At 42.2% G+C, this 144,179-nt stretch overlaps 5 protein-coding genes and 1 long non-coding RNA gene across 9 annotated transcripts; 4 read left to right on the top strand and 2 right to left on the bottom strand.

The window, feature by feature from the left end:
* Window positions 1–35,670: 35,670 nt before the first annotated feature.
* Window positions 35,671–70,350, top strand: pkn2a (protein kinase N2a). 2 transcript variants are annotated; one of them, XM_061241897.1, is made up of 22 exons: window positions 35,671–36,056; window positions 43,762–44,059; window positions 52,580–52,734; window positions 56,531–56,660; window positions 57,161–57,306; window positions 58,871–59,084; window positions 60,683–60,868; window positions 61,384–61,493; window positions 62,887–63,030; window positions 63,307–63,382; window positions 64,848–65,013; window positions 66,084–66,213; window positions 66,438–66,574; window positions 66,739–66,805; window positions 66,914–67,005; window positions 67,100–67,276; window positions 68,202–68,264; window positions 68,764–68,840; window positions 68,976–69,118; window positions 69,477–69,584; window positions 69,795–69,875; window positions 69,966–70,350. In XM_061241897.1, exons 1-22 carry the CDS (start codon window positions 36,036–36,038, stop codon window positions 70,167–70,169), a joined length of 2,925 nt encoding a protein of 974 aa, XP_061097881.1. In that variant the 5' UTR covers window positions 35,671–36,035; the 3' UTR covers window positions 70,170–70,350. The 2 variants fall into 2 exon arrangements, with proteins under 2 accessions (XP_061097881.1, XP_061097880.1); XM_061241896.1 differs by lacking the exon at window positions 35,671–36,056 and adding an exon at window positions 41,630–41,847.
* Window positions 70,351–75,657: 5,307 nt separating this feature from the next.
* Window positions 75,658–86,302, bottom strand: LOC133129186 (volume-regulated anion channel subunit LRRC8D-like). Its single transcript, XM_061243102.1, has 2 exons — window positions 85,613–86,302; window positions 75,658–83,218 (listed from the first exon to the last, which is right to left on the bottom strand). Exon 2 carries the CDS (start codon window positions 83,214–83,216, stop codon window positions 80,703–80,705), a length of 2,514 nt encoding a protein of 837 aa, XP_061099086.1. The 5' UTR covers window positions 83,217–83,218; window positions 85,613–86,302; the 3' UTR covers window positions 75,658–80,702.
* A 553-nt stretch (window positions 86,303–86,855) lies between these two features.
* LOC133128079 (uncharacterized) lies at window positions 86,856–88,666 on the top strand. The gene is made up of 3 exons (XR_009708719.1): window positions 86,856–86,972; window positions 87,912–87,974; window positions 88,235–88,666. It is a non-coding gene; the product is annotated as an uncharacterized LOC133128079 (long non-coding RNA).
* Window positions 88,667–89,738: 1,072 nt separating this feature from the next.
* Window positions 89,739–99,802, bottom strand: LOC133127888 (volume-regulated anion channel subunit LRRC8C-like). The gene is made up of 3 exons (XM_061240990.1): window positions 99,720–99,802; window positions 97,775–97,920; window positions 89,739–95,704 (listed from the first exon to the last, which is right to left on the bottom strand). The coding sequence occupies exons 2-3, from the start codon at window positions 97,913–97,915 to the stop codon at window positions 93,488–93,490; spliced, it is 2,358 nt and encodes a 785-aa protein (XP_061096974.1). The 5' UTR covers window positions 97,916–97,920; window positions 99,720–99,802; the 3' UTR covers window positions 89,739–93,487.
* A 3,948-nt stretch (window positions 99,803–103,750) lies between these two features.
* On the top strand, window positions 103,751–108,367 carry gtf2b (general transcription factor IIB). The gene is made up of 7 exons (XM_061242835.1): window positions 103,751–103,837; window positions 105,244–105,350; window positions 106,184–106,317; window positions 106,638–106,784; window positions 106,931–107,060; window positions 107,324–107,605; window positions 107,871–108,367. Exons 1-7 carry the CDS (start codon window positions 103,821–103,823, stop codon window positions 108,002–108,004), a joined length of 951 nt encoding a protein of 316 aa, XP_061098819.1. The 5' UTR covers window positions 103,751–103,820; the 3' UTR covers window positions 108,005–108,367.
* A 1,276-nt stretch (window positions 108,368–109,643) lies between these two features.
* Window positions 109,644–118,827, top strand: znf326 (zinc finger protein 326). Of its 3 annotated transcripts, none has more exons than XM_061243508.1 (15): window positions 109,652–109,732; window positions 110,224–110,308; window positions 110,570–110,613; window positions 110,769–110,859; window positions 111,722–112,082; window positions 113,965–114,051; window positions 114,192–114,354; window positions 114,720–114,739; window positions 115,015–115,051; window positions 115,384–115,474; window positions 116,055–116,202; window positions 116,630–116,729; window positions 116,965–117,095; window positions 117,706–117,801; window positions 118,151–118,827. In XM_061243508.1, the coding sequence occupies exons 2-15, from the start codon at window positions 110,226–110,228 to the stop codon at window positions 118,241–118,243; spliced, it is 1,545 nt and encodes a 514-aa protein (XP_061099492.1). In that variant the 5' UTR covers window positions 109,652–109,732; window positions 110,224–110,225; the 3' UTR covers window positions 118,244–118,827. The 3 variants fall into 3 exon arrangements, with proteins under 3 accessions (XP_061099493.1, XP_061099492.1, XP_061099491.1); XM_061243507.1 differs by having other exon boundaries at window positions 109,653–109,732; window positions 114,717–114,739; XM_061243509.1 differs by lacking the exons at window positions 117,706–117,801; window positions 118,151–118,827 and adding an exon at window positions 117,280–117,690 and having other exon boundaries at window positions 109,644–109,732; window positions 114,717–114,739.
* Window positions 118,828–144,179: the final 25,352 nt, after the last annotated feature.

Below are 144,179 nucleotides of genomic sequence, written 5' to 3'. Positions count from 1 at the left end.
GCATAGCTAATGCCCTTCTCAGTTACCCACTGTCATGCATCCTGCTGACGAAAGGTAAGAGTGTGCGGTGGCCTTAAACCATTCCAAGCCCTGCAGAGTTATGATTAGCCAGTCATAATGAAAGTATCATGTGCTCGCTGAAATGAATGTTAAAAATTAATTCAATAAATGCGGATTAGCTTAGATCTGGCATTTGTTCTGTCTAATCATTAAAACACAATGTCAAGAGTCTGAGGGGAGCTTATATTCATAAGTGAATAAAGACCATACTTCAATGAGTATGTCAACCAAACCAATCAGAAAAAAAAATGAAAGGCTTGTTGAAATAACCATAATTATTACTTTACAGGATATCTGACAATCAAACATAAGAGCAGAGAATAATAAAATGTGATCTTTCAAGTAGATTAGTATCTACAGATAATTAATTTAAGCAAATACTTTCTGTGGTTGAACGGATTAATGTCACAATGCCCCAGACACAATATCATTTTATGGTGCAGGGACCACTTGAATTAAATTGTAAACTTGAGCCATAGAACAAGGCTGAAGAGTTCAGAGACTAATCAGGCAGACTCACACAGGCCACTCCCATCATGTTCGTCTCAGGTCCCTGTTGTGGTAGGATCAGACATTAGAGTCTGCAGTAGACTCTTATAGTGGAGTGTTGGTTTGGTTCTTAAATTAGAGTCTGCGGTAACATCCCATTGCAGAGTTGTAATTCTTTGGAATAAGCAGCTCAACAAATATTATTCTATTGGACAAGGCAGCCCTTCTCCAAGAAGTAACTCCCTGTTGGATCATGTCATCACAGGGTTAACTCCAAACAGAGTACCATCTTATACACAGTATTTATTTATTTATTATTATTCTTCATTTTTGTCATTATGGAATTGTTGTTATGGTCTTTTTCATCCCCGAAAAAAGAGCACATTGCTTAATGTTTGAAGCTTGCCAATAAAATCCTGAAACCTTCAAGCTTTTTTTTCTGCAGCCCCTTCATTTAGTCATATCCTGAAATTGTTGTCATGCTAGATATTGCTTTGTATAGTTGAAAGAAACCTGAGAACCTTGGAAATAGATAATATAAAAACAACCGCAAACATGAAAGACTAGCTCAGTGCAGCCCAGCAGACCAACTGGTTTATGTCATGAACTTTCAGAAACTATTGATGTTTTAGCCAGTAAATGGGAAATTATAGGCTAGGCTTGATACAGTTATGCATAACCAATCAGTACACAAGATAGAATATTCCATCTTGAAATTAGAATGATTAAACACATGTATTGTATCACTTTCATTAACTAAACAAGTATAATATGGCATACCTCCAAATCTATAACTTTATCCATTTTGGGGGAAGTTGTTTTATTGCTATGAAAGACAGCAACGCCAAGCAAGCAATACTACACAGTAAAATGTCCTGTGTTATTTCAGCTCTAGTAGTTTATGTAGAGAGCAGAGTTTATATGAGTCCATTTGGGACCGCATGTATACTGTAAGAGCTAATTTAACACTGAACATTGTAACCATGGGATAGGAAGTACTTACTCGAGGGCAATATCATTATCAACCGAGTATTGATGTGCCCAAATTGGCTGTGCCAATCTAATTACAGTATGCCATGCCCAAGCCAGTCATATTATTTCCACAGACACCGAGTCTCAGAGACTCAAGTCTGTAGCAGAGATTTATTTAGCATAAGGCTCTTACATTAGGGTTTGCAGCGAAGTCTGGTTCTCACATTAGAATCTCCTGTGAGAGTCTGGTTCTTATATTAGATTGTGCAGTAAACACTGGTTCTCACATTAGACTCTACGGTAGAGTGGTCAATGCTCTGCAGTGAAGTCTGGTTCTTACATGATGTCTATAGTAGAGATGTTCTTACAGTAGAATCTACATTCTCCCCAGAAAAGTACTGCCCACAGACTAAGAGGGAACACCCTGCCCTCCAGGCCTTTCACAGACGGATGACTTCAGTATGTTTGAGTTGAGTGTTTGTCCTTGGTTGAGCTCCTGTTGGTCAAAGTACTACATGCAGTTATGAAGGTAGTGGCTGCATAAGAGGTCTCTGAGGATGACAGGCCTCATGCCAGAGGAATCCTCTGTCTCGAGTGACTTAGCCTGATTTAGATTAAACTCCTCCGCTCAGAACTCCCCAAGTTTAGGAAAAAGCTGAAGAGGTTTCCAGTGGCAACTGCCAAATAAGCTCCCCTGTCCAAAAGATTTACACAGTTTACAGACATGTCATTTTCCCTCCAAAGAGGGCCCAGGTACATCCTGCTTAGAGCACGTCTTCATTAATGCTACCCGGCTCACAGCCGACGGTATCTACCACTGCTCTTTGGTCCAGAGCCTCAGAATGCTTAACCCAGCACCCCTTCAGTTACTTTCCCTTTGAACTTCATGGATTAATGGGGAAAACTCCAAACACAGGAAAAGATGACTACATCCACATAATGGCTTCCTTGGCTGCAATGGCAATCAAAAGCCTAGAATCAAGACACATAATGAAAGCTTTCATATACTTGCACTAAGGAAGTGATTGAATACAACTGACTAGCCAGTAACAGCTAATAAGCCAATTGTCCGATTACTTTTGGTCCCAGAGGCGTAGCTATGGCTGGGTGGAGGGTGGGCAGTCTGCCCACCCGGGAGAGACCTGCTAGTGGGCAGCAACTTATAGTTGATTAGACTAAGCAGGAGACAATCCTCCTCTGGAGCAATGCAGGGTTAAGGGCCTTGCTCAAGGGCCCAACGGCTGTGCGGATCTTATTGTGGCTACACCGGGATTAGAACCACCGACCACTGACCGACCACCTGATATGGATGTCAAATTAAAAGAGACAGTCTGCACTTTAACCTCATATTCATTGTATCATTTCAAATCCAGTGTACTGGAGTACAGAGCCAAAAGACAGAAATTGTACCACTGTCCAGATTAACTGTATATTATTACAGTACCTCAAAACATTTTTTTAAGCTACTTTCAGTTTTCAATTGAAATTATTATTGTTAAATTATATTACTGGTATTTGGCAGACGCTGTTACCAACAGAGAGTTGCCGCTGGAGCACAGGTGCAGTGGTACCCTGGAGGGGCGGGAGTGCAGTCCTCAGAGAGACCGCAAAGAGCAGAAAGTGCTAGACTCAGCTGATAACTTGTGAACTACGAGCATTAGCTAATAATGTTGCACAAGAAAGCCAAATACAACAGACTCAGCAAACAATAAAATGTGATATTTCATTTTTATTTGTATAATTGCAAAATTATTTTAGAATAATTCTGATATGTGTATTTAATCATTTCTAAATAATTGTTCTTTCTTACGAAGCATGTGTAAAACTATATTTATCCCAGGTCTGGCAGGAAAGGAAAAAATGCATATGTGGTTCTCGAGGAGAGCATCTCAGAAACCGTGTTTGTAGACCCTTTGAGAAAACAACTTTAAAATGAACAGGCCTGACAAATGGGTGAGCAACATTTGTTCCAGGGCTGGCATTTTAACTACTGTAACATAAGAGTTTACAGGCTTCTCATCAACATCGACATGGCTCAGGCAGTAAGAGCAGTCGTCTGGCAGTCGGAGGGTTGCCGGTTCGATCCCCCGCCCGGGCTGTGTCGAAGTGTGAGCAAGACACCTAACCCCCAAATGCTCCTGACGAGCTGGTCGGGGCCTTGCATGGCAGCCAATCGCCGTCAGTGTGTGAATGTGTGTATGAATGGGTGAATGGAGAAGCATCAATTGTACAGCACTTTGGATAAAGGTGCTATATAAATGCCTACCATTTACCATCTCTGGGACTGTAAATGAAAACACAAAATCATACAGTTGAATGGTAGCAGATTTGTGCTGGGTAATAGCATAAGTCTGAAGCTGATCCAACTTGAGACTTTAATTCGATCAAATATCCCCCCTCAATATATTGTAGGAAATCGCACTGTCATAACATTGCCCTGAGGCCACACACAGAGACAATGTTAGGCTAATATCAGTCCTGTTCCTCTGTTTATCACTGTGAAAGGACAGGCAGTGCTGAGATCCATGGCCTGTCCTGTGCGTTTGCATCTGTAACACGTATGGACACACGCTAAGCCGACACACGGGTCTGCCTTAATGTTGTTCCCCCGCTAATGTTCCAAATTTATAATGTGGTAATTTAATATTGATAAGGTTGCAATTCCTCAATCCCCTTGTTATCTCATTACGGAGCTCCCCTGACCCTGTGCGCTGGAAATGTTACCTTTACTCATCATTCATCACAGAGAATCCTCTGCTTCTGCACAGGAGGATCACGCAGACTACTGAGATGTTCGCTTTAATTGGAAAGATGGCCGCTAATGAAAGTAATGGCGTACACCTACATGCTTTTAGAAACATTATGCAGATCTCCTCATCCAGGATCAACAGCATGTCAGGGCCGCTGTGTTGAGATAAATGAAAGAGACACGTGGACGTCCATTAAAGCACCCTCCGTATACGTTGATTGTGTTGTATTGGCGGTCTGTCACTCATACGGTTCAATATGATTTTGTATGAGCCCTTTTAACGGCTATTTCATTTTCAAACAGGAAGATTTCAGGGCACCCCAGGAAGGATCACGCAAGCCTCTCAGCTTTTGTCACTTGATCGGACCAAAGTCCTTCCTTTACTCATTGGACTGGGAGGTTGAGTTATCCGTACTGTGAGCTCCCAGCTCGGCAGTCCCAGCTTGAAGTAAAGTGGAGAAGTTTCTCTCTGTAAGCCACTGGTGCTTTTCCTTCTACTGAAATGTATTCTTCCTTTTCCTCCAGAAAGTGAACTGTTTTTATTTTAACGTTAATGTTTGCCTAAGAAATATGCAACAAAATGGTGGATTCCTCTTCTAATGCTGCCTGCATATCATAATTTCCAACAAACATATTCCAAATGAAAACAAGAAGGTTCAAATATATTTCTACAGAGGAAGAATATTTTGATATTCATATTTGATATTCATTATACATTTTATTAATTTGGAAATAATACATGAAAACAAATACAACAATTTTTACATTTAGGTATGTACATTTTGTTTGAAATTCCATAGTACCTCATGTGTGCACTCATGTACATATGAGAAAATAAGTGGGTGACTATTAACAAAACAGATAGCCTACCATGTCACAGGTAAGGTAGCAAACATAATTAGCCAACTGCTTAGCTAAGCACCTCAGTAGCTCACGAGCGATCTACCACATTACCACTAATAAACAATGCTACACGTGGTAGCATGGCTTGAAATTCCATTCAAACAAGGTCTCAGCCTGCTCTAGATGGTTCACTGTATATATTGAAGTATTTTATCTTAATTATGACATTTTTCCTTAACATGAAGAGTGCTGCCTAGCCTGTATCTGGACAGGGTCCTGGTAGACAGCACACACCTGTAATCCCTCCGTCTAAACATTCGGGTTTGTAAGAGGCCATGCTGAATGGTCATATGTTCTTGACACAATCAGGTTTTCTTTGCCAATGAGACATTTGCAAACATCTTTATGGGAAAGCACATAATCTGACTGATCCTGTAAAGTTATTTTTATCACCTGATGACCACCACATTATTTATAATAACATGTAGAATTGCTCAAACTAATACTCAAGCTCTGACATGGACATCCTTATTTCATCTCAATGAGACTCAATATAGAAAAACTCATAGGCAAACAATTATTCATGTTATCAGATCTTGCCGAGATATAATTATAGAACATGAACCAGGCCTGGTATTCATTTTTGGCAACGTTTCTCAAAAAGGCTGGGAAGAATTATGTCTTGGAACACAGAGGTAAAAGACTATTGACTTTATCAGACAACATAACAAAAAGCATCGCACATTCATGTGAAAATTGCAATTTGCTCTGATAAAATTAGCTGTTCCTTTTCCGTGCCAGTAAAAGCCATTTAAAAAAAAAACAACAATGGCAAGCGCCACCTGCTGGACGATAAAGAGTACTGCCTCGGTTAGTAGTCTGAAGATATCTCACATTGTCCATGAGCAATGCTGGATATACAGTGTATTATGTGCAGGATATATGAATGAATGAAAAGCGGTCTATGTCATATACACAGCATTCATAAAGCTGCATTAATTAGTATATTCAGGATATTCTAGTGTTACATCTTTCGCAAGCCCTCATTTCATATAATGCTGGGATGGATATTATGTGACAGCAGCCAAAGTTCATTTTATGAGTGGTTATTTGCTATTACATTGAAATATGTAGTCCAGGTAGAGCTTCCTAAAACCCGCAAAGCAGGCTTATTACGGTGTCTCAGCACAACACTCTCCTCACTCAAGTCAAGGCGATGTCGCACTTTTTAGAAATACTTTACAGGAGTAATAATTTTCCTTGAATCGATGCAAAATGCATTTTTTAAAATAACTATCTGTCAGACTTGCCAAAATGCTGAATGCAGATGCAAATTGCAGAAGGTAATAGGTTGATATAATGTTATATAAAATCCCATCATCTGTGAAAATCTTGGTGTAAATACGCTGATGTGACGGGGAACCACTTAAGGCATGAATTATGACTGCTCAAAATCAAAATGTCAAATTGACCTCAAGATCCATTCAGATGTATTTTTTGAGTTTATTTTATAAGTGAAGTATACAAAATTGCTAGATGCCAAACAGTGCAAGCAGAAAGACTTTAAATTGTACATAAACATATTGCAAATTGACTTTTCCTCTAACACGGTTTGAGCACATCCTGACAGAGTATATTTTTTTGTTGTTGCTGTTTTCACGGAGCCACACCCAACCCTCCGTATTCCCCGTGTCGTTAGCATCAAAGTCAACCTGTCCACACCTCTCCAGTGGGTAACAGCCCTGTTCTTGGCATCCTGATATTCCGAGAACTCTCAGATATTGGATCAGACTTGCGGAATGCTCCGGTAAGAAGCTTGGCTCCGTGTCTGCAGTCCTTTGTGGTGTGCGTAAGTCAGTTGGCTTTTTCAGGTTGGAATGTTTCAAGCTCCCTGGCTGGGTTGGTGCCAGTTAATGATTGGGAGAGCGCAGCACAAGAAAAAATTGGTATTTATGTCAGAGTTATACATCTATTCCCACTTCACAGATAACATTTCTGCACATTTTTTGTGTTGTTGCGGAAGAAATATTACATTGAAATTTCCCTTCTGTCACTCCCAATCTCCCACGTTTCTTCATCTTCAACTTTTTCTCTGCTTTCCTGGTACTATCTCCTTCTCCTCCCTCTCCCTCTGCCAGACCTGGACACGGCGTGTAGTTCTCAACAAAAGTCATACAACAATATGCATGTTCAAAGGGACATACGCCCTTTTAATTATATGGTTCAAAGGTCATAAGTTCCTTTCAAAAAATGACAAATACATATCTTCAGATGCAAGTGTGAAATGTTACATTCCATTCTTTCGCTGTATATTCTTTTCTAAAGGGTAGAACATTTCTTCTTGCATTCTGAAAACAAACAATGTCCAAGGCTGCCTATTTTCCTTTTAAATAATAATGCTTTACTGCTCAGGCGATACATCCATTCCATTCAGACCAATCAGTGCTGCTTCTGCGTACATCGGGAATGCAATGAAGACATTGTATCTGACCCCAAATGGAGACCCACGTTTGAGTGAAATTTTCCTTTTGTGTGGTATTTGTACAGATTCAATAGAGTGCCCACATGAGTAGTTATTTACTGTACAGCTTGAAAGCACACTCAGAACATGTTGTTATATTTAAAAATGGTATGTTACCCAGATACATCAGATGTATCTACTTACTATGACTGTAAATTTCAGTTGGACATAGAATTTATTATCTTTACTGACAATTTAACCCCTTAAGTCTCACCGGCCCACGGCTGGGCTGAAAAGTGTTTTTGTAATCAGTCTTTTTTTCATCCTGCAATTTTCAATCACTATGGAAACAGGATATACAACTGGATTGACAATACAATGAAAGCATTAAAACTCACGGTTCTATCTGTATAACCTATTTTAACATGCCATTACTTTAGCGACAACAGTTCCTTATTTTGTAACATGTGGGTGGTAAATCAAGTGTGGGGGGGGAACTCACCTTCTCTGCATTTCGGGAAACCACATACAAAAGAAATACGATAATGTGAGTGTCCTTTTCACTACAAGTATACAGCGGACTAAATGCGTAATAGTTTCTCATTCTAAAAGTGCATCAGTGAGCATCTAAATACATTCTCAAAATATTTCATTATTCAGTATGCTTATAAATAAGGAGCCAGCCTGCTTTTGAATAATACATATCATGTGAAATTATGGACTGTGTTTGACTTGTTGATGGGGGTTGGGTATTTCACCAAAACTTCAATCAATGGACCTCAATGAATATATTAGTATACAAGATGGCATTATTATGATTATTTTACTTGTTTTTCTGATCTTCTTGACCTGTTGCTGAGGAGAGCTGCATGGAGAGGGAGTTTGGGACAGAGAGGTAGGGGAGGGTGACAGACAGGAGGAAGTGGCAACACTTTCTTTCAGTATAGTTTATTAAGCAAAATGTAGCATTTTACACCTCATAAGACCCATAATATCATTTAGTTTCTATGTGTCCTTTTGGAGTTTCCAAATGTCCTTTTTGGAAAACTTCCTAGATACAGATAACAATGCAGAATGCTAATTTTTGTGAAATTATCCTCAGATTTGAAAGGAGATTTGTCCAGTGTTGGCTCCATTGAGTTTCTAAGCACATAAGCCACAGCTGCAATATTCTGCATCCAGTCAAAAACAGAAAATCTTTTCAGTGAGAAAAAAAACTTGAGCTTCTTTAACTTTGTGTCAATAATATTTGGAGTAATTCTGACTCTTGGAAAATAAACCCCAAAGGGTTACCTTTCAGAGGATACCAGGATTATGGCTGTAGTCAAAAGTGTTCAAGAATAGTAACCATTTTATTTTGGGTATGTCATTTTTAAGCTTGTGTCAAGAAAAGGGGAGATACTTAAGGGGTTAATGTCTTTTGAACATGAGAATCATTTCTGCTGAACTATTCAGGCACTGCTGCATATGCAGAGTGGTACTTGAGAGAGAAATATTCCCCGACTTCTGTTGGTGGTTTTTGATATCTTTCCATTAAGAACCTCTGAAAAAGAAAGAGTGAAGTAAGATCTGGGTCAACATCAAACATTGAACTTTAAAAGGCACAGAGACCTTTGGGAGGCCTCAGGACCTTTCTGTGATGCTCTTTCAAAAAGGCCCAGAGAGAAACTACATGCAACCTCCATTAAAGCTGATCCTAATTGATCAGCAGATACAGCTGAGGTGAAGGCCCCAGAGAGGTGAAAACAAAAAGCACAGGATGTAAGTTTACGTTACTGTACTCCGCATGATTCATACAACTTCAAAGACATGAATCTCGGTGATGGACTGAACGGTCAGCCAAATGCATATGAAGTAGCATACCCAATTACACATTACGAATGCCTGATTACTGCTGATGTAACACCGTGTGCAATCGGAGAAAGGCACAACATTTCCAATTGATTAAAACAAATGAGACCATGGAACACGGAGCACAAATTTCAGAGAATACAATTTTCGGAAAGTCAACCATTTGCATACAAAAGTGCGAGAATAAAATAAACAGTTGGCATAGCGGGTGAAAGATGAGCATCTGGCTGCATCCGAAATCGAAGGCAGTCGCCTTGATGCCTTCTTTTCCTCGCTGCCTGATTAGTCATCTGTCCTTCAAAGGCGACGTCGGAGGTGCCATGGCAGCACGCGAATGAGACGCACTTTGAAGGTAGAACGACGTCAGAGTGAAAGTAGCGTGATTCGTGACGCGTGATTACAAGCTATTCAGCTGGCTAGCTCATAGAAACTCGCAATGGCTTAAAACATGAAATATGTTTCATCAGTGTGTTAGGCAATTAGAATGTCTAAAAAAATATAACTACAACAAAATATCGAGCTTGCGGTACTTACAATTCTTTGCGAACTCCGCAGCTGTTTTAAGCCGCCTTTAATTTAGAGGAAGTAATATGCAATAAGTAATAAGATTAATTGCAAAGAATTATGGGATATCATGCCTGGTGAAGGATGCATCGATGGTGCCTTCAAAATAGGTGAAATTAAGGCAACTTAGAAGGCATCATATTTTGCATACTTTGGAATTGGACGGCACTCAAGGCCTTCTTGTCTTAGAATATTGCAACTTTTCTGTGGTTTTGGACGCAGCCTCTGTTTCATACACAATCATTTCAGGGCGATGCTCTAACAATATCCTGATTATTCTTAGCTTGATTTCTGGTTAACTTAGAGTGAAAATGGGTTCTTTTTTTGATTAGGATGGTTGGAATTGGAGAAAACATTGTCAAAAACCATTGGTCCTGCTCTGATTCGGACAAAGTCAAACTAGATTTCAGCCAAATGCAGCAAAAATAGTTCACACCTCATTGCATACAGTTAGATAATGCTCCCCCTTTTGGTAGTCATGGTGAAGGAGAGCTGGTGAAACATTTTTTAAAATAATTATGTTCCTTTAGAGAGTGCGGATTACTGGAGGAGTCACTGTGTGTGACAGCAGGGATTAAGCTTTTGTCTGATAACTCAATAGGCCCTTTTTTAATTGTAATCCAATAGCACGGAGAAAAGGTTTCTGATTGCATATTGTTTAGAGCCATTAAGTCTGGTAAAATGACGCTGCACTGGGCAATTTGTATCCAAAACTCCAAATAACCCATCCAGTCCCCATTTCCACCCACTGAGTGGAAAACACAGAAATAAAAACACCAGCCTTGGCAGAAATACCATTTCATTCACTGCTCCAACACACTAACAACCGGATGCTTTGTGCAAGTGCCAGCTTTTGTGTCATCAAAATATGGCCCGATGACTTTCTGGGAGATTTCCTTACTCTGTAACATGCCATAAAATGGGGAATTCACATTGATAGTTTGCTTTGAAGTCTGAGTCTTCATTACACATGCAGAAACGGAGTGAGCAGCACCAACTAGCCGTTCAAAGGGAAAAGAAAACACCAGGCCTTGAACCTCACATGCTTCCACATTTAGCCATCTTTTTTTGCCTGTGCGTCTGATGAAGAAAAGGGAATGGAAGCAAAGTGTTTTATCTATATTTTAAGATCTTATTAAAAGCTAAGATGTCACTTCGGTCCAACATCTTTTTTTCAAGTCAGAGTCATCTCACTTTCATATGTTGAATATAAAGAAGCAAGCTGACATCCAAAGGACCCACTTTTATTTTATTGGAATGCAAGTTATTAAAGATATACTTTAAGACTTCAGACACAGATTTAGTCAGCAAATGAGACATGCAAACAATGTGAAAGTGGCTCCTCTTCTGACACCAGAGTGGCAGTTACAAGCACGAACAGTGAATTATAACACAAGGTCCGATCTCGAGATCAGTACCGCACAGCTCGTGGTACGTCCAGGTGAACCGCTTCTATAGTCGATCAGCCCGTGGCTCAGATAAAGGAGCCAAATCGAAACACGTCACGTTACACATGACGATGTATCCCTCTAAATTATTCACTTTCAAAACAGCTGTCCTGTAGGAGGCAAATTAGAGTGGTTATTGCTGAGAATTCTATGTGCCAATTATAGACCGATGACTTGTTTAGAGAACGTGAGGTAGATTACCGCACAGAAATACTCTGCAGCAGCATGCACCTGGGATCCGAACCCAAGTGTTGACCCTTCGAGCGCAGGTCTCCTCTTTGTTTGTTTAGAAAACAGGAGAAGAGGACAAAGACTTCCAGCCCACAGAGACTACGGAGGCCTGCGGGTCCGGATTGATGATTGTCCTTGATCCGGGCCTGTTCCGAAGCCCGGAAGGGTCCAGAGGAAGTGTGTCAATCGACTGCGGCGAGCCTCCGGGAGAAAGTGCGCCGGGGGTAAATAAGAGAGCCACGCAGGCCCGTAAGAGAAGCTAATCTGGCGCTGACCCAGCAAGCCTCAGAGTGACAGCAGAGGACAGCCGCACCAGGCGAGTACAGAGCATCCCCCAGCAAGCAGGGCGTGGCCCCGCTAGGCCTGTACCAGGACCCACGCTGCCAGGGTAATTAGTCAAAATTCAGCAAGCCCCCGCATCTCACACACACACACACACACGCGTGCGCGCGCGCGCATGCGCATGCGCTGAAAACGTGGCCCGACACGTGCTCTCACATACTGCACACACACAGTGCCTTATACAAAGCAATGAGGATACGTGCATTTTTCATCTTCAAGGGGTAAGTAGGTAATGGTATTGATTTTAGAGTTTTGTAAAAAATGGCAATTCAAAAATTGCATTAATCTCAATCTTTTCCACCAGTCCATGGTAACCAGACCTAGGCTGAGAGAGGCACCCTGGCTACTGGTATTCACACACACACACATACACAGACATACACACACCTCTAGCAACATTGCGCAGGCACTGATGGAAAAGTCAGGAAATTAAGAACATTTCATCGATGCCGGCCAAGACGATAAACAGACTCCCAAGTCATTGCGTCGTGTTCATAAAATGTTGTGATAGGCCGGAGTTCAGTGATTGTGTAAGACAGCAGGAAGAGGGGGGAGGAAGAGGAGAGGGAAGTTTGAAGGATGAGGAGGGGTACGGGAAAGGTCATCCTGAAAATCCTCCATAGAAATGCAGTCTCGAGTATGACCTGTATGCAATTTGGAAAGGTGATATAGATACAGAGGCGGCATGGATGGTGCAGTGGGTAGCACTGCCGCCTCACAGCAAGTAGGTCCTGGGTTTGAATCCCCGTTGGCCGGGGCCTCTCTGTGCGGAGTTTGCATGTTCTCCCCATGGTTGCGTGGGTTTCCTCCGGGTACTCCGGTTTCCTCCCACAGTCCAAAGACATGCAGGTTAGGCTGATTGGAGAGTCTAAATTGCCCACAGGTATGAGTGTGTGAGTGAATGGTGTGTGTGCCCTGTGATGGACTGGCAACCTGTCCAGGGTGTATTCCTGCCTTTCGCCCAATGTATGCTGGGATAGGCTCCAGCCCCCCTGCGACCCTGTTCAGGATAAGCGGGTTAGGATAATGAATGATATAGATACAGTCTATAACTTTAATGATATAACTGTACAACTTCCATTATCAATATTGTTAATTAATGACGATATAAATTGTTACTGTTATGTAAATAATGGGGTTGGGATTCTGAGTGACAATGAAAAGGTCCGTAGGCTACAGTTCCAAATGTGATTTCTACATTTTTGTGGGAGATTTTCTTAGTCACCATAATGGGGGTATCCAGCTAAGGGGTTTACTGTCTACATGAATAACCCCAGCTGCAAATCTGAATCAAATCAGCAGTTCTTATGATAAAGAACAACCACGCATATGCAGTCAATATTCCAATATTTAAAAAAATAAAAAAGCAGGCAGCACCTTCTCTTTCGCTAATGGATGCAGCTAGCTCTCACCCGCCATCTTTGCCAGAAAAGTCACACATTGTTTCACAGGGTTAAAAATGATGCTGAAATAGGTCATTATCAGTGGCCACATGCAATTTACAAAAAGGCGTGAAATTGCTAACAACAGCTGTGCGATGGCTTAGTGAATTATGCGCCCGGCACAGTGAACAAGGAGTGCCAATAAATAGCTCCATTTGCTGAAACCACATGCCATCAAAATCCATTGTGCCTGCTGTTATGCTTGCGAGCACTGAATAATGAAAGATTTGAGTGGTGGGGGTGAAAAGCTACAGTAAAAGACCCAAATTATTTCTGAGGTACGGTTATTAAATGCTCTTAATTCACAAGTCTGTGCTAATACACTCCAGTGTCTAATTCCAGGGCAGTTTTATTTTTTTTTGTCCTTTGTGGATTACCATACAGTATGTCCTACGACAGCAGGCATAGAAACACACGCAAATCAGGACAAAACACAGTTTGTCTGTCTGAAGTGAGAACGATCTGATCAGGTTAATCATATGCCCAACAATTACATATTAGATGCAGTCCGTGGATTTAAAATGAGAACGCAACATGGCTATGAATAGGCCATCTGGACTATCACCATGTAGCTTAAGTTTTTCTAAATCCCTGCATGGTTTGCATGAATGCATTTTGGGAGCATAGAGGACTGTATCTAAATCTAATTGCCTGTACACTTCATATACAGTTGACTGAAATATTCCTCAAACTAAGCTGCCCCATTAAGTCACATTTTAAAGAGGTGATTTTGGATGAAGTTGGCGAAAACTATGCTAATTAGATGCATTTGGGCCACACTGTGCTACTACTATGAATAGGCCTTGTGTTTGCCTTACAGAGACGCTAAAGAAACTTGCTGTTAATTGTTGGGCAATTAATCTTTGAGGCATTTTTCACCTAGACAGACCTGGTTTTAACCCTGTCAATCATATCTAACGGCCAAGCTGAGCAAATACGCCACAGTGAATAAAGAGCATAAATATTATGGATTAAAGTTGTACACATATTCACAATGTACACATTCACATCATTATTCATGGGAATGGCTAGGAAAATTCTTGGTCTTCGGAGAGCTTAAAATGTGTTTGATGTGATGTACAAGAGTAATTACACACCACTTAATGTGGGCTTTCTGTTTAATTTGTCAATTACAAATGATTAAATAACTACGATAGCATGAAGGGGTAATTCAAACCACATTAGGTCATTGGCTGTTATTTTATCAGTTTAGATAAATATTTGCTGTGTATATCTAGGGGCTCAAATGTAGTAAATATTGCTGGTACCTTTCTCATTTCTATTTCCATTTGAGACACTGGGGGGAAAGTCATCCTAATATCAAATTTGGGAGTAAATTAGATTCAGCTGGCAACTGCTTATTATCATTACGGTGCTTTGAGTAATATTTTCCGCTTTAAAATGAGACAGACCTAGCTGTGTGCGATAGGGACTTTGGGGGGGTCGTCCATGTTTGTCATTCTCTACCCTCAACACAATTATCTCAGCCCACATCTATCGAATATCTGATCCGGCTAATGAACTCAGCGTATTAATTTCAGGGCAACAAAGCATCAATTGTTTCCAGTAAAGAGTGGGCCACAAAGGAGCCGCCCTGGACTTTCGAGTAAACTGATCACAGTTTATGTGTACGAATGCAGTCACAGGAGGGCTCCATCGATGGCTTGTCTGCCCCAACCGCATTTGCAATGGATATCTGAGCTGGCATTGAGTAATATGCAATACGTCGTACAACTCCTTTGTCCTCAAGAGCGGTTGACAGTGGGCACATAACTTTTATTTGTGATGCCTTTCACCTCCCCCCCCCTTTGCAGGTCCTGGGGCAGATATCTTAATGCATTTATTGGTGCTGTTTGTTGTGATTTGCAATGCGTCCTGTTAGACAAGGCATTGTTCATGATGATGTAGGGTAAACAGTGTGCGTACAAGCGAACATTTTCGCAACGCCGTTACGATATCACCGCAATAGGGCTGTGTCGCCGTTTGCAACAGTGATTTGTGTTGAACATACTGATTGAATGACACCTGCATGCATCAATTTAGGGGATGAAGGCCTATATTTACATGAAATTGATACATATGGGTGTAATGGAAGATAGCAATGAATATTGTAAGGCGGCAGGGAGAAAACTTTGACCTGAATAAGGTTGACGGGACATGTGTAGATAAAGGTAATCCGACTGGTGCGTGTCCGACCATAATCATCATCATTAATGCCACGAGTCGCATCTTAATTCCATCCCATTTGAATGACGGGACACACTGTGCGCGGGAGTGCTCTGCTGAGAAAATGAAACCTGAAAACATATGGGGAATCCAGAAGGGTACCAGCCATCCCTTTCAGACCCCATAATGTGAGGTCACAAATTGTATGACTTTCACAGATAAAAACAGGGGCTATAAACAGCCAACGTATGGCGCAAATGGCAGAAATTCATGCAGCACAGCCACTCATTTTCTTATTTTATGAATTTTTTACATTTATAATAAATGTAAAAAAAACATCAGTTTTCATTCAGGTTTGCCAAGGATTAGACAGAGAGAAACAAACACAGTTAAGCCACTAATTAACTGACAGAATATTGCAAGACAAATCTACTTTTTGCTTCTTCTTTTTTTAAAGCAAATGGGTTAAAAAATGTTTGAACATTCCATTTAAATATGTTATCAGGGATGGGAAAATTTAAATAAATTACTAAATAAAAAACTATTTCAGAATACTATACGAGTGCATTGCCCTCGTTTGTGAGGACGTGTGGGTTTAAGATAAAGCAGACACACCCCAACACATACAGAACAACAGTAGCTGGCTCTCGCAGACCCTACCAGGCCCCAAACTGACAGTATTTGGCAAATCCTTGCACTGCTGCACCTCCTTAACATTGATGAGCATACGGATTTGTAGGCGCAAGCAAAATAGTGTGTAGTCTGTAGTGTCACTTGCAAAAAGATGAAGCTTATACTCCATTCATAATGATACCAGCTATGAGTACCCTTGACTGTTACTTATCTTGCTGTGGGTGTGTAGGTTGCCATGCATGATTCTTGATTCTTCCTTTGTATCTTTCTATCTATTTGAGTAGAACAGTAAAGTCATAATATGGAATATACACAACAGTATTTGAGGACCTGGCAGCTATTGGTACATTGCAATGTTCTTCTACTGAATAACAAATCAAAATAGCCATGGAAACTGTGGGGGGAAAAAAATACATCCACAGCTAAAAAACAAAGACTAGCCTTGTTTTCAAGTTTCTATCTTTTTAATTGCTCTCGAAGCAATTGCTTGTAAAGTCTGACTCAGTCAAATGGAATGCATTGGACAACCGTAGTGCTTCTGATTGGTACTTTGATTTGATTTGATTGGCCGGTCACTAACTTGGATGGCAACCTATAGCCGTTGGTGTGTGAGCGTGTGTGTGAATGGGTGAATGAGAGCCAGTAAAGCCCTTTGGGTAAAAGCGATATATAAATGCAGCGCATTTACCATTTACCATCTCTGCCATCATGAGTAGGGTAAGAGCAACAGGAGGGAAAAATGAAAGAATAAAACAATCAGGTTACCTGTTATTGATCTCCACTCATTAACAGCGAATGGCGCCCTACCATCACTAGGGCCCATAGGGTAACATAACCTGCATTTAAGAACTTAAAGCATCAATGCCTTTCCTGGAAGCTGTTCCTGTATCAATCCCCCACAACATTTTTGTGCTAAAGTGAGGTCATTTCTGGTACAAAGGCAAATGGCTATATGTGCTCCTTTCTAGAAGCATACGCATGCATTTCACAAAACTCTAAAATCGATACCGTTACCCACTTACTGTACCTCTTCAAGATGAAAAGGATCCTGATTGTTTTATTTAAGGCACTAATATATGTGTGTGTGTGTGTGTGTGTGTGTGTGTGTATGTTGGTGCATTTGTTATACTACTATATGTGGCACTATAATCAAAAACAGCTACTGTATTGTAGACGTCAACCTCCACTTGATCATTTTAACCCCATTATCCTCTTACACTTCAAAAAGAACTCCCTATTTCACATTTTGCACAAAATATCTGATAAAAAGAAGAATAAATGTTTGTGATAGCTCAATATGAAATTGTCCTGTGATTACACAATTCAAAAGCAAGTATATCCTCTTCAAATGCTGTGGTTTTACATGAGGACATACAGTGAATAGCCCTCATTGAGTCCTCACCAAGTCCAAACAGCACAGACATCTAACCTCACATATAATGCGCAAATGTATTTATCCCGCTAAAATAAGCTAATAATGGCTGCTTCAGTCTAATTGCACAGTTATTAGGGCTACGTAATATGTGGTGAGACCATAGCATTAACTGAACTTTTAGCAACTTTTACATGCTCTAAAACTTTACAGTTTGTTTTCAAAAGTGATAAAAAAAAGTCTTGGATTTTTTCTTCCAAAATTGCACATTTATCCTTTCAAAGGTTGAAATCACAAAGCATTTCTCATAGTGCCAAAAGGACTGATTCACTGCATTTCAAGGATAATTTGTCATTCCTTGAAGCCTCAAACATAGGAACCTATCAGTGCTGTTATTAACTTTAAAAATCCATGCTGCTTTGGCACTAGTGTTGTGTTGTTCAGTTAAAAACCTGAGCTTATTTGACGTGTCAAGGTGCTGCAATGGGACAGATGGAATGTCATTCGCTGCGTGCGGATAGGATAATCTGACCATGAACGCTTGCCATTGCTTGCCACTGTCGTCGGGCATATTGCTAAAATGGCCGCCCAGCACCCTGGTCCCAGAGACCCTGCAGTTGTAGACCCCGTGGCTTTGTCTTTATCCGGCAGACGCTAATGGTTTTTTATGCGAGGCATTTCACTCGCTGTGTGACACATGCACTTGCTCCACTTTTGCTTCGCCGTTTTCCTTGGCACATTATGAAAAAAAAAAAAAGAAAGATTTTGAGAAGCACACACAGATAATGTACGTCCTGACTCCCCATTTATTTCCCCCCCCCCATTCAGGGCACCATGGAGACTGTTACCAAGGCACTTAAGGGGCCTGTTCCATTGACCCTCTCCTTGCTTTGTCTTTGAGTGCTCTTGCCACTTGATAGTTATACGCGCAACATCCTCTGCAGGGATTTAGACTCTTAATATATTAGAAACGGGCTTGTCGGGCAGAGACCTACTGTATCTCTTGCTGTTCTCCATGTTGTTTTGAACTATAGAGGTGTGTTTTCTGATTTGAGGGTTTATGTGGTGATTGGTGTGTGTGTGTGTTTGGGGTGGTGGGGGTTGTATTTCACTAGGAGGATTTTTAATCAAATTCCACAAGGCCAAAGCTTGCATGCACCCATTGAAAGGAAGCAGAGAAAAGTAACCCTGCCTGCAGAACTGTACTTACCAGCACTCATGCTGTTCAAACAGCATGCACTCTCCTTTGAGAATCTTGGACATGTTTGATTATCTCCATCATGCTGCTCATTTCATAGAAACTAGTAGACTTTCAAAAGAAAATTGCAGTGTAACATCACATCAGACTGGAAATTAAATTATAGGTATATTACATTTAGTCAAAGACATTTGTCTAGACTAAAGCATCCTGCAGACCACAGTGTCTGCAAGTATTTGCTTCAACCGTGCGCTGCACCACCTGATTTCAATCATTAGCTTATTACCCGAACCAGGCAAGTAAAATAATTAGTGAAATCAGGTGCTGTAGCGCATGGTAGGAGCATGTACCTGCAGACACTGTGGCCCGCAGGATGTGGAGTTGAGTAGCACTGGTCTGGAACAACTTACACAGACCATATTATTACACACCCTGGTGTAATATTCAGCGATGACCAGCTTGAAATACCAGCTGCCAACTGTTTCAGAACATAGCTTGAGCTGGTCAAACAATGTTGAGTATGAAGCTGGTCTAACTGGTCAACCAGCGGTTTCAAACCCTAGCTCAGAGGTGTCCAATCTTATCCTAAAAGGGCCGGCATGGGTGCAGGTTTTTTAACCCAGCAGTAACGCACCTGATTATACTAATGAACTAATCGTCGTCTTTAATCAAGACCTGGATGAGTAGAATCGGCTGTCTTAGTCCTGTGCTAAAACAACAACCTGCACACACACCGGCCCTTTCTGGATAAGATTGGACACCCCTGGCCTAGCTTGAGCTGTTTTTTTCACCAGGGGATATACCCCTTTACTGGAGCAGTTCAGGTTACATCCCTTGCTCAAGAGTACAACGGCACCAACCCTACTGGAAATAAAGTAGAACCCATAACAGGAGTGTTTGCATTACTAAAAATACACAAACTCACCATTGCTTCTCTTCCCCCTCAGTCCATCTGTGCAGGTAGTGAGCTGAAGAACAGTGGCTTAAACAGTCACAAAATGGACCAAAATAGCTACTATTGCTAAATGAGTCTGAAAACATCCATGCAGTCAGGATCGGGGCGGTCAAAATTCTATCTGGACTGTGGGGTACATTTCCATCTGTGTTTTTATTATTATGTTTGGAGCCCTGAGTTCATCCCAAGATCACTGGGCAGAGTTTAGGTCATCATTCACATCCAGATAGGAATCAAGGGCAAAGGCTCCCTGGTTATGGTTATGGTTATGCACTTTGTTGTACAGCGCTCTGAGTAAGCCTGTAATGTCATCATGTAAAAGGGCATGAGGCTTGCACTGTATTTTATGGTGCTCATTTGAGGACCAGCGGAAAAAAGGAATAATGAAAGAAAGTTTGGAGTATGTGCCCCAAGGGGCCACAGAGAGGAAGAGTTTGCCTGTGAAAGTATATAAATACACTTTTAAAAAGAACAGCGAGTCTCGTTTCCAGCTGGGAGAATCCTTCGCCATGCCAGCCCGTGCAGAGTGCTTAGCACCCTAATGAAGCACAAACGGAGATGGGGGAAGTGTAGGGGTCCGTTTTTATAGAGCAATAAAAGAACAACGGCATTCAGAATATAAATACGACCCATCCCTCAGCCAGGCTAATTTGCTCCATTTGCCTCAGCCGCAAATTCCTGCACTTCAAGTCGGGAGCTCTAGTTTCTTTTTGGCATTAAGCAGTTCATTTTGGAGACTTACAAACAAGCTGAGACCACTGTAAGGCAGTACGTGAAGTCTAACAGCCAGAGCGTTCTCGAGGGCAGCTCCTCCAACACGGACGCTGATCATTATGAGCGCTGTGGTGCCTGAAAAGGGGATTACGTTGCTTACGACTGACCCGACTGGAAAATGGAGAGCATTGCATAACCAGAAAGAACAAGATAATGAGCAACCTGTCCTCTGCAATAACACTAATCATGTCTCACCTTTAGGCCACTGCTTTACAAGGTCATAACAAATTCACTGGCGCAGATATTTGTCCTGCTATTGTTTTAATGAGGCTGCACATCTCATAAGTGAACTAAACAAACTGCTTCCAGTCCGTCCCCCTATCCCATTCTCCTCCTTCCCCCTAACACACAAACACTCACGCGCTCTCACTCACACACTCACACACTCACACACACACACTTACATACACTTACATACACTCACCAAAACACATACGGCATAAACACTTTTGGAGTAAATATGCATATTTCTTCACAAGATCATATTTTCTAATTAAAAATGTTCGTGCAGCATTAGGCCACACTCACGGATAATTTCAGAAATTAGTGCGAAGCAACAACTTTCCATATGGTGAATAAATGAAACCAAAACACGCAGAAAAGAAGTACTGAGCACTCCTGAACTGAACTTCTGTTTCCGCGGGCCCTGGTGGGAATTAATAAAGAGATCTAATAAAGAAAGCATACAGTTATATTTATAGTTCTCATCTATTACCAGAGCTTTAAGTCATAAAGTAAATATAATTCATTAAACTGATCACACTGTGACAACTCAAGATTGTGTTTATTATACTAATGGAACATGAAATTAAGAAAAAGACCTTTCTGCCAGTGGAATTAATTAATGAGCTTTAGAGAAGACATTGAGATGTAATTTATTTCTGCGTAAGAAAGTCTAATTTACAGTTCTGTGGGTCTTCACACCGCAGATTGTGTGAGTTATTCTTGCAGATGTGCTACTCGCAGCATGTCCCTCCATTAGAAAGGAACACCTCATTATATAAACAGTAACTAATTAAACATAATACAGTTCAGCACCGGCTCATTAATGCTTCCTTCTCTTACGTTGGCGAAGTCGATGGGAGAGTATTGTTGCACATATTGCACATTGCCGCCATTTCCTGTGAACCTTGTCTCTCCTCACACCCGCACAATGCAAACGGTCGTACCACGACCTCCGAAAGGCAACTCATTAAAACCAAGGCAAAGAGAGAACCTAAAGAAGTGTTTCAATTCAATGTCTTCCACTTGGTAGAAACCAGAGAAGGAGAACACGGCTAATGGCTTCACGGGTCTGGGTTTTGGGAATGACTTCTCTGCACGACTGCAGTCTGGGCCTGAGTCTCAGAGTGTGCGACTCCCACAAACCGCACCCACAGCCTATGAATGCACTCTGGCAAGGTGATGACTGCTAATGCATAAGCGTTAATTAAAAGGAGCCTAGAATACATAACTTTCCTCAGTGGAATGTGGCAATCAATTGCTGAGTGCTAACATACATGTACATATGCATGTGTGCTCTCATTCTCTCTCCACACGCACACGCACACGCACACACACACACACACACAGCTTAACAGGGTTTTAGGTTCAGGCCTGGACGCAGTTTACTTCCTTTATGGTTGTAGTTGGCTAATCCTTGCCATCTCAAAAGACCAGATGCTGAAGTTGAAATAATATTAGTTAAATGGGTCTGTTTTATTTAGTGTCTGCTTTATATAGAGATATACACTCAGTGAGCAATTTACTAGGGACATGTTTACTTTATTACACCTACTTATTCATGCGACTATCTAATCAGCCAATTGTGTGGCAGCAGGGCAATGCATACAATCACGTAGATACAGGTCAGAAGTTTCAGTTAATGTTCAGATCAACCATCAGGGGGAAAAAATGGATCTAAGTGACTTTGACTATGGAACGATTGTCGGTGGCAGACAGGGTGGTTTGAGCATCTCAGAAACTGCTGATCTCCTGGGATTTTCACTTATCTCTAGATTTTGCAAAAAAAAAAGCAAAAAAATTGGGAATGGCCAAATTGAAGCTGACAGGAAGGTGACAGTAACACAAATATCCACACATTACAACAGTGGTATGCAGAAGAGCATCTCTGAACACCTAATGCATCATAACTCAAAGTGGATAGGCTACAGCAGTAGAAGTCTAATAAATACCTAATAAAGTGCTCACTGAGTGTATATTACCCGGGGGGGGCTTGGATTCATGGGAACATGCTCAGCTGTAGAAGCTGCCAGCACAGCAAAGCCACATTGGAAAGCCAGTGAAGCTGAAGTGAGGAATGTTCTGGAACTGTGATTCGAGTGGAGAGGACTGTGCACAGGTGACAGGTCTGCATTTGTAGCTATGCTCCAGTTCAAACACCTTCTTTAGGCTCTGTGAGGCTGACAGTTAGTGACATGAGCAGTGTTAATTACTGTAATGGCATGCGCTCTCATTAAGTCATCATTTGCGTATCCCGCGGCCGCTTCGCGGATGTGATTCGTTTCAGGCGGTTGCCGGGCGCCTCGCGGCTTTGTGAAGCGGTCTCGATAATGGACACAGCTGTTCCTTCAAGCCAGCGTCACAGCCGACGCCGGGCTGGGACGGGCCCTGCTTTAGGACTGGAGTTGTGGACAGCGATGGGCATGTCGTACAAAAATAGCACCAAGCCACAGGCACGGGGAAATGTCAACAAGCAATCATAGAGTGCCGTTAGGTCACCTTATAGCTCTGATTCGTCTATGCTGAAATAACAGACCCCCTTCAACATGCATGCTGGAAGACCCCCCCCGCGCGCGCACACACACACCCACACACACAGTTTTCACCTTTTATATATTTACCAGCCATGTCTGCTAAACAACTCCAGCCCTCCATGAGACCCACACAGTAAAATGTTGTGTGTTAAATCAACTCGATACAGAGTACATAGCGGTCCCTATTGCACTTGGTGCAATGCTGGGGTTTACTACCCACAATGTGAAACCATGTAGAGACAGCCATGTCAGACTGCATACTGCCACGCGAATAACCCACGACAAGACATGGAGAATCATGAAGACTTTTTGATTGTAAGATGCCTAATGAGAAAGGAAACGGGAGCATCATTTCGTGTGCAGCCTTCCCCCCTTTGTTCCAATATTGCATTCGCTTCTCCGCGGAATATATAATCTCTTATCAAATAGCGCACCATAGACGCGTACAATCGACTGTTTTGCACTGCCTTTGTCCTGTATTTTCAGATACGGCCCACTCTGCACACTGAAAATGAGAAGGAGTGAGCAGCTGCTCATTCCGCTTCCGTCTTAAGAGATCCAACCCCCCAGATTTCACACATTTTTAAACCTTGAAATGTGTGTTCAATTAGGAGCCGGTGAAAAGGATTAACGCTGTATCTAAGATGCATGACAATATTTAAATTGCCAGTTAGTACTCCTCTGAAGAGACGCGGTGGCCGCTTCAGTGAATGGAAATTAAAATGTCTGCTTAGGGTACAACCCATTTCGTCTGAATGTGTTAACTATAAAAGCTTTAATTCGGTTATCAGTCCAGGGATCTAGCTGAAATTGCTCCTCGTTATTGGCTCTGTCTGGGGCTGCCAGGGACAGGCTTTGAAAAACAAATTCCTGGGAATAAAGAGAGAGGGAGAGCGAGATTAATTTATCATTAAGGCTCTGCTTAATTGAAGTCAATTCTGAACAAACTTGAATTCAATTTCGGCTCATTAAATTGAATGCGCCCGGTCTTTCTCCCATAGAGGCTTTGAGCGGGCTGCCGTGAATAAGGGACTTACTTCAAAATTATTAAATTGAGAGTTTATTTGGTCTTCTCATGCCAGAGCTGCTTTGATGAGGTTTTCTGCACAGATGGGAAGGAAGAGCAGCTGGAGGAGAAATCAAATTGAAACTAAGCCTTGGAAAATGGGAGAAAACTTGCGGGCGTAATAATACTTAATAATTAAATTTCCACAAACAATGGAAGCAAATGAAGTGATCTGCGAAAGGTTGCGTGCAGTCATTTGCATAATTGACGCCGGTCCCCTGCAAATGAATAATGAAGATAATAAAAGGTGTCGCTAAAATTGGGCACAATAACGGCGAAACTTCATCAAGCCCGGCTCCCTGATTAATCTGCTCTTTCAAGTCGGCACGGAGAGGGGGAGGGCGTGATTAACTGCGAGGATGCTGCGGCGGGCTACCCGCCTGGTGTGCGCCAGCTCGCTCTGCCCACAACGCTACCATGGGCGCTGTGTGACAGAGCCCTACTGGAGCGGCGCGACCTCCGTAATTGGCGCTGTCGTTAACCCCCTAGTCCCAAGATCTAACCATCATTAGCCATACAACCCACCCCCCCCCTCAACCCAAAAGAAAAAGAAAACACCCCCTCTTAAATATGGTTTTTCGTGTGTGCTTTAGGGACACCTAAATAGAACAACCTGAAGAGAGAATGATGTTTTGGAGACCCAAGAAATGTGTTGTGTCTGCGTGCTTGACTGCTTGTTTGTTTGAAAGTGATCCCCGTGGTTGTTGTGTTGTGTTAATTTTTCTACTCCTGTAATTTATAAAAAGAAAGGCCATGAAATGTATTTAAATGGCACTTAGGGATGATGCGTCGGAAAGGAAAAGGGCCAAGCGTTTGGTTAGACATGCTAAGCTATTTATTTATTATGGCCACTTATTCGGTTTGTGTTGCTACATCCAATTAAAAAAACTTTCCCCAGGTTCACTTTCCAAAAATATTTCATAAAAAAATTAAAAGCATATGTAACTGTAAGGGAAACAAAATACAATATTCCACAGAACTGCCTAAGGTTTATCGTAATATGCAAATTGTGATTTTTATTAGCAGTGCGCCCAACTCCCTGAACAAGTGCAATCCTTGCAAAAGTAGGGCCATAGCTGTTGGAGGATACGTTACAGTCTGGACTGCGTTATGACCAAAGTCACTGAAGGAAAAGGATGGAAAAACATCATTACATTACTGGCATTTGGCAGATGCACTTATCCAGAGCAACGTACAGTTGATTAGACTAAGCAGGAGACAATCCCCCCCTGGAGCAATGCAGGGTTAAGGGCCTTGCTCAAGGGCCCAACGGCTGTGTGGATCTTATTGTGGCTACACCGGGGATCAAACCACCAAACTTGATGTCCCAGTCCTTTACCTTAACCACTATGCTACAGGCCACCATGCAACTCCACATCAAAGAGGAGTTGTATAAGCGTGTGCCACATTTATTGTGAAAAATAAAGGGAAAATAAGGAGCCAGAAAATACAAGTCAAAGGATTTAAATTACAACTTCAGTACAGACAGGCCCTTGCCTTTCATTAGGAAACAGCAAGCTCAAAGAAGAGCTATGTATGAGTTGTATGTTGAAGGAAATAGGTTTTTAAAAATCTATTCAATCTTAGTCTGCATCTCATCCCATTGCCAAGGCAGCGTGTTAAGTCAAAACTCTTCAGGACAACATGCCTGTGTGCTGTGGATCCAGCGTCCCGCATGGGGTGGCTGCAGCACTTCTGAGGTCAGCACCTTCGGAATGACCACAGGAGATGACCCTCACGAATGCCCTCTCACATGTGAATTAAGATATGAAAGAAAATGTCACACGTGAACTGGACATTTGCGCATGCGATTGGCTATTTCACACGTGAATGAAAAGGTCCACATGTGAAAACAAACCGTGTGACATGACATTGTGTGAAATGACACATTGTCAGATGTGATTGACATTTGCAAAGGTGAATCACAATTTTCCCATGTGAAATTAAGCATGTTACTTGAAATAGCATAGGCTACCTTTCCCCACCCTCTTCTTATGAGTGGGATTATTTTCATTGTTTACATGTGTGCTCTTCAAATGGTGGGTGCTCACATGTTGTTTTTGGACACGTGGTTTTCGGAAATGGTGGTTTTTGACGAGCTTCAATGATGAAGACAGGGGTGAGCATTAAGCAGACTGCCCCTGCAGGTGATATGCGCACTTACACGTTTTGAGAATCTGCCTACAGGGAGCAGAAAATGTCATGCAGCAATGCACATTCAACACATTGTTCTTTCACAGTGCATAATGCTGTAACTTCAGTGTAAAGTGAAGGTGGAATATGGCAAGACAAAAGCAGCTTTTTATAAACCCAGAGCTGCATTCTGAATCTATGTGAAAAAAATTGAGCTGTTACTGCACACCAGGTTCCCAGGTTACACACAATTCATGTGCAATATGGAATATACAGAATATAATATCATCTCACATGTTAATTGTAGATGAGGCCATTCCTGATTACAGTTTATGGGCGGCCTGTAGCATAGTGGTTAAGGTAAATGACTGGGCCACGCAAGGTTGGTGGTTCTAATCCCGGTGTAGCCACAATAAGATCCGCACAGCCGTTGGGCCCTTGAGCAAAGGCCCTTAACCCTGCATTGCTCCAGGGGAGGATTGTCTCCTAATCAACTGTATGTCGCTCTGGATAAGAGCGTCTGCCAAATGCCAATAATGTAATGTACAGTTCTCAGATATGATCAATTTTCAGATATAATCATATGGCCTAAAACCATGTACAGTACCACATTATGATACATTTATTGTGCTCTTGAATTCATATTCAAGAGCAAACAAACACTGTACAATCCAGCTATAGGAATGACGGACGATGCTTTATGAATAAAAAATTTTTTTTTAATCAAACAAATTCAATAAAATCTTAGATTTTTTCATTTTGATGTTTTGCGTATGACGTTGTGTGTTCTGTATGTGTGGTCTTTGGGAATAAACATTGAATTCTCTGTTAAAATAACTCATAGATTTGACCTTCAGCTTTGACATGCAAATCCTTTGTCCATCAAGGACAAGACATTGGGAGACAAAGCAAGCATTGTAACAATATCAAGAGCAGAATATGGTTACTTCCTAAACAGAATGTGAAGCTTGAAAAATGTTGCATACATTTTCACATTCAAGATTCAAGGTTTCTTCATTAGTACCCAAGAGCACATTCAGAAAAGAACTTCATTGTTCCAGAGTTCAAATCCAGAGGACATCACAACAATACAATACAAATACATTGCAATAATAAAGTAGGTACACTGTAAGTTATAAGAAAGAGTTTTTACACACAAAACACACAGGGGCAAAGTATACGTCTCTGTAATGTCCAATGCTCTTTTGTTTAGCAGTGGTACAGCGGCAGGTACAAAAGCATTTCTGCATTGCCTTGTATTTCCTCTGGGCTCTGTACCAAGCTGGAGGAAAGAAGCTGAAAGTCTCTTTTCAATGGATGGGAGCAGTCTTGGCCTTCCACTGTGAGGAGTACAGAACTGAGAGATTGAGTTGACACTCACCTCTCAGTTTATTAGCCCAATTAAATATTTTGATTTGGGAATAAAACAATTTTAAGAGAGATGTTTCCAAAGCATGATAGCAGGGTAAAGGTCATTGTTATTTATTCAATATGAACGTTTTCTGAGGCAAAGTAGATCTATGACCGTCCCAAGATACTGCGCTATGACTGGCCCTTCATTGTCATGGTCCCATGGTTTAAAGTTCTCCAATCATTAAACATATCCTTTGTCTTTGATATGTTTAACTGTGGAAAGATGATAATATGAACACCATGATTGGACTCTTAAATGCTATCTCCTGAGTTGCTGCAAATTGCATCTGCCATTGCGTTTGTAGTCTCATATATTGCCCGTACTTGCGATTCTAATAGAGATTAGGACTGGAGATTCAATCAATGTTTTGCTCTCGACTATGAAAATGCTTTAATGCTTTAATTTGAAAAACTATTTATTATGACATGAAAAACAGTCTCCATAAAAACGATATATATATATATATATATATATATATATATATCTTTATATATGTATGCACAGTATACATAATTCCTATGTCAAGCCAAATGTTTAATACACGCCTACTGTATGCGCTGCATATAAATGTGACATGAAACCGCTCTACTCTGGACTACATGTATGGACTCTGGACACTGATGTAAGAGAAACGTTGCAGGGTTGTTCCATTTGATGCATGGCTTTGGGTTCAGGTGTCATGTTGGTAAATAAGTGAAGAGACAAGGGGTTAGGAAAGGTGAGGAGATTCTGGACCAGTCCAGTAATGGGGCGCTGTATCTTCTCAGATTCTGGACCATTCCAGTAATGGGGCGCTGTATCTTCTCACATGGAAAAAGATAAAAACACGGCATTAAGTGACAGTTGACAAGTGGCATTGAATCCAGAATATTCCGTAAAATCCAGAAAAAACATTCCTCCAGCCAAGCACTTAGCAGAGACTATTGTGTGAGGAATTGTTTGAGTGAGGTGCAACATTGTCCAGGTGTTTCTCTGGCTTTCTGAATTCCTGAGCGCTGACTCATCTGCGCGGCTACTCAGACATTTAACATTTTTCAGTTCGCTTAGACATGCCACTTCTCATTCCAGAAGGCTTAAGTTATGTGTTGCTATATCTACTACAGGTACTGTATCACAACCACTTGTATTCCTCATTCTAGCGTGTTCATTATCATTGGGGTCAGGGTTGGGAAAATTGTAGTTGCACTGAAAACTTTGCACAGAAAGTAAACTGCAGCAAAGCTACTCTAAAGTTAAATAACTGCAAAACTACAGTTACTCAAAAAAATTTGTTCAAACTACTATTTAATTTTTTCTCTTCTTTGAATGATCATAATTGTGTTCCCCCAGAAATTGTGTGTGTAAGCAATGCTCTATACAGCTTCAATGTGCCGCAATTGACAGTTGACCCTTGGCAACTATAGTGCTTCTCATCAATCAGGATTAGAGGGAAAAGAGAGAGGAGAGGCAGTATTTGGCCAAAGGGGTTTGGAAGAAAATATATATTTTTGGGCCAAAAGTAATTGGTAGTTCCTGTTGTTAACCACCTCAAAATGACATACGGGTAATTGCTTTTACTGGCAGAGGCTTTTACAGAGTGATGTACAATAAGTGCATACCAAAGCTCATTGGAACAATTACACGACACAGGTCAATGTGAATGTAGGATCAGATTGATAGCAAGTGCTATAAGTACTATTTGCCACTGCGTGTGGTTTGTCACTACATGTCAGAGGTGAAAATGTTGTCAACTTGTGTCCATCCTAGTTATACAGTAGACCAATCAAACAAACAAGTGGCCAGAACGGAGAGTGAACCCATGACCTTGGTGTTATTAGCACCACACTCTAAACATCACAAATACCAAAACAACATAACAAATAGCCATGACACAAGAGCAAACTGCTGCAAATTTAAAGTAAACTACTACATGTAGTTAAACTACCCCTGGTCGTGGTGTGTGATACACAGTATCTTCTACATGAGCCTCCGCTTCTCATTTTATAGTGTGTGTTCATCACACTGTCCCGAGCTGACTCAGTAGTACAATAATAACTTGAATGCTCCAGTCAAGAAATATAAAAACTTCAAACATTGCAGCACTACTTCTAACTTTCCGGGATCCACACAGTGGTCCTTGGAGAAATTTCAGTATCTTTCCAAAGCAGAATTACAGTAGCTATAGGTGTTTTTCAGCAACTAGTGACAAACGATGGCTAAATACATTTTATGCCCACAAACCTACTTCCAATTTGCACATTTCAAGGCTGGCAGAAAAACTATCCACCAAGTAAAACACGAGCAGTGGTACGACGGCACAGGGGAAACTCCTGATACTTTTGTCTGACAACACAGTTAATGTTACCTCATCTTAAAAAATTTGCAATTCCTATTGTCTTCTGGAAGTTTCTGCTCATTTGTGTATTATATAATGATTATTTACAGAGCAGATTATACAAATCTGTTCAGTGCGGAAAAGTTACAAGACACCATGTGCAAATGGCTGTTCCTTATTTAAATTTCCACATTTAAAATAGTCCAAAATAAGTTCTGCTTAGTTAGCAGTTCAAAGAAAAACTTATTTGCCTTTTATATTCCACACTGGGTAGTTAGTGAGCCTGAGCCATATTTTAACATTATCAGAGTAAAGTCCCGAAATGCAGCAAGAACAAAAAGTAGTAGTCTATACAACAAACTCATTCTGTGTTCCATATCACCAGTTAGGTGATAAAATATTACCGGTTGGGTTGAAAATATTACAAATAACATTTTGCCCAAAATTATACGTTTAGAGTTATGCTTTTGATTACTGTGCCCTAACACATTGCCATAATCTACGGCGAGGTTAATTTCAAACATTTTAACAGGAGTATTTCTACTCCAGCCTCATGTAAGAGGAACAGATGAATGCCTATTGGCGATGGAGTCCTTGATTATAGATGGTGTGTAATTATGTGTGGATGTCATGGAGAACAGCGCTGCAATGGAAGTATACAAAAATCCCAAACTGAGCAAAATTATTCATGCAATTATAATTTTTTCACCAGCAATTTAAATTGTGTGCCCCATGAATTTAGAGGTTAATTATGACATCTTGTATTTATTCATCTGAGTATGGTTACAATCCACATTTAAAAAGTGTATTATAGACTATTTTATGGATTTTATTGCATTTCTCAGAACGGCCGTTTAATGGCTAAATATGTAATAGCTGACTCAATTCATATACTGTGTAATTTTTGGATCTGTTCCCTTCTCAGTCTTGTAATCTATAAAAATTATTGGTGCTCATGGAAATGTTTTATGAGCTGATTTTACAAAAACAGGAATTAGCAAAAAAACAGAGTTGGTAAGAGAACTTGTGGTGTTTTATCGCCCTCTTGTGACGAAAGTATTGCATTAGATCTTTTTGTTTCTTTTTTTTTCTGATAGCACACACACCAAACAGTTTCCACTAAATCCCTTTACTAACAGTGAACAACTGCATCATGCAAACAGACAAGAGCAGACCAACAATTCATAATTAAACTGGCAAAATCATAATGAAGACAATGGCTGTTGAACACCAGAAACTTTGTAATAATAAAAAAAAACAAAAGCATAAGCGTTACTGTATTCAAAGCACTGGATTCCACAATCAACATAGTCAGACTGTATGCAAACACAAACCAGACATCAACCCACGACAGACCCATTCATCTTAACGAGGCACCTGTGTAATCTCATCCACGTAATGTATGCTCTCAACACATTCAGCTAACCTAGTGTTTCACAATTCATTCTGTGCCACCAGGCTGGGTCATTACACTCAATAATGACTCTTAAGGATCCCTACAGAGGAGCTGTGCTGTCCAGATAACCCTGGATTACGTCCAAATCTGGGTCTGTCAAGGTCTTGCCTTTCATCAACCAGACAGAACACAACCAGGCACCTAGCCATGCCTGTCCTGTCGGGAAGATTATGTGAATAGGGAAGGATATACATTATCAAGTTCCCCTTTCCTGAGTTCTACAGCAGGCAATAACAAGCAAAGTCGTTTGAAGGCATTTGAACCGCAGTCTGAATGCAACTTCCTGTTCAAAGCAGCTGCATAGGCTTATTTGTCAGCCTCAACTTATAATAAATGTTTAATGTTTAAAGTAAGTCTTCTGATGAAATTGAAGATCTGATGTTATTGAATTTTGTTTCTTTATTTTAATATTCTGCCTCACACACCATTATCAATAAAATGAATAATAACATCAATTTATTCTTTAACATATGCACACACACACACACTCAATTGCTTTAATTAACCACACATTCTGATGCAGCATATGCATGCATTCCAATGCAACAATGCACATGACAAAAAGTGTGCATTGCCATTGTTTATGGGAGACCAGGGACAATTATTTTTCATTAGAGGGTAGTGCAGCAGGGCTTGTGATATTTGCTTAAGTGTTATGAGAGGCACAATGCCACAATGTTAGTCTGTACTCTGCCTCTAATTTCATAGAGTCCCATTGTAGTGACAAAATGCAGGCAGCTGAAGAGTCATTACCAGATTCCTCACACTGAGGTGACCGAGCCTGACCTCTGAGAAACTCGCTTGTCATTCTGTTAGTCTGATTTACCATCACACAGGTATAGCATGAAGAGCAGGTTTGAATGTATCCTGAATCTGGATAGATATCAATATCTTGATATTGCGTGTCTTTTTTCATGTATCCAGCTACTGTATGTGTGCCATAAATATAAAACACAAAAAGGGAGATACTTTTTTTCTGTTTGATATATTTCAGTCATTAATTGAAGCAGCATTTTTGCTATGGACATCCAATAGAAAAGTCCAGTTCTGTGATGTTTGTGTGGCTCTGAGATTTAAAAATAATAATAAAATGACACAAATTTCTGAAGATTATTTTCTAAAGAGTACAGTTGCTCTTTTTAGTCACTGATCTGTTTTATGGTCCAAAGTCATTCCCAAGCAAGACTCTGAGCTAGGTTAATACAGTGACACTGCACTAGATGTTTACTGAGATAGGAGGCAGTAGACAGTCACAGGTGGCATAAAGCAGCTCTAAATACATTGATTCTGAACCTGATCCCATCACAGGTTCAGCTCATCCCCATGACGATGTTGTGTGACCTATTTGATTCCAATTGTACATATAAGCATGAAAGGTTGCAATTGCAAAAGTCAAGCAATTTGCTCTGTATTTCATTATCTCCAGTTATTAAAAATAGTCAAACTGCAGACCATCTATAGTCTTCTTTTCTTTAACATCAAATTTGTTTTCCTGGACAAAGTAATCTGAAACATTACAGGTGATGATACAGTATGTACTCGAAATGCATATTAGATTATTGCGTTCAAATATTCATTTATTTGTTTATGTATTTGTTGTTAATCTCATATCTTGGGCATGGAGAGATGTTAATTCCACTTTTTCTGATTGCTTCCTTGCATTTGATATTTTCCTCGGGTCTTGGTGGTCTTAACTGGAATTAAACAGCAATAGCTATTTTAGGTCCTTTTGTTCTATTAAGTCCAAAGCTCTAGTACCAGTCTGGTGTAATCCAAAAGGGAAATGAAGTAATAAGATATCAATGTATAAAAACATATGTGCCGCAACAATGAATAAATAATAAATAGTGTCCTAATAGCTACTGAATGCTTTAAATACAAACTTGGCAAAACGAGATACAAATTGAAATTATAAATTAATTTGTATGATAAAATATAGTAGGAATATTTCAGACTGTATATATGCTATTTTATGACATTGATTGACACCGTGCATTGGCTTTGAATGTAGTAGATCTTTTAATTTCCCTCTACATGTGTATATAATTCTCCAGTATTTTAAGACTTATATATTGCTACTTATCCACTAGGGGGAGGGCTCTCACAATGCTATTCACCAGAAAAGGGCATTGAAAAGAGAAATCAGTCCTGGAACACTGATTAAATACAAAATGTACTGAATATGCAAAATAAACTGAATGATTGAATGCAAACAGTATTTAAATATTGTACCAACAAATAAGAAGGCATGTTGAAGAGGGAATTTAGATATACCAAAAAAAAAAAAGACCACTGATTATTCTGATATTTATTATTTTGAAGATGAAGAGGGATTTCACAATTCAAAAACCAACAGAAGAAACATGAAGGCAATGCTGAAATGGACATGACATTTTGCAGGATTTTACTACATGTAAATATGGGTAAAGGAAAAGAAATGTCATAATGCAAATTCACACTTTGCAGAAATCTTATGACATTCATTCAAAGAAAGACAAAGACAGTTTATGTCTAATTAAAACCAGAAACCCCCCAGATAAGAATAAACTTTCACAAAACAGTTTCACAATACAAAATAGAATAAGAATAATTTTGACTAGCTCTGTTTGGCAATCAACCAATCATATTGACACCTGACAGCCTTTGGCTTTGTTTTGAAATAGAATGCAAATTATACCTTGTACTAGCAAAACATTCAAATGCTTGGCTTGAATACATTGTGTCTTTATGATGAAAATGAAATGTATCCCTTCATAATAGTTGCATTAATGTCAGAATCCATTTTACCTCGTACATATTAGCAAGTGTCTTTGTGATAGTTATATCCATAAATAATGTCATGATTACAAAAATGTGGCCTGTAGTGTAGTGGTTAAGGTGCATGACTGGGACCCACAAGGTCGCTGGTTCAATCCCCAGTGTAGCCACAATAAGATCTGCACAGTTGTTGGGCCGTTGAATAAGGCCTTTAACCCTGCATTGCTCCAGGGGAGGATTGTCTCCTGCTTAGTCTAATCAACTCTATGCTCTGGATAAGAGCGACTGCCAAATGCCATTAACGTAATGTAATGTCATGAGGAGTGGTACTGAAATTTGAAAAGCAAGATAAAAGATTATCAGTTTTGATAGAGCAGCACATGTTTCAGGGAAGGAAGCTTGACTGTTAATACAGGAAGTTTCTGGCTTTTGGCTCAGAAGAAATGCCATGTCAGATAAAACAACTGTGGTGGCTTCTGATTTTCACTTACATAATTACTCTCTGTCCTTCTCATGAAAAATAAACGACTGGCTTCTGCAGATGGCGGGCTGATGGATAATGCATAGTAACTGCAGTACAGTGATGCTAAATTACACCAGAGGCAGCAAAATGTTAACATTATCCCAATGACACAGTGTACGATAAAGCATGTTTGTTCATGGAAGATCCAGCCAGTTTCCAAAACAGGGTACATGTTTATTCTGTGATCAAGGCCCTTCACCATGTGGAAAAAACAAAAAAAACAAAACAAGGTTAAGGCAGGAGAGGTTCAGTGCTCATTAGACACAAGCCACGATCATAACCTCTGAACCCACTTAAGCCTTTTCTGTGGTTCATTGTAATTTATACAACAGGTGTCTGGAAAATGGATGTGCACAAGAAAAATATTAATTGTGCAATCGGCACACTCAAAAAAACAGTTAGTGCAATTATCATCTATCAACATCAACAATATCAGCAGCACCAACAGTAATGCTGTAATATATGTATATTGTTATGTTTATTATTAGGCTATTACAAATAAATAAATAAACAATCAAACAAACGCAAATAAATAAAAACGTTTGCATTCAGGAGTTGCCTATATGGAACGATCCTTCCTACATAGTTCACGAATTGAGGCCGGACAGTTCATCTTGGGAAATTCGCTAACCTCCTGCTGGTATGGAGTCTGATCACATGACAAAAAGTGTATGAATTGAACCTGGTTGGGAGTGAGGCTTTGGGAGCAGGGTGTAAAGCTAGTTTCTCAGGGCGGGTGCTGCTATAGTTTATTGCAAACTACCACCCATTCATTCGTTTGCATTTTAAGAGTCCACGATATCGCTTTAAAAAAATAATTTTGTGGGGGTTTTTTTTAAATCGTATTTTTTGGTTTAGGGTAAATCAAGAGAGAAGAAAACATCGCCATGGAAAGTCCGGGGTTTCCGGGATGACCCATGGGTTTCTCGCTGGAATACGGATGCATTGATTTTATCGCGTAAAAAGGAATCATACGTCGGGAATAAATTGTGCAGCTCAACTTTTTATTTTTAAAGCGGCTCACCTCCCATTCTCCACTGAGTTTGATTCAAAGTTAAGAGCCAAGATGGCGGCCGATTCCGTGCAGGTAAGAAAACTTAACAACTGTTATAATAAATTGTGTTAAAGTTGGGCAGTACTGTTAAAACTGTGTCTGTCTGATTTAAAGGCATATTGAATTGGCTATTGAGTCGATAAGAAGGTTGTTTTTGTTCGATGAATTTCAGACATGGTCCCCCCCCCCCCCCCCCCCTTTCCCAAAGGGTTGCCTGGGAAGCAAGGATTGAGGCCTGGAAAATAATTAAACAATATCCCAACTGTTGTTCGAGTGCCTAGAAGTTGCTAGCTAGCTAATCCGTTAGGTTCTCCTCCGCATTCATTTCACGTGCTGATTGTACATTTGTAATGTGGAAATAAACTATATGCAACATTTTAAAATGTATTTCTTCGGCTCCGATTATCGGATCATTGGTGCTGGATAACGAAATGTGGCATAAATACTTTCCGAGAAAATGCATAGAGAGCCTTAGCGAGCTACATGTAGAATTTACCAGGCAACTCCAGGATCGTTACCTAGCTTGGAGTTGTAAACAAATTTAGGTTGTTAGTTGGGTAAATAGCAACTTATTGCTAGGCTATGTACATGAGAAAAGTATGAAGTCTCAGGACTTTATTTTATCCGCTACAATTGTTGCAGTAGTTTCCTCCGGGGATTCCAAGACAGTGAAACACTTATTTTTCCCGAGTTTCTAATGGGGGGCGACGGAAAAGCACACTTATAAGTTACCACTTTGATAATTTGCTGTGGTTGCGATAAACGGAAATAAAAATCCAAATCTTTCGCGTGCCAGCCAATTCGGAAACGACCAGTGGACTCGTGCAGCCCTTTGACAGCCCATTGCAACAACATGGCCTGTCTGGATTGTAGTAATAATTAGCTAGCTGGCTAGTTCTATTGCCATGAACATGCGTAGGCTATCTTTGGTTGTAAATATGTGGTGGTAAAAGAAGAAACGTGACTGTTATTGTCGTTTTTAAGCGTGGCATTAATTTCCTTTACCACCTTGTTCAATAAAGGGAAAAGTAATAAAATTGGGAGGAAAAACGTTTCAAATAAATTTTTCCCCGAGTTACCTCTTGGTGAACGTAGTATTGCCTGTGGCTTTTACAGTCACTACCATGGACATTGTGCTATAATGTTAGCGGTTGGGTTTGCAGCGAATCGGACTAATTCCTGGGCATGATATATTTTTACATATTTATTGGAGAGTAGATCAACGGTCCCATTTCTCCTTTGAGGGTGGCTGCGATCATTTCCATGCTTGCCGTATTTCAAAGTGTGATTTACTGTGGTCGTTACTTTCGAATAAATTAAACTAACGAAGGTGCTAACCGCCAGCATTCCGCAGGTAGGGTTCAGGGCTACGTCAATAGAAAAAATTAAATAAAATGAAAAAATATATAAATTTGCAAAAAGCACCAAATCTTGTGCAAAACGGTAACATTTTAATTGCTGTTTACATGCCATCTAGGGCTATTTTTGTTTTCTGTAGCAGATACTGTTGTACTTTTACAGTATGTCAGCCCAGAAGCTGCACCTGGACTGGCACCCTTAGTCTTTACCTGAAATGCTTCAGTATGTAAAGTGTGACACGTCCGCTGTGATAGTAATAACCTTTACAGCATATGCAAAACAATCTCCTGTTATTCATAGAACAGAGACACAGCTGTCAAATTATCATGTTTTCCTATCACCTTAATCAGATGGCCAGGTCCCAAAATGTAAACTGTGTCACACTGCAGCTGAAACTCAGCGGGGAAACCGATACCCCCAGCAGAAACGCCCAGGAGAAGCTTTGCACTTTGCTTCATCTCCTGCAAGCAGAGCTGGTCTGACGGGCAGCCTCTGTCAGGAACAGGATCTCCAGTGTTACAGGTTCAGGCCAATTAATCATGCTCCTTAAGTGACAAGGCAGGGCTTCCCTAGGCCTAGGAAGTAGATTAAAATTATTGCGTAAACAAGCGGAGATCACATTTCGTATGGAAAGGTTAATCTACTTGGTTAAGGATGAATGGGACCTCAGTGCTTGTGTGTCAGTTTGTCGGTTGGGCTCCCAGCCCCCTGGTGCGACTGCCTGGGTGATGTGGATTTGCCAGTTTATTTATTCCTTGTTTTCAGGTGAATTTCCCCGCCTGGGGAAGTTTGGCTAGAGTCTGTAGTTCTGAGGGTATTTAACTGCACATCACCAACACCAAAGGAAGGGAATAGGCCACCCCCCCCCCCCCCCCCCCCAATCTTCAACTGTCCCGTTAGGCTGGATTATGTTTGCATGCCCATATTAGGGCTGAGCTGGCAGAAACTCCCATTGGACTCCCAGGAAGTCACCCATTTGTGCTTTCACATACGGGGCACTCCTGTGGAAAGACTTTGGCATGTAAATGGGGGGGGGGGGGGTATTTTGAGCAGGTTTTTACGAGACAGATTTGTGTGGGATTTGCGTTGTATGGCCCGGCTTGTTTTGCATCGCAGGATGCATTGAATAGGGCCTCTGTCGTAGACGTAGCTTATTTCCTGGCTTTAGCTCTTCTAATAATACTATGTGGTCCTGAGCCTCTCACTGCACAATTGAGCATTGACCTGCATTTCTGAGGATTATGGATACTCTTTATAAGCATCTCAAATAGTTTTGATTAACAGTGAAGTGCAATCGTGGCTGCCATTTTGTTTGATTATCATAACACTGACTGGACTATGGACTGGTGTTTTGTTGTCCTACAGTTGTTGAAATATAGCAGGCCAGGTCCAGTAGGGATTGAATGGGGTGTTGGCAGATGGACCATTATCAGAAATTAACATTAGTAATAAACACTTGTCAACATTGTTTACGCCACACTGGGGCTGGTTTGTGTTATGTTTTAGGAATTTTACTTTCCCTGCATTTTTGATTAGCGCTCTCCTGTACTGTGCTTTGAAAGCACTCCTATCAGGCTGATATCTTGTGACAAAATCTGATGCATTCCACAAAAAGGTGTGTGTGGGGCGGAGTGGACACTCCATATCCCGCTCTTTTAATAAACAACGTGGACTTCTCACCACACTACTGACATGGAGGCTCCCTGCACATTTTTTGTGTTCATAGACACGTAGTCTTGAGTTGCACTTGGATATACCCATGGACCACAAATAAATAGCCTAGTGTAGTATCTGACCATTATTTATTGAATAGCTTGCTGATCTGTTGCATTATCTCGGTCAACTAATATGCTTAACTTCATGTAATGTGCTCTGTGGAAGTGCTCTTTAAACAGGGTTGCTTGCGTGCTAGGTTAGTCAGAGGGTTTGACTGATTACGGCTGTTTATTCTTCCTGCGTATCAGCCTTATGTTTTGCATAAAGATGAGTCTGGTACATGGCCTCAGTTTCTCTTCTCTTTTCCCTGGTAATAAGAGACAGGGCTCTGAAGTGCTATGAGCACGCAGGCAAAAGTTCAGAAATAGAGACAGCAGGCTATTTCTGTCCTGTGCATTGTTGATTATAGGCCTGCATGTGAGTTATGGCAGCTTACAATTAACCATGATGGACATCTAGTGCGCGGGCAGTTTTTGATGTAGCGGTTGTATTTCTGTAGGCAGTTATCAGAAACTTAAAAGCTTTGAACCGACTTGGACTTGGCTGCTGTTCACTTAGAAACCCGAGCGAAGTTCTTTGTGAAGTGTCGCAGATCCGATTATAGCGCACGGCTATACGTGCGTTACATGTTAAATCGACTTCATACTCCCCGTAATACCGTAATCTAAACAACGACGGCTTCGCTTTGGGGAGAAAACGCATGCGGGGCTAGCACCCTGTTTTTACGAGATTTGTTTTATTTCGGCATTACAAGCCCGTTGTACAGGTGTCTGATGTCAGAGGCTGCCAGACTGTTATTAAAGGCACATTGCCTTTGGTCCGGGTTTGTTTTGCTGTGTAGCAGCGTATGCTCCCGAGCCGCATTGTCTCAGCCTGCTCGGTGTTCAGAACTGTTGCTAGGTGGAGTTGGGCGCGCGCATGTATAGGGGGAGGGCAGCCGTGGCTCAGAGCTACAAATCCTTTTCTGGCGGGGCTGACTCATTTTCTCGACATGCTGAAATGGAAAACACTCTGGCGCTGTGGAAGCGTTCTCTTGTAATGCGGCAGCCCCGCGAAACGTCACCTCTCCCGTTTCCTTCAGCGACCCGGCTGCCTTTTACCTGCACTCCCTTTTGGAACTTGAAAAGGTTCTATTTAAAAGCCTGGTTTCGGGTGCGGTATCAGGCCTGTGGGCCCTTGCGTTTGAAGAGGCTCAATCGAGCAGTTTCAGTTTTCACCAAGGAGTTTCTGTTCAAGTACATCTATAGAACAACCTCCGTTATAACCTGTGAGCTGTTTATTCATAGCTTCTCTTGCGCAATTTCCAATATTTATATTTCATTCATTCCTTTGGACAGACGTTTCAAATAGAATTGGCCAAACGTGATCTGAACCTTGTGGAAAGGCTTTTGGACTCCATTTGTTGGATCTCCCATTAAGCTAATGAAGATCAGAAATTCCTTTCCATTTGAAACCTTGTTTGCAGATAAGCCCCCAAAATAGTTTTATGTGTCAGCCTAATTTTAAGTTTTCAGTTTCATACTTTCAACATTTTCTCAGCTCATCAAAGTGTTTAAGGTGTGACATAAACATAGAGTGCTGGAAGTAAACAAACTGACCAGATAGACTCAGAGCACACTCAGCTGCTCAATGTTTATGACTGAGAGAGAACAGAACAGCCCATGACTGATAACTGCTTGGTCATTCTTTTTTGAAAAGATTATACCCGGAGTACATCAGCGTTGATTATGAAAAGGCACAGACATTAGACGCACAGTGATCACTGACGTACGTGTATTTTAAGAAGCGTTAACAGCGTTCTTTAAAACCTTTGTAGGGAGAAATGCTACCCTAAATTTGGAAGGATTATTCCAGTCATTTCTGGTCAATGTTGAATGATTGTTAATGAAATGGAAATCACCCTGATTGGTTTGTCCATTTGCACAAGCACAGAGTTTTGGGCCACAAACTGAGTTTGCTTCCCGCCCTTTGCCTTTGCTGGCTGCTGTGGGCCTCAACTGCTTTCAGCTGTGAACATTACTGTCTGAACCGGGCCCCCGAAACTGGCCACTCCTCTGGGCCTACACCGGCCCTCACTTTCACTGGAACACGGTCTGAAAGCAGCAGTACTTCCACCTCGCATGTGATTAAGTGGCCTGCACCTAAGTCAACGCCTCGTCAGGAATGTGTGAATCTTCCTTATGGCTTCCTTATACCCGACCCCCAGCAGAAAGCTAGCCGTGTGCGTGAATCTGTCTGCATGGGTGGGGATGTTAAATGCGGAGTGGGTGTGACCCTGTCACCACTCCACACTCAGCCACACCCCTGCCCCTAGCCCCCCCCCCTCAATTCGGAGGAGCGGGGAAAGGCAGCCCAGGCTACAAAAGACTGTTGCCATCCTGGACACAGTTTATTTTAAGACTCAGCTTCCCCAGGAGTCAGATTAGGTCCTACGCAGTTGATTTGCTTGTCCTCTGTGATCTCGGCCAGAGCGAGGCTAAGCAGGATTTGCCCTCCCCAAACTGCTTATCAGCTATTCTGATGTCAAGGGTGCCGGGGCGGCGTTGGAGTGAAAACAAAGACCGACACTCTGACTCCGACTCTGGTTCCTGACCAGCTGCGTGATGCTACAAGAGCTGGTTTCTGTAGCGTTTAAACATAAACATAACGGTGCTAAGCGGTGTCGCTACGTTGAAAGGGTAAAGGTAGAAGGGTGAAGATGCGAGGATTCATCTGTAACACTGATGTAGTGGACGTGGTCGAGGTTATGGTAAGAGATTCACTTTTTTCCCCCCTACAGCAGTGCAATCATTTGAATAGATTTATATTTAGGGATTGGACGTCAGGTCTCTTAGGTTCTGTGGTAGCATATGTTTTGATTTTAGTTTTAAGAGTTGTAAATGTTCAGTGCTCCTGTTGCTAGGGTTTACCCACAGTGGGACCTTCAGACTGTCATTTTATGAATGGCACAGGGAGGCTAAATCTCCTCTCTTAAATCACTGGATTTGGGGGGCTTAATATAACGAAGCGGTTTGGATACCACAAGTATCATATCTCATCGACAAGTCAAAACCTGTAAAAAAAACTTTACTTTAAGTCTTTACTGTGTTATTTCAACTTTCTGTGAACTATGGTTTACATTTTATCTTCAGGCCAACATGATGGTAGACTTCAGCGGCTTGGCTTTAGAAAGCCGCATTTAATTTGTTTTGGGGCAGTTATTAGCTGTCCTCAATGCTAATTTTCTTTTTAATTAAGCGTGCTACAAGTCTGTTAATTTCTGTGTTGTCAGTCAAAATTGGTATCACTGTTCTAGAATGGATGAGAACTGTCGGCCTGTATCGAACACCAATTACTTGATTTAGCTCAGATACAGGACTGCCCACAACCAAAAAAGCTAATTTTATCTTAGAGGGCCTGCGTCCAGTTTTGTGGTCTGTAGGTCATGCTTATCAGATGGGTCACTGACTAGCCCATGAAAGGCTTGTGTGCTTTGCTGTGCTGTTTCATAGTCATGGGCTCCGGTGAAAGTCCTCAGTATTGTCTTGCTCTCCTGCCTTTGTTCTGTTTCGCTGTTGTGTTTGAGGTCTGCTGTTCTCCATTGAGAATCCCTCTGCCTACACAGCAGCTTATGGAAGGTAATCTGCTCTGCAGACACCACCATACAGGTTCACTGCAGAGAGGGCCAACAATGCCCAGAAAGTGAATGCTTATCATTTGGTGACGTGCATAGTTTGTGTATAGTTTGCATTTTGGAAATATGTTTCGAAATGCACTGCGTCAAAAATGGAGCGATAGCCTGTATGGCAAGACCATTATAATGAAGTGGCTATGACAGCATGAGATATGCCAGACTATGTAAATTTTATGACATACGATGACTTCATATTTCAATACAGTAATATAAGCCCTTGGGCCATGTATCTTTGCCTGCAATGTAAATTCAGCTTTTGACTAAAATGCAGCTCTTATTTGTTTTCTGACATCATCTTTTTGGATGCTGTTGTAAAGTATGTTCAGTTTGCATTGGCACGAGCATGGCAGCCTTAATCGTATATTGTTTGTGTACATCTAATACATGTAGTTGAGAATTTCAGTCATGTCTAAATATGAATTTGACACCAACATGCTGTAACTGAAACCAATTTTGAACGTACTGGTAAAGGCTCCACAAGTATGTTCTTTCATTTTGCTCTGCCTTCGAGTGAGAAATGGCTCAACTCAGCATCTCCAAAAGTAAATTACAGGTTATTCTATAGACTTCGCCCTTGAGGTGTGAGATTGTGACCATTCTTGTTCAACCACTTCCTTACCTATAGTAGCCTATATGTTTTCATTTTGCTGTAAAGTTTATTTTGCAGTTTGTTGTTTGAAATTGTATTGTTATTAGTCTGCGCAACACTGATATTGGATATATTTTAATAAAGCTGCTTTGTTTCTTGAATGTGTTGCATGCAACTGCATTTCTGAAAGGCAAGAAGTTAGCAGGAATTGCTTGTACTGTGAATTACATGCTGGTTGCAAAATTCAAGAGCATTGAATAGTTTATATGGATAAGCTTTGTATTGCTCCTCTTGCTGCCAATAGCGGTCAATGCCTGATACAAATGTAAGGTGTAATTAGTTAGCTAATTGACATAAGTTGATATTAGACTCCCTCTCACCAGTCTGTGGTTTCTCTCCAGGGAGACATATCGAGTCATATCGTCTCGGAGCTGGGCCTCGGGCAGAACCTGGACCTCTCGGACACCATGGTGCAGCAGAAGCTTGACGAGATCAAGGACGTGATCAAGAAGGAGATCCGGAAGGAGCTGAAGATCAAGGAGGGCGCGGAGAACCTGCGCAAGGTCACCACCGACAAGAAGAGCCTGGCCTACGTGGACAACATGCTGAAGAAGTCCAACAAGAAGGTGGAGGAGCTGCACCAGGAACTTCAGGAGCTCAACGCTCACATCGTGGTGAAGGACCCTGAGGACCTGCTCGGTACGATCACGCCTCCCTCGCGTTTGTGTGAAGTACATTTCATTTCATTACATTACAGTACATTACAGTACATTACCGTACATTACATTATTGGCGTTTGGCAGACGCTCTTATCCAGGGCGACATACAGTTGATTAGACTAAGCAGGAGACAACCCTCCCCTGGAGCAATGCAGGGTTAAGGGCCTTGCCCAAGGGCCCAACAGCTGTGCGGATCTTATTGTGGCTACACCGGGGTTAGAACCACCGACCTTGCGTGTCCCAGTCATTTTTACCTCAACCACTACGCTACAGGCCGCCTAATCTAGTAGGCCTTGAGCCAGGAATTAGCTCACAACTGCTCACGTTTCCTTCGGAAGGTATAGAGAGCATAGTAATGGAATCCATATCCTTCAAAATTGAATTGTGTCTTACTGAAAGGTACTTGAAAGTACTGGTGTGTTTTTCCATGAATCCGTGAAGGCACTAAGCTGCCATGCTGTCAGTCACTGACCACGCGAAAAGCCTGTATCGCAGCAAAACACACCGATGGGTTCAGATGAGTGTCTTTTTCTGTTTGCCAATCCTCAGTCTTCTATTACTACTTTAAAGTATTGATAAATTACCCTTATTTTAGAGTTGTTTTTGTAATGTGCCCATGTCCTGGTTGTTTCATAGAAAAAAAAAAAACAACCTATTGAAAGAGACTAGTAGTTGGTATAACTTGTAGATTGTTATGGAAGCTAAACACGGACACGTATGTTGTGAGCCGAGTGTAGAAATTGCCTTTCTTTCCAAAAGTGTTGTGCTGTAATGTACTTGCGCAGCAGTGATGAAAGCTGGAAGCGTTTGCGTTCAACAGTTCCTGGTGCAAAAGGCGGTGAAGGCCTCCGGGGCGTCTGTGAAAACTAATGAGCGTGTATCCAGAGGAGGCCGTCGGGACCCCGTTATGGCCCAGCCCTGCAAACAGTGCTCAACTGGAATATTAGTTTTCCTGTTCCAGGGTTAGGCTAGGTGAAATGAAATATAGCGGAGAGGGGGAAAGGTGTACGTAGGGCCAGCGTCGGACGGTGGTGTTGTTTTAGGCTGTTTCCTGAGGGCTCGGCTGCAGGGGAGGGGGAGGGGGAGGGGGAGGGGGAGGGGGAGGGGGGGGGGGCAAGCGTCACACGGAGCGTCTATTTCGGGCCGGCGTTCCCAGAGAGACACGGGATCCGCACGGGAAGTGTGCCTTCCGTGTCAGTCAGACGTGTCTGTGGCTGCCATGCCTGAGGTGGAGTTGTGAGGTTTGGTGTAACAGACAGGCACCCGTGCGCCATCGAATACTTGTGGTTTCGAATCAATTGTTACTTCTTGCCTTGGAGAAGCCTTTTGATTTGTTGTCTCGGCGCAGTGATTGAAGGCTCATTGTCGCGCCACCCGTTCCAGGCTTTGTGAAACGCCATCTGTGGCGAGATGGATAGAGGATATCCTCTTGAGCCGGTCCCTGCAGGAGTATATGGTAAATGGTTGGCATTTATATAGCGCCTTTATCCAAAGCGCTGTACAATTGATGCTTCTCATTCACCCATTCATACACACACTCACACACCGACGGCGATTGGCTGCCATGCAAGGCGCCGACCAGCTCTTCAGGAGCATTTGGGGGTTACGCGTCTTGCTCAGGGACACTTCGACACAGCCCGGGCGGGGGATCGAACCGGCAACCCTCCGACTGCCAGACGACTGCTCTTACTGCCTGAGCCATGTCGCCCCACATATATATGCTGCTGACTCATATGGGACAGGTCGACACTTCTGTCTGTAGCAATGCAATGTGACAAACACGATCTTCTGAGCTGAACAGCTGTACCTTATAAAACTTCAAAATGGGAAGAATCTTTACATTACATTACATTATTGGCATTTGGCAGACGCTCTTATCCAGAGCGACGTACAACAAAGTGCATACCCATAACCAGGGATACGTTCGCTGAAAGACCCTAGAGGGAAGTACAATTTCAACTGCTACCTGTACAACAAAGATAAGGACGAGGGCCAATTTCTTTTTTCTTTTTTTTGAACAAAGAAACAAACAAACAGAGAAAGTGACCAAAGTTAACTATCCAAACACTGCTTACCTAGCCAACTAAAAATACCGATACACAAAGCAAGTCACAGAGACAACAATTAAGGTTCACAGGGAGGTAGGGAGGGATGGGGAGAGGTGCTGCTTGAAGAGGTGTGTCTTCAGTTTGCGCTTGAAGGTGGGGAGAGATTCTACAGTTCTGACCTCAACAGGGAGTTTGTTCCACCACCGTGGAGCCAGGACGGACAGTAGTCGTGAGCGTGAGGTGGAGGTTCGGAGAGGGGGAGGTGCCAAGCGGCCTGTGGAGGCTGAACGAAGAGGTCTGGCAGGGGTGTAGGGTCTGATGATTTTTTGTAGATATGCTGGGGATAACCCTTTAACTGCTTGGAAGGCTAGCACCAATGTTTTGAATTTGATGCGATTTAGCAGATGAGCGACGTACAATGAAGTGCAAATCAAACACAAGTATGAGTGCTAAGAGGACCTGAGAGAACAGTACAGTTCCAAGTCCTAGTGTAAATATACAGATAATCAGAACCCTTGAAGAGTACCATCAACTTTCAAACTAGCATACCACAGTTGGCAGCTAGAATACCCTGAATACAACAATACAACAGCCAATAAAAAACAACAATATCTATGCAATCTATACATAAGTGCCATTACAGTCTAAGGCTTATGTTGAGAGAATAAGAAAGGACATGATTAGAATGAGACATTTCACATTTGAAGGTTACATCTATTTAACTGCTTTTTATAATGAAACATATTAATGTAGCATTAAGATTTACCAATGATCATAGCGGTGACTTCATAATATATAAAAAGCATCATACTTATCAGTAGCTGTGTGCATCCTATTGCTAGGAACCTGGTTGGTGTCTGGGACAGGAACTTGGGCTAAAAAAACATTCAGAATGGCAGGGCAGTCTGGATTCATTTAATCCACAGGAGAATCTGCCTGGAGGAGTCTGAATCTGGGCACAGACGGTTAATGTAGGAGCCTGCTTGTTTATCGCAGGCCCAGCCAATAGCGTCTTAAGTTACTCTTGGTCTTTGTTCAAGGCCCCGTGAGTTAGCTTTACATTGTAACGTTTCAGTTGGTACAACCTTGAAGGGCGTCAGTGTCGAGAAAGTTCTAATACCGAAGGGTAGACTGAGTTGAGTTTGTAACTCTGAACGACGATGGTGATTGATCTGTAGTGGGCTGTTAACCACACAGGACAAAGGATGGTCTTGTACCTAAACGGCCCCTTTCGAACAGGAATGTCTTTTCAAGTGGAGGTATCGGATTTTCCCCCATGATGCCTGCCCTTTTGGAATGGTATTAATTTCACTGTCCTTACCAACTGATCTTAGGACAGAGACTTTGGTCTGCTAGGCCAAATCCTAACAAATATTTACTGTGCAGCTTAAAAAAATAAACAATGGGTACTCTAGGATCTTCACAACGCTGCGGATTTTGACTGACTGGATGGAGCAGGCTTTGTAGGAGTGTTGTGCTTCACATCCCACCTGACTGACTAGTAAAACATTTTACTGCTAAGAAATGAAAAGTCCAGCAAAGTAGCCCTAGAACTGTGCCTCTTCCGTTCTCAGTAGTAATGCCCCCCCCCCCCTTTTCCCCTATGCAACTAAATGTCTTTAAAAACCTATTATGATGGACATGGTGAGGTGTGGCACTTTGTGGTGTACCTCTAGCTAGACTCGAAACCAAGGCTTGTTTTATGTGCTTTCACTCTGCTAGTGAAACTAGAGGTTTTGATGTGCAGTGTTTAGATTTAGTTCTCCCCATTGTCTCAGAAAAGACCCTTCTCTTTTTTTATATCTGTCAGATTGCAGGAAGGAAGTTGGAAGTGTTTTAAAATCTGGGAGGTCCGTGGAGATAAACCGCTGTTCTGAACTTGCAAAGCTAGTACCAAATTGCTGCGTAAATACTGCTGAGTTAATAAAAGCCATATTAATCAAAGCCACAGTCCTAGCTGGAGCTTCGCGAGCTGACGGACGCTGTACGAGTGGATCTCAAAAGCCGCATCTCAGAAGGATCTTCTGCGGAATAAAGACTTGGGTGGTCTTTATCACTCCCGTTTTAGAAGGGTTTATTTTATCTCTTAGAAAATAGCTGAGGGCCCTGCATTTCTGTGGCTGCGCCCTGTTTTCCGGGCGGGGCGGGCGGTGCGGAGTGACGGGTGGCGGTGGGTTTGTCTCCTCTCCTGTCGTTGGCCTCGGTGTCATCGGTCCTCACGGCTCTGCTTTTCCCGACCCGACCCCCCCCCCCTCACAAGAGGGCCCTTCCCTGTCACCCTCTCCCTCAGCCAGTGACTTCATTTTGGCGTTGTGCTCCCCACCGTGATAACACTGCCCATTGTACCGGGGAGAGAGCTTCTCACAGCTAGCCCGAGTCCCAGAGCTCGCCCACAATTATGAGGAAATGGCAGGGGGGGGAAATGTCTTCTGAATTATGCGATGTTATGTGAACTAAGAACTAACATGGCAATAGTGTACGGTTTGCAACTGGAAGGGCCTACAGCCGTGTTAAGAGAGATACTTCATTGAACCCCCGTGGGGTAGTTTGTCCTTTCCATTTCGGCCATTTTTATTTTTTTCTGAGCGTTTTCACTGAGGCTGTCATAGCTGCCTACACACAAAAGTGAAAGCAGCCACCCTGCACGCAGCGGTTAAAGCCCTCAGAGGAACACGGGTGTTCTGGGCTTCCCTCGGAATGCGTCGGCGTGGAAAGCCTCGCCGCGCGAACGGCACGCGGAGAACGGCACGCGGCGGGCGAGCGCTAACGGGTCGTCCCGCGCAAACGCGTCGTCCCGCCCCGCCCCCCCCCCCTCCAGAGCCCCGCCCCGGCGGGAGGCGCCCGTTGTCAGCATTCCAAGCGCTGATGTCATCCGCTGTTGCTCGGCACCGAAAAAAGCCTTCCGAGAGGAGAAGGTGGAGAGGGCCCCCGCTGCTTTAGGGCTTCTCAGAATCCCGCGGCCGGGATCTCCAGAGGGAAAACGCCCCCCCCCCTCCCCCTCGCCCTCCTGTGCCCACTGACTGAGCGCTCCTGATTTATGGGCCGGTCAGGCCCGGTCAGGCCCGGCTCGTTCCCGGGCCCGCGGCCCCACAGCGGCTGCAGGATTTCCTCCCACCTCCACTCATAACTCTCCCCGCTCCGTCTCCATGGAACCAATTTAACAACTTCTCAGTTCTGAGAGTTAATTACTCAGGAAGATGGACAGTGTGTAAGACCAAAGCCTGGGATTCGGCGGTCATACTGCCGCATGTAACGTGCAGCAAAATATCAATTTTCCATACTTTATTTTCACAGAGGTTTGAAATGAATGCAAGCATATATTATACCTGCAATAATGATCTTACTAAATCAACTCCTGTCTGCTCTCACAGAAGTAATATTTTAGCTCGGAGAGTTTTGCTGTGGTAATTCTCAGCTACATGTGAATTAAATCTGTCCAGGAACGTGTGACCGAACTGCCCCCACACCCCCGCCCCCTCCCCACGGTGCCTTCCCTCAGCCACTGAAGGCCAGTTCAGAGCTGCTCTGATTTGTGATCCTCACACATACCGCTTAATGCTGAAGTTTAAAACTAGAGTTGGACTGGGATTCACCATATCTGTTAAATGGGACACTGTCCACTGCCTGCAGTGGTTCAAAGAGAAGATGGCCTGGACGCTCTCTTTTCCTTTCTTTTCTCTCCACTTCCTGTTTGGATGAGTTGTATTGGTGGCGTGTTTGTCAGCTCATTGTAGCACAGGGTTGTGGGATCTAAGATGGATGCCAGTCAGCTTGTAATGCCTTGAACTGCACTGGTTATGTGGTGGTGGACGCATAGGGACAACTGAGTGTCTACTCTAGGCTCTCCTGGCCTGTGTAGTGGTGTAGTGCAGTATTTATTCTATGGTGTGGATAAAAACTAGTGTAATGCTAGTGTAATGGTTAGTCTTGTAACTGAAAAGTTGCGGGTTTGGTTGGGGGGCACTGCTCATGGTATGTAACCTTGAGCAACCGCTGCTTAAATGGATTGTATTTGTAGAAAAATGTTATCTAATCAGCGCAAGTCACTCCGAACGAGCGTGCCCAAATGTAGTGGAAGGTAGCGTATCGTAATAAGGTCTGTTGCATTCCGTCTGTGCGGTGTAGCGACAGCAGGCGCACCGTAACCGTGACTCCCGGCGAACGGGAAGGGGAAACGGCAAGGCCAGATTCGCCCACCCTGTGAACGAGAGCCGCTCTGAGCGCGCTCAGGCCTGGCGGGGGGGAGGGAGCGATTCTAGTCCAGACACGAAGACGATGAGCTCATCAGCCCGTGACATAGCTTAACTGAAATTACAGAGGGAATGTTTGTTTTCCACCTCACCCAGGTACCTACAAGAAAGAGACCTATGTCTGTGAAGTTCCTCCAAGCTGTTTAGCCCTGACCTTAAGAAAAAGAATGGGAATGTCTATGCATAGTTTATGCACAATAAAAGTATGTTTTATTCGTGCTGAAGATCTTATTGTTGATATCTTAATTTTACGTGTTAGAGAAGACCATCATATTACACAATTTTCAGGGTCTTTCATTCAATTTTTTTATTTCATATTGTATAAGAATCCATCAGATGCCAATGCAATGTGGAAAGAGTGATTGATAATCTGAAGGGGAAATGGCAAGTTTCTTATGTATAATTTGTTGCTTCTTGGAATCATATTAGTGTAAGTGATTTATGACCATTAGGAGTTGGTTCTTTTCCAGTTCTTCATTTTTTTTGTGTAAAAAAAATCTGAGCCTGTTTGGTTCAGGGCGGTCAGGTGAACGTTAGTCTGAAAACCTGTTGTGGTGTTCGTAGTGAAGTGATGGTGGGGCTTGTCTGCACAGGTCTTTGGCAATGCCTGAACACGGCATCAACCTGTCACTGAGCTTTATTGCGCAATGGCGCCAAATGCCACGGCTGTGGTATCAGTCAAGTCCATTATAAGCTGAAAAGAAGCCATAAATTGTTTGTAGTGCTAAAGTGCTTTTTAGCGCTTCGAAGAAAACCGTTTCAGAATGGCTGCGTGAGGCCGAATGTATGATGACACTCAGTGTTGTGGTAGCTAGCGCGTTCGTGTCACTCCTCTCACAACGGTGACTACCGCCCGATGTACACGACCTTTGAGGTGAGCCCAGCCGCTAACTGGATTAGCATCAAACCGGTGTTTAGTCAGTGGTAACCTCGGTGAAAAAGCACCTTCAGAGCAGCGCCAGATTAGGTGATGACGTGTGGCGAGTTTTAGAGCTATTTTTGGAGACGTATGACTCTGGAAGCCTGCTGGGGAATTAGAGTAACATGGGTTTGGTGAATTTTTTTTACTTTTAATGGAGCTTACCATGCTTCCATGATCACCTTCCCATACTTGTTCAATACATTTTTCTTTCTACACCGTAAGAAACATATTGCTTCACATTAATGAAGTTAGTGTCCAGGCTGCCTTGAAGTTTTTATTTATTTTATTTATTTATTTATTTATTATTTATTTTTCACAGTGTATTACAGAGGCTGTGAAGGCCAATTGAATTATTAATGGACAGCAACCCGTATCACTCTCTATCCAATGTGATGAATTCTACAATTACTGTTGTAAAATGGAAGCAGTGCTGTTTTGTAATGCATGTATGGCTGTCCCCGGTTTCAGCAGGTCCTTCATCACAGGTAGACGGCCTCTGTGAGGTGATGAATAGTTGGGTTGGGAACAGTTTCAGCATTGTAAAACAAAGTAAACAGTTCCCTTCCCCCTTAAAGCTTTTGAATGCCCTTATTTAGAAAATGAAGTGTGACGAAAGGGTATGTAGTTTTTTTTTTTCATTGAGAGATTTCGATTTCGGCCTGTATTTTGTAAATAACACTCATTGTAAAATACTCTATCTTTCATTTGGAAATAACAGATCCTCGGACCAGTCTGTTTTCCAGGCTGGTATTGATTTTTGCGTTACCGTGTTGATGGTTGGCAGAGCTTGCGGTGAAGCGGAACCCTTTAGTATCTAAGAACAGGCCTTGGAAAGGGCTGGAGACGTGTTTGGACTGGTGGCAGATGAGTGTGGGAGGACAGGGGCCGCTGCCTCGCACTCTCTCACGTGCCGATCGGCTCCCCCGGCTCCCGTTTCAGTGGACGATCGGTGTTCGTCATTTTCTCTGGATGCCTCCGGGAGCCCCGCGCATCGTACAACACGGATGCGGGCGTTGTGTTTTACATTGATGGCATTGGGCAGACGCTCTTATCCAGAGTGACGTACAATTGATTAGACTAAGCAGGAGACAGTCCTCCCCTGGAGCAATGCAAGGTTAAGGGCCTTGCTCAAGGGCCCAACGGCTGTGCAGATCTTATTGCGGCTACACTGGAATTCGGACCACCGACCTTGCGGGTCCCAGTCATGTACCTTAACCACTACGCTACAGGCCGTTTTCAGAGTGTCATTGTTTTTTTTTGGTTTTTTTTTCCCCCTCCAGAGTGCCCGCTAACCCCAGACACCCCCAACAGCGAAGCGCGGACCTGCACCAGCAACAGCAGGCTAGCGGCCCTGAAGAAGCAGAACGACATTGAACTGAAAGTGAAACAGGGAGCGGAAAACATGATCCAGATGTACTCCAACGGCTCCTCAAAGGTAACGGGCCCATGGCCGGTGGCCGTTCCGCCGCACGCTTTAAGGGTGCAGCTGTGGACCTTCTGTGGTCCATGTTGAAGGAAATGGTTTTGATTCTGCAGAATGCTGCTGCAAATTTGTTTTGAGCTGGGTGCGCAAATCGTTGACAGCATTGCGTCAGAGTGGAGGCCTTTTTACAAATACTGGAAAAATTCAGTTCATTTTTAACTTCATAAATAAATAAATAAAATAAATAAGAACTGAGGATTCAGCCTTTGGAATGGGTGAGTAGGTTACTTGTCTTACAAGTCAATCATCGTTTAGTTCTATGAAAATGATGAAAACGGGCATTGAAGAAATTATGAAGTGGGCATGCCTGTGTCAGGTATTGGGCTGTTTCCCAGGCCTTTTTAAAAAATAATCTGTGGAAAACCTATTAAATCATTCGGTCAACCGTGGCACGTATCCTTACACGTTTCGGTGCCAATATTGGCACCAGCGCTAGTTTACCACGGCCAATCGCGGCCTTGCGTTTCTCACCCCCAGGTGGGAAGTATTAGCCGCCCCTCCCGTCCCGTGCCCCGTCCCGTGCCCCGTCTCGGGCCTGAAAAACGGGCTTGTTTGCTCCCCTTAAATCTGCCTGCGGAGCCTCTGCCCGCCACCCGCCCCCCGCGCATTCCGGCTGTTTCATTTAGAGTTTCCTGTGCCCCCCCCCCACGCTTGCTCCGTCTCCTCCTCTGCACTGTGTATAGTCATTAGGCATCGGTGAAGTAACTGCATTGGCTCAGACATTAGCTAATGAGCTGGCCTCCGGAAAAGCCAGCCTGTGGTGCTATGGCAGGGGCCCAGGTATTCCTGTATTCTCTAGGACTGCGGGCGGGGAAGCTAGGCCTATCCCTGCCCCTGCGGATCCGTTCTGTACCTGACACCCTCCGCATCGCGTGCGGGAGGTGGTTGTGTCATTGAAGAGTGAATGGTGACCCATAATCCTATTATTCAATGACCGATTACAGGGATAACCTTCCCCTGAGCTTTGTCCTAAGGGCTGTGCTTTTGGCTGTGTGCTGTACGCGCACACTAACGGATACATGTTGACAAAATGAACAGATTAACGCTGTACTTGGAACTGATTTGAAATTAAGCCTAACTGTGGTTTTCCTTTTTTGGTTGGTGTGTGGTCAAAGGACAAAGACTGGGTTTTGGCACGATGTTCTTCCTGATATCTTGGTATAATATTGGAATGTAACACAATGAAGGCAGTGGAAAAGATGGTGAATCTCAAGGAAGTGGCCTGCCTGTTGTTTGTTGTTTTAAATGGTGCCATACTGATTGTGATTCCGGGTTAAAGGTCATGCAGAGTCATTCGCATGTTTTGCAGATTTAGAGAGGATCCTGGACTTCATTGAGAAATTTCGATTTTCTGTGTTTTGTAAACAATACACATTGTAAAGAAATTTGATCTCTCATTTGGGAATAACAGTACTGATTCTCAGACCCGTCAGTGTTTTCCAGGGTAATGCTTACTGTGTTGATGGTTGGCAGAGCTTGCGGTGCTGTTTTGTGGAGCAGAGCCCTTGAATATCTAAGAACAGACCTCGGAATTGGAAAGGGCTTGAGACATATTTAAACTGGTGGTGAAATGAATCTTTCCAGGATGTGGCCTGCCTGTGGTTTTAAATGGTGCCGCACTGATTCTGCTTCCAGGTTAAAGGTCGTGCTGAGGAATTAGCATGTTTAGGAAGGACGCCCTGGACTCCAGTCCAGTTCTCTTTCACACCTGGTCTTTTCATGCGCCTTGAATATCCGGATAATATATGGATCGCGATTATACGCATGCAAATGCAGGTGTAAATGCACCCAGGACTCACTACGAACAGACTGGAATCCGATAGCCCAAAGCGCTTCAGGCGATGGGCTGAAACACATTCGTGACGGATGTTTCACTCGTGTTGATGCTCCTCCCAAAGTATAACGTCATGTGACTTTAGCCGTCCTCCAAACCGGAACACGTCACTTATCTCTGCCAACAGGCACGGAGGTCACGCGTGCTTGAAGCTCAAGCAAAGCTAAAGGCCCACTAGACACTCGATACTGACAGAATTCCGTTCCTAACAAACTTCAGAGTAGTATCATAAATCTAACTGTCTTTGCTACGGCTGTGACTGGGGTCACTGCTGTATTAGGCTGTCTGAACATTGCTGTCTTCTGTTGTCTGCTGAATGTCATTTGTTATTAAGACACTGAAATATGCCAGGCAAACATACGTATTTTTCTTAAATACATTTTCTTGGTTTCGCATTTTTATGTGAAAAATAGCAATCTGATTTCAGTCTGGCTTGCCGGACACACATCTGACTACCAATTGTAAATGTGATGTGGTTAAGTCATGCCCGGATACTATCTAGAGGTCACCAATCCTGGTCTTGGAGAGCTACTGGGTCCGCTGGTTTTCGCTGTTAATCTGCACTTAATTAATCAATTAGAGCAGATGATTACACGGCTAACTCCCCTCACCTGGTTACCTGGGTCTCAACAGGGTGCTTTAAGGTGAAAACAGAAACCAGCAGACCCAGTAGCTCTCCAGGACCAGGGTTGGTGACCTCTGATCTAGATGCAAGTCGCATGAAACAACCAAGCGTGTCAACGGGGGTCTAGGATCCCTCCAGCCCTCCGCTGTGGTCATTTGGTTAATTCAGCACCTGGCCGATGTAAGCCGTGGAATAATGTGGAGAGCGTTCCTCCCGCACGGATGGTGCAGTGGGTAGCACTGCCGCCTCACAGCAAGGAGGTCCTGGGTTCGAATCCCCGTCGGCCGGGGCCTCTCTGTGCGGAGTTTGCATGTTCTCCCCGTGTCTGCGTGGGTTTCCTCCGGGTACTCCGGTTTCCTCCCACAGTCCAAAGACATGCACGTTAGGCTGATTGGAGAGTCTAAATTGCCCATAGGTATGAGTATGTGAGTGAATGGTGTGTGTGCCCTGCGATAGACTGGCAACCTGTCCAGGGTGTATTCCTGCCTTTCGCCCAATGTATGCTGGGATAGGCTCCAGCCCCCCTGCGACCCTGTTCAGGATAAGCGGGTTCAGATAATGGATGGATGGATGGCGTTCCTCCTGGTAGCTCTTTCGCCGGGCTCACGACTTTAAGAAGCTTGTGTTCGCATTGCTCCGGGCGTCTGCCTGTCAGGAGCCGGGACCTCGGAGAACACAACATCCTGCAGGAAATGACCAGGGGCTTACATCAGCCGGGAAGTGGCTGCCAACGGAAGTCTTCTTTCTCACACACCGGCCGAGCTGTAACTGCGGGAGGAATTCCGTGTGGAATTTTGTTTACTTAAGCCACTTCTTAGCAATGCTAATTGGGCACGGCTCCTCCAGACACCCACTTGTAGCTAATCCCTCTTTCTTTTCTCCACCCAAGCCGCAAGTTTGGGTTGGCACAAACGGTTGTTCAGAGGAGCTAAAATTGCTCCACTTACTCTAATTTGCGTTGGTTATTTATAGAAAGCATTACATTCATTACTTACACAATTACAGGGACAAGTTACATTTCAGAGGAGAGCTGGTGTAATTAAAATGAGAGCTTTGTGGGTTTTTTTCTCGCCATTTGTAATTTTCCTGCCCTCAATTTTCATAAATCTGTATAATGTATCGTAATAAATCAGAGTTTTAAATTAACTAAAGTGAACTTGTGATGATTGTAGATTAATGACTGCAGATAATACTGTTTTTGTATTGAAGATCATAATGAGATGCTTCTCCTCAAAATGTGCGCATATAATGCTAATTTCATTTTCCGCTTGCATTTGTTCGACGCGCAGGACCGCAAACTGCTCGCCACAGCTCAGCAGATGCTCCAGGACAGCAAGACGAAGATCGAGTTCATCCGGATGCAGATTCTGAAGGCCAGCCAGACCAGCGAGATGAGCTTCGAGAACAGTGATGGCATGGGTGAGTTTCCTGTGCTTTGCCCCTCGTTTCTGAGAAGCTTCATCCAAAACGCACCAATTGATGCTTCTCATTCACCCATTTTGTACCAACTTCTGCTCTTAATTATTTAATTTGCTCATATCTTGACTTGACATTTGTACTAGCACCAGTTATAGCAGCAGAAGCAGGTCTGTCCTAAATATTTCACTGCGCTCAAATACAGGAGTGAAACCATAGCTGTTGGGAAAGCTAAAACTAAGGTACTTGGTTGGGAGAAAAACTAGCGTGCTAACTGGCCCTCCAGGACTGCAGTCATGCACCCCTGCAGTAAGCCCAGCAGCTTAGGATAAGGGCCCATTCTTAGGCGGCTCCTGTGTGGTCATTATGTGTAGGACGATGAGTGCTTTCTTTATGCCGTCTGTGAATCAGCAGAGGGGGTTACAGGTAAGAGGCCACGCCAGGATTAGCGGCCTGTGTGGATGTTGGCCGAGGTGTTTGTGACGTGTCCGGTGTTCCCGCAGCCAAGCCCATCATCAGCCCGCTCGACCTGCGGCTGGAGGAGCTGCGCCATCACCTGCGCATCGAGTACGCCGTCGCCGAGGGCGCCAAGAACGTCATGAAGCTGCTGGGCTCCGGCAGGCTCACCGACAAGCGGGCGCACTCTGAGGTACGCACCGAACGCCCAATATCACCTCCTCTGAGGTACACACCGAACCCCCAATATCTCCTCCTCTGAGGTACGCGCCGAACGCCCAATATCTCCTCCTCTGAGGTACGCACCGAACCCCCAATATCACCTCCTCTGAGGTACGCACCGAACGCCCAATATCACCTCCTCTGAGGTACGCACCCACCGCCCAGTATCACCTCCTCTGAGGTACACACCGAACCCCCAATATCTCCTCCTCTGAGGTACGCGCCGAACGCCCAATATCTCCTCCTCTGAGGTACACGCCCACCACCCAGTATCACCTCCTCTGAGGTACGCACCCACCGCCCAGTATCACCTCTGAGGTACGCACCGAACGCCCAGTATCACCTCCTGAGGTACGCTCCGAACGCCCAATATCACCTCCTCTGAGGTACGCGCCCACCGCCCAATATCACCTCCTGAGGTACGCACCGAACGCCCAGTATCACCTCCTGAGGTACGCACCGAACACCCAATATCACCTCCTCTGAGGTACACACCGAACGCTCAATATCACCTCCTGAGGTACACACCGAAGGCTCAATATCACCTCCTGAGGTACGTGCCCACCGCCCAGTATCACCTCCTCTGAGGTACGCGCTGACCGCCCAATATCACCTCCTCTGAGGTACACACCGAACGCTCAATATCACCTCCTCTGAGGTACACACCGACTGCCCAATATCACCTCCTCTTTCATGAATAATGTTAACATGCCTAAGACATGAAGGAGACGATGGAGCTGGCTTCTTCTTAGTGAGTGAAAATATGGAATTCAGGGGAGATCTTAAGCGCTTAAAACCTCCCCAGCAACGAAGCAAGCCTTGAAGTCGGATCATGAAAAGTATTCCGTTCAAAGTAGACACATCCTGTCTACAGTAAATATTTAACATTTAATTTGGGCGTCTAGGGCGATTTTCGAGTGCTTGAATGCTTAGCAACACATTTACAGGCTACTGGAGATCTGAGTACATAATCTTCCAGCTGTACTGGCCTTGTGACCTCACCAACTCTCAAGCCATAACATGCGTGATACTTTGTGATGTTATACATGTTAAGCACATACTGTGCACCATATTATACCATAATTCTAAATTATCGTTAGTTTACAGCTGTAATGTGTTACCCATTTCATTTTTAGACTGTAATGGCACTTATGTATATATATTGTTACTTGTATAGGTATTATTGTTTTTATTGGCTGTTGTATTGTTGTATTCTAGCTGCCAACTGTGGTATGCTAGTTTGAAAGTTGATTGTACTCTTCAAGGGTTCTGATTTTCTGTATGTTTACACTAGGACTCAGAACTGTACTGTACTCTCAGGTCCTCTTGTTCCTGTGTTTGATTTGCACTTTGTTGTACATCGCTCTGGATAAGAGCGTCTGCTAAATGCCATGTAATGTAATATAATGTAATTTTCATATAGTGTGCAGTTCATGAATGGGCGATATATTGATAACGGCCAACGTCTTGGGTCTCTGACCCGGCCCGTTGGTGCCGCCCGGTGTTTTGTAAAAAAACCCTCTGCCTCTGTCCAGGCTCAGTCCCGGTTCAACGAGTCCAACCAGAAGCTGGACCTGCTGAAGTACTCCCTGGAGCAGAGGCTGAACGAACTCCCCAAAAACCACCCCAAGAGCAGCGTGATCGTGGAGGAGCTTTCCCTGGTGGCGTCGCCAGCCCTCAACCCGCGGCAGAGCATCATATCCACGCAGAACCAGTACAGCACGGTGGCCAAGCCCGCCGCCCTGACAGGCAAGTCCCGCCCTTTCCCCGCAGGACGCTCTGAGTCAGATTTACGCATGGGAAAATGGCACAGGGCTGTGAAGCTCTCCCCCGGTTTCTCCGTCGATAGCTGACTAAAAGATTTTCCTGAGCGCGTTTCCTGATTGGTCGAGTGTTGTTTTCCCTGAGTGTATTTCCTGATTGGTCGAGAGTGTTGTTTTCCTTGAGCGTGTTTCCTGATTGGTCGAGAGTGTTGTTTTCCCTGAGTGTATTTCCTGATTGGTCGAGAGTGTTGTTTTCCTTGAGCGTGTTTCCTCATTGGTCGAGAGTGTTGTTTTCCCTGAGTGTATTTCCTGATTGGTCGAGAGTTCTTTTCCATGAGTGTGTTTCCTGATTGGTTGTGAGTTTGGTTCCTTGTTCCGTAGACCGTTCCTTTTCACTTTGCGGTACAGAGGGCAGTGCACTGCATTTACCCAGCACACCAGCCCACTATCACATCATCATGATCAGCTCTCCAAAGCAGTTCCCTTTGTACTTGGACAACAGCAGCAGACACACACGCACACGCACACGCACACGCACACACACACACACACACACACACACACACACACACACACAGGCCTGTGAATACACAAGTAAACCCCAGCACACACACACGCAGCACCACGACTATAAATAGTGTGGGCAGCTTCCCAAAATAAAATGGCTGCTAGAGCCTGAGGTAATTGCGCTGGTTGAGTTATTGCACCCCAGCCATTTGTAGGTTTAACCTTAACCTCTTGGATAGGCATACAACGGGTCAGCCCTTCCAGAAGAAACCTCTCTCTGCAGCTCAGCCTGCAGGTTTGCACGCTGTTCCTCCTGGGGGGTTCCACACTGTTCCTCCTGGGGCTGGGGGGTTCCACACTGTCCCTCCTGGGGGTTCCACACTGTCCCTCCTAGGGGTTCCACACTGTCCCTCCTGGGGGGTTCCGCACTGTCCCTCCTGGGGGGTTCTGCACTGTCCCTCCTGGGGGGTTCCGCACTGTCCCTCCTGGGGGGTTCCACACTGTCCCTCCTGGAGGGTTCCACACTGTCCCTCCTGGGGGGTTCCGCAGTGTCCCTCCTGGAGGGTTCCACACTGTCCCTCATGGAGGGTTCCACACTGTCCCTCATGGAGGGTTCCACACTGTCCCTCCTGGGGGGTTCCGCAGTGTCCCTCCTGGAGGGTTCCACACTGTCCCTCCTGGGGGGTTCCACACTGTCCCTCCTGGGGGGTTCCACACTGTCCCTCCTGGGGCTGGGGGGTTCCACACTGTCCTTCCTGGGGGGTTCCACACTGTCCCTCCTGGGGCTGGGGGGTTCCACACTGTCCCTCCTGGGGCTGGGGGGTTCCACACTGTCCCTCCTGGGGGGTTCCACACTGTCCCTCCTAGGGCTGTGGGGTTCCACACTGTCCCTCCTAGGGCTGTGGGGTTCCACACTGTCCCTCCTGGGGGGTTCCACACTGTCCCTCCTGGTGGGTTCCTCACTGGCCCTCCTGGGGTTTTGCACATGACCTCGATCCTTATATTCAGCTGGATGAAGGCCGCCTCTTGGGCCCACCATGGCATCAAGCTGACCAGTCCGGTCCCTCTGTCCTGCAGGTACGTTGGACGTGAGACTAATGGGCTGCCAGGACCTGCTGGACAGCGTCCCGGGCCGCTCCAAAACGGCGGCCGTCCCGCTGCCGGGCTGGAGCCCCAGCGAGACCAGGTCCTCTTTCATGAGCCGGGGGAGCAGGAACAAAGCCGGCACCAGCCGCAGCCTCTCCAAAACAGACGACCTGTCCAGTTGAGTAACTGCCCTGTTTTGGTAACATTATCCTGAGAAATTTCATTTCTTTTCTTTTTCTTTTTTTAAGTGCTTCAGTAGAAGTAGAGTCATGCTAGTAAATAATAATTGTTCTGCGTTATAGTAATTTATTCCTCTCTCGCTTTGGCGCGTAAATCACGATAATGCATACGTTTCTGTATGATCCTGGAAAAATCATTCTTGGGCAAAAGTGGACTTCCTAAGTATGTCGTGTGAACTTCGCTGTGGCTGCCACGAGCGCTAATTTAAATGTGGCCATGCTGCAGAAAGCCAGGGCTTCTTCCTGCCCTCCACTGCCTTTCCTCCGCTGGGAAAAGTTCTGTTTATCTTAGTGAGTTGCACTTGATCATGGTTCTTATCTTTGAGCCAAGAAACATTACCAAGAGGGTGACTGTTACTCTACCAAGAGGTTGCAGTTTGTTGAATGTGCACCATTTACTTATAAAGTGTGTGTGTGTGTGCGCGTGTGTGTGTTCTTGTCTTCATCCTCCAGATGAGATCGGTGCCGTTCTGAAGCTGGACAACACAGTGGTAGGACAGACCAGCTGGAAGCCCATCAGCAACCAGTCGTGGGACCAGAAGTTTACACTGGAGCTGGACAGGGTATGACCTCACCTCTGGCCCTGGCCCTGCCCCCACAGCTGAGAGACCACTGTACATCCAAGGCTACTTAACTGTGGCCTTGTAGGGCACGCTGTCTGCAGCCCTTCGTAAATGGATGCCTGTTTTACCCGTTCCCTTGAATGTTGGTGAAGAGCTGCTGGCTTCTGCTAGTTAGAGGCAGAGCTGAGTGGCCCTGATCTTATCAAAACGAAATGTGTAATTGGCCCTAATCCCCCGGTTTTGCGGATTTTGTCACTCTTGGCTTTATTATTGGGGGTTCTCACACACACACCCACACACACACACACACACACACACACACACACACACACACACACACACACACGCACACACAAACCACTACTCTAAACCTCAAGTGGGATTTTCTGGCTTCGCCTGGCCACATTCCAGCATTCAGAGCTCACTGCTAGGTTTGAGGTCACCAAGGTGAAGTTTAGTGACTGGAAGTATAGCTCCGGTATTCTTCAGAGAAATGAGGAAGTTTCCCACTGCAAGAGAACAAATGAAGCAACTATTCTTTTTTTTCTTTTTTCTTTTTTTCTTCTCTTATCTGATACAGTACATTACCTGAAGGTCCGCATACTGTTGGAAAGCTCTGATTAGCAGTAATCTCCTTCTGCGAACGTTGCTTTACGTAACCAAGGCAAGGACTGGCGCTAATCTGGTTGCGCAACCGACCCCTAACGTCAGGGATAACAGTCACCTAGGTGGACGTTTCACCTTTTCTGACGCGTTTGGGACCTTTAGATTTGAGCTCCTCTCAGTCCTTGTTCCCTAGTTTCCTAATCCTTTTTCTGGATTTTGTCCTGACCTGAACACTTGGCCTCAGGTTACATTGTCCTGACTGCAGCACGCAAGCCTAGTTTAGGGCACGGTTTGGGTGCATGGGTGTGCACCAATCTCCCAAGTGTTTCGCCCTTTGAGTAGGCTTCTGCCCTTTCTCAAACGCTACTTTGGATGGCAGTTTTATGGGTTAGGGTTCATTCTGCCTGACAAATTATTCTCTGTTACTGTTCATTTTCATATTTTTGCATTATATTGTCATAAACACTGGCAAATGTTATGGTGGTATTGAAATACAATTTAGAGGAAAAACCAACAAAAAAGGGCAATGGTTTGCATTACATTTCATTGAATTTGCATTACGTAGATACATATAACTTCAAGTTTTATTGGCGCTTGAAAGCAAATCCATTGCATTTTTAAGACATGTTGATGTTTTTTAAAACAGTAAAATGGAATCATATTGTACTTTACATTATACTTATATTTTGCACATTGTGGTACAATCAGTTCATCTGCCATGTGTCCAGATGCCTGGATTTGAGCATGGAGACGCAGTTTGTGGAAGTGACCCCTGTTGTTTCCGCAGTCTCGGGAGCTGGAGATCTCTGTGTACTGGAGAGACTGGCGGTCCCTCTGCGCGGTCAAGTTCCTGCGGCTGGAGGACTTCCTGGACAACCAGCGACACGGGATGTGCCTGTACCTGGAGCCTCAGGGCACGCTATTCGCAGAGGTACCCCACCTTCAACCACACCTTTACCCCACCTTCAACTGCTCACCTTTACCCCACCTTCAACTGCTCACCTTTACCCCACCTTCAACCGCTCACCTTTACCCCACCTTCAACCGCTCACCTTTACCCCACCTTCAACCGCTCACCTTTACCCCACCTTCAACCGCTCACCTTTACCCCACCTTCAACCGCTCACCTTTACCCCACCTTCAAACTGTACGCCATTACCTGCAGCCTCCATTCTGCTGGCTCTAACAACCACTGTGTTCTGAACAGGTCACCTTCTTCAACCCAGTCATTGAAAGGAGACCCAAACTCCAAAGGCAAAAAAAGATCTTCTCCAAGCAGCAAGGTAGTGATTAATGACCTTTTTTATGTGCACAAATAAGGGTTCCATAGCTCTAAGGTAACTGCTCTTTCACACCTAGTTGTTTCCCCACCACACCTGTATGTGTTCCAGAAAATTCCAGCTTCAGGTGAGGAAAAAGCATCAGGGCCATTGGACTTGCAGTGTGAAACGATTTGCTTGTCTGCATGTTGCAACAAGATTAAACAGACGTGCTTGACGTTGTTTGCAGATAAATTAAATGTTCGATTCTCCTGAGGGGAGAATTTCACAGAGCAGGGCTAAGAAGTTGGCGTGCTATCTTATGTAAATAATTTCAATCAAAGCTAATGGAATGAAAGCCTCCTGCTGCCTAAAGTGTTTTCCGTAAGCGCAAGTTTGCCGAATCTCTCCTTCATCCCGCTTTGTGAAATGGCTCCAAGATCTGCGACTTCAGTGAGGCTACAGTCTCATAAGTTTGAAAATGCAGAAGGGAGTTTCAGCAAACTGCGATTGTGCCCTAATATACCTAATGTGTGGATGGGAAACCCTGATGCTTGGTTTTTTTTGTGTGATATAAAGGCTTAATTTGTCACTTATGAGGACCTGCTTATCCTAACAAAGTTCAGGGGGCTCATTGATCAAAGAAACAGCAGGACGCTAGGGACAGCAAGTCTTCTACTTCTCTAGTGGTCATTAGACTCTGGGTAAGGCCTTGCCTGAAGGAACAGCGTATTTCTGGGATGATGAAGTAAAAGTCCCTTTGTAAAAAGCAGCTGACACTGACTGGAGGCACAGGTGATTTGTTTTTCCCCTGCCTGTCTAAATAAGGAAGTAAACTGAATAATTTTACTGTGGCGCGGTTGGAAAGTAAGAATCACATGACTTGATCACATGTCCCGGTGGTGAAGGCACATGACCAGTGGTGCAGCGCCAGTCATGTAGGCCCCTGTGTGTGCTGGTTTTCATTCCGGCCACAACCTTATCCCTCGCGTTTGTGAGGAGCTGTTATTTGCTCTTAATGAGATGATTTCAAATGCCTGTTAAGGACACACTGTCAGAAATGGAAGCCCAGACCATGATGAATAAAATATTTATTTTAATGTGCTGGTATTTTTTTTTATAATAGGTGGCGAGGCACATGACTCATTTTGAATGACATTAAATTTGTAATTGATTATACAGTAATGTAGAGTGACATTATTGAGGTCCTAATTGTTTAAATTTTGGATGCCTGGTGACTGAATCCAAACCATTTGGGACAAATTAAGGAGTTAAAAAGACAAAGAAGATGCCAACAAACCAAGCCTGCACTGCATTAAATTATGCTTTAGGAAAACAAAAACATGGAAGAACTTAATCATATGTTTTCAAGAGCCGTAATTGATGGCGACGCTGGCTGTAACCAAGACCAGCATGCATAGAGGTAGCCTAGCTTCAGGTTTGTGACTGAACTAGGCCCCTGTAACGGTTCCTGTTCCCCTGCCCCCAGGAAAGACGTTCCTGCGCGCACCTCAGATGAACATCAACATCGCCACCTGGGGCAGGCTGGTGAGGAGGGCCATCCCCTCCGTCAACAACTCCTTCAGCCCCCAGGTCCCAGACCTGGCCTCAGAGTCCACCCATGCCAGCCACCCAGGGTCACCCACCACCCCCAGGTACCAGGGTCCGCACGCACACACACACACACACACACACTCACACACTCACTGTCACACTCTCACACACTCACACACTCACTGTCACACTCTCACACACTCACAATCACTCGCACTCACACATTCACTCTCACACTCTCACAATCAATCACTCACACTCATTCACTCACACTCACAATCAATCAATCACTCACACTCACTCACTCACACCACACACATCATACACATGCACTCACACACTTACAATCAGTCACTCACTCACTCACACCCCACTCTCTCTCACACACACACACACACACACACACTCACACACACACACTCACACACTTTCAATCACTCACTCACTCTCACACTCACAATCAATCACTCACACTCACTCACACCACACACAAACACACACGCACATACACCACACTCACACACACAATCAATCACTCACACACTCACAATCAGTCACTCTCACACTCACAATCAGTCACACACACACACACACACCTACTCACCACACACACACACACACACACACACACCACACTCAGCACACACACTCACACCTCACTCAGACACACCACACTTACTCACACCACACTCACACACACACACACACTCACACACACACACACTCACACACACACACACACACACACACACACACACACCACACTCAGCACACACACTCACACACACACACACTCACACACACACACACTCACACTCACACACACACACACACACACACACACACACACACACACACACACACACCCTAGCTGACTTAAGGCCCAGTATATTTAAACCACAGCTGCCCTCTCACTGGCTAACTGCCACACCCAGAGAATATTGCTTTCATTCGTCTGAAGTCAGCCAAGTTCAAGTGCTTGGTTGTCAAGACCAAAGCACTGATAGGATCGATATCATGCATTGTCGGTATAACAATCGCCTTTTGAAGATGATCTCAGGGATATATTTTGTCTTTGGAGGCTATTTTTCCCCACTTCCCCATTGTGGTGTGGCCGGCTCTGTTTGTTTGAACTTGAGAGTCTCTATTCATTGAAACGTCTCGTCTTCAGCAGCGACCCAACCGTGACTAAGCTGGACTTTGACAAGGAGCCAACCCCCAGTCCCAAGCACCTCCCCCTCCCCGTGGAGATCAGAGAGGCAGCGCCCGAGGGCACCATCCCCGACAGACAGGAGGTGCAGGTAATCACTGCTCGCCAAGAGGACTCCACGATTGGCCATCGTCAACCTGTCGTCACACGGGTGCCCATAGGAAGAGGCAGCGTAGCACCTCTGCATGGCCGTGTCATTGTATTCATTTAACGAGGGCGATTCTCATCGCTCTGTCTCATGTAAACAGGAAGGCCTCGTGTCTGCCTTTTATGGGCCGTTTCCCTTCTCCTAATGCGCGGGTCCCGCTGTTGCAGGATGCTTTGGCGACGTTCGACTTCCTGAACGACAGGAATAGTATGGTGGTCAAGCCCGATCAGGATGACATAGCAGGGCACGAGATCCAACAGCCAGATCTGAAGCTAATAGCCGTGGAACAGGCCACTGAAACAAGGTTAGGCGTCGCTCGCTCTCTCCTCTCTGTGCAAGTTTGGATGAATTTTAAATGTGCATCTGTGGAATTTCACACAAGTGTCTGCTGTCATTTTGTGCTATATGTGAACTTATTGCCACTAAAAATTGCCAAAGATGGTAATATTAACTTTGCCTTCTCTGTAGGGAAGAACAGTTCAGTCTTAAAGACTTCAAATGCATTGCAGTCCTTGGCCGGGGCCATTTTGGCAAGGTAAAATTGTCTTCCTTGGTTAATGAATGAAATGTGTAATGTTTTCAGTTGCTTGAACTTGAACATCGCGTCCTGCTAAAAGGTAACGGCTTTTCCTTGATTCGATAGGTGTTGCTGGCAGAATACAAGAGCACAGGAGAAATGTTCGCCATTAAGGCCTTAAAAAAAGGAGACATTGTGGCACGAGATGAGGTAGACAGGTAAGGACTCTTTTTTTGGGGTTGCGCCTGTAATTTTACCTTTATTGTCTTGAGGTAGAGAATTTGACCAGATTTGGTTTCTCGTCTCCCTCAGTCTCATGTGCGAGAAGAGGATCTTTGAGACGGTGAACAGCGTGAGACACCCCTTCCTGGTCAACCTCTTCGCCTGCTTCCAGACCGAACATCACGCTTGCTTCGTCATGGAGTACGCGGCCGGGGGAGACCTGATGATGCACATTCACGCCGACGTCTTCTCGGAACCTCGGGCTGTGTGAGTGACAGGGACCCAATGGCGGTCTCTACAGATGGTTCTACCCAAACTGTGTTCTGTCACGTTTGCATAAGCCTCAATGCTCTGTGTCCATTGTTGTTACTAACGATATCAAACTGTGTTCTCTCACGTATGGAACAAGCCTCAATGCTCAGTGTCCATTGTCGTTACTAACGATATCAAACTGTGTTCTCTCACGTATGGAACAAGCCTCAATGCTCAGTGTCCATTGTCGTTACTAACGATATCAAACTGTGTTCTCTCACGTATGGAACAAGCCTCAATGCTCAGTGTCCACTGTTACTAACGATATCAAACCGTGTTCTCTCACGTATGGAACAAGCCTCAATGCTCAGTGTCCATTGTTGTTACTAACGATATCAAACTGTGTCCTGTCACGTATGGAACGAGCCTCAATGCTCAGTAACAGTTTTTTTGTTACTGGTTTGCTAAGTTTTTGACAGTGCTTAAGTGTAATTTAAGATTAAATATGAGTGTTTGGCTTCTGTGTTACTTGTAGACCACACTTTTGTAACTGCAGTGTAGTTATTTCAAAGGAGATTGTAAAATTGCTCTGCACCCACAGGAAGCAAATTATGACGTATAGTAAGAGTCCTTCGCTATAATCATGTAAAGCTAATGCTACAATTGTCTTTATTTAGCCACACGCATTCTGTGGTCTAACTTGGGAACATTTTGTTTGGTGACCATACATGAATAAGTATCTTCAACATGTTAACAAACGTGACCCCCCCCCCCCCCCACACACACACGCGCGCACACACACACACACACACACACACACACACACACACAAAAGTTTGAATGCATTAAACAGTGGTGTTGCACTGTTTAATACAAATTACCATGCCACATTATTCACAAAACAATAATGAAATACCCTTTTGTCTTTTTATTTTCGTAGGTTTTATGCAGCGTGTGTAGTCCTGGGATTGCAGTTCCTACATGACCATAAAATAGTTTACCGGTAAGATAAATTATATTTTTCAGTGTGCAGTACCTTCTGTTTCACCGGACCTGTCCATTTCTGGTTTAAGGTTTTACGGATTGTTCCGGGCAGTACTGCTCAAGCAGCAATAAAGTATGAACCAAACCAGCTCCTGAGGAATTTCAATCACACCATTACTTTTCATGCCCTTCGGAGACTTTCTATTTTTTGGTTGGCCTTCAGTCATTTTGTCTGTCTTCATTTATGTATTTTTGTGCTCCAAACTGTTCCTGGGCTGTTTCCTGGACATTTCTGCACAGACAGATTAAAATTGATCCCAGTGTTATTTTCAATAGCCCATGAACCGTTTTGATTTAAATACATGGTACTTAGATTTTATAGTTTGGTAGTGGTTTTTCTGGCAGTATTTCCTTTGTACCTAGTGTTGCTAGGCACCATCACATCGGCAAATTGTTCCAAGATTAGACTACCGCATAGAGCAGTGCAGTAATGCTTGGCGTGTTACTGATTTTTTCAGAGATTTAAAGCTGGACAATCTACTGCTGGACACTGAGGGCTATGTGAAGATCGCCGACTTTGGCCTTTGTAAAGAAGGTAGGGGAAATACTTGCCTTTTGGTTGTGAATGAACTGGCAGCTGTTCTTTGGCCCAAAATTTCACCATTTGGACTTTATTGACAACCAGTTGGAGTTGCAGCCCGTGAATTTGCATTTGCTCCCTGTCCGTCAGGAATGGGGTTCAGAGACCGCACCAGCACGTTCTGCGGCACCCCCGAGTTCCTGGCTCCCGAGGTCCTGACGGAGACCTCGTACACGCGTGCGGTAGACTGGTGGGGGTTGGGTGTGCTCATCTTTGAGATGCTGGTTGGAGAGGTGAGTTTTCCTTCATTCGGCCATTGTCTCAGCTTCCTGGATGCCATTCTGCTCATGAGTACTGGTGTGCGGTGCCACTGCAACACAAACCGCCACCTAATGCATTAGCACAGTCCTCATTTTCGAGAAGAAAAACGGTCATTTTCTTTTGGTTTTTGTTGCAGCATAACTGGCAAAAGATCAGTATGTATTTGAGAAATGGCATGAAGATTTTTCACAGAAACAATAAGCAGATGGATACATACTTATACTAGTGAAAAATCAGGTTGATTGCTAAGTCGGCAAATTCAAAATTGTAATTTTGTTTGTAATTTCATAATTGTGAGTGTGAATAACGTTTTTGTGCTGTGACCAACAGTCTCCGTTCCCCGGTGACGATGAGGAGGAAGTGTTTGACAGCATTGTCAACGACGAAGTCCGTTACCCAAGATTCCTCTCAACAGAAGCAATCTCCATCATGCGAAGGGTAAGTTTGTCAGCATTCCCAACTTCATCCTGCATAATTCTAGACCTATACCCTCTGTTTTTCTCTGAATGATGCCACTTGGTGGTCTCACTTTTTTGTGATATACATGTGCTTGAAAACTGCTTAAATTTGGTGGCTGAATGAGGACTTTCAAATTGCAAGATAATCGATTCCCCTTTTCACTCTTTGATACCATTTTATTGTCTACAGCTATTGAGGAGGAACCCAGAAAGACGACTCGGGGCAGGAGAGCGAGACGCAGAGGAAGTGAAGAAGCACCCGTTCTTCAGGGTATGCTCCAGGTCCCTGGTTTTATACTGCGCCTTAAGGAGGGAAAGTGGCCATCAGTGTTCTCACCTTGGAATGTTTTCTCTTTTCCAGAATGTGGATTGGAGTGGGTTGCTGGCTAAAAAAGTCAAGCCTCCATTTGTGCCAACCATTCAGGGGCGTGAGGACGTCAGCAACTTTGATGACGAATTCACGTCCGAGGCCCCCGTCCTGACCCCTCCCCGTGAGCCCCGGGTCCTGACCGGGGACGAGCAGGACACGTTCGCAGACTTTGACTACATCGCAGACTGGTGTTAGCCCCTCCACCCTCCCCCACACTGTGAACAGCCACCGCTAACTGTAGCTCAGCATTGCATCTCTGAAGAGCTGGAGCCTTGTTCCTCCGGTCTCCTGTTGCACTTTGTGCCAAATAAGGGACCCGCAAATGTTAAATAACAGAATGAAGATTTTTTTTTTTCTTTTTTTTTTCTTCATAAAAATAAACAAAGACCTTTTTTGTTCTTTTTTTTTTTTTTTTTTTTTTTTTTTTTTACTGACCATGGCCTCGATGCCTGTCAGTTTCATATTGTCTGAGCACTGGGAATGTTTTCAATGGACTCCAGGAAATGACAGCCTGCGTAATCAAGTTTTGCCCTTGCTTCATGAATCAGTGCTGTAATCCTTTTCCACCCCAGCTTTGCCGATTCGTTGACCATTTTTACTGCCTTACGGGAAACTGAAATTACAAATTAATACAAGGCTGGAATGTGCCACAATGACTTGAAGTGCTCTTACGTAACAGTCACACTAAGTTAAAAGGTAGCATCTGCATACTAACTACTTATTGACACTAGTTTCAGCCTGAAGTGCGTTTCCATTGGATGTTTTCCTGTCTGAATCTTCCCTGTGGAACCCTGGTTTTTATCCTTGCGTTCCCCTTGGATTGGTTTATATTCAAGATGCCTTAAAAGTTCTTGATCTTAATAGCGGGCTTCCATCACAAACTGACTGACAGGTACTGGGAAAAATAAGGCTGCCAAAAGGACTCTTCAGTTTCAAACAGTTTGGATCTGAAAATGGATTTCAACAAAAGACATGCAAGTCCTCCAAGTGATATGTTATCTCATGCACAAAATGGTGTGTCACTTTCGCCAGAGGTGGTTTTCCAATTAGTGCATTTCCATAACACCAATGTTCATGTATCATAATTATTAATGTGGGAAAGAAATGTAAGTTATAGTTTTATACTGTATTTTAGTGCTCCAGCATCTTGCATCTGCTGTATAGCGTGACCATGTTTTTTTTTATATATAAATATTATAGATTTTATGAATATGTCATCATTGAATAGGTAGCTCAGATATTGAAAGCCAGCCTGAACCTCTTAAAAGGAATGTAAAATGTATGTTCATAAAAAAGAAAAGTGTATATTTTGGCTCATTACATGCCAAAGCAGGCTGTATTTTTAAAAGATTGATCATTTTTACGTGGCATACAGATATGTGGCTATGTTGAAGACATCAGTCCTTTCACCGTGCTAACCTGAGAGGCGCGCGGAAGCCCGTTCTGCGTTTGCACTTTCATTCAGGTATTTTTGTGTTGTTTTCAACTTGTCAAACTGACGTCTGCGTGCTAGCAATAGACATGGACAAGACAATACGAGAGACAATCCTTCAAAAGTCTGTTAAGACGGGGCCAGAGGTCAGTGGCACTCCGAACATGTTGTGTAGCAAACGGAAGCCAAGTATCAAATCCCACACAGCTAATTACCAAAACCCTTTAAATCAGCGCTCGAGTGGTGTCTCCCACCGAGGGAACAAACCTAGCTCAACTAACAAAAGTTGTACAGAAGAAATGTTTTATTATGAATCACTAAAGGGGCGAGGGTTAAGTTGAGGGCAGGGTATATGTACACAAGTTGAAAGCACTAATTTTATCTATGTAGGTTTTTTTTTTTTTTTTGGTTTTTTTAATTACCAAACTTTTAGCTTAACTATGAAAATATTGTAAATACCTTTTCATTATACTGTATGTTAAAGTGACTGCGGAAACTTATTGTAAGGAAGGGAGTGACACTATTGAATGGTACACTACATTGAAGTACTTGTACAAGATGGTGGAGACCTTGGAGAGAGAACATGTTTTGCAGTCATTATCCATATCATGAATGCACAAATTAAACATTTGTAATAGACTCTGCTTATGTTGTCTGTTACTTGTACGAGTATCTTCTAATTTGTGGGAACTTTGGCGATCTTAAATGTCTATGGTATCTAGAAGTTTTATCTCTGTGGTAAACAAGTCTGAGGGAGTGGCTGTCCTTGAGGACCGTGGGGAAAAGGGGTCTGGGTTGGAGTGATTGTTTGCCTGGCTGAACAAACATCCACAAATGCACACCACTTCAAACTGTGGTGAGGAGAGCGAAGGGGAAACCGCGAGGGGGGGGGTTTGAAGGAAGGCTTAGCGTTCGGCTGTCCACAGCTCGACGGAAAACAAGGCAGCAGTATGTAGATCCAGAGAAACCTCATATTCTCTCATTTGATAGACTGAGCGCTATGGATGAACCGCTTTATATAAATTGGTCATGACAAATTTAGCTTCTGTACATGCAAAATCTAAAGAGGACGAAAGTTTCACATAAGAGGGATATAGGAATGGGTAGTGATGCTGAATGACTTTTTAACATTTTTAACAGCTGTAGAAACCAGCTCTGATACTGAATATTGGGCAATGCATGCCTTCAATCGTCACCCAGAACTTAAGTGCCACTCGACTATAAAGATGGTTAACAGGGCAAAAAGGGGCAATTTACAGTAGACTGAAACATCTTCTAAACATGTATTGCTGGGCTACATTTTATACAGAGTTCATGTTTGAGGAGAGAAATGTTAACAATCAACCACAACACCCCTGAAAATCTGAGGCTAAACAAAACCGCAAATATCTACCAGTATAAGGGTGTATCATGAGCTGTAGTCTAGATGAACTCACCATGGACACCACTCGGCTCACAAGCTGTCCAAAGTGCAGCTCTCATCTGCAACCGGTGATCTACTGCAAGCCCTTCATGTCCGCGTTATGGACAAACTGCTCGCGTATTACAAAGTTAATCTTGGCTGAAATGTTGATTTGTGTTCGGCAATGAGGGAAAAACTATGGAGAGGAGTGAAGTGTTTGAAGCAGGAGCCATTTTGTTTTGCGCCATGGCTGCGTAAGAATTCTCCCAGGTCTACGACTCAGATTTCCTTATCTGCTGGTTAAAGTGTAACAGGTTTGTGACCGTCTTGAGTATGAGTTTACAGGACTACTATTCCCATGGTTTGGTAGTGGATTACGTAATGCTTTCAACACCTGGTAAAACTGGTCTGGTAGTCCAGTATGTAGCCACTCTGTCTAGAACATATAGAATGAGAGCATATAGATTCAATACTTTAATACTTGCCAATGATAATTGCTGAAACCTGAAACCCTCAGTGGCCAGAAGCCAGTTCCAGTTCTGCAGCTTCCCTGGCGATGTACATGGTGGCCATTTGCACCTGATTGGCAGGGCCAGGAGCAGGAATAAGACGTGCAGTGAGGTCCCTTGTCCTTTGTCCCACTTATGTCCAGAGCCTTAAAGATTGTCTTGAAATTCTCCTTGGAAATGTAGGATACTGCACAGATTTCTGGAAAAAGGAAGGCAAGATGATATGGTATGATAAACTTGCAAACTTATAATAAAAAAAACTTTGAATAAAATACAGGGCTACTGGAGATTGTTCACGCTAAAAATAATAGTGTTAGTCACTTAGATACTGGCATTTGACAAGCTAATTTAGATTAAGTGAAGAAAACACTTCAACAGCTTCTGTTGCAATTACAATTACTCTCAGTGTGACTACCAACTGCTGAGAGTTCACGGTATACCTTTTAATCCCATTATTTTTGTCTTCCAGACTGCTGTTATAGTTAAAAATGTAAGTGCAATCTTGAAATGCCAAACAGTAATAGGCTTCAGTAAGAGGGCAAGGACCTAGAATATCACTGAACGGCTATATTTGTATTTCACAATTAAAGCTACTTTCAAATCTTTTCTGACTTCTACAGAATACTGTGAGCAGCAATCTCAGATTACGGTATGCACTCAGTGAACAATTTATTAGGTAGGCCTGTACACCAGCTTGTTAATGCAAATTTTTAATCGATCTAAAATAGATCTTGATTAAAATACTACTGTGTTCCCAAACATGCATTAGTTTATAGTGATTATCCTGCCAAGGTATACTGGAAGTCAGCAAAGTGCAACAGTTTTTGGCAAGGTGGCCTCAGAATCGCTTTGCAGAAGCTCTTTGTAAGGCTACCTTTTCATGGCCTTGCTGATCCTGGGCTGCCCGAGTCTCCCCGTACTTAAAATGTCACCCTTAGGAGACGGACCTTTAGTGGCTTTTCTGTCGCCTAAAAGCCCTACCAATCGGACCCAGCCCGTCAGTGGCGTGGATACCTTATCGGAGACAAGACACAATCAGCATCCATTACACAGCTGGGCTCTCAGCCAGGGGGTTCCCCATGCTCAAAGCAGCTATAGTTCCACTGAAAACACACACACTCGTATCCAGGAAGAGGATATGGGCTGAAGGAAGCCTTCAGAGGGGCTAAAACTGATCCCACTAGTACGCGCACTGCGCTTTTCCCCAAGGCTCGTGGAACGGGCAGAAGCTGAGTTTCACTTCCAACAGAGGCCTGGTCTAATGATTGCTAACCCATAAAATAATGACGTGAGTGCTTACAGTGTGCCTTGAAAAAGCCGGACTAGTGTGAAAAGGCCATTGTGATGACGCAATCCTGCACTTTGAGACGAGCGAATGCTTCAAAGTGCTAAGTTTCTGCATTTATTCAGACTCCTTTCTATGTGAAGATGTGCTTCTTGTAAGCTGTAATCCGACCTCCTCCTGGTGATAGTGTGTCCTCGGGAGGACAACAGGCTCTCTGCCCAGTAGACTCTTGGGGTTTCCCTGTACTGCACAGCTGCCCAACCCTGTTCCTGGAGATCTACCCCGAAGGCTTTCACTCCAATCCTAACAAAGCACACCTCATTCAACAGAGAGCTAGAGATCTCATTGAGCTGTTAATTAGTAGAATCAGATGTGCCACATTAGAGAAATGAAAATCCACAGGATGGTAGTTCTCCAGGAACAGGGCTGTGTAGCCCTGCTGCATTGTGCTTTTGTTTGAAGAAAAGCCTTAAAAAGTAGAACTAGCTGCCACTATCTTCATCAGAATCATCATATATTTTATTATGCATAATCAACTACTGTACACTTTGCCCATATACCATTGCATTCGGCTCAACTTCCAAAGTAAATCTTGACAGATTCAAATCATGATTCTGAAGTGTTTTAAAGGGTAGGCTGCCACCTAGTGTTACATACAAAATATACATAATTGACCTGAGACCCTTGGAGGCTTTTTGTTGAAATCATAGTATTGATATCGTATTCACAGATCACGGTTTAGACTTGTATGGAAAAGCAATAGGATGTAATGTCGGCATGTAGCCAACTTCCATAATGCAACACAAAAACATGTGTTGACTAACTGTTACTCACTGTTCACAAGGATCTGGATTACCTGCCAAGGGACTACAGATGATACTGAACTCTTGAGCTAAATCTGGCACTCCATGCATTGATGTAATCACTCATGTGTTCATTGTTGTCCACTGTCCTTTTTTCAACAAATAAATGATAAACTAAATAAATGACAGTCATGTTATAATCGTTCCAGGACAATTACCACTTCATGTATATCATTACAGAAAAGGCAAGGGTTTTCCACGTCCATTTATTTATTTCTTTATTGAAACATTTTTTTTTCCATGGTTTTCTGGCTTAGACAAAATTGCCATACAAATAATTTCCTATCTCACTGACGCCAGAGCATTCCACGCTGGAGGTGATTTTTGTAACAGTTTGAGTTAAAAAGGCAAAAGTAACTAGAATATGTACAGATGACCTTTTCCTGCAGACAAACACAAGGACAGACATTTCCTGCAGAGACCTAAGAAAAGAAAAAAACTAAGACGAACAATCACTGTTGGAACTCAGATTTGACTATCAGACCGGTCAGTAGGTTATTACTGGTGCACGCATTCTGAAGGATATTTTTAGGCACTATCATTTACTTGTGAAGCTTGCTGTAACACTTTCTCAGCTGTATGCCAATTAAAAACCTCTGACTGTCCCTACAAGTGTTCTTGTTGCTACTGTGAAATGTGTTGCATCATGCCATATTACCTGTAGAATTGTCTGAAGAAGAGTATATTTTGTTCACGAAAATGTACTTGGACAACATACAGTTGAAACCAGCCATCATGAAATCTGGACCTCAAATCCAAATCTGGCCCTGGTTTTCTTTTCACCCAACATTTAGTTCTACTGAGTGGCCTGACCTAACTTCCAGGTACAGGGAGGGTAGAAAACCAGCAGTCCTCGGATTGTGATTTAATGATCTAAACGGATGTGCTACACGTTTCTTGAGAGTGGGCAGTAAGGAGAAGAAAGCCAGGGCATGTCTCTAAACCTTGTTTGGATAAGTGTGTGTGAAGCAAGACTGAATGCAGGTTTTGTTTCTGGCACTCACTTGTATGCAAGGAACAATGCTTTGGTGCCAGAAGCCAGAAGCATGTACCCATTTTTTGACGAGACACTTATCTTTCGTCATTTATCTTTAGTAAACTCATTTCGGTTTTCCGTCTAGCACGGATGCGCCCTCTGGTGTCACTCCGAGAGATTACACTTAACATAGACCAGCTGGAGATAGCACTATGGCTTCAGCTGGAGTTGTATTCCCCACCACATTTATTCAAATACCAAGGCATGATTGGCCACCCAGATGACACAATTAGTGAAAAACATTAGAGAATATTCATGTGGACAATCCTTGCAGGAAGCCTTTGCCATAGCACTATACAATAATATGCAACAAATTTGGTTCACTTATGTAAAGCACCTCTAACCTGATGACTAAGACATTTTAGTCAAGACTGGCTGTATGTTTACCCTGTGTAGTGTTTCAACAACTGTTAAAAGAAATGCTCTGATTTTTACTGTACATTCAGATTTATACTGTAAATCTTAAACATGTCAACAAAACTATAAGTGTCTGCAGTCACTTTATTAGTCTAACAAGTATGCATGCTGGCAAGCAAGGAACTCATTTTTCAGCTGAGAATTCTCCACAAAATTTTGTTGCACCTGAGAAAAAAAGAACTGAACAAAAAAGAAAAAAAGGCTTTAGTTTTAACCAAGTTTTACCTGCGGTGGTCTTGTACTTACATGGTACTAGTTCTCATGTACTGAAATGATTAAAGCACAACCTTCTGGCTTTGTCTCCAATGTATAATGAACAAAATACATTTGATTAATTTCATCATAAGGTAACATGCCGTATACTTGCAGGTACATAGCCAAGAAAGTGAAACTACGTGATCTACACAGTGTGTTTGCACCAAGACATGATCAACCTGCTCCTGGAATTCTGCAGGAGTTATATGACACCAAAGTTGGTTCAACTCCCACTTAGCTGATGGAAGTAGAGACTGCAGTCTCAGGGGTCACTCAACAATGACTCATTAATGCCTGCTTTGGGCCAGATCAGGTGACAAAGGCCACGACACGTGGACAATGTCAATTCCTCAAACCACTGGGCGACTATTCATGCTAAGTGGATTGGGGAATTGCCATCAAAGAAGTCACCCCAGTAAGAAAAAAAAATGCTTTAACATGAGAAATGAAAATTATCACTCGGTACCATTAAATAACAATTCACATACAGTAGACCTTGCTTCTAAGCGTATGAGTACACCCAAACCACTATGGAGTCAAAGAAACCTCCACCTGCAGGAACACCGCCTCCCATGTTTTACTCGCTACCAGTGGACATGGCATGGGATAAAAACATTCAAGTTCATGTAAATTACAAGATGTAAATACACATAATAGATAGCCTAGCAAAAACAAATTTAACCAAAAGAACAAAGCAATATGCTACAACTGAACATACCCAAGCAATACAATTTAATTGTGAAAGCCATACAGAAACATTATAAAACAAGTGATTTCTATATTCTTCGATTCGGGTACCTTTTGATGAAACGTTATCAAAAGCTTACAAAATGGTATTAGTACACAGACAATGAACCTTAATAGCTTGCTATTGTGCTCTAAAACAGACTTAATAATAAACAGTAAATGCTTGGAATCAAAGCACAGAATTTCTGTTCAAATAGGCCTAGATGAGGGTTGATCAGCCGTGTTCCTGGAGATCTACCATCCCGTAGGTTTTTCATTTCAACCCAAATTTGGCACACCTGCTTTGACTAATTAGCAGCCCAACATATGTCCTGTCTACTAGGCATGAGTGTTTAGTATGTTTGTTTAGTAAGCGATGGACAGTATGTGAAAAATATGGTACTATACTATTTACCAAGCGTACTGTGGAAGTGTTGCAATACATTTCCGCTCCTTACCGCTGATGAAAAAAAGAATTGTTGATGAAGGAAAACGTCAGCAAAGCTACACCTCGTTCTTAAAGCTGCGCATCATGTTTATGGGCTCTTTACTTCCTGAAAAGTATGCTCATGAATATACTCATCAAAACCAGAAATGTCTATCATCCTGGGATTTTAAGTACACTACCGCTGACAGAAAATTTCACCTACTTAACCTTTTCATCCAGCGTACTCAACAGGTATTCTCAATATTAGGCAAGTGCGTTGATTTGGACACAGCCTAGTTGTTGAATGAGGTGTGCTTTTTTTATGGTTGGAGCGAAAAACCCACACGACAATAGGTCTCCAAGAACAGGGTTAGGCAGCCTTGGCCTAGCTGTTCCAGATATTCCTGTGGGTTTTCACCATCATGCATGATTTCAGCAATTTCAGCAACATTAATTATCTGCCATTGTCTAATAAAAATGTATTAAAAACCACAGTTTATGAAAAATAGCAGAAATAATTCCACAGGTCTTCAAATACAAATTTTTAGAATCTGCCAGTGTGGCCAACCATACGTAATTACCATTAACAAATGTTCCAGGAAACAATATGACACTACCCTAATCTCATACCACACAATAGTCTTCATTGACAAAACTGAATGCTCTAATCTAATTCATGTTTTTTCATTTGAGAATTCAAGGATATAACCAAAACAGTGTGGTAGGCCTATAGTTATAGTCTTACAGCAGCCATGACTATACACCTAGCTAGCTTGACACAATGTTGTGAAAGGGCTTCCCTGAAGGGATAGCTATACATGAACATGAATCACATTGCAAAACTTCTTGCCTTAATTAAGATGAGACCTCTTAATGCAATTTTCAGTTTAGCATTGTCATCTTGGGTGTAGTTTTTTGCAACAAGTGTCAAAAATCGAACATTTTTTAATTTTCCACTTATCACTGAATTTCTATCATTTTGCTATAATTTCTGCGTTTCATCGTTTTCTCCTTTCGATCACCTGGTTTTGTTACCCTTTCAGTATTTCCACATCTCTTTGAACCAGTCAACTGGTCACCACACTGTGGAGAAACATTGACCAGGAAAAGTGATGGATTTTGGAATGTTTAGCAACTGACTACAAGGAATGCCACCATCAAGGGCAGAGCTTCTGATCTGTCAATCCAGCCAAAGCTGAAGAGTACTCTGATGTCCATTTGACCTACAAGTGCTATTTAGATTTTTTTTTTTCTTCTTAGTAATGGACTTCTGTATGCTAAATGGAAACCATAATGTGCTAAATTAAAGGGGTCCAAATTGATATGAACGCTAGAGGGTGAATAAATTACCCACAACAAGTAACATTAATCCATATTTGGCAGGTGCTCATTTAAAGCCATGATACCCATTGCATGTTCTCAAGAGACATCAAGTTAATGTGTAGCATTTTCAAGGTGGCTTAAGGCGAAGGATTCTAAGAGCAGCATCTTGCACCAGAAAAACACACACTAGCTTTGCTCACCACGGCCATTTTGGAATGCAAATGCTCAGACCAGCCAGAGAAGCCATGGTTTGCCATTTTAAGTAGCATATCAGAATGTGCTTCTAGATAATTGTACAGTACTATGGTATTTTCTTGTTTTCTCAGGGCATATATAGTTGTTCCTTGATGTCTGGCAACCTTCAATTAATTCAATATATTAAAACCGCATAATGGTACAGACCATCATGTCAAATAGAACCATAAGTAATGTTTCATTATGCCGGATCGGTTTTCCGTCCAATCAGTTTTCTGTCAGTTTAAACTATGTAATGTTTAAAAACATAAAAAATCGAAGTCCCTCTTGAATATTATGACAGATGAATACAAACAGTCTGTACACCATCTCCAGTTATAAACAAATAAAATTAAAACTAAAAATTCAAAAGTTGGTACAAAGTGTTAAACATGAAATTTAAAAGTGAATTAAAAAGAACAGCCTGTTTGTTATATCACTAAAGTACAGATGTATAATTTTTCTGTCATCAATATGGTTTTACTTCTAAACTCAAAGGCTTAGCCTATTGCCTCAGTATTATCATGAGTGGCACAGAGAGTGGTGAGGTTATGCTGATACATCCCCGCAGTTGGGGAACCCCTCCTTATCAGCACCCGGCTGTGTCCGGTGGTTAAACGATCCATTTCTTGTAATGGAATCAACATATAGCCTTGCCTTTCAAAGGAGGTATTGTATGACTAATTACAACCTGACCAGCAGTTTGTAAGTGTAAACCCATAGAGAACATTGATGTGGTTAAAGCTAATGGACAAAAGCTGACAGAAAAAAAGAAAAGAAAAACAGGAACCACTCTGCCCTGTAAAACGTTCACTCGTACTATACCCCTGCAAAGGAAACATTGGATTCCTGACTCATACTTTCTTTAGCTTCCAGGGGCAGAGTGTCGAAGAGATGGTCTTCCACACTGAAGCCACTCCGCCGGAGGAGGGGACACAGTCCCAGCTGGGCCGGGAGGTGGTCCAAACAGTTTCCCTTCAGCTCCAGGTGCACGAGCTGTGTCAGATGACCTATTCTCTCGGAGATGACGGAAATGCCATTATGCCCCAGACACAATGTTTTCAGCTTCACACATCTGAAGAGTTGCTTGGGCAGAATCTCAACCTTGTTGCTCGAGATGGCAAAATGCTGAAGAGTCAGCAGAAAACCCACCTCGGGCGGAATCACCACAATGGAGTTGTTGCTGAGGTCCAAGTGCCTCAGCTTGGGAAGGTTGAACAATGACGTGGGCAGGCTCTCAAGTTTGTTGTGTGATAGATAGAGTGACTCAAGGCTCTTGACAAGGCTTATGGATACAGGGAGGCTGATGATTTTATTATGCCACAACTTGAGGCAAGTCAACCTCTTAAGGTGCTGGAAACTAATGACCTCTTCAACAGTGCGCATGACGTTGGATTTCAGATCCAACTCCTGCAGGTTGCTCAGGCTGAAAATGGCATGGGGGATTCTCTCCAGCTCACAGTTATGCAACTCCAGCTCAGCTAAGTTCATCATCTTCTTTAAGCTGTTGAGCACCACTAGTTTTGTACCATCATTATGAACCACAAGCTTTATGAGGTGAGGAGAGAGATCTGTGATGCTTGTTGGGATCTTCATGAGGTTGCTCTTTAGATTCAGGGTTTTAAGCTGCCTCAGCTCACGCATGGATTCTAAACCTATCATTTTGTTATTTTCAGAGTTCAGGCTCCCAATTAAATACAGATCCTTGAGGCTCTTCAACAGGTAGACCCAAGTGGGAATCTCCGCAACATCCGTAAACTTGACGTGAAGGCACCGGAGGCGGTCTCGGAGAAAGCTAAACGCGGTCTGCTCCACCTTAGCGGGAGAGTGATAGAAATGCAACTCCTGAAGACTGGTCATTTGGGAGATCTTAGCGGTGATCCTGACCTCGGGAATCAGCTCCAGCTTCAGCACTTCAAGGTCGGTGAGGTCGAAGACGGCGCTGGGGAGACCGGAGAGCATGAAGAGGTGGAGCTCCAGCTTGTCCTGGGCATTGCGGCCCACGTGCTGACGCAGCTTCTCGAAGGTCCACTCGTGATTCAGGCTGATCTCACGCAGCTTGTTCTCGCTAACCTCAGAGAGAAAGACACCAAACCTCTTGGAGTACAACTGGTCATATTGGTCAACCATGTGCAGGAGGAAGGCAAAGTCATTTTTTACATCAGGGATATCACTGAAGCTGCTTTCCTCTCTAACTTTCTCAAATGAGTACTCCTTCAGGGGTCGTCTGAACAGCCAGAAGAGGGTATAAATGCACACCAGCCCATATATGCAGATCACAACCATATAGCTAATGAGGATCTTCTTCAACATGAATGCCATGTTGTGTGTGCACTGGAATGTTGCGTACCCAGTTAACTCTTTAAGATTAGGAGGTTTACACACGTGACAAAAACTGATGGCGGCAACAAAGTTTGAGGTGTAACACAAAATCAAAATGAACTTCACTGTCTTTATGATTGTTTGAGCTACATAAAGCTTGTAGATGAAGTCACTGTCTTCCACATGAGCACGGAATTTTCTCACCTTTTCAAAAAGGGCTTTGGCCTGTTCTCCATCTTTTCTGTCCAGGATGGTCACACTTGGGACATCTGTGACCGGTCTTTCAGCAGAGAATTTCAAATCTGATTTTTGCAACATGGGTGTAGACGCATTAGCGTTTTCTTCTTCACCGCCTGTGGAAATGTTCTTTGGTGCAGTGGAATTGCTGGTGAACCTCTGCTTGTTCTCTTCAGAGTCCTCACAGGCAGTCTCAGACAGTGCCTTAGTAGTCCACGGTGACTCAAAGCACCTCCCAAGAATAGACACAAAGTGCTCAATCTTTGAACTAGTTTTTGGATATTTGAACCAAAAATTACTGCTAACCATCAGTACAAGCGTGTGGATGAGAGCAAGGTAGGGAAAGTACTTTGAATACCAGGGCAAGGCCATATGGTAGCACATCTGGTTGACAAAGACATACTGCTGAAAGTCCAAGTTTGTTTTCAGCCCTGTGGGCAGCGGATGGCTCCCACTGACAGGTAATGGCGGATTTGTATACAATGAGTGCAAGTCACTATCAGGGAGATCCTTAGGGATTAGTGGTGTGACTGCTCTGGCGGTCTCGTGCGAACTTTGCGGTGAGAAGCTATCTGGACACACCAGCTCCTTCTCGGGTTCCAGGTGAGGGAGGCAAAGCACTTGGTCTTTGGTTAACTGCATTGTCCCAGCAAACACTGCCAGCATCAGCATGATCACGCCAAGATAATCCATGAACACATCCCACCATGGCTTCAGTATCCGGTAGGTTGGCTGAATGTCATTGAGGGACGCTACCTCTGTGAGGGTAAACATTCCTAAAACAGAAGAAAATAAAAAATGTTTATATTCTTTATGAAAATGGACAGTACACTGCTCAGACAGCAGGGAGACAATATAAGAGAGATGCAATATTCATAATAAATGCTGTGGCAAATGGAAGAGCAGGTGGGACAACATCTTATGTTTGTCTTACTGTAATGTGAAAACTGGTCATGATATAAGCATTCAAAACAGGCCTTTTCTCTCCCTGTCCCATTTAGAACCAACTGCCAGACAAACAAAGTTATATTCATTGTCTGACACCTAAAGCCTCTGCCCTCCTGAGAATCCATAAAAGTTTCCAATCTTAATAACACCTGATTAGATTACCCAAGACAGTGCACCTTGCCTGTTCACAAGGAAAAGTATCAAGGATAATGTTATATTGCACCTCAGATTGCAAATCTACATAATTGCTTCAGGCAGTGAAGCAATTATGTACTGTATATGTCTTTAAAAACTTCAGGTCTGGAACAATAAAAACTGAAGAAAACACTGTTGTGCTCATACTCATAATGTGTATTTTTGAGAGTGAAATGCTGTTGAAGAAACTTTAAAACTCATAGAAGAATCCTTCATGAAATAGCCCAAATAGTAAACCAAGTAAACAAACTGCAGCCTACCCCCAGTTTGAACAAATTCATAGCTTCCATCCTGGTCTTACAATAGAACTGTAATTAAAGTTGGAAACTTCATTGCACTTTGCATTTGTGCTATAATGTAAAATAGGGAGGTATCAACATCGGCCGAAATGGTCAGAAAAATATTGGTTATTGATATTGTCCATATTGGCCAATGCTGATACCGGAATTTGGAATTTTACACAACTACAAAATCCAAAAATCAAGTTAAGCTGTGGTGTCCCTTACAGGACACTGATCTTTGTACTTTACTAAATCTATATTTAAAAGTCTGTGATTACAGATAATAAAACTGAGCCTGGAAATTATTATGTTTATAAATATTTTTTACATTTCATTGTTAACGCTGCACAAAGATCTGCCTTTAAAAGAAAATTCATGGTTTGGACTATATGGTGACTACATTTAGAATATATAAGTTACTCATTTGAAATTAAGTTAACTAAATCTAGGCATATATAAATATAACAAGCAGCTTCTTGCAAATGCGAATATTGTGAGATATTTCTGTTTTAATAAAACACTGCAATGCACAAGGGCTTTACCCTATAAAACATTAAAATATCTGTCAAGTATTTCAGTTTAAAGGAACCAATAATTAATTACACACAAACTCTACACAGAGCAAATAAGCACCATATCCTATCAAGATGGTGGGAGGCTGCAAATCCCATTCACAAACAAACCGCAGACTGTGAGCTGGCAGCCAACATGCTGATAACAACCATAACTTAACCATAACTTTGCAAATAGGTAAATGTAGGGTAAAGGATGCCACTGATGAAGCTAGTCAGGACTTAAATATCAATGAAACAAGTAGGCTAATCAATATGCCTGAAAAGCCAGAATTGGGAAACACATAGCTATGCTGGTGTTGAAAAGGTTTCAATCAGTGAGCGTTGACCACTGAGTGCAAGATTTTCTATTTCATGTAGGCTACCAAAGAAATACCAAAATAGAAATGCAAAAGTTCCTTGAATCGCACTGCTGCTTGTTGCCGCTAGCTAAACACACATGCTCTAAGGGTAGAAAATGGAGGAAATTCTAGAACCATGTAGGCTACATCTGACAGCAGTGAGTTGCAAACACAGAAAATATGACTGAAACGACAAACTTTCAGAAATATTTACTGGGGTTGTTAAACCCTCTGTCTCAACTCTCAATAATCTGTTGCGTATTCTAGGGGGTAAAGGAAGCCTTATAAACAGTTTACAAAGAACAAGTAGGCTGCGGCTGTCGTAGTCAAATTACTTCTTGTAAGGCTGTGTACTTTTTACATTAGTGTGCTGCGTTACATTATTTTTGAAATATGTACAAAATAATAGACTACAGATGTTTCAATTGCGTTATATTAAACGACGGAATACAATGCAAGAATATAGCCAGCTGAGCGCGAAGTACAAGTCCATCACGGAACATACGCTTGTCATGCTCGAGCGCTCTAATAATAAGTTAAGAATGGGAATGCCATATCAGTCCCCCAATTCTGCCACAATAGCGGTAGCACCAACAATGATGAACAATTTAAAACATATAGGCTACCGAATGTGGATGAAATGTATGTTTCATTATTTGGTTAATTTATAGACGATTATACATTGGTCCACGACGGTCAGTCACCGTTCGACGCAAATCCTACAGAAACGTACACATTACATACTAGGCCTATGTGTTTTAACATGGTTTTGAGAAGATTCAAACGGCATTATTAAGTCGCTTGAGTATAATAAAGTAGTAGGCTATACTCACTGTCCTGTGAGAGGTTATTGTGACATCAGCTGCCTGCTTCGTCTTTCGACTCTTCCTACACATAGGGTCTATCCATGGAAAGTAGAGCTCCGAGATATAAACGAGATCAGTGCTGCGCATTTCAGTTGTAATTTGCACTAGGTGACTCTTGTTCTTTTGCTCCGGTGAAAAGACGTCCACGTTTGGTGTACCTCCACGGACAGACTAACATGTCCCCGACAAATGTTACATCAGAGACACCTACGTAGGACCGTTCTTTTCAGTGCTACTCAGTTTCTCTCAGTGCTGCCGCGCGCAGCCACTACTGTACACGAAAACAATCCGGTTGATTCTAGCAGGCACTGACACGTCTGCAACATGGCACAGGGAAGGTACGGTAACGTGTTAAAACGGCGTACATTTAAGTACGTATATTTCTCAGAAAAATAGAACAATATGTCGAACGTCATGAAGCAGTAGGACTCGAAAAGCAAACTTCCTTTGAACTGCAGATCGCAGGGTAAATCGGGCTTTTAATCTGATGTTCATGCTACGAGTCATAATTTGACCACCTGATACAGCTAACCAGTCTGGACCAGTTCTCAAAAAATATTTCCTGCTGACTTGCTGTCGGAAACAGCATCCAACTTATTGTAAAAAACACGAACCTTATCGATAGCTTACAGAACAATTCTGTCGCGGCAAATTCGGAAAATTCGTTGTATTTTCTGAAACAGGAAGCATAAAAGGGCGGTCCTAAAGTTCGAGAGTAGCCACAGCGGGTTCCTTGCGGTAGCACGTGGCTGAAAAATGATGAAACCAATGATGGCCAATTGTGCAATGTGCAGGATATGCTTATATTTTTGCTACATTGTGGTATATTCGTATTTGGCGTTTGCTACAAATATTAATCTTAAATAGGCCTATGTCGAGTATGCCTATATTGTTTTAGGCCATTTAGAGCGCACCAAGCTCATTCCTAATGTACGCTTCGATGCTCTTTTCCACCTACAAAGTATGCATAAAGGATTAAAAGTGAATTCGAGTGTGCTTCCGTAATTTATTCTTGTAATCTGATATTGACCGAAGTTTTGAGAACAATCTTTTGAATTTGCGGCTACTTGATGTCCTGATTTTACACATTTCTATGACAGTTTATTCAACTTGGCCAATTTAAGGTGTGAGGTTTTATTGTTAAGTGTAATTGCAAGCATTTACACTAAACAATAGACCCATTTACAAATTTGCACTTTAGGTTGAGACAAGCCTATGAACCCTCACTTCCTACCCACTGTGATTCAAAGGCTTGTGTCTGGCTGTTTGGTGGTGGTTGCATAACTGCGGCTAACTGCCACGTGCTAACCACATTTCCAGCAAGCTGGTGAGTGGACATGTTTTCAGTATTCAGTTCTGCCTTCGTCACGAGTAATGGCACAGGATGCTGATGTGTGCTCCAAATGAAATTATGTTGTGTGATCTAGTGTGCAGCTAGTCGTACAACAACCCGGTGGACACTTTAGCCACCCCAGTAAAATGACACTCCCAAGTCACTTTCCCATAGGATGGAGGTATTGGCTTCCTATTTTAAAATGCAGGCTTGTTTGTGTGCTTCGTACCTCCAACAAACACTTTCCCAATTGAAGATCAAGCATGCTTTTCATGTCCAAGAAAATGATCTTTGGAATTGCATAGTTTGAAAGGATGGCATTCCACAAAATATTCCTAATGCCAGTAAGTCTTGCACTTTGGGTTTGCTGTCAGAACAGCAGAGTCTCTGACCATTTTCAAACGCAGACTGAAGACTCATCTCTGAAGACTTCCCTCCCTACCTCACCACCACGATTGTTGTACATCTCTCTGGATAAGAGCGTCTGTTGAATGCTTTGTAATGTAATGTAATGTAATGTAATGTAATGGTTTTGAGTCCATAAGCTGTTGTTTAGCAAATATGGCCTTTAGTCACCTTGCTATTTGTTTTTATTATCTAGCATAGTATACACCTGACACAGCAGAAAAGTGTTATCAATCTTATGCCTGTTTTATTTTTCCTTGATAACGCACGTGGTGCAGTATTAGTGTCTGTGAGGAACAGGAAGCAGACTAGTCAGACGGTAGGTGGGAGGGATGTAGTGAGTGATACAGGGATATAGACTTCCCCCATTAGCGTTCAGACAAACACAAAGAACAGAAAGCCACACACGCGGCCTCACCCACAATAAACTCACACTGCCAGCACCCCACCTCTAAAGCACTGCTGCCTGCAGGGTATGTGCACACAGGGAATTTCTTGGCAGTGAAAAACTCCCTTGTTTCATTTCAGGTTCCAGCCAGTTCCAGCTAGACCTTCTGAAGTGAAGGGTTAGCCTCCGTTCAACCCTCACACGTGAGCAAATGAGAAACTAGGGAGTTCCTTAGAAAATGCTTTGTGAAACAAGGCCTTAGGCAAAAAAAAAGAAAAGCACGACAATGACAAAGCATAAGTAATAAGTAATCGTCTTTATTTATATAAATATATGTATAACAAATATTTATTTTTTGCTAAATTATATTAAATATATATATAAATATGGAGACGCTCAGTGGCCACTTTATTAGGTATGCCTATCTAGTACCATGTAGGACTCCCTTTTGCTTTCTTCACAGTATGGATTCAACAAGGTGCTGGAAACATTCCTTCAGGATTTTGGCCCATGCTGACTCCATGGCGTCATGCAGTTCTTGCCAATTGTTTCGGCCACACATTTCTGCCGCAAAACTCCCACACCACCGCCTCCTGAAAGTGCTCTGTTGTATTGAGATCTGGGAACTGTGCAGGTCACTGGAGTAAAATTGGAGTTGGCAAGGGTAGTCATGAGATACATTTTCCGTAAGTCTTCTTAATCCGCTGCAGCTTTAAAAATCCAGCTACAGCCTGGAGACGAAGACTTTGGAAATGACACACCGGCAGAGGGGGCTGCCGGTCTCGGCCCTCCCTTACTGGAGCTCAGACAGTAAGGCACAGCTGGATCTGGGCCCAGCCGGCTGGTAGTACTAACCAAATGGCTTTACACACTCAGAACAGCAAAGCACACCAGAACAGCCTGGCCACAATTAATCAATTATTTCAGATTTATGCATCATTACCATTATTTTTATATACACTGCTGAAGATTGTTTTAGAATTAGAATGTGCATATTTTGAAAAAGGGAATATCCTTTCAAACACATTTCAAATATTTTTGTATAATTTTTTATATTTTATAAGAGAATAAAATTCATTTATTAAAAAAATCATTTAAACCATTCAAAAGGTTTTGGACATACATTTGGATAAAATAAAGTAAAAAATAAATGTACAGACAGGCTAATCACCCTAACATTTTTCAGGTGAATGAGGTTAGAGAACAAATTTGGCATTATATACTTGTACTGATATAAATTGTTCTCTCTGGTTTACTAATTGGTAGGTTAAACCACCAAAATATTGTCAGAACAGACGCAATACAGCAGAATTTATGTAAAGCCCTGCCTATATAGGAACGACCATCTTTCCCTTGCTCAACACTAGGTTCCTGTAGAGTTGTTGCACATCGCCATATTGTTGGCGTTTATGAAACATGATGCCATCAGCAACTTAAGAAGCTGAAATAAAATTTTAAAAAAATAAAATTGAAGATTGTAAGAAGAGAGTGGTTAAATGCTACATAAAAGAAAATGCATATCAGCCCTTTTACGCTGCAAAGAATCTGGACATATTACAGACAAAATGGAAGCCAATATATTTGCCTTTGGTTAACTTGATTTGCTAAGGGCCATGGTTCTATCCCCTCATTTGAATCAACATCTCTCTAAGCTCTGCAAGACAGGAGAAAAAGTCATGGTGTTCGCTCCTGGTCTTTCTATATTCAAGCCATCAGATGCTTCGATGTCGAGCTGTTTATGAGGTGCTGGCTGATGTGCTCCTGCCATGACCATACTGAGATGCACACAATTGGATGCCTTTCACCTGTACTCAAAGTACCACAGCCTTCAGGGCCAGTCCTGCTCAGCCTTCCTCACGTGAAGGGAAAATGCCTTACATTTACGTTCATATTTTAGTCATTTAGCAGACACTTTTCATCGAAAGCGACTTCCAAGCTCAACAACTGAAAAGCACTGAAAAATAGTGGACTTGCCTTAATGACTTAACTTAATGGGCAAATGCAGGAAATGAGATTCAACATTGTTATATCAGAAAGAGCGTCCAGCATAATAAATATTATGATCCACTTTTAAGTAAATGTGCATTTTGCATTTATTGATTTACTTTTGTAAAAAAAGAAAAAGAAAAAAAAGGAACAAAAAAAAAGAAAATACAGAGTTAAAGTGAGGCAGCAGGAGTGAGTGACAATCAATGGACAGTGCTTCTGTGACAGCTATGGCTCTCAACTAATGATACGCAGCCAGTGTCAACACAATAGAAGACACTGGGAGGACATAACTTTTAACCATGATGTTACACAAAGCATTGCAACAGTAGTTCATTAAACAGACTACCTGAGAAGGAAAACACAGTTGCACAATATCCAAATGTGCATATTCATTGCTGGCCCCTTAGTTTATTTGTACATTATTTTTTAACAGAGGATATAACATGTACAAAATGAATACCAATATGGAAGCAGGATGTCTATGCCTAAGAAGAAAGCACAAATACTTTTCAACATCCATTACTAGACTGCTCTAGAAAGGAAGGTATGTCACATTTTTCTTACTTGATCCCATTTTCTTATAATTTCTAAACATTTTCCCTCATGATTTGGAGTTACTTGCCAGTGATACATGTCTGTGAGCTAGTGGCTGTTTTACATACTGTAACAGACCAGATAACACTACAGGGCTAGGGTTAATGCCAGTTTCAATCCAGTCAGTTCACAAAATCAAGTAAACAATGTGAATGTTAATGTAGATGTTTCTATTTAATGAACTGAATTAATGAATGAATGAATGAATGACTATTGCAAATTGACTGAATTGAAAATAGAATTGACCCCAGTCCTGCATCAAGCATAAGAGATGATCTACTTTATCACTGGTAGCCAGTACATGCCTGATGTCTTGGGAAGAGGTAAAGCATCAGACATGTACTGGCTACCAGTTGTCTAACTTCAAAATTGTGGGCTAACTCTTGTGTTAGCTCTGGTGTCCTGCCATTACTGCGGTATCAGGTTTGGGCCATTACATTACAGGCATTTGGCAGATGCTCTTATCCAGAGTGACATACAGTTGATTAGACTAAGCAGGAGACAATCCTCCTGGAGCAATGCAGGGTTAAGGGCCTTGCTCAAAGGCCCAATGGCTGTGCAGATCTTATCGTGGCTACACCGGGATTCGAACCACCGACCTTGCCTGTCCCAGTCATTTACCTTAACCACTATGCTACAGGCTGCCCCTGTATCCATGCTCTTAGAGACCAAAACTGCATTAATGGTGTGTGCCTTTACTGACTGAGCCAATCAGCAGCCAACTGATTGCAATTGGACTGAACAAACATGATGAAGGCAAGAGCACACACACACAGTGTGAGGTATTATGTGCACAACAATTAATAATGTGTATGATTTGTAGTTATAAAATGAATTTAATTGAGACTGATTGTCATTACCCGATTGAATATTAATTAGTTTAAGTTAATCCCAATTTATGGAACTAAATCCATACAGATGTTGTTCAATGTCGGTTAAATGTGTAGAAGAGCATTTTCCTTCAGGAAATCGTGAACTTTAGAGTCCTTATTAAAATGAAAAACATAATAAAAGAAAGGACATCTGGAATATGGTTGGGTCATGGAAAGGCATTCATATCATAGGACATTGTGACACCTTGCCCCCATTCATATTTTCTCTGAAGAATGATGTAAGCACATTGTACCAAATAGCTAGTCCCTCTGACCCATTTGAAAAGAGCAAAAGAGCCCCTCCAGTTCAGTGTGTTTTCACATCACCAGGGTGGAAATGTTCAATAGCTCTAGTCTCTAGTCACCAGTTGCTTCCGCATGTCTGAAAAAGAGGGCGATAGTGGTGGGAGAACTTTTCTCCCCGACAGGAAATTGCTTAATCATACTGAAGCCAAAAACAAACCACAGTTTCCATGGGGGCGTACGCTGGGAGCAGATGAACACTTAAGAAAGGCAGTCTAATATAACACTGTACTTAAAAGCCCAAATTCGTTTATTTGGCCTTTGTTTATAACAAAGTTTCACTCCAGTGCAGATCCCTTATGATTTTGGCTCTGCAATCCAGCACATTGGAGTTTACAGTAAGTGCAGACAGTCAGCTGTAATTTGAGGTGTTTGGGTAAACTGAACATTTTCACTTCAGTTTGTTACACCTATATTTTTAGGTTCTCTCAACTTTTGTATGTTCATTCAAAGATCTGTGTAAATGAGAGTGGCAGCCATTCATGCCCAGGCTCTAACACTACCTCCATCATATTTCACAGATAAAGGGGGTGCTTTGGATCATGACTAGTTCCTTTCTTTCTCCACACTTTCCTTTTCCACCACTTTGGTACAGGTTAATTCTCGTCTCATCTCATAAGACTTTGTTCCAGAAGGTTTTTTTTTTTTTATGTACCAGTCAACTCTAACTTCTGCGCCGTTCTGTTTGTAAGGCGTACCAGTGGTTTGAGGTGAACCATCTGAGGTTATGCTGGTAACACCTTCTCTGTCTTTCACAGATCTGTAGCCACAATAAGATCCGCACAGCCGTTGGGCCCTTGAGCAAGGCCCTTAACCCTGCATTGCTCCAGGGGAGGATTGTCTCCTGCTTAGTCTAATCAACTGTACGTCGCTCTGGATAAGAGCGTCTGCCAAATGCCAATAATGTAATGTAATATGCCCGCATTCTTGCTTCCTAATTATGTATCAAACAGTTTTTGACACCCAGTATGTCGGCTATGTCTCTGACTTGTTCTTATTTTTAAGCCTCGTGGTGGACTGCTTTACTAGCACGGACACTTATTTGGTCCTCATGCTGAGAAACGACAGCAACAGACTGCAAATGCGAAGTCCACACAAAGAATCATCGATCGGCCGTTTGTTGGCTTTTATTGTGCATGAACGAATGGTGCAAAGACACACGACTGGCCAGGAAACGGCTGAAATGGAGGACTGTGTATTAAAATGGCTGTAATTCCTACAGGGATCACGTGGTATGGATGTAATTACCCTCAATGGCTGCACTTTATATTCATTGTGTTCACTGTTTTATTTCGAGTCCAGTGTGCCGGAGTACAGTACCAAAATAACAGAAATTACTGTCCCAACATTTTCACATTTAACTGCATATAATAAAAGAACTCTAGCAAAAGAAATGGATATGTGATAACAGACATTTCTCTATTGTTTTCCAGCTTTCATTTCAGTTAAAGATTCAATTGGTAAATTCCCAGCTGCCCCTCTTTGTTCCGCCATGGCCTCCCACACTGTGATGACATCATACGCTTTACTAGGAATTGCACTGCTCAGTCTCATCACTGACTGCCAGAATGTTTATTATGATAGCAAATACCATTGGGAATGTCTGCGCTGTTCTAAAACACCCTTTTATGCCCCTTGCATATGTAGTCACAGGGCACATTATGCAACTGGTCAGAGAATTTTGAAATATGGCTAATGGTCACAAATGCTGCCCCATTACTCTGCAGTACTGTGTGGTCAACCCAAAACCGCTGAAGACATCAGCCAATTTGAAGTACATACAAGCACACCATGTGCCAATAACATTAAGGCCATTACTAATTATGTTTTACCCCTGCATAATATAGATTATACAACACTTTTCTATAACAATTAACAAATATATACTGTAAATGCCACAGTATAGCAGTCAAGCTTGTCCGATTAAGACATTTGGTATTCTGCAGCAAGGAGTTGGATCACTCCAATCTCATTTGTTCTCTGACATCCGAAGGCAGTGTTTCAAACAAGGCATCTTCCACGAGAAGACCACTGCGCTTCAGCGCCCGGCAGCACCCCAGCTCCGCAGGCAAGCAGTCAAAATGGTTGCCTCTGAGTTCCAGGTGCGTCAGTGACACCAGGAAGGATATCTTTGGGGAAAGCACGGTCAAGGCATTCATCCCCAGCTTGAGGGTTTTGAGCTTTTTGCAGAAGAAGAGTTCATCCGGGAGGTTCTCAAGCTTGTTGGATGACACGGAGAAGTACTGCAGGCTCTGCAGCACCCCGACCTCGGGTGGGATGAACTGAATCTCATTGTAGGACAGGTCCATGTAGCGCAGCTTGTTGCAGAGGAAGAGGTGGGAGGGAAGTACCTCGATCTTGTTGTAGCTGAAATAGAGACGCTCCAGGCTGCCCAGTTTCTTGATGTGATCGGGGATGTAGGTGATACTGTTATGCCACAGCTTCAAGCTGATGAGCTTGCGAAGGTGCTGGAAGCTGACAATCTCCTCGATAGTCTTGAGGTTGTTCTCCCTCAGGTCCAGCTCCTGCAGATTTGAGAGGCTGAAGATGGCATGGGGGATCCGGTCCAGCTCACAGTGCACCAGCTCCAGGTGGACCAGGTGTCCCATCTTCTTCAGGTTGTTGAACATGACCAGCTTGGTGCCGTCGTTGTGGATGTAGAGCCTCTGCAGGTGGCTGGACAAGTCCACAATAGCCTGGGGTATTTTGGTGAAGTTGCTCTTAAGGTGAAGGGTCTTGAGGGACTTGAGCTCACGCAGGGACTCAAGGGTGACGTTCCTGGATATGTCATGGTTGAAGAAGCCACTGAGGTGGAGCTCTTCCAGGCCACGTAGACCGTACATCCAGGGTGGCAGCTCCCTGCTGTCATCAAATTTCACTCGTAGCACCTTCAGGTTCTCCTTCAGAAAGGCAACTGCGGTACTGTGGATTTTGAGGGAGCACTGGTGTAAGATTAGCTCCTGGAGGTCCTCGAGCTTCGAGATGGAGGCAGGTATTGTGACGTTGTTTATAATCTCCAGCTTCAGAGACTGGAGCTCTGTCAACTCGAAGACAGTGTCCGGAAGGCCGGGAGGCATGAAGAGAGGGAGCTCCAGCCTGTTGCTGGCGTTGGTCTTCAGCTTTTGCCGCAGCTTCTGAACCGTCCACTCATGATTCAAGTTGAGCTGCTTTAGCTTATTCTCACTGACTTCGGAGAGAAACACAGCAAACCTTTTGGAGTACAGAGGATCGTACTGGTCAATCATGTGCAGCATGAAGGCAAAGTCATTCTTTACATCTGGAATGTCACTGATCCCTGTCTCCTGTCGAACGTACTCAAAAGAGTACTCCTTGAGAGATCGATAAAACAACCAGTACAATGTGTAAAGGCACGTAAATCCATAGACCCCCACAAAGCAAAGGTAACAGTAGGCCAGCTTTGAGAATAAGTGAGCCATTGTGTGATTGCACCAGAAATGCCCATAACCTGTCATGTCCTGGATATTCACATTACACGGCACCGTGATCTTCACCTCAGGCACCAGGACGCTGTTGTAAATGATAATCAGGAGGAACTTCAGAACCTTGAGCATGTTCTGGCGAGCATACATGACATAGAGCAGATCTCCCTCTTCCACATGCAAGCGGAATTTTTTTATCTTTTCAAACAAGGCCTTAGCTTGCTCTCCTTCCTTTTTGTCCAGTACGCTAGCATCTGGTTTGTTTATGACTAGCTTTTCTGGGATGGACCTGAGGGACTGGGTCTTCTCCAGATTGACCAGATTGCCCTCCGCTGTGGGCACATTGACATTAGACTTGCTGTCAGTCTCCCTTTTTTGATCCTTCCCTGCTGTATTTTCCCCTGATACCTCTGAGAGGGCCCTAGTGGTCCAGGGCGAATCGAAGCACTTTCCCAAGATAGAGACAAAGTGCTCTATTTTTGAGCTGGAGCCTGGGAACTTGAACCAGAAGTTGCTACAAACCATGAAGACAAGGGTGTGTATGAGGACTAGGTAGGGGAAGTACTTGGCGTACCAATGCAGTGCTTCCTCGTAGCACCTCTGGTTAATGAAGCTGTACTGCTGCAGGTCAAGGTTGGTCTTCAGGCCCTTCAGTTCTGTTTGGTGTGGAAAGGCCACGGTTTGGTTTGGCGCAGGTGTTTTTGTTGGGAGGCAGATGATTTTGTCTTGCATTATCTACAAAAACAAAAGGTTAACACAATAAATCAGGCAACATGTTTCACTTTTCTGAACAAAAAACAAGCTAGTTAAGTAGCCACAACAAATGGCTAATCTGTGATGCTGTCTTACTTATTCACCCTGCAAGCTTCCCGCTTAGTCGCTATGCTTTGCGAGATATCTCTGCAGCTGGAACAGGCATTTATGCACTGGTGAGCATGAACTACTCTGCTGAATGAATGCCAGTCCTTGGGAGAGAGTCTGGCCAATTACGTGTGACAGTTTGGGACATCCACCCACAGGATAAGAATACAAGGATACATTATGATATTATTGCCGCTCATAAACAGAATGGATGTAGTTCTTAATTCAGGTCCACATTTCAAATCAAATCTAGCTCTCTTTGTAGGAGAACACTGCAAGATAAACAGTATAAGGCTGATGCCACACACTACAACATTGTCTGTGAGACTTGTGAGTCATACAGGAAAGAAGAAATTATGCTCATTACTGAGAGCCATTACTATTAAAAGACATGCATTCCGATGTGTCCAAAACTTGATTTCCATCTGTTGCTTCAATGCTAACAAAAACTAATTACCCAAATTAGATATCTAAAATCATATTTACTGATCAACCCTAAAAAATAAGATTTTAGGATTTTGACCAGCCATGTCTATTTTCCATTTTGCTTATCAAATTACGTAGTTGTGCCCCCTCCACAAGACAGAAAACCTCTGTCAAAGAGCTCACAATATGAAATTACTACCATCTGGCTCTGGAAAAAAGGTCATGAAAGGTCTTAGTTGCAATGTCTCTTGGACAAAATCATCATATAATAAGCATTATCTGCCCAGTGATCTGCTGACTGAAACCCCTGGAGAAATAGCTCCCCGAAGCCCACAGAGTGAAAGCATTTGCTCACTGTCAGAGTTTACTTAACACTGGACATTTTACTGTGTGTGTTGCTTCAGGTGCACTAGGCCTACATAAGGCCCTGTGTCTTGCACAGCACGTCTCTAACAACTTTCTGTCTTAAAGCAACTTTTAAATACTACTTGGCCTTTGATCATAGCCATGTTTCTCTACTTGTAAATACAAAAGGCGGGTGTCATTATATCAATGGTAATATATCAAAAAATTAGGCAAATCAATAATTTTATAAACCGGCAGCATTTAATTTAGTGATCAGAGTAATTTGTGATTTACAGACCAGGCATATAGTAATTCCATGAAGACGAGGAAGAACAGACACACATACAAGTGTATGTACGTACACATATTTACTCAGTTAAACATTCAAAATATATAAAACATATATTCAGTATATTAACAGAACATTGCATGGCATACTATAATTTTCATCCTTCACAAAAGCCACGCGGTTGTTGTTACAAACTTTTAAAAGAATGTTCTTATCTGCTATTTGTTCACAGCTCACAGTTCAAAGTTGTGATGACAGGTGCTAGAAGCGGGTTTGGCTTGTATCTGCAGACAGTGGTATTTGTCAAAGGGCTAGCACTTCCATTTCCCTGCCATTAATTAAAGGTATCTCGCAGCTGTTTTTCCATTAGTGCATCACACAATGAGTCAAACATGGCAAAGTGATTGGAGCAGAGTCAAAATGGCGGCTGTTTCCTTTTGATAAGTGGGTAGCATAAATAATACATGGCGGACAAATCTACTTAAGACTTGGTATTGTCACTCTCGTAATGGGAAATGGATATGCCCCATGGGATAAAACAACCAGCAGAAAGTGGCTTTGATCGATTATAAAGGCACTGTTTTCTAATTAACTTGGTTCTTGCCAAAGCACTTGCCATTCAAAATTGAGAAAAAGACAATGCTTAATTTTCAGACTAAAAACCAATATATCCGAAATACAAATATATGCAAATACGCAGGTCATATCCCCATGACATATTTAATTACATTTTGAATATAGGCATATTATAACCAGAACATGACGTGTCAACTTTTGTGTTGACTCATTTTGACTTTTTCAGTTCAGCTTGTCCTCAATTCATGAATAACTAACCCATACGAGGGCTTATTTTACCCCAATGTGTTAACCCCCAGACAACTGACCTGCAGGGTGCACCCGAACACCCCAATCATGAGCATGATCACGGAGAGGTAGTCTGTGAACACATCCCACCACGGTTTCAGCACACGGAATGCTGGCTGCTGCTGCACAGTGAACTGCCGGAACTCTGTCACAGGGATCATGGTTCCTGCGGTGGAAGGGACATCATTAATGGTGACACCAGCCTTGATTGTACACAGGTGAATGTGCTGGGATGCAACAGGCAAGGGACCGGCTCATTTTAACCTCATGTGAGACTTTTTATTAAGTCTTCTAATTAGCAATAAATAAATAAATGTTGATCTTCTGTGGTAAGCAATATCAGCCAAAATATTAGATCAAGATTAAAATAGGTTCGTTTGTGAGGGATTGTATAGACTTTCAGAGTATTAGATGACATTCTAGTGTGACTCATGATGAGGAAAATATAGTATTAGACAACATATCACAAAGCAAAACATAAATACATTTATATTATATTTACAGCGTCTGTCACGACTTGAAAAGGGTGCTGTGGAAGGCCACAGTTCATAAGGTTTTCTACCCAACCTCTTGTAACAGAGGAGGAAAATGACACTAATTAGATTCAGATAACGATTTTCTGGAAGGAAGGAAATGCAATGGATGCCTGAACCACTGTGAAGCATAACTAGTTTGACTTCACTATTTTCATTTTCTGGAGTAAACATGGTTTAGGCAAAATAACATATTTCAATTTTCTACACTAGAGAAGATGTTAATAGTAATGCCTGATTATTCTATGTATACCATTATTAAACTTATAAATACGTAAAAATAATTTTACATTTCATTCCAGTGTCATTTAAGAATGTTAAATGCATATCTAGAAAACAAGGCATGTGACGGCTAACTATATTATGAATGACTAATCATTTCAAAGTGTAGCTGATAATTTCTATAAGTATGTGAAACATCAAAAACCTTCATAAATATTCATAATTACTACAGCTGGCAGATATTTGTAGTGAACGGGTGCAAATCCTTTCTCATGTCATCATCAATGTCAAATATAGTTTTCAAGTTTGACATTTACCTTTCCTTTGCAGCCACAGTTAATTAGATTTCAGCAAACAGATTAAGATTGATATTCACTAAATGACATTAAGAGGTAGCCTTGCAATTGGCTCAAATGTTCAAATGAGTATTGTCCCGGAACCAAGCAAAGGGTATTCTTCAAAATCAACCCTACTGACACCAATGCTCTCAGCATTATCACTCAAAGCATGTGTGTACAGCTCAGGCAGGCTGGCATATTTATATGATTCAAAATGATCTCTGTTCACCACAGTTCAATGTGTATCCAATAATGAGAGTATCGATTGAAGCATTTTAACCTTAAACATCTGAAGCATTTTAACCTGAAGCAACTAGAATCCTATAACTATTTAAAATCCTAATAATTTAAAATCAATAATTCCACCGGGACGTTTAGTTGAAGTTACAAAAAGGTACCAATTGCCTAAATTATTTTAAATGCAGTTATTTGTTGTTCTTTGTGCCTAACTTGACGAGATGACGTTATTCTTCATTATGACATCATTGCAAAATTGATTTATATTCACAAATTCAACAAGCACAAGTTAAACAAGTCAAAGTGCTTCAAATATGATTGTAAACGTTATTATCCATAAATGTGTCAGCTCTAATGCGCTCAAGTAGCCGATATCTGAACTCATTTATTGTAGTTTTGCCAACACAAATCTGTGATAGAAGAAATTACCGTAGCCTATAGCCTATCAATAATGTAGTATTGATCCGAGGGCAGTTTACCTTTAATGAAAAGTTAGCTTTCTACTCGGACAAGCCCTACGCCAGAACATAACAATAGTCTCTTTACAAGTATGTGGTGCGTAAAACTAACAACTATGTTTTTTTCAGTCTTCATATTTCCCCACAATGCAGCTGGCAAAAAAAATATCATCTTACCCCAGTTCAACGCATTCGACAACCAGCCAGTGCTTTGTTATGATACGTGGATGTTGCTCGTGAGCGTTGCCGCATGTCCTTGCATTGCAGTGTGATTGCTGCGCTTCCCGTTATTTCTGGAGCCTACGCTGTCTGCACCGACGCCGGTAGGGCGGGGACTCTGGGAAGCTCACTGGTGCTAGTCGCTAGATTTAGCAACTTTTCAGAACCCTTTCGCGACTTTATTTTAAAAAAGAGCTTAGCGACAAATATAGCAACTTTTTGAGCAGACATCAGCTTCCTGAGAAAACATTCGTCAACACTGTTCGGCGCAGTCTTTCCGGCGCTCGCTAGCTCTCTGCAGCTGACATAACAGCGGCTGTTCAGTGAGTGCAGACAGGAGAGATGAGACAGACGTTTTATATGCGGCATGTCTGCTAACCTACTAAAGCTGGTTACATGGCGATGTCTGGGAGTGGGTTGCATTTCGTAGTCAATTCATTTTTATATTCAATTTCTAGATTGAAACATATTTTATGTGATACCCTTGATCCAGTCGTTATTTTGGCATCCTTATGCAGGGCATTTGGATCTCGAAGTCAGGTTAACTAACCATCAATAGCATACTCTTCAGTTCCGGGTTCACACCCGCACCCTCCTGGGAACCAATTTTATAACTCCAGCACTGCTATTGACGGCTGCTTCACATCTTCACATCTGCGGCTAATAAATAATTACTGTACGCAGGGCGTGTCTTTTCACGGTCGCCGTTCTCTTGTGCAACAATTTCACTGGGGCATCTACCACTGTGTTTACCACAATGTTTCTCTGGACAATATCATAGCTAAGCAAACATATTCTGATTATCCTCCTGAGATCATTGTCAGCTGTCATTGCATTACTGTAAATTTTTGCTTAAACCAAAGGGCCATCCATGCTTTGATAGTGTCGCTACCTGATTAGTATATCATACATTTTGCCTGCATGGAAACTAGTGGGGGTGCTATAGCCACCACTATCTATAATTCATTAACAAGCATGAACTGTTATTTTACAATTACTTTTGTTCTACGTGCACAGTGAGGAAATATTAACAATGCATTGGATCTAGCGCCATCTTCTGCTTTCTTTGAGGAATGTAATGAGTACTCACATTGACTGATTATCATAAAGGAGATAATTTATTCATTATTAAAGCATGAATTCTTCAGGGCATTTTGAAAATGCAATAAATAAATAAATAATGCAAAACATTATTACACATACTTACACATAATTTCCATCTTTTAGAAAAAGGTATTCACAAAACAAAAACATGCACTCATTGTAGTATCTGTCAAACTGAGCTGATTTTAATTCACACTAAACCCCCTGCCATCTCACAAGTACGGTGTGAATTTTACAGTCTAAACCCGTTTTGTAGTGGTAGTGTAGGGGATCCCTGGTCATACCTGATATACAATGTCTATATATAGATTCGGGAGAATATTGTAAAATATACAACCTTTTTTAAAACATATCTCCCTTTTAGCTTATGATGGTGGGTCCCTGGGATGCATTTGGGCCTGGGGGGGGGGGGGGGGGGGGCAAGGAACAGAACCCCCTGGTATAAACATTTTAGCTGTCACACTGCCTAAAAGCAGCACCATGGGAAATAAGGAATCCAATTTCTACAGAGCTGAAAAGCTGTGCTGCCGCTACCTGTGCACTATTGTAGTAAGAATGGCTTAGAGCATTATTCACATTCGGCTGACTGCTAGCTGGGCTAACACTGTCACTTGAGCGACAGTTGCCGCATGTTGCAGAAGCATCCTGCCTCTGACTGCACAGCAGCTTGAATAAGAAACTACCCGAGTCAGGGAAATATTCATATTACTTGCCTGCCCCTCATCAGGGCTGGACTGGCTGTCACAGTGAAGGGGGCAAACAAGGTAGGTTGTGTCTCCGCACTGAACAGATATCACTGTGAACATCTGAGTTAACACACTGGTTTGTTAACTTTGTACCCCCAAGTCTAACATAATGTCAGATGTACGTATCTCAGAACTTCCTTACAATATTCACATAAGGCCCAACACGCATACCTCGAGCTGTCTCATCTTTGCTCAACCCAGGGCTAACACACTGTGGTATTAGACTAGAATGAAATAACAGGCACTTTAGTTTTCCACAAAGGACCTTTTTTTTGTTCTGTGTCACCTACACTCATTTGACTCTACCGTCTGTTTTAGTCACAGTAGTGAAGGGGCGTAGTGTAGTGTAGTGGTTAAGGTGCGTGCCTGGGACCCGCAATGTGGGAGGTTCGATCCCTGGTGTAGCCACAATAAGATCTGCACAGCCATTTGGCCCTTGAGCAAGGCCCTTAACCCTGCATTGCTCCAGGGGGGGATTGTCTCCTGCTTAGTCTAATCAACTGTAAGTCGCTCTGGATAAGGACATCTGCCAAATGCCATTAATGTAATGTAATAATGAAGCTCAGTGTAGAACATGATCAGCACTGTAGCACTGCCAAATACATAGCTGGTAGATAAACAGTATTGGAGTATTTGTATGACCTGGCATGGATAAATCCTCTTTTCAGCTTGATAAGTTGTCAGTTTAGGGTAGGCAGGTAAGCAGACCAGAGCCCTACCATTGCTGACCCAATGGGAGAATCCATGGTCCCCCAGCATGAGTGGAACAGCAGCGTGCTTTCTGTTTGCGATAACTTAGTGGCAAGGTCTGTTTTATCTGCGGTCAATCCATCTTTATTCAGTCCATGAAAGAAATAATCTTTAGAGATTAACAGAAAGTGATATAATAGTTTCATCCTCCCATGTCAGTCCACACTCTAGATTTTCACCTCCACTGGTCTCCAGTGTCCTCCTTTTCCCTTATCTCTTCTCACCAAGGCCATGGAGTCACCTTCACACTGAAATGCTTTATCCTTGAATTTGGCCTTGGATTTAGTAATGTCTGACACAGCAGTAGTAAGAACAGGCAAATGCACCACAGTAGTATCCCAGAGGCTGAAAAAAGCAAATGCATAAATGGAAGAAGAAGAAGAAGAAGAAGAAGAAGAAGAAAACATAAGCTCTTAATTATTTAATTAGCTAAATCATATCTTGATCGGACATTTGTATAAGCACACATTTCTAGTGAATCCTAAAGATTACACTGTGCTCAAGTGCAGGAGTGGCCTTGAGACTAATATTTAATTATTAATCAGATATTATCCAAATATATTGTGGTCAGGCTCTTTTCTAAAAACCTGCAGTATATTCATGTTTATAAATAAATATTCTTGTGAAGTTTGCAAAATATTGAGCCAGATTGCATTTTTTTAATCGTTGAAAGTGTCAGTAAATTATGTCGTTTCATTGTCTCTGACAGACGAGGATATTACAGACTGCTTCTTGACCAGGTGAACGTGACCTTATCTCTGAAACACCAAGTTCAGAACCACACAGCAGCACGTTCAAGGAAAATTGGAAGTGTGATCAATTCTGCAAGATCTAATTTAAGAAGTCAGTGAATGCATGTACATGAAAATGTATTAAATGTATTGCATTGTATTAACATTGTAATTTTTCCCAAAGAAGACGTGCATCCATGGGGTGAGCGATTTTAATGATGACATAACTATATCCCATGTAGACCTAACCAGGCTATGATATGAATATCCATGTTGTACAATAAAAGCTTGGCAGTGGAGATTTGAGTGTACGAAAAATAAATACATTTCAAATACATTTTAATGCCTGTAAAAATATGTAAAAATTGTATGTGAAATATATGATAAATTGATTTATTAGGTACCATACGAACTGTAAAGATGTATCCATTATGTCCCAATTTGGGAAAACCCGTCTTTCTCTTTTTTTCTGTAGCCTACTACTAGTTCCGACCCCGGCCCCTGTATTTCTCTTTCCTTTCTTGATATGAGTCAACTATATAGTGAAAGTGAGCTTCTTGTGCGTTGTGCTGTCATTGGTTTTGATTCGTCACATGACCATGTGACGTTCTTTTCCTTTCTCACGCACGTTAGCGTCAGACGTCAGACGTTCACGTCGCAACGGGAGTCTCATATCTTGGTGGATCACCATTCCGTAGTCATTGTTGGCAGATGAGAGAAGAAACAACATGGCGTCGACTAGCCGGTGAGTAATTTCTCATTTTGCCACTGCTGAAAACACTTTAATTGTTTAAAATATATAGATTAAAGTATGTGAGTACTCCGTGATCACAACTATTAGTTATTTGTCCATTATTAGATTGTAGATAGTTTTCTGCAATATTGCTACACGAATGTCAACGATTACAAAGCAAAGCTAGCTAGCTACCTAGCAAACTAGTTCGCTACCATTTCGGTGCAAGGGAACACTCGCCGTTACATTGTCCCTTGTTTTCTTTACCATTGTTTAGTCTGTGTTACTGTATGAATAGGCTGTATAAGGAATTGTAAACGGATTGATGGCTACCTGGCTAGCTGCTTATTTTTGGACAAAAGGTCCAACGTACCTACTAACTTGGCTAGCGACTGCGTCGGCCAGAACCGCTGAGCACTTGGTTACTGTAACCGGTAACGATGTGATGACAGTGTAGTTGGATATTTACGTGGGCTAGCTAGCTAGCTGGTTAACATGTCACCCGAGTGCAAACGTTTGTCGTGACATTTTATTCGTTTTGCCCTCGGGCACTTTATTAAAAACATAGCTATCGACATAGTTTGCTACCTAAATTGAATTAAGCCAACTGCTGATCTGCCATCAGCTAGCTAACATTAGGGTTCTTAAATTATTGTAACGTGGCTATCTTTACAGTAACCAAAGACTGTTAGCTAGTTGGCTAGCTAGCTAAATTAGCTTCATTTTGACTTTCACTTGGGCACTATTTCGCCGAGAAACAAAGGCAAATGTACTGTATGTTAGGATGATGTAAAGGTTTAAAGGCGAAGACAATATAATGATAATATAACCATTTGAGCGCTAACGTAGCTAGCTAATATAACTTAATGTAGTGGGATAGTTGGCTGAATGCGAACATAAACTTTAGTTGCCTAGCTTGCGCTCGATTATGAATTTAGATTACAGAGCTGTGACTTTCGCTATTTTAGATCACGTTCCTGCTCTGTTCATAAACTAGCTAACGGGAACCGTGCGATTCATATGGGGATGTCAAAACATTAGTAGCCTACGTATGGCACGAATTAAAAAATGTTTTATTCCAAATTGTTTATTTTTAAAACTGGTTTCAACTGTTTTTAAAGTGATGAGAGGTCCTGAACATTTGAATCTAAATATGTTAAATTTCAATCAGAAATAAGTAGTTGTGCATATATTAATCCAAATATAGAATATATTTTCCAAAATGTCTTTTTTTCTTTTACTAGTGTTTTGCAATTGAATGCTATTTATTTTTTTATTTTTTTTAAACCAATGCAATTAGCAGTCGGATAAAGGCAAATACCCTGCAAACATCCTGATTCTTTGTCAGTGTTTAAACTTGGTGTGTGGGTCAGAAACGTGTCTCCTGTTGACTTGTGGCACATGTGTACTCTTCCCAGTGGAGATCTCCTTCCCAAGGTGCAGTGCCCCAACCACCCAGATGCCCTGCTGGTGGAGGACTACCGAGCTGGGGACATGATCTGTCCTGAGTGTGGACTCGTTGTGGGTATGTGTCCTCCAGAACAGTTGGCTACAGGCATGCATGACATTATATTAATGGCATTTTGGCAGACGCTCTAATCGACTTACAGTTGATTAGACTAAGCAGGAGACAATCCTCCCCTGGGGCAATGCAGGGTTAAGGGCCTTGCTCAAGGGCTCAACGGCCGTGCGGATCTTATTGTGGCTACACCAGGGATCGACCTTGCGGGTCCCAGTCATGTACCTTAACCACAACGCTACAGGCTGTCCCCATGCAGTGTACAAGCGGCTTCAGGCTATAGTCAGAGTGTGGATTTAGGATCAAGTCAGCCATTACCCTTTTATTTCTTCTTTACTTGAAACCATAAGGTTCTATTTTAGGCCCTTAGCCTGCCAAGCTGGACTCCTCTAAAATGTCTTAGCTGGAAATAATGAAGTGACTGTTAATTTTTTGTAGTATTGTTAAACTTGAGCCTTAAAATGTGTCTGTGTGCATTTTAAAGCTTATAGGTCTTTTGATTTGCTTAGAAAGTACTGCACGTGAAGAATAGATGACGTGCAGTACTTACAATAGAGCTTTGAAGAGGTGGAATGTGTAATTGCTCATGTTGACATTAACCATTAGCACGTGTCTGACATACCATACATACACTTAAGCTTCTATCCACGTGAATAAGGGATGAGGATACATATTGTCTAAGCAGGTTTGTATTGTCCTTAAAAGACCGTTTTCTTTTACTGGATATGAATTGAGTACTTGTATTGAGTGAGAGGCCTGTGGGTTTGAGCGCATGGAAGCCCTGGACTTGGCCCTAACAGTGTTAATGCTGTTTTGCTTCTTGCCTCATCTCCTAACAGGCGACCGGGTCATTGACGTTGGTTCTGAGTGGAGGACTTTCAGCAATGAGAAGGCCACTAAAGACCCTTCTCGTGTGGGCGACGCCCAAAACCCCCTCCTCAATGGGGGAGACTTGACGACCATGATCAGCAAGGTAAATTCTGGCCTGGACTGCCGCGGGTTGGCAAGAGCCTGTTTACTGGGCTTGAGTGTGCTCCCTTACCAAAGTGGTTGCCTCAGTGTCCTGACTTTGTGTAAGCTGGCCATGCATCAGCCTATTTGGACATACTGTTCTCGCCTTTAATTATTCCTTCACTCTGCGTTTTAGAAATGAATGCAATTGCGATGTTGCTATGTTGACAGATATTACATTAAAATGGCAATATTGTTGATCTAAGCTGTACATGTATATGTGTTTATAGTTTTCATTTGTAATGTCGTGTTGATTGAGGAAAATCATGGTCAAACTCACAGGGAACAGGTGCCGCTAGCTTTGATGAGTTTGGCAACTCCAAGTACCAGAACCGCAGGACCATGAGCAGTTCGGATCGGGCCATGCTAAATGCTTTTAAAGAGATCACCACCATGGCAGACAGAATCAACCTGCCCAGGAACATCATAGTAAGTTATGTCTTATGCATCAACTCGCTCCACCCATCCCAGAGCCTGCCTTTGGCAAATGTATATTTCATTTAAGGTACATAATGTATATTTTAAATGCCTCACCTCAATGGTGTACCCACTAATGTTATCCTCTCAACTGCTAGGACCGAACAAATAACTTATTCAAGCAAGTTTACGAGCAGAAGAGCCTGAAGGGTCGGAGTAATGATGCCATTGCTTCAGCTTGTCTATATATTGCCTGCAGACAAGAGGGTGTCCCACGAACATTCAAAGGTAGGTGCAGACTTATACGGGATATGGGTGAAACCCCTTAATTTGACCTTTTAACCTATTTCTTAAATGCCAGTACCTAAAAAACAAACGCTATTATTTGTTATATCATTGGTCTGAGAACAATAAGATTAGTTATATTCTTAATTTCTAAATTGTTTCGAAATCAGATTTTAATCGTTAATTGCTTTAAAAAGTGTGATATGCGTAATGTAAAATAAAGTCGTCACAACTACTGTACGTGTCTTCTGCCGTTTCCCACCCAGAAATCTGCGCCGTGTCCCGAATTTCCAAGAAAGAGATCGGCCGGTGTTTCAAGCTGATCCTGAAGGCCCTCGAGACGAGCGTGGACCTGATTACGACCGGGGACTTCATGTCTCGTTTCTGCTCCAACCTGGGCCTGCCCAAGCAGGTGCAGATGGCCGCCACGTACATCGCCAGGAAGGCGGTGGAGCTGGACCTGGTCCCCGGCCGCAGCCCCATCTCCGTGGCGGCCGCAGCCATCTACATGGCCTCCCAGGCGTCTGCTGAGAAGAAGACCCAGAAAGGCAAGGCCTCAGCCCCCCTCCAGCCTTCTCCATGCTAGCCTAGACCCTGCCCCCCAGTCTTCAGCGGTCCACACCGTCTTTCGTAAAGCACGGATTGCCCCACTACACTTACTGAATTTATGTAGCAGTAAATGAACGTGACATTAAAGCAAAATGGAAGTTAAAGTGTAAACCTTATCCATTCCTCCCTTTTCTGTGTTTTGGAATAACTCAATCAGCTGACATGTTTTTAATTCTTGTGCTCCTCCTTCCCCCCCCCCCACAGAAATAGGAGACATCGCTGGAGTCGCGGACGTGACGATCCGGCAGTCCTACAGACTCATCTACCCCCGCGCTGCTGATCTCTTTCCCCCAGACTTCAAATTTGATACTCCGGTCGACAAGCTGCCTCTGCTGTGAAATGTGTGCTTTCTACGAGTTCTGCTTTTTTTTGTATTTTTAGTTTTTTTTTAAATTGAATTTCTAAGAACAATAACTTGATTTTGTTTTGCTGTTAACACCCAAACCAATGTAAAGAAGTTTGCAGAAATACAAAAAGTACAGGACACACATTCCAAAGCTTTAACAAATTGCAGACTGTACTTACAGTATTTCATTTGTGTGTACATATACTGTATATATAATGATGTCCAGGTGAGAAATGTCTTTGGTGTTTAATTGCAGTTTAATGGCTGGTTTAATACTGTACCCTTTCTTTTGTAGGAAATAAGCAAGTTATATTTTGTTAGTGGTATGCAATAAAAAACACTTTTCTGAACAGCACTTGGTCTTGTGTGCATTGCAATTTGTGGTGTTGACATTACTGATCCACTGGTACTGCAAATATTCTAATGGGAATACCATAACCCTTTTCAACAAGTACATGCCCAATTATAAATGATTATATTCCCATTAATGTGGGAACTTTGAAATATGTCACCATGTCCTTTATTGTGCTTAAGGATGTAGTGCTTTCTTAGTGGCGTGTGCTTCTAAACCCCTCCCTGCCAGGTTTGGCCCAGTTTCACTGCTACTGCATATGCTTCATGCTGGTGTTTATTTAAGGTTGGTTCATTCGGCATCACACTCACTTGTAGAGCAAAGCACGTATATAGAGTGTAAAATAACATACGGATTCATGTAACCTTAGCATGAATTAGCTATATTTTATTTGAATGAGCAATGTTTGGAAAATGATGTAAAAATCCATTCAAAACCACAGTTGCGTGCAAAATGCATGAAAAAGTGAGAATGTGCTTCATAGGTTTGTGTAACTTGCATTTAAATGATTTTTTACCAATGCTCTACTTTTTACATATATATATATATATAGTGTTCAGCTTTTTCATACAGTCCATTGTCTTTATCCTGACAGAGCTGAATATTCAAAACCAGTCTCAGTTATATGCATGCAGCCATTCCAAAGTGTTTTCGATGTGTAGAACATTTGCATGTTATTTGATTGCCATTTCCCTGGGTTTTCCTTCATTTTCTAAAATGTAGTGCTCTCCTTTCTTACCCACATTTGGATCATGTATTTTATTCAAACATTTGTGTGCCATTAAGAGCACAATTCAAAAAAAGAATGCATCTGCACATGATTTGTTCAGTATTTCTAAATTACTTGTATTAGCTGCTGATAAAAATCCAGTGTGGTCCATATTTGATCAATACTTAAGTTTTGTGTTCCACTAATATAAAGAAATGTGTGTACCAGACATGCGATACATATCCTAGATGTGGGTTTTGAAAATAACATGATTGGAAAATGTCACTTACCTCTTTTAATTTCATCCATTCAAGCTGAATGTCCATTGCTAACTCCCGTGAAATACGATCGCAGTACTTTTTTCGATTGATCAGGGCGAACGACACTACATAACATTCTTGAAAAACACGATACTATCATATATGCTGTAGAATAGGCGTATATGACTGCATGATTATTAGACCAGAAGGATTACAGAATTTCTCCACAGTTAAAATTATCTAGAAGACATATACTAGTGATATCTAGTAGATATCATTTCTGAAATTTACCAGAGCTGCGGAACTTAAAGAACAACTGGAACGGCATTCCAACCGGGACATTGTAGTTGATACACAGCACAAGAGGGTTGCAGAGTTGCTAAACTGCTTTAGCTGCAGGTAGGTAGTACAAAATACCGACAAAAATAACATATTTAATTTTGTGAACCACGGGAAAGTGGGTTTGAAAAGAAATGCATATATATATATGCTCGGAATCGTACGATTCGTATAGTGCTAGCTATGTGGCCTCTGGCAACCAGTCTAGTCAAGGCCCGGTGCGGTGGTTCGCAATTGTTGCGCAGCGTCTTCACATGCATATTGGATATATACAATATGCAAGTAGTGTATGTTACAATAATCCGCTTTATATCACTGAGATCGCGTTCGGTAGACATTCAAACGAGTTTAATTAAGCACGCTGCAATCACTGGAAATTGGGGTTTGGAACGCCACGACATAAACAACCACTTTAAATAAATTGTCACTCGGTCTTTTGCAAAAACTGTTATCAAGTTACTATGTAGCTGCCGATAATTTCAGCACTGTTATCACGGAAGGTATATGTCTATAGGTAATTGAATGGTGTTGCGCATCACTTTATCCCATAGAAATGATTCGTGGGATTCCGAGGGGAAGGTTTACGGGGCCAGTTCCCCGGCCCTTTGAAGCGTCCTATGGCGATGAATATGAAAGGTAGGTGGGCTTTTCCGATCGAGTATTACGCAATCGTCAATGTTTCACATGTATGTGCATGCATTCCATAATGAATCTCATATAATCTGTATTTATAAATTAATATGTATATCCACATGTATGCATATCATAATAATAATGTATGGTTATTTGTTAAATAAAACTTGATCATTAAAACTAAGTATAGAATGAACAGTTTGCCTATATCCCACTCCACCCCAGCTCTCTGATATACCATCATACTTTATCTTTTGTTTATAGTTACACAGAAACGGATGACATGATGGCATCATCTGGGAATGGAGGTGTGTGTGTGTGTGTGTTGGGGGGGATTTTCAGTCAATTTCTGTATTAAATCATGAGAATTGGCACAGCAAATGCAGACATGCACACAGTGGGGAAGGATCATTGCATGACCTAGTTGACAGATCTGTCTGTGGTGTCTGAATGCTTTCTCTAGAAGTCTGCCATGGCTATGTTCGCACAAGGCTTGCACCCCCCGATCCACACCCTTCTGAGTACTACGGTTTAGAAAGGAGCAGCTCTGAACGGTAGGGGCGGTTCCTATTTTTGCTGTTTGCTGTATCAAGAGGTGGTTCCTCTTCTAAGTTCATCGTACTTCTAAATTGTCAAGCTGAAGACTTTGGGACCATTGCAATCAGATCAGCTTTTTCTTTATTTCTTACATTTTATGTATGTTTTTTTTATTCATACTTCTTTAGAAACCAGTGGTGTTTATTATATTCTCTCGCTTAGAAATTCAATTACTAACAGCTTTGCAACATCTGTTCTCCATGATTTTGTTCTCTAAGCATAGACTCTAGAGTGAAAATAATTCAGCCCCAGTGTCAGGCAGAAAGCTTAAAAGGGAACTTGAACAAAATGTATAGGTGTTCGCCATGCAGGAATGCAGTTGCAGAATGCAGTAGTCCTTGGCAATTGTATAGCAAATGCTAAAAGTTGTTAGTAAACCATTGCCACTGTGAAGCTTATAACTGTTAGAATGTTGAGGTCTCAGGAAGCATTTTGATTCAGGACTGGGCTATCAAGAAATCCTTGATGGAGCTGCTTACTAAACACAATATTCTAGTGGCAACATTGCTGTTGACATTTTGTAACAAGCTTATTTGTGCTTGACACCTGGCCTTTGCATGCTTGAGTATGTTTATTCGGGAACACATTTGGGCTGGTTCTAGTGCCTGGATTTTGCACCCAGTCCTGTTCAACATAAACACTCACATGTGGACACTCGCCAAAAGAGGATAAAACACATTTATCCCTTTTGAAGAAGTGGAAAAAAAAAAAAAAAAGAAGAAAAAAAAAAAGTGCTTTGTGTGATCTATGAACTTCTCTGTCTATTCGATTTGCCTACTTGATCCGTTCATCTCTTTCCTAACTCTACAACTCTTCCAGGTCCGGACCTTACGAGTCTTACGACTCCGGGTCCTCTAAAGGTAGCCGAGATCTGCACAGATCCGGCTTCGGGAGTAGTTATGATGATGGATATGACCGCTCCCCCTCAAGTAATCAGTTCTATAGCGAGGAGTCCCGCTGGGACTCGTCCTACCCCAGTGCCGCTATCCGGTCTGGCTTTTTGGGAAATGAGGGAAGAGGTGGTTACTCTTCCTACTCCGGCGGCGGCGGCTCCCCCCACGCCAAGCTCGCGCCCTACGGCTCACGGGGCCGCGGAATGCCTGCTTACCCCCAAAACAGTTTTGGAGGGAGAAGCAATGATGTGGGAGGACCGCCTGCGTTCAGAGGCCGAGGCAGAGGAGTAAGTACAGAATCTTTTGAGATTCTCTTCACTCACCCCCTTTTCTCGAACGATGTGACAACCCCCCCCCCCCCCCCGCCGCCCCCCCCCACCACCACGTGAGACCACAAGTTTCACTACCACGTGCCTCGTACAAAGGGTCGTAGTTGCAGACATTAAGTACATGCCTGTACTTAAGTTATACTGAAAAATAAATGCTATATTTCTTCAAAATTACTTTGCTGAATTGTTGTTGAAGACTCAAACAAACACTGAGTCTGAGTTAAATGAGTTAAGACACGTTTTGATTGAATCCAGGCCGGTATAAATATTTCTAGTCTTAGGTATGGAAGGCTATTTTTGTCATCTGCAATTCTTTGCAAAACTCATAAAATTGTGTCATACACAAAAGGGATGAGTTTAATTTCGGATAATATCTTGTAGCTTTTCAAAACCTTGTTTTGTGAACTTGATTTTAGTCAAATGACATTCTTTCTATCCAAATGTAAGCTCATTCATCTCCGAAGAATGAAAATCATGCATGGTGAAATCATGCATTTTTTTTGTAGACTTCCATGTGTTTTTTTTTGTTACAAATGAAATCCACTTGGGTATGGTGGATGCATTATTGTGTGCTCCTATTCATGTACAGTGATAATTGTACTTCTCTTTCCAGTGGGCTGTTTGATGCCCTCATTTATTTAATTACGTATGAATTGTCTAATATGTGGTGCTTGTTCTGTCACTGGTACACATTAAATGGATTTTTTTATTTCAAATGGGGCAACAGTTAATTTAAAATTAAGTAAATTTTAATTTAAATTTCACCACTTTTTTTTTAGAGGAAAGTATTTTTGAAGAAAGATTTTTCTTAAGCGATACAGTGCTGTGAAAGGTATGCCCCCTTCCTGGTTTCCGCTAATTGCAAATTTGTCACACTGCATGGTTTCAGGTTTTTAGACAACGGAATATTTCAGAAAAGGAACACAAATGAACACAAGATAACCCTTTTCCTTAAATGAAATGGTGAAAAAATATGAAACATCAAATCTCCTCTGTGAAAAAGTAATTGGCCTTTTAAACTTAATAACTGCAAACAATGTAATGTACTAACTGGTTGCGTTACTTCTAGCAGCAATAATTGCAGCTAAACCTAAATACTTCCTATAATTTAGCGTCTCCATTCAGGACTTTGACTGGACCTGTCTGACCTGTTTCTTTTAACAAGTGTGTGCAATAACCATGTTATTTACTGGGGTTTTTTATTTGTGTTTTTTTTTTTTTTTTGTTTAATGAAATAAAGAAGTTATTTCTTTATGAAACATTTTTCATTGTTTATCCTGTTTTATTAGGTTAAACAATTACTTTGAAATACGCTTTTATGTAGTTTTGTTTTTTTAAATGTGCAAATAAACTAACTAATGAAGTGACATAAGGAAAGTAGTAACACTATATGTAGTGTAGGGAGATGCAGGAAGCCCTGTGAGTGTATTCATGGCCTATCTGTACTGTAGGGAGATGTCGAAAACCCTGTGGGATATATTCATGCCCTCTAATGACCATGGAAGAAATGGAAAAAAACAGAAAACAAGATAGAAAATATAAACATTGTTCACAATATTACATCAAGACAAAACTTTGAGGGGGGAGAAATAAAAACTTTGTGTTAAAATGGCATTATATAATGCAGAAAGCATTTTATGTTTGTCTTAGGAAGTCTGGTTACAATTGTTCAGAATGTCTATCACCATCTATATGTAATCATGCAATTTGCCTAAAAGTATTTTAAATATGAAACGGGAAGACGTCATTTTATTGTTTTGCTAGCTGTAGATGCGTCAGTGTCGACCATTAGTCATCTTAATCTGCTTTTATTTCAGCGTCTAATAACCAGTCTTTACAGTTTATAGCCAGTGGCAGTGGAATCAGGCCGCCTATGGCTACAGGCCCACCACGCCCACAAGCTTTTAGACCTATGGAGAGAGTCAAGGTAATACCATCGGGAAATGAGTATCCTTGTAAATAACACTTCATGTTTTATTTTTTGAAGGTATTATGATTTTGATTTAGTTTATTTGTTGTCGGAGGTCTACCCAAGTGACCTTTCTGCTCTGGATTTTATTCTGTCAGCCGCCAATGGTGCGTTATGGGCCCCCCAGGCCGGAGTTCTACGGTGGTTATCAGCTCCCCCCCCTGCCTGCGGCCCGTGGTATGAAGAGGAAGATGATGGCACCCCCTCCACCCGCCATCATGGTGAAGAAGCAGAAGCCTTTCCCCGTCATCAACAAAACCGGTAAAACCTGGCGAATATGTGCTGCCCTGTTTTAGCTGTTAGTGGCATCTTTGTGACATGCTCACATATTCATTCATTCTTTATTCAAAGTCTGTATCCACCCAACCGTTGTAATTATATGGCATGAAAAAATACAACCTATTTCTTTGGGGATGTTAAAACCTACCTTATTTATTATTACTCAAATTGCATTCATCAGAAATACCAGAGTATTCCTGCCTACTTTAGCTGAAATCTTTTTGAAGTAATATTGCCTAACAGAATAATGTCATCAAGCAAACCTGGATTGTAAATGTTGCCTGCATGTAGTTTATATTGTGTATGGGGTAATTCTCCCTAACCTTGCGTTTGTCTTCTCTCAGCAGTAATAAACACTCCAGCAGAGGTAAGTTCAGTAAAGTTTCTTTAAAAATGTGCTTGAAATACATAGGGCCAGATGTTCTAAGCCTTTTGCAATGATTTTCAGGCACAAATATGATTATAATCTTCACGTACATAAATCTGGCCCATAATCCTTTGTATGTTTTTAAATTGCCAGGTTCCATAGAAGAAAATTCAATAGTGAATAGAATAGTGGTCTTGCCTATAGCAGACCCACTGATATTGTCAGTAGCCATATCACTGTGCCTCTCATCTTTGTGTGTATTTCTCTGTTTGAAGGGCCTTCCTCAGGCTGACGATGATGATGAAGCTGATGGTAGGGCTCTTTGTTATTCTTATGTTGATATACACATTTGTACGCAATCTCAAGGAATGATGCTGTAGGGGCAGCCTGTAGCGTAGTGGATAAGGTAAATGACTGGGACACGCAAGGTCGGTGGTTCTAATCCCGGTGTAGCCACAATAAGATCCGCGCAGCCGTTGGGCCCTTGAGCAAGGCCCTTAACCCTGCATTACTCCAGGGGAGGATTGTCTCCTGCTTAGTCTAATCAACTGTACGTCGCTCTGGATAAGAGCGTCTGCCAAATGGCAATAATGTAATGTAATGATGCACAGTAAAGCGGGCCGCTTTTTTCCTGCCGGTTCTAGACTCGGCAGAGTCGAAACAGAGGAAGGCCAGGAGAGTGAAGCAGAAGCGTAAACGGGTGAAGGAAATCGAGAAATACGGGGACATGTACAGGTAAAAAACTGACTGAGAAATACGGGGACATGACTGACGTACAGATTGCCATCTGACCTAAATGAAACCCTTTCTGTCAAAAGTGTCTTCGAACTTCTGCCAATCGATAAATAAAACAAGATTTAGCAAAAAAAAAATGTAACGATCGCAAAAGACCTTGTCCGTTACTTTTCACTCGGAACACAAAAGGTTAGACTTTGCGGGCTAATATTTTCCCTTGACAGCATTGCATTATTTTTGTGCTGAGTTGCTGAAGTCAATAACCTTGGTTCTATAGGCTTGCGAATTGCACACTCCACTTTCCATCTTTTAATATGTTGTTCATGGTTTGTTGTTTAATATATTTCTCATATTTTATATTTCTGTTTCCTGAAAATGTCAGTCCTTTATTGATCTATAATGGTTGAATTTTGGGTAAGTTAGTAAAAGGACATTTTTATATTAATTTATTTTGTATGAATACTGGAGTGTGGAAATAGCAGTGTGTGTTCCTTAAATAGAAAGAAAGGTTAGTTTGTGTGATTATTGAATGGGCTCTGTCACTAAATGTGGATAACTTGTCCGATTCTTTTCATTCCAGACTGGCGTTCACATGTGCGTTCTGTAAAGTACGCACGTGTGATGACAAGGAGATTGAGGATCACTTTGCCAGCACATTTCACCAGCAAACACTTGCGCACATTCAGAAACAAACCAAATTCGACGAGAAAACAATGGCTTTCTTACACGTATGTCATCTTGTATATTCTGACAGCAATTGGCAGTTAGACCGTTTCATTTTATGAAGGAATCTATCATTGTTATAAAGCTAGAACATATGATAATGTTTTTGGATGGATAATTTCACACATACAGAGTGAAAACATCACATTTCTGTTTTGTATGAGTGGCTGTGCATTATATAAAATGTGAAGGCATCCACTGAGTACTAATCCATATTCATATCTGTGTGTTTCATTTGAATCCATGGCAACTTTTTTTAAATGGAGGAAGTATTAAATATGTTATCTTTGTATCCTGTAGCTGAATTGCTCTGATTATGTGTTTAACAAATTTTTGATGTGCTATTATTAAAGGAGTGCAAGAGGAATTTGGTGTGTCTGCAGGTCTTCATGGAGTGAACAATTAATTGCATTAATTGCTTTCTTTTCCCAGGAATCCATGGTAAATAAGTTCCGGAAGAATGTGTTACGAAAGCGTAATAATGCCGGCGCCGAACCCACACTAGAAGAAATTCAACGAGAACTTTCGAAAGGTACAGTCACGCCTCATTTTCTTTCCGTTTGCTGGCGTCTATTTGGCTGAGTTAAATTGAGTCCCGATCCCCTTTAATTTCACGTATCGTGTCAATTCTGTTCATTTCCAAACTGACCCTTGGCTGCCCTGCTGAAATCCGATGGGATTTATCCTCATAAATTGAGTGTGTGACTCCAGACTTTGAGACGCGGTGGCGTTGCGCTGCTGTCTCTGACTGCCGGCTTCCTCAACAGCGGTGGTGGAGGAGGTGTGCCTGAGTAAGGTGGAGATGATCCTCTGTCTGGCCTGCCACACCCACGTCCCTGCTGCCCTGGTCTCCCTACAGATCCACCTCCAGTCCAGTGAGCACCTGAAAAACAAATCAGTAAGTCCCTCCACAAAAAAATAAAATAAAGACCTTGTCTGTTTATGTCTGCCTGTCACTGCCTCCTTCGCCAGTTTCAGTCGGCTGTATGCTTTTTATTTGTTAGTATTTTTCTTTTTGTTTCGTCTATCACAGTTTGTTTGTTTAATTAGATTTTTGTTTTTGTTGTACTCTTCTCTCCCAGAGGCTTCAGCACATCCCAGTTGACCTCCCAAGAGGGGGGTGGGTGGGGGTGGTGGGAAGAGAGAAAAAAGAAAAGAAAAGCCCAATCACAGCCCCCAGTGCTCTCCTGATGTTTTGCATAAGCGTGTTTTCCTAAGTCATTTCAAATGTTCCTGTTAAAACTGGGCTTACTTGTTTGTCTTCATTTCTGTGACGCTCAATACTCTTATTCACTGTCATTTACACCATTATTAATTATAATCACTTCACTGAATGATCTTGCGTTTCAGCTTAGTATTGATTTACAGGTATGTAGCCTAGCCTGCCTCTCTGGGCTCAGGGTGTACAGGGCACGTCATAAAACTCCCAGCAATATCGGCAGTCTCAAAAGGTTGTGGTGCTGTTTAATCCCCAGCATATAACCCATGGTTTCTGTTTTCTGTTTAAGGAGTTCACAGAAACACAGAAAAGGGAGAGTGTGCTTGCAGCCACCAGCATCATGACCAACCCCATTGTGAAGGCTCGCTTTGACAAATACCTAAAGGTAATGGCCACGTGAAATGTCACGTTCCATCTGTTCTGTTCAGTGCACAAATTACACTTTGCACAGGTATGGTATTTGCCGTATTTGGAATAAAATTACCTTACATTTTCATTAATGCCATTTGGCAGATGCTCTTATCCAGAGTATACAGTTGATTAGACTAAGCAAGAGACAATCCTCCCCTGGAGGAAAGCAGGATTAAGGGCCTTGCTCAAGGGCCCAACGGCTGTGCGGATCAAACCACCGTGCGGGTCCCAGTCATGTACCTTAAACACGCTACAGGCCACCCTAATAATAATAATAATTTCGGAATATTCTGTTTCTTTTCTCCTCCTGTGTGTAACCTCAGGGTGAGAATCCGTTTGATGATGAAATCAAGCAGGACGCCGAGGAAAGTCAACCAGAAGAAGCCGAGGGCGACCTGAACCACATAGCCGAATGACCGGTCCGCTCCGTTTCAACCACCCTCTCACTCCATCGCTGGTCTCCAAAACCTTTCGCCGTCCTAAAGATGTACTCCATTCTTTTAAATTCATTTGGTGTCATGTCTGAAATGGCTTTTTTATGCACTAGGTACTCTTACGCATGTATTTTATGCCTTCCCTGTCGCTCCCATGGCCTTGTGGTTATGTCTTCAGATTGTAGGCCATGCTACCGACAGAGACTGTGTCATGGTTCTAGATGTAATGATATTGTTCCTGTTAACCCGGCAAGATGATCCTGTTTGCTTTAGGCCTTTTTCTTTTTTTAAGAAAGAAAATGTGTTCATCACTTTTTAATGGATCAACATTGCCTTTTTAGGGGCGATTTTCAGTAAGGACTAGAGAAAGATGAGTGTTGTACAGCTTTTCCCTGTGATTTCTAGTAATGAATGTTGTTTAACTGAAATGTATTTTTCTGCAATGCTGAGGAAATGTAGAATTGTGAAATTTATTTTTCTTTTGCAGTTTCGGTGCAAATGTAAATGCCTTGAAAAGCAATGTATGAAATACTCTAAAATATATAGACAGTTCTTATTCTTTATAATCTTAGTTCTCCCAGTTCTTTTTTCAGGAACATTCCACTAATGTTATAATGAATGCATAATTTTACTGCTAAACTGCTGCAGTTGAAAAACGTGGTTTAGTCTCAACCTGGTTCATGATTTACTTAAACTCTTTCCGAATAACAAATCATCAAACGCGTGACTTATCAAGTGGGGGTCGAGTCAAGACTGAGCTGTGTGTGCTGAATGGGAGCTTAGTTGTGCTCTGCCCAGCACAGCTGAAGAAGAACAACTTCTAAACTGTTTTAGAACCCAGACTGATTCAGTCATGCAAGGTCAGATCCTAAACCCCTGTGTTACACTTGGCTCCACTCTAATGTATTTCAGATGGCTGGAGGTTGTCTAACTTTGTCGATCAATTATTGAACTCTTGTTCTTTAGTCTAGTTGGATGATAGTTATTTGGATGTGCTGTGGGTGCAGGTGGGTAGGGGAAATATCTGCCATTTGCCCCTACTGTGGACTGATAGACAAGCTTTTCATGCAAAAATGATTGCCTTATTTTCCAATTGCTAAAATTACGCATCTACAAAAAAGATTCCCTTTGCTGTAGTGAAGCCCTGAAACTATATTATAATTCAACTATAATTAATTATAGTACTGCCTGCTCAGACTTGGGGAAGTATCACTGATGCAAATCTCTTTTCAGACTGTCTGAATGAACTATGTTGTCCCCAGCCAACCAAATGCAATAATATACAATGCAGAGACACTTTTTTTCCCTCTTCTGAAAAGATAGTCATGTTTGCCATGAAAGGCTTTGTCCAAGTTCTGCTACAAGCTCTTACCAACCCCCCCAGTCCATTTATCACCCATTTGTTGGTCTGCCACTCAGGACTAAATTCCCCAGAAATTTTAGGACTTCATTATGGTTACTCGTTAGCTCAAGTGTTGAATAATTCCATGTGATTATAATTTATATGAAGGGTTTAAAACTCAAGGTGCAAAGACTTAATCTCATACCTTTTAACCGGTCTGAGGCGGAATTTCTCTGACAACACGAAAATTAGCTGCGCGAATGATTGCGTGATTATTCGGAGGGGAGAACGGACGACGGTAAAAGGACAGATCTGGTGATGCGGCTTGAGCTTAATTAAATATAACGAATGCCGCAAGAGCCGTGTTACAGTATGAAAGGAAGCATTGTGCGCAGTCTGCGAAAGAGTTGCCATTTATTGCATAAATCCGTGTAATCCCACTGGGGGCTTGGGAGGCGGGGGCTGAGCTGCATTATTAGATAAATCTACGGCTCGGTATCTACGCCTGGGGCACTCCAGCGCCTCTTCTGTGGCAACACTTTGAAACGCTTGCTCTGCTGATAGGCTATAATTAAGATTTAATGATCTCTGTGGGGCCTCGCTCGTCAGCGTGACCAAGCCCTTCAAATTAAGAGCATTTTGAAAACACGCTGACAGAAAGCATCTTTCACGAGCCCTCTGATGTTCCTGGAGCCATCACAACTGATCATTCTGCCTATTACCTGCTAGTTATTGGTTGTAATTGGGCTGGCTTGTAGAAGGTGGGCACAAACCAGCTTGTCGTAAAAATTATAGTCTATTACCACTGCCATTTAATTACCATTATTTGACTAATTTCTTTCTGGGAATTATTTTAATATTATTTATTTATTATTCATTAGAAAGTACTGCCAGCTAAATGAACTCACCATAACTGGCCCGTGTGGCTTTTCCAGGTCTCTATTCAACATTTAAAACATGAACTGGAATTCAGTTGACGTTTGACCTTGCCTTTGACTATTAATAAAAAGTCTGATTTGTTCACTGTGGCGAGTTCTGCTGCTCCCTGAAGCTAACTCGGCAAATTGGGTTTGGGAAGAAAAAGTGAAACCCTTGTGTTTTAGTTACAAGTCAACGTTAAGGACAATTGTTAGTTTGCCAAGCCATTGTCTTCCTCATTGAGAGAGTTAGAAGTCCAGATTATTCAGTATTCAGTATATACACTGTAGAGGGCATTCAAACCATTATTATATGGTTCGTATTTCACATGAATTCATATTTTATGTTAGAGGAGAAGGTTCTGATGAATCAAATAAGAAAAATAATGTGAAGTTTAAAGCCCCTCAATAGGAGGACAGTGCTCTTCTAAGCGTGTTTGAATTCGTACCTTGTTCTTTTTAAGCTTGTCAGTGGTTCTAATCAAATGTTGTTTAAAATGCAGTGCCACCTTGGAGTTAAATTCTTAGTCTTACAGTAGTGTACTTGTTAAATTCCTACAAAAAAAGTCTCCTTCGAGCCAAGTGGGGTTTCCTGTGAGAGCAGATCCAGAAGGCCGTTATCGGGTGTGTGGGAAGTTTGTGTAGTGCTAGAATGAGTAGTATCCCCTGCCACTACAGTAAAAATTCCAAAAGTATTAGAATTTGTTTTAAAATGAAGGTTCAACCCAGCTTAATTTCCCCGATTGGGGTGGGGAGACTTCTTCATGTGTTTTAGCAGGATGAAGCACTCCGCACACCTTCACTCATGTTTCATCTACGTTATTATGTCGCTAAATCCTGTACTGATATGTTCTTTATAACTAGACCTTGAGAATGGGGCTATATAAATCAAACATATTATTACCACTTTGTTGCCAGTGATGCCTATTTAACCAGTGCCGGCCTACAGATACCCTGTCTTTAGCAGTTCTTTAGATGTGTTTCAGTGCACACATTTATGTTAAACCTGTCCCATTCAACAAATGTATGATTTTCCATATGATTATACCCATCTTAAAAGTTAAGCATACTTTATGGGGTTCAAATCCCCTGAAGCACACTATTTCACAATGTATAACTTTTTATGTTTCCAAGACAGATATGGAAAAAGGGCTATATGCTTATCCCAAGAGTGAGTACTGTCAGAAAAATAATAACAGCTCTGTGATGTTTATTTACTGAATTGACTTTCCATTTTTGGCTCCATTAATTAATGCCAGCGTTTCTTAAAATGGCCCTAAGGGCAGCTATATATCAATTTCTTGTGTTTATTTGGGTAAAAGATTTGGAAAAACACTAAAGCGATATATTTATGCAGTCCAACTCGCTTCAAGAACTGTGCGGAAAACCTGATGAAATATGAATGTGTTTTGGGTGTACAGTTGTTCAATATTTACAGCTCATGTTAATCTACTACCCCAGTAAATATGCTCATCAACAGCAATGATTTTGCTGTGTAACTTTGAACTTAATGTATTGCTTTGCAAAATACACTGAATTAAAGGTCATGGTTTTTTTCCACAGTGCATAAATAATGCAGTTTTAACAACATGGAGTAAGTTGTGCTGTTTCGTGCCCTCTTGTGTGTATATGCATTGCGAGGAGAATATTTATTTATTATTTTTATTCCGGCCTTTTACTCACCTTAGACGGAGTTGAGGGGAATTCCCCACCGAGTCCCAACTCACATCAGGAGATTGGAAATTTCTGCACCAAAAGAGCGAATGAACCCAATGCTAAGCCAATAAATTATTAAGCCCGCTGTATGATATTGTTACCCGGTCGACCCATTAGATTGTACAGCAGCATCCTCGGCTGATTCTTTGAGGGCTTGGAGCTAGTGCAGATGTTCCAATGATTATAGCTGTTATGTGGGGAAAGAAAACACAATAAAAAAAATACCTCCAAAAAGGCTCCCCTTTGTGAACATCTTATGTGGTAAAGGTAATTTTTTCGTAGTGAGATCCAGTTATACGCACGCATTCTTGCTCTTTGATGTGAAGCCATTGATCAGCTGAAATATGAAAGTATGAAGAACACTTTGATTAAAGCCTGAGAGATGAAAGGGGTTTGAAGAGGAGCCATCAGTCAGAAAAACGGGAACATGACAAACCCTATGGAAAGGGTCCTGAATGTAAAGTTGCATAGACATGATTTGCACGCAGATACTGTTATCAATTATGGAAGCTGATACAGCCCCCAGTGTTGAAGCTGGTCTAGCTGATATTAATCAGGAGTATAGTACAACAACCAGAAAAACAGCAACAAGTACAATCTGCTTCTTTTATTTTTGTCTTTTCTTCTTCTCTTTCTTCTTCTTTTCTTCTCCTCTTCTTTCTTTTCTTCTCTTCTTTATGTCACCATCTTCTCTTCTTCGAGGGCGCATCTGGCCTTGCATGCAGTTCACAGCTCATCTCCCTGCACTTCTTGATACTTGTTAGAAAGTCTCGTCCCTTGGCCAGTACATCAGGCTACAATAACAATTCTAAACCAAGGACTGAATACAAATTTAAACCAAGCACTGAATACATCTTTTGAACCAAGTATTTAATGAAATGACACTGGCCACAATGCAACCACATCTGGCCCACACAGCTGCTTCAGAGCCCGTTGTTATATCACTTAGTTATTACATGAATTTGGTTTCATTACATGCATTTAGGAATTCGGCAAAGGCAATCATTTAAAACAATGAAGTTAAAGCTGCAACATCCTTCACCATAAACACGGTGAATGATAACTGAAACAGAGCAACCTTCTGCAGATTGTCAGCACCCATAGCCATGTCCCCTGGATTCTAGGGCGTCCTTTCATCTATGAACTGGCCCATAAAAGATTCATCTAAGACCTCCACAGATATTTACTGGAAACTTAGGAGCAGTGGTAGAACTGAAAAATTAATAGCTGGATGGTTTTCAGCAGCTGTGGATCTCTAATTCCTTTGACTGTTTGTGTTGCACTGTAAATCTTTCATGTGGTATTTATAGGAATTCACCGGAATTGTTCGAATACTCAGGTAGCCGGGTTAACCTCAGAGAGCTTTCCTTTGCGATCCTTTTTCTTCTCTAATTGTGCCAATTTCCCACTCTATAGAAGCAGACACTTTTAGCATGAGCCGTCTCTTTAGTGTCCAGATGTGCCTTTGATCATTGTGTCTCTTCGCACTGGCACATTCGTAATGAGCGACTCCTGCCGGGATGGCCTAAGTGCTCAGACTGGCATGGTTCTTGGACACTTTGAAGCCAGGAGTATTTTGACAGCTGCTTTGACATACCCCTGCCAGAAGAATCGTGAAATGTCTGCAACTGTCTTGCACATTGGTCTCAAACAAAGACATATCAAAGAGGGGCCAGTATTATAAAGTGACTTTGTTCTGTATTTCAGCGGTGGAACAGAAGGGCCAGTGGAGACGAAGTGCACTTAATAATCCCGCAAGTTGAGTGCACCTGTTACCACCATGTTTACAGCATCTCACAGAGCTGGTCGTTCCTGCAAAGACTCCACAGCCTTGACATGATTCAGACAGCCTGAAGGGTGTTCAATAGATGGTTATCCGATTGTTGACATTTTCACTGTTCCTGTGGGTACATCTCGTTTCAGTCAAGAACATGTCAGCTTGACCCAAAGTGTCTGGACGTCGGGATAACATGGCAGCTCACCAGCTCTGGTTGTATTACAACATACAAGCAAGCCTGACTAGAAGAGGGTAGCACACGTACTGTACATGGGTTCTAAAATATCATGATAGTATACATAAAAGTATGTTAAACTTTCACAGAACAGAAAAAAACATGACTCTATTGCCAAAAGGACATACTGAGTGTCACACTGCATATAATACAATCTCTGAAAAATGTCATATTCACAAGTGCGCCTACTAAAAGCACACATTGATAATCAACACAAACAAACCCACCTCCAATCAACCACGAGGGACTTGCTTCCATTCCTTTGAGCACACTGCTACCTGACGACGGAGCAATGCTATGGCAGGGATCACCGCCTTGCTTTCAGCTACGGTCGTAGCGGTCTGCTTTCCTGACGTTTTCTTATGAACGGTTTTACACAGGTCATCTTTTAAAACTGCATTTGTCTCACCACATGTCCCCTCACCTCCCCGCTACTATGATGGAGTAGCCCCCAGAGCCTTTACTTACCCAGAAGTGAGAGGAGTCTAGCATGAGGCCTGTCTTCAGCAAAAACTTTCTTTTGAAAAAAAAAAAAAATACATTTTACTCCAACTGAGGAATTAATTACATGTGATGATGATGATCCATTTTACTATACAGCCATGTACATCTCTACACACAGAGCCCCAAAATAAGTTTTAAAAAACACCCACTACAACCAAAAAAGCAGACAATGCCCCAACACTGCTCTCACACAGGGAATGTCACGGGTGGATCGATCTGGACAAGGGCTTGGCTCCATTGAGGTGTGCTGGCTTGCCGCTTGGCGTACCGGTAAGAACACGCCGTTAGGCACCTTTTGATGCACCGGATTTAAACGGGGAGGAAACCACGCCCCGGACCTCTGTAACATGGAGGCTGAATAAGCACGCAGTAGCTCCAGTAAGTTTATTTGGCAACAATATGTCTCATAGATTTTTTTTTTGGCTTACTCTCAAGAGAATCAGCTATTTGTAAATATTGAAAAAAGAAAAGGGTCCCTGAAGGGTGACACGCACTGTTTTTCTCCAAGTCTTCACATGCACTGTATTACACCACTGCTCACTGCGACACAAACACAAGAAGTCAATTTACACCCGTCACAAGTAAACAGTACAAATGCCAAAAGACAACAGCTCTAGAGAGCTCCCAGCACCCTGAAAACAAGTCTTTTGTGAAAGGAATGTTTGTTTTTTTACAGAAGAATGTAGTCTTTCATTATTTTGCAGTGTGCGTAAATGCTTGCATGGGTGCTCTGTAAATTCTATAGATTTATTTTTCCCCCTTTTCAGTTACATTGCATAAATTCATGGCAAGTCAATTGTTTTCGATGTTAAGAAATAAAATACTCATTTTTAAAACTCATAGTGTTCTCAGGCCCCCCGGTCCTTCTGACCAATGAAATATTTTAGCCTTGCACACACTCACAGACACACACACACACACACACAAGAATTGACACAGAGATCACTCTCAAATAAACCTAGGCATTTTTCAAGATGTTTACAAGTGTGTAAAAGCATTGCTGTGAATAGGTACCTTTTACAATGAACAAATTAAAACTGGATGGCTGCATGTAGCAAATAATAACTTCAGCTGTTTAACACTTCTCCCCCAAAGTCTCTGTCACAGGGATTATGATCCAGTACGATTCCTGTGCATTTCTCTCTGTGCTCGACACTGTTTGGTGTGTCGAAATTACAGTCATGTGAGCCTTGTAAGGGGGGGATCTGATTTACTTTTCATGCGCATGCGCTCAAACCAAATTAAAAATAAACATACAATCTGAAGAAAGTTCTACATACATTTGGCTTCTCGGAAGCTAAGCTATAAAATGTGCAATCATACCTTCCTGCTCACCTGCTCACACTCACTGTACACGCAATTCAATACACAGATAATCTGCTGCATTAAATAATACAACTTTGACTCGGGGTAGGCAGTGATTCTCTGAATTCAATACGATTTGTTTTATTAACAATGGAGACAAAAGCACACTCTTCTGAGATGCATTCCTGCAGGTTACCACGCATCTGTTACACTGACCATAAATGCAAATTAGGCTGAGCTGTTAATTATAGAGCTGCTCTCCGAGTAAGACAACCGTGCTCTCCCTGACCCCAAACACTGAACCCGCATGTAGGAGGAGAAAAGGCCAAGGGTCATGTGAGTGTCGGACATGAGGAGGCACTTTTCAGAGAGCAGAATGACCTGTGTGTCACGGACAGAGCTCCCAATGCCTCAGCCTGGTGCTTTAATCTTTCTTTCATGGAGAGGAACCACAAGACCAAAGAGCTGACGTCTCTCTGGCCCTCTCCGCGTGGCTCTGCAGAAGACCAGGGCCTTCTGACGATGCGGCCCCTTCTTCTGCCCCCTCTGTACCCTAGCCCTGTGTATAACAAACATCAAAGGACCGTGCGATACCCCCGCAGTTTAAACAGAATAACTGACTGAGCGCAACCTGACCCCTCCTGTACCACGTCATTGTATGCCCTGTGACAATTGCCCAGGGAACACCAGTGATTGTGGAAGCACCCCCTCCCCCCCTCTCTCTCTCCCTCTCTCTTTCTCTCTCCCGCTCACACTCTTTTTCTCTCTCTCTCACTCTCTCTCTCTCCCTCTCTGTCTCTCTCTCTCTGGGCTAGGTTCTCTCCTTCTCTCCCTCTCTCTCTCTCCCTCTCTCCCTCTCTTTCTCTCCCTCTCTCACTCTCTCTCTCCCTCTCTGTCTCTCTCTCTCTCTCTCTGGGCTAGGTTCTCTCTCTCTCTCACTCTCTCTCTCTCCCACTCTCTCTCTCTATCTCTCTCTCTCCCACTCTCTCTCTCTCTCTCTCTCTCTCTCTCTCTTACTCTCTCTCTCTCTCTCTGGGCTGGACTCTCTCTCTCTCCCTCCCACTCTCTCTCTCTCTCTGGGCTGGGCTCTCTCTCTCTCCCACTCTCTTTCTCTCTCTCTCTCTGGGCTGGGCTCTCTCTCTCTCTCCCACTCTCTTTCTCTCTCTCTCTCTGGGCTGGGCTCTCTCTCTCTCTCTCTCTCTCTCTCTCTCCCTCTATCTCTCTCTCTCTCTGGGCTGGGAGTCAGGGCCATATTCTGTTTGAAATGGGAGCGGGCTGCTCCCCCCACTCAGGGGAGATCCCAGGTGCGACAGTCTGCCAAGGGTCATCATTAACGGGGCCGCCCTCAGACGCCTCGGCAGCGCTTCCTCCCTTGGTTACGTTCATAAACATTCATGAAGAGCATCTCGGCAGCTCCCGAGCCTCCCTTCCTCTCCGTCGCATGTATTTTTTATTTCCCCGCCCCGTTTGAGCCAACGACAGGGCTCGTTTTTCAGCCGTAAACTAACGAAATAATCACAGGAACGAGGGGGGGGAGAGGGGCAGGACAAGAGAGAACAAGAAGGAGAGAGACAGAGTGCTTGGAAGAAAGAACAAGGGAAGAAGGAAAAGAAGGAAAGAAAGAAAAGGCAAAAAAAAAAAGGAGACTCCGTTCTGATTTAAAATTCAGGATCCCGTGATCAAAGGAAGCTTGATAATGCCAGGCTGTTCAAAGGGCCTCGCACAAATGAAATCAGAGGAGACCTGCCGTAGATCTCTCATTAGGAGCTGAAGCAGGTAACGACAGGTGAGAAGATATATCCTTGCCAAGCCCCCCCCCCCACTTCACCCTCCGATTAGACTCTCCCCCTCCCCCCTGCACAGAACACATGTTTACAGAGGACCGGAGGAGCCACAGCTGGAAACCTCAGCTAGTTCAGCCGCATTGCATTGTCACAGACAGCCATCTTTGTGTCTCCTGTCACACGTACCATTCAGCGCTACGCTGGGCTGCGTGAGCACGGAACAGGGAACACGTCTCGCATCCTGCTAAACTGTCACTCAGAGAACCAACAGAAACCCTGCTCATTTCCCTGATATGCCATTCAAAAAAATATATTCTTGAGCACGTAACAGGTTATACACCACACAAATCATAAAACTAAAACTCTTTTTAGTGGAGATTTTTTTTCTGTTAATTAGTGATTCCAAATTATATTTTACACCCAGGAAACAGTTCTGGTGTGGTGGTTAAAAAAAGAATCAGTGTTTCAGAGATGATTTATTGTGCAGGTCTACACCAATTGCAATGTGATCAGAACCATTACAGAGAAACATATCATAGACCCTTGCTTAATTAACACATCTGCCATTGTTTTATACAGTATGGAGCATTTTCCAAAATGCACAGTATTTCACACTTTCATTTCATGTGTGCTTTAATCTTTTATGCTTTTATAACTACGATATACAGGCATGATGCCACAGCTGCCATGGTAGAGCTCATTTCTAGATTTATAATTGCATTTTGATTTCTGACAGGATGATTTTTAACTTTGCTTTTTAAACCTATTCATTGCTTCTTCCAAAGAATTCCATGAGGAGTAAAATCAGGCCAACAGCAAAAAACAGAAGCACAGATTTGTAACTGCAAACCTATTCTCAAACAGTAGGGGGCAGTATGTCACTTATATATCCCTGGAAAAGATTTCTTTCAGACCTTGGACAGCACCACTCCAGAGGAAAATGGAAGGGAACAATATGGGGTTATAACTTAATAGAAAACATTGTGTAATGTATTTATTTTATGCGGATTCCTTTCTGGAATTGCTTGCTCAGTAAGAAATCGGGGGGATATAGAGAGGCAGTGTTCTACATCGCTAATGCCACCAGATCAAAATCTCAATGATGTTCTGTGTGTATTTACAGTGGAACCACAACATTTTGTGGTTGTTCAAACTGATTTATTTATTTCTATTATAGATGTATACCCAGTGCACGCCCTAGCCATGTTCCTGCACATATTACACAGAGGTGGTTCAAGGTTCCAGGTTTTAAAGGGATAACAGTCAGGCACAATTGTACCATACAAGATACACAACTGCAACTCTAAATTGCTAAACAGCAAAAGGACAGTATTGTTGCTGTAGATGTTAGGTATTGGATATTGACTATACATTAACTGTTTTGCATTTGTCTGGCTTAAACATATGGTAATTTCTGTCACTATGAAACCATATTTTTTATAAGCTGGGTCAAAGTAACTTACAACAAACCTCTTTGTGATATTTACAGAAATTAAGAGTTTGTCCACTGAGGTGTTGAGGGGAACCGTCACACGGGATTGCACTGTGTTCTCTGCACTGTTTTGTTATTATTATTGAGTCAGTGGTAATTCTGGGGATATTCTTTGAATTCAAGACAATTCCAGGTTCTGGTGAAGAAAATGTCTGTGAAATTGCACCTTGATTTGTATTTCATGTACTTGGTGTGTGATACAAGACCAGGTACAAAGTAATGTTGCAATTAAATAATCAATTTACTTTTAGACAACATTTGAACCACTTTACAAGTTGCAAGATGATAAGTATTGGGGAATTTGTTGTATAATTCAATAAGGGCCAATTGAGTAAGTACATCGTTGTACTCTATTGTGTGCTCTTGGTTTGAATAACAAAAAGAAGAACAAACACAGTAGAAAGATGTTCATTTCTTATTTGCGAGAATATCTAACTTCATGCTAACAACCAGGAAAAATAAAGCGCTCATTGCATTTGCAAAGAGCACTCATTCTCATCAAAATTTTCCTCGTCCAATGTTCCCCTGAGATTCTTGCTTCTGCATCCCTTGTATCTTTGAGTGAGATAATCAAAGACATTATAACCATAATTGTGAACTGGCTTAGAAAATTCAAGCCAAAGCAAATTGGATTTCCTTGTTTTTACCTCATCAACAAAGTATCCTGAAAGGGCGCATTGTATTTGTTCATTCAGTTAAAACGCAAGCACGCATGGCCACGATCTGACACAGTAATGCTCTTTGAATAGTGTTAATTAAGGCGAGCGCAGATTATTTGTGGATGAAATAGGAAAGCGTATACACAGGGGCCTTAAAAACTCACACCTAACACTGAAACAGCTGCTGGCCTTGTTTAGCTACAGAGGATAGGCTGTTCATTAGCTGGAAATGTCTCTCCTGGGTCTGTTCACCGCCCTCCATCAAGTTAACATTAATAATTCATCAGCTATTGCAATAATACTGAACAACCATTACATTCCCACTTTTGCTTTACTGCTGCTGTCATCTCTGACACCATTATGTGGAAAGATAATCACCTCCCCTTTATCTCCAGGTTTTGTATATATTGCCACCGAATGCACAGTTGACACCCACAAAAAAAAGAATTCTTCTATTTTGGTCGACTTCACCTTTAAAACAATGCATACGTCTGTATTCCAGAGATGATAGGTGTCGATTTGAAGTCACTGAAAGGGAAGAATTTTAATTTCAGTGATTAAACTTGTATAACTTTATTTTTATGGCCCAAAACATTAATATTGGCACATAGTTGCACAGTACGATAGTTTTCTCAATGGCCTTGGTACTGACACAATTTCTTATATTCTGTCTCTGGCTTGTTTGTATCCAGGTTAACAGCATTTATCATATGGGTCCACAATGCCACTGTTAGCTCTTGCTCACATAATGTATTACACACAGTAATGTATTATTTCTTCCTGATTACTGAAATTGTACTCGTGTTTTCACACCCCTCCTCTATCACCTGTTCATACACATCCTCCTAATATGGTTCCTGAAACAGGTACAGAATTATCTGATATCATCACCTGGTTCCTGACAGCTCAGAAATATTATGGGTTGAACATCAAGGGTGTTGCTGTAATCACATTATTATATTATGTACAGTGTTTAGTTCACCAGATTAGCAAACATTATTATTTTAATATTAATACATGCTAATGAGGCATTATTAAGGTGTTAACACAAAGTTACAATATGCAGTGTATTCCCACTTTAGTAGTGTCTGTTGTAACTTTGTATTGAAATTTGTTTAATTAGCTATTTGCTGTGCCAATATTAAAGCTACTTTCAGGTGTTAAGCTTCTGAGTTAAAAAGAAAATGTTCACAGACTGCTGGAGTCACATATAACAGAGGAGAACAGAGCTCTATTAATTTCAGACACAGTTTGACTTCTCACACTAATTGTTTCCATGTAATGTAAAATCCTTAGATACGACAATGACAATCAAGCCTGTAGAATACTATTCCTGTGACTAAACAGGCTGCTTATTTGGGCATCATTTTACAGCAGACACCGCTGAAATTAAATTATCTCTATTTTATTTTAACTTGTTAGTCCAACCACCATATGTCCTACCTAGCATAGTCTACTACCAGGCTCTCCAGAAGACATAAAGATCAATGGATCTGCATGGCATCACTGAATATTTACTTTAATATATAATAATATAATATATATATATAATAATAACTTTTAAGCATGCAGGATTTTTTTTATTTTTTTATTTCAGTTTCAGAGGAGTAAATCCTTGTTTTGTTGTGAACATGGATTTTGCCATTTCATGAAAAAAAAAAAAAAAAAACCCTGAAAAAGATAAAAACAAAATTATTTGGTCAGAGGGAGAGATGATCTTGTGCAAAGGTCTTCAGAAATACATATGTTTAACCAGAAGAGCTGTGTATAGTAACCAGCAGGTAGGATACTAAGTGGTAGAGTTCATAAATATCCTCAAGTGAAAGGCTTTTGTTGAGCCAAGAAGATGCTGAAGTAATCCTCAGAAGATACACCAATTTGCTTTTGTCGACTGTAGGGAACACAAGTCTCTGGTCTCAATCTCAAGAAGCACACACTCAGTGACCACTTTATTAGGTAGATCTGTACACCAGCTTGTTAATGCAAATATTTAATCAGCCAATCATGTGGCAGCAACGACATGCATAAAAGCATGCAGACATGGTCAAGAGGTTCAGCTGTGTTTCAGACCTAATGTCAGAATGGGGAAAAAAGTGACTTTGACTGTGGAATGATTGTTGGTGCCAGACATGGTGGTTTGAGTATCTCAGAAACTGCTGATCTCCTTGGATTTTCACACACAGCAGTCTCTAGAGTTTGTAGAGAATGGTGTGAAACCTGTGCAGACTGATCGAAGTAGACACATTTATTTCTGCTAGGCCTCAGATAGCACAAATGAGTGTCCTGTGAATATATTATTCACATACTATTGGGTACATCAGCAGTACTGCAACACAAAACATTTAATCTTCAAGCTACTGCTAATCTGTCCAAATTAGACCAAGGCATACATATACAACCCACTTCCATCAGGGGCTGTGAGAGTGGAGGCTAATCCTTTGTGCTGACACCACAGCCGGGCCCTCAGAGATGCCACTGAACATTTCACTGGACGCAGTGCTGCGGTCAGAACGGGAGGGTTTCACTTTAAAATCAAAGCCGGATAGAGTCAGCGGCCCTGCAGAGGAGACATGGCGGGGTAGGCATGGCATCTGGTCTGGAAGGGGGTATCCAGGCTCTCTCTTCCCTGCAGGAGCAGGGAAGCAGTGCTACTGTACATTCATGCTCCGGGGCAGTTTGGGGGCAGCGCACTAAAAACGGAGGCACCTGTCTGATTTGAAGGGAAGGTTCCGGAGGCCGCTGCCCCAGGGAGCCCCTCTGCCTAATCACAGTCCCCCCCAAACCCCCACACAGCACCGGGTTCCTGCCTCCCTCACCCCACAACCAAACAAGAAGGGCCTCTCCAGTCGATAATGTGACAATAATTCATAAGGGCCTATGAAAAAAAAGCCAAATCTCTGTTTGCTTTGGAACTTGAGGACACAAATAACGAGAAAAACATTTTTTTGTAAGAGTAAAAAGTTTTGTGTTTCGAACGTGTGCCATTTCCGAAAATCCTTTGCTCCTCAAGAATACCCAGAGGGGAAGCATCCTCAACCTCCCAGCTGTCTAAACAACACGTCGCTCAATATTTCATCCTCCAGGGGTACGACTTAGGCGCATCAGTTAAACAACACAACGGAAAAATAATCAAAGGTTTGCACCTGCACACAAGAGCTAGTATTGAAGTTTGGTTTTTTTTCCACAGAGTGAATATTAATTTGCTCAAGCATGTTTCATGATAGTCCAAGAATACCCTCATACAAACACAAGGGAGCAGAGCAAATATTGAATATGTGACTGAACTCAAGGGGCTCACTAGGAGGAAGAGGTAGTGAGAAGGAGAGACTCCTAATTAAAAAGCTCTAATCGGATTGTGTGCACTGGGGTTGCTTCCTCAGAGTGATTTGTGAAATTAAAATGGTCCCTTTTCTTGGCTGCAAATATAGAAATATTTCTATATATTAGGTAATCTGCACCACTTCTCTCTAATTTAGCAAAGAATAAAGAGACCCTTTAAATCAACCATTCCACCTTGCTGTTCTTTCATGACATGGAGGGCGACTAATTAAAAAGTGAAAGGATTGCATCACACGGTTTGGGGGATTTGTGGTTGTGTGTGCATCCGTGCCACTCCAGGGGACACTAGAGGGCACACTGGAGGCTTGTCAATCTCTGAGAAGAGTGACAAAGGCTTTAAACAAAGACAAGTCTTCCTATCTTCCTAACTTATTGAATCCACCATTCTGTGAGTGGCAAGCAGAATAGGTTCATTCTGATTAATTAAATACTCTTCAACAAAAACTAGTTCTTATCATAGCTCTTTGGGAAGATGCCACGTACTCAATATGGCTTTGCGTCCGATTCACACAACACCACTGCTTGAGAAGAGGGCCTTCAAATTTTGGTAGGCACAGCAGATGGATCAAAGTTGCTTTCATTGTCCCAACTTAAGGGTCCTTCACTGAACAAAATGAAGAAGAGATTAAGTATCTTGATGGTTTTCATGTCCCAGATGTAAGAGCCATTTTGGACAAATGTCTTTGTTTCCTCAAATGAGAAACTTTTTCCAGGATAAATTATTTCAAGTTGAAGCTTGTGAAGTACTGACAGGGCTGTATAGATGCCTTTAAGCAGGGTGAAAAAGACCTGAAACCTAGAGTCGGAATTAGAGGTCATAAATGTACTGTAAGCAAATTCTTACAAGAGAAATGCTGCAACCAATGGAATGAAATGCTTTTAAGGCACTCCTTGTTGACATACTTAAGGTGAGAACAACTTCTATTATCTATAATGGAAATCTCCATATTATAGATTTTACTGTATGATAGTAAGAAGCTAACAATCCCTCTAGTCAATACACCTCTGAATATATTGAATAGGGAATATGTTTTGAAAAGCACTTTTTCACATTATGAGAAAAGACAGGTTTCATTATTCGCAGGCCTTGCACGTCTTTTCCACATATAATAAGGACATAAGTTCATATATAATGCATGGACAAGTTGATCTGTCTCTCTCTACATTTACATATCATGAATGAGTAATATCCAAAGCCAAATGCAATCGTTAGTTTTGTGTAAGGTCTGCTCGGTCAAGCCAAAAGATAAAGAAGGCGAAGTTTGCCAGGGGAATAGGCATAGTCATTCCTAATATGGGTGAAATGAAGGCCATATGCATCTAATTAAAAACCACGCTTGCAGAAAATCAATGTTTTCATACCGAAGACCAATTATTGCAGATTGCATGTATAGGTGAATAAGCATAACTCAGATCAGGGGATAGCTAGTGGTTATAGTGTCGTTAAGTGTTGATGCCTTCTCTTGGGAGGTTGTGGGTTCAATCACAAAAGGTCTAATAAGCAGCAAATGCTTGAGAGCTTTTTTTTGCAGCGAGAATGTGATTGTGCCTTTTCAGAATCTGTCTGAGCAGTGGAAGTACTCGGTGCAAATATTTGGTATTGCTTCAGCTTCCACCTCTCTGATATAAGCCTGACAAAAGCAGTGAAATCCAGAACGCACGGGGGGATGGAGTCATGTACAGGTATTTATAATGAATCTCGTCAGCTCACTGACGGTCGCTGAAAGTGGAGAAATGGAATAAAAGTGGAGCCAACGTTTCCAGTCAGAAAGTCAAGGAGGTGTACATATCAAAGGTGCATTTGTGACAACTGACAGACTCAAATATCTTGTGGAATTAGCTCTGTTCTGTGGCATACTCAACAAGCACGGAATCTGTGATAGCTCAACAGGGAATAATGTAACTGGGAAGTAGATTAATGGCAAAATGAGGTGTGTGTGAAATACGTGACGGCTCTGAGAACCATCTTGTCAGAATCTGGCCCAGTGCCGCCTCTCTGGAAAAGATCATCACTGCAGCAGGAAGTGGAAGGTAGTAGCTGAGATGGAAGTTGAGAGACCATGCTAGTTTTGACCTACCGGATCTTTCAACACATATGGGCATTGCTTTTCACTCTGGTCTAGTAGGGCCAAGTAGTCCACAAAATCGGCCTTCCTCGCAGACCACTGAAATCATTATATCTATTATTTCAAGACTGGTGTTATTGTAGATTAAATAGAGTTGGCCATTTTCACTGGCTACTCTAAAGGTACCAGCAACTATTCTTGAAACAAACAATGGGATTGGACCTTGAGTCTTGGGTGTGAAGCACAATGTGTAAAACAGAGAGAACACAAAAGCCCAAATGTTCCTGACATATTCATATGTGACCATAAGAATGCAGTGAAATCTGAAGAGATGTGAATGTGGGACAAAGATGTTAAAAAGCTTTGGCATTGCACACAGTAAACCAAAACATTTTGATATAATACAATTAATTGCCAATTCTAGCCAATTATCTAGGTCACTTCACATAATTGCATAAACATTAATTAATTATTAAAGATCGATGGGACACCTACTTGATTAGCATAAACCAAAGGATTAAAGATCTCCTTTAATATGTAAAGCCAAGCGACCTAAACAAATAGAATACACCTTTAGAGAGATTCCTACTTCTTCCTTTCACACATTCTTCTTCTTCTTCTTCTTCTTCTTCTTCTTCTTCTTATTATTATTATTCATTAATTCATTAATTCATTCATGGAATTCAAATCCAGTCTGATGCTCTACTGTACTGTATTTAATAATATACTGCATTAGATTATTAAAAACAATTTCAGAGATTAATTGTGTAAATTTGCAGACTTATTCTTTTGCGTTTTGCATTTGCAGACTTATCCTTTTTCAAAGATATATTGTGTAATGCAGAAATGAGGCCTTGCTTTATTTCTTTTTAACTGAGGCAGAGTGCATGAGAACCTAGTGCTACAACCTCAGGAGGGCGAAAGAAAGACAGGAATGACACCACATGAGCAAGGAAGGTGTCGGTCAGACAGGCAGAAAGAGCAGCAGAAATGGAAAGGACTGAATGTGAAAGAAAATGGAATTTAAGTATGAGCTAATACTGTCCTAGTATGAGTTAATACATCTCAGAAGATGTGTAATACAGGTATCGGTTAAAACTGGTCAGAAACAGAACAAGATGGGACAGAAACAGAATAAGATGGGGCAGAAACAGAACAGGATGGGGCAGAAACAGAACAGGGTGGGGCAGAAACAGAATAAGATGGGGCAGAAACAGAACAGGATGGGGCAGAAACAGAATGAGATGGGGCAGAAACAGAACAGAATGGGGCAGAAACAGAATAAAATGTGGCAGAAACAGAACAGGATGGGGCAGAAACAGAATAAGATGGGGCAGAAACAGAATAAGATGGGGCAGAAACAGAACAGGATGGGGCAGAAACAGAACAGGATGGGGCAGAAACAGAATAAGATGGGGCAGAAACAGAACAAGATGAGTGGGTGTGCTCTCTATCCTGGGTCCTCTTAGCTCAATATTAATTATGTAATTAGGTTAATTTTTCAGAATGCCTTTGCTGACTCTGCCGAAAGCTCGGCAATCAAGCTAATCCCCTTTGCCCCCCCCCCCCCCTTCAGTTGGAGGGGTGTGCACTGACAGTACGCCCTCCCACCTGCACTGAGCCCCACTCTCTGTGTTCTGCCCCACTCTCTGTGTTCTGCCCCCTTGTTAACCAGATCCCCAGTGGAGCAGCACTTCCCTGCATCGCCTTGTCACCCCGGTGTTAATAATATATTGATGAAAAGGCTCCCCCTTCTTCATTAGGTGGAGGCTCCTCGGGTAACTGTGCTTGGCAGTGGGCCAGACTACTGTTGCAGTTTTGAAATCTAACCCGGGGGTTAAATATGCCTTTGTTGGAGAGACACCCCTTGCCTGGCTGGGGAAATGTAAATGACCCCTTTGGTGGCATTCTCAAGTGTGACTGAAAAATCCTGAGAGTGGAGAAGGGGCTATTACCCATGTCTTTTGATTTATTATTCATTCGGATTGCATGCGTTGTGTGCAAGGGCTACTTGGAGAGTAATGCCACAATACATATAAGATGTTAAATGCAGGGAAGGAAAACCATAAAATCTTGGTTAGCTTTTTCAGTTATTTCTACAGTAAATGACCAAAAGGCACTGTATGTTACCAACCCGATGTAAGTTGTTATGAGCCAACCCATTTTCTCTGGTGGAGGTGAGCCAAACTTAATGAGTGAATACATTGTGAAGAGTACAGTCTAAGTATTAACAGTAAAAAGGGAACAATGCAAAGGCACATGCAGGGAGGTAGCTCCTGCAACAAGAGGAAGTCCTCCTCATCACACATTTTAATCGCAATATCCTGCTGCCCTGAGTCAGCATTGCTGTTTCTCTATTTTACACAGTTCCATTTTACATAGTGGATGAGTGAAATATATAGAAAAGATGGGAAGATATGGGAGATGTGGCAAAAACACATCCACTCTCCTCCAATGCTGTCTTATTTGGGGGACATAAGCAGTTTTTAATCAACCACCAACTTGTTATGTTCATATGACAAGAAGCAGGAGGACCCAGAAGAAGGTAAGTGAAATGAATTAAATTTTGACTAAGGTGGCTGGGAACAACAGGAAGACCAAGTGATAATACAGAGAAAAACAAGCAACTTAATTTCATTTATTCCATTTCTGCATCGTGTTTGCAATAGAACAACAAAACCATGACATTAAACACAAAACTAGTTGCCCAGACATCTCCACAATTCTTTTGAGCAGTAATACTGGTAAAATATACTTTACCTGTCTTAAGTGACTTGCTTGGCAGTTCTATAACCATATATCTGTCACTTCACAAGGAAATATCAAAAGAAAATATTAATGAGAGGGGTTTTGCACAGACTTAGTTATCCAAAAAGACGAATCCAAGGGAAGAATGAGATTGAAACTAAAGCTGTCACGCTCATATAAAAAAAAAAAAAAAAATCATGCCTTGTCAGGGAAGTGTGCGGGAGGACACATCCCAGGTAAGTAACATCTCCCAAACCGCAGCGCATCCACCCGCCACCCAGAGCAATACAGCATAGGGAAGTGTCAGAATGCAGAGAGGATTAAACACCTTCTTCAGACATATTCACGGAAGCCCTGTAAGGGTACCTACAGTGGTTCTCTGAAAAAATCTCTAGCGTCACTAAACACTTATCAAAAAATGAATCAAAAACCTGTGTGAGCACTCCAGTCTCAAGCATTTACTATTTGCATGTTTGTTGGGACTATTCGATGTTTGCAGAGAGCAGTTTGGATAAAGTAGATAGAAAATATGTATGAACAATTTGAACACAGTTTCAATTGCTCAATAAGACTGTAAATCCAAACACGACTGATCCGTACCCCGTAGTAGTGTAGCTACACGCCACCTAACCCAGAGGGCTAATGTGTGGCAGCTTCATCACCAATGAACACCAACGGAAGTTTCCGCTGCATAAAGATGGCTTATAGAAAGCCTTCTATCAGCATGTATATAAAAGGTCAGGCTAAGCAACTTGCAAAGACAAAGTTGTTAACGAGACAGGTACCCCTGGGCTCAGCCTTTGTTATCAGCGAGGTGCCATCATTGTGTGGAATTTCTCTTCCGATTGCAGGGGCCAGGAGCCCCGACAGGCGACAGGAAGGAGACGGGGACCTGAGCATCGAAGAGCTTAATTAGCTTGTACCCTGTGCTCCGTTTGAAATGTCAGCTACAGCAGCTTGTCGGAGTACAATTTCCTTCTCCGGGCCAACGGATCAGAATGTAGAGGGTGGTCAGACTCATTAGACTGAATGCTGAACTACATTGGCCTGTGAATGAGCCAAAAATGTTCTTGGTCTTAGTTGCATTCATGTAAATGCAGTGAGTGTCAGTTCTCATTTCCCATGTGATTACGCTCAATTAAGGATGAGGATTTTTTGTGTTTGAAATACTGCAATGGATTTTTTTGCCTTATTCACCCACTATCTAGTCTCAGGTCGGGCTCCTCTCTGCCGCCAGAATGGTAGATGGTAAACGGACTGCAAAAGTATATTAAAAGGAGGCAGCTAGGTGACAAGAAAAATATTGTATCATCTATTTTAAATACACAGAGGATACATGCATAGTTTCCATGATCTTGTGACACATTAAATCTGAAAACTTGACATTTTAACTCAATGTGCAAGGTATACTTCAACAGCACAGATGTATGAGTTAAAAGTGCTTATTGACAAGCTACACGTGTTTTGCAATCTGAGGGGTCAGCTAATTATTCACCTTTCTCTAGTCATGCCAGTGATCTTTCTGTTTCCATAAAGGCCATTATGATAGGCTCAGTATATCTAGAGAGATGTGAGGGGGCTCTGGCTGGGGATGCAGTGAGCCAATTCAATTCTGTTTTATTAACCAAAATAAAAAGATTTTCTACCCCAATTACATGGGAATTAAGAATCTAGTAACACTGTGGTGCAGATTAACTTGCATGACAACATGGAGCCTAAATTGTCTTAAGTGCCATATATAGTGTATTTTGTCTAAGATAGTGCCTGTTTAAAGCTTTGTCACACGATTACATTTACATTCCGTTTGTTTATTTGAAGCTTCCTACTCACAATCCTTTCATGTGAGACCCGAGGCTCCTCCAAATTCACTGTGAAAACGTTATTTGATCTCCAGCAATTCTTCCAATGGTATGTTGAAGCAATCTGCGTGAAACAACAAGCTGAGTGCTGGCATTTTGATTTACGACGCAACGCCGTGTGAAACCCGTGTAATTTAAAACGTAATATCCAAATCTTTATGCAGTTCTCATATATATCCATTAGCTTAGCATTTTTATGACGAAAGCTAGGCATAAAAGGACAGCACAATTATAATACCGAGCCTTTCCGCCTGTATCACTGTGTGTTGAATCATTCCAGGGTTCTGGCAAATCTAGAGAAAGTTATTACACATTCTTATAATTTATATGTTCAAATGTAAGAATTTAATTTGCCTTGTTAGTGTTTATGTGCCTGTCAGTACATATACAGGTTACTTTACTGCTGGCTGTGATTGTGCCTGTGTGTTTCTCATGAATGTGCGTATGGTGTGGACATTAATGCTCACACATGGCAGGCTGCCCATATTTTTATCCTTTTCTTAAAAAATATGAATAACATTTTTTATAGATTTTTATAGCCCTTTGCAGTGATGTTCTTTGGATGCATTCAGCGAATTAAACTCTCTGTGGCATTTACACAACAATATTTTTCCCACCTTACACAGACTATAGTACATAACCGTAGCCTATGCCTTGTTGAAAATTGAATCTCTTCTGGATCCCAGGGGACATTAAATTATTATGGACTGAGCTAAAATTGAATCTGTTCAAGGCAGATACATTAATACTGCATGACGGAGCAAAGACATGTGTTGATGTCGCCCGCCATGTCTGGGTTGCAATTAGGCGGTAGCAGCGAGGGCGAGAGCTCAGGAATAGCGCTGGGACTGTCAGGCAAGTTGCTCTTGATCGGCCTTCGCAATCCCAGCAGTGCGCTCGCTAACACCTCCTATCATCATTCGCGGGCGTGTACGACACCACCACCAGTCATCCGAATGCCTGTCCGCGATGCACAGCGTGGGCCGTGTTTCCAAGCCAGTGATCTCGCGTCTGAGCGTTCGCGGACTCGCGGGTGGAGACGCACCCGCTGTTCGTTCTCTTCCCCGCGCTCCCTAAACGTGGCGCAACAGACCTGTCCATCTCTGGTGGACTGGTTCATTTATAAAAGGCAGACGGCTGATTTGAAAATGTATCTCACAGTGCTGTGGCTTCAATAGCAGTATGTCTGAAAATGCAATAGTAGGTTTAAAGAAATTGCTTGACATGGTGATATCCACTAGCTAAACACTCATTTTTGAATCTTGGTTTGAATCAGTTGATTCTGACTTTTTTCTTCCAATAATTATGTTGGGATAAAGAAAAATTTGTGTTTATACATGAATGCACACAAAAACACATACAATTAGTATTCAAATGTGTCCAGAGACATACTGAGAAGCTTTTTGAATTAAAATAAGCAGCATTTGCTTCTTCAAGTGTGTTCCCCTAATGTCCCCCAGTTTTTCAAATAGAACTTCTGGTTGTATAAATGCACATGGAGGCTGAAGTGTTAGGTAGCTGGTACCACCAACTACTATCGACTGAATTCAATTCTATTAAAAGCAATTCAGATGACTCGGACACAATGCAAAAAAAAGTAATGGGTTTGTTTCACCTGTTACCTTGCCTGATGTACTGTGCAATAGCGCAAATACCAGATTCGGCGTAGTGCAGTACAGTAAAATGGTCAGTGCTAAATCAACTCTTCCAAAGTACATGCAATATCCCGACTGGACTTGCATGTGCTCTGTTAGAGTTGAATCTGCTAGACCGCTCGTTTTACTGTGTACAGATGGCGTGCACCACCATGTGATTGCAATGACCCGGTGGGTGTAGAGCTGTGCCTTGCATCATCTGTTAAATTTAAAAAAATTTGAATTCATGGGTATTAGCGAGTGCACAGTGCATGTTCATTTGTGAAAACTACTGCCCCAGCACTGAACTCCTCAAAAACAAACTGCAGTACAAATCTATAGTCATGCTGTTCTCCTGAAGATTGCACTGAGGAAGTTTGATTGATGATGAAAATTGTGGTCAATTACCATGAATGAATGAAACTTTCCCTTCTCTGTTGTTGTCTTCCACTGAATATTTCATCCTCGTGCAAGAGGAGACAAATAATTTTACCAAGTGGGTGTGCTTGGGAAGTAAATAAGTCTCAATGCTCTGATTGTACATCCTGTCACATCAATGTTTCAGAGCACTCAATATAAATATTAAAACTAATAGCTTTCTGATTTGGCTATTACTCTGCCATTCACTGAACTCATCATAAATCATTCAGGGCCTTTTAGAAAATTTACACACTTGAGCTTGATGGCGGAGGAGGCGGCCAGGGAGCCAGCCGGGCCTGGAAGCTGAAATCATGGTGGAAAGCTGTTTATGGAGCTGGCTTTACTTATTCATCGTCTCAGTGTTAGAAGTTCAATTCATGAGATTGAGGGAGAAGGGGAGCTAGTCGAAGCGTGGCTATCAGGGGAACGTGGTGTAACATAGCTCCCGCAGTGCTACTGTGAGACAAGCACGCATTCCAGTTCATGAAAATCTCAGCCCAAGGTCAATCAAGCCAAGAACCCCAGACCCAAGGGCAGCTGATGGATTGTAAAGACGCACGTTGACGTTATTAATTTTTAAAGGGGCCCCTCTTCCGGCGAGATGGATAAAGATGACAGGGTCTTATCTTTTTTAATGACAGATAACAAAGGGTTCTCACCATCCCTGCCCTGCCCATATATGATGGAACGGAAAAGTTGGCATTGAGCTTCATGCTAAATTTTCACGGTGAAATGTGAATGTATCAGTCAGACAAGTGTGCCCAATGCTGATGCAAAATCCATTTACACAAATTGTGATAAATTGCTAAATTTTACAGCATCAACACTGCTGTATGTGTGGAAAAGATCCACACAAGCACTCCCCTGTCAGTTTACCTGTTCATATACAGTGTCACACTTCAAAAAGTCACACAGTCAGAAACTATGTATGACAAACATCTGTATGACTGCATAAAAGATAATAATTCATGTACAGTGCATCATTAATATGGGGCATTTCTTGTGTAAATTATAGAAATGCCCTCAAGCTTAATCTCAAATATCTACACCCAGAAGAACTAAGGCAATCTAACTATTTGAATATAGCCTACACGTCTGTATCATATTCTAGGTTCAGTTTTCTTTTTTCATTTTTTTTTTCAGTGTTGCCCAGTCTTATATTCATTTATTAAACATTCAGCACAGTCAGGCTACAAATAGTCTGCAAAAACCAAGAAAGTAAGCTCAACAAGTATTTTAGTCTTAAAATCCTATTTCTATTTCTTTTTTTATATATTTATATATTTATTTATATATAAAACAAAAATATTGCCAATGAGGTGAGACAGTTTCAGCAATTTAGAGATTTGCAAGTGGGCAAATTTTTTTTTGACTTTATACAAACGGTAAGTGTTGGCTCATTGTTCAAAATGATTCTTTTCACTTCCAATGATGGAATTGAATGCAGGTAAAAAATGACAGGTAGAACTGCACGGCTGAGGTTAAGGCCTACAGTAAAGTACAGGCTGTGGAGAGGCAGGCTCATGACTTATTAATCGGTCTCGTTTTCCCGATCGGTCCCGCAGACCGTTCTTTCCAGATGTTTCCGCTCATCTCCAGAGTGTCTCCGGGGCCGGGCGGAAGACACATCACAGGCTGCGCATCTGTCCCGCCCGCTCCCATCCGCCCTCACCTGGACTCGCCGCGTCTCCATCCCGTCAGCCGCGGAGACCGCTTTCATCTCGCGCGTCGCCCGACGCCGCGCATACGCACATCGAAAATGCACTTTGAAGACCGGCTGTGTCAAAGCAGGATGTTACAGACACTTTACAAGCCGTGGTTCTGAAAGGCCACTCGTCTTTTCTCATGAACGAGCACAAAGCTAAATGCAGTCACTGGCTTCAGTAGTTGTCGTTGGTATTGTTGTTGTTGTTGTTGTTGTTGTTGTTGTTTTTTGAAGGGTCTCTTCAACTGAGTTCATAGATTTGAGAGATAGATTAAAAATATTTTCTTTTACAGTTGAATGAAAACAAGTTGTGCCGGCAGGTTATTGCGTTTCTCTGACCCTGCTCGGGGAAGCGACCCTCAGCCTGGCTGAAATGCTCAGCGGCTGACAGGTTTTAAAGGAGTCTCCCTCAGCTG

This window comes from Conger conger, chromosome 5, assembly GCF_963514075.1.
Source record: "Conger conger chromosome 5, fConCon1.1, whole genome shotgun sequence".
NCBI lineage: Eukaryota > Metazoa > Chordata > Actinopteri > Anguilliformes > Congridae > Conger > Conger conger.
This window is presented reverse-complemented; position numbering and strand designations above follow the sequence as displayed.

Coding starts and splice junctions, on each gene's coding strand:
- pkn2a (XM_061241896.1), top strand. CDS start 41,797: ATGCGAGGATTCATCTGTAACACTGATGTAGTGGACGTGGTCGAGGTT. Junction 52,735..56,530: donor ACTCCAACGGCTCCTCAAAG/GTAACGGGCCCA, acceptor TTCGACGCGCAG/GACCGCAAACTGCTCGCCAC. Junction 69,585..69,794: donor CAATCTCCATCATGCGAAGG/GTAAGTTTGTCA, acceptor TATTGTCTACAG/CTATTGAGGAGGAACCCAGA.
- LOC133129186 (XM_061243102.1), bottom strand. CDS start 83,216: ATGTTTACCCTCACAGAGGTAGCGTCCCTCAATGACATTCAGCCAACC.
- LOC133127888 (XM_061240990.1), bottom strand. CDS start 97,915: ATGATCCCTGTGACAGAGTTCCGGCAGTTCACTGTGCAGCAGCAGCCA. Junction 95,705..97,774: donor TGTTCGGGTGCACCCTGCAG/GTCAGTTGTCTG, acceptor TTGTTTTTGTAG/ATAATGCAAGACAAAATCAT.
- gtf2b (XM_061242835.1), top strand. Junction 105,351..106,183: donor TGAGTGTGGACTCGTTGTGG/GTATGTGTCCTC, acceptor ATCTCCTAACAG/GCGACCGGGTCATTGACGTT. Junction 107,606..107,870: donor TGAGAAGAAGACCCAGAAAG/GCAAGGCCTCAG, acceptor CCCCCCCCACAG/AAATAGGAGACATCGCTGGA.
- znf326 (XM_061243507.1), top strand. CDS start 110,226: ATGATTCGTGGGATTCCGAGGGGAAGGTTTACGGGGCCAGTTCCCCGG. Junction 110,614..110,768: donor GGCATCATCTGGGAATGGAG/GTGTGTGTGTGT, acceptor TGCTTTCTCTAG/AAGTCTGCCATGGCTATGTT. Junction 114,740..115,014: donor TAATAAACACTCCAGCAGAG/GTAAGTTCAGTA, acceptor CTCTGTTTGAAG/GGCCTTCCTCAGGCTGACGA.